Raw genomic sequence first — 144,179 nt, forward strand, 5'->3', positions numbered from 1 at the left:
TGAATACTTATTGTTTTTACCTCATTTGACTCATAAAGAGTTGTGGTTCACGTTCTGTGCTGTTTTTGTACCCAAGAGTGTTGTGAGCATTATAACATCATTCTAGCTCACTTATCATTCTTACGAACTTAGCAAAAACAGAATTTCAATGTTATTTCTGTTATAATCACTAAGGCTGCACTTAATTAATAAAACAGTAAACTGTTATTAGATAACTAATTAAAATAACTTTTATATTTGAAAATATTTTATAATGTAATATATTCCTATGATGGAAAAGCTAATAGTTTCAGCAGCTATTACTTCAGTGTGATGAACCTTCAGAAATCATTCTAATATGTTGATTTTTTGCTCAAAGAAACATTTCTTTATTATCAATGTTGGGGGTTAAAAGAAAAAAGTCTGCTTGAAATTTTTCTGGAAACACATTTTTTCATGATTCTTTGATGAATGTAAATTTCTAAAGAACAGCATTTTTTAAAGAATTTATTTTTTTAAAAAACTTTTTTTTTTTTTTTTTTTTTTTTACTTTTACAAGAACAAAGATGACTGAATTGGTCTGGTTCTTGCTGCTTTGCCCCTGCACATGTGCAAATGTGCTCGAAGAAAAGAAAGAATATGGAGGGAAACATGAGGAATGCATGTTACAGAGTGAGGGGGTGGGGTGACATCTCTCTGTGGGACAGTTTTCATTGAAACTGTGACCCAGTTATGAAGGGATTCATGAGAATGGCCTAAGCATGGACAAAAGTTTTGTGGACCCAATATCTGTAAATGACAATGAAATGTTTGGGCTAAATGTGAAACCATTTAAAGGTCCCATTTATTTTAAGTTTTTTAATAGTTGATGCATTAGTTATCACAAACTGACACAAAAAGTCAAGGTAAAATCTAAAAATGTTCATTGTTAATGTTCATTCATAAAAAATTGATTTGCACTTTAATGTACACCACTTTAGTGTTGAAATCATGTTAGTATATGTAGAAATCAACATTTGCCAAGATTAATAAACTAAAAAAAAAAATATAATAATAATTGAAATTTATTGTAAAGTGGTAGCCTACTGTTTGTTTAATTTTTGATATAAAAAAAAACATTTTAATGTAACTTTAATATATTATTAATATACTTAAAGGTTTAATAAACAGACTTAAAGAGCTGATAAATGTAATTATTAAAGTAATAACTCTAATGTTTGCAGGTATTACTTGCAAAGTCTTCAAAACTAGTTCCCATATGATTTGATGTTGAAATATGCTAAAATAGTATCTAGAGGATCTTTATGTGATTATAAACTTAAGGTCGTGTTGTTACGTGTGTTACATTTTATTCTGAAAAAATGTGGAAACAACGGCTTTTGTGTTGTTAAATTTGGAATGGATTTTAGTTTTAGCTTAAAGGATTTAATGTTTAAGCAATAAGAGAAATTCAAAGTGAAACCGGTCCAGTTTTGTTTCATTGACAAACTAGACTGCAGCCCACTTCTGCATAATGTTTGGCAGTAACCCAGAATCCCTTTGGCCTACAGCCTCTAGGGTTTCTTCCTCTGACTTGTGGGAACTGATAATAATACTGATAAAAATAAGGAAGCTCATGAGTTAATACTGAGCAGTATTTCTTGCAAGATTGCAAAATAAAACACAAAGTGTCATATTACATATTTCATTGCTAATAGAGTGTTGAAAGGAAAACTGATGCAAACGTGTTGATATTTAAGCTATATGATTTCAGGATGCCACAGACTTCCTGAGAAGCTTGATTTTTCACCATGCAGTTCAAGGTCAGATTAAAAAGAAATTAAAGTAACTTTAACTCAAAAGTTCCTTTGCTATATTGTTTTGTCCAGCAAGCGTTCCAGCCATTTCAAGTCAAGTCGAGTCACCTTTATTTATATAGAGCTTTAAACAAACAAAAAAAATTAAAGCACCTGAACAACATTAATTAGGCAAACAGTGTGTCAATAATGCAAAATGACAGTTAAAGGCAGTTCATCATTAAATTCAGTGCTGTCATCATCTCAGTTCAGTTTGAATATTATCTGTGCACTCATCTGCAATCAAGTCAATGATATCACTGTAAATGAAGTGACACCAACTAAGCATGCCAGAGGCGACAGTGGCAAGGAACCAAAACTCCATCAGAGACAGAATGGAGAAAAAAACCTTGGGAGAAACCAGGCTCAGTTGGGGGGCCAGTTCTCCTCTGACCAGACAAAAACCAGTAGTTCAATTCCAGGCTGCAGCAAAGTCAGATTGTGCAGAAGAATCATCTGTTTCCTGTGGTCTTGTCCCGGTGGTCATCTGAGACAAGGTCTTTATAGGGGATCTGTATCTGGGGCTCTTGTCCTGGTCTCCGCTGTCTTTCAGGGCTGTTGAGGTCCTTTCTAAGTGCTGATCCACCATCTGGTCTGGATACGTACTGGATCCGGGTGACTGCAGTGACCCTCTGACTTGGATACAGACCGGATCTGGGGGCTACGGTGACCTCAGAATAAGAGAGAAACAGACTAATTTCAGCCACTTCCTGTAGAATGTTTCCTCTCTCTGGCATTGCTGCCTAGGGTTTTGTTTATTTTTGGTATGATATCATTTTGTCTTCCTAAATTAGTTTAAATACTTTACCATCCCACCCAATGCTGTTTGCATGTTGTGTGTGGTGTGTGTGAGTCTGTCTTTATTTTTTTTACTGACCCCATATATATATATAGAGAGAGAGAGAGAGAGAGAGAGAGAGAGAGCGAGAGAGAGAGAGAGAGAGAGAGTGTCAGAGTCTAACCAAAAATTATTCAGACACCAGATGTATTTTTTTTTTTTTTTTTTTTTTGTATATGCACTATAGTTCATTCATGTAACGTTAAGTGAGGATAGCAAAATAATGTGAACTGCTAAATATTCTAAAAAATCTTCATACAGTGGACTAACAGTAAAATGTATTATTTAAGTTATAATTTTTGGGCTATTGTAGCCTGTTCGGGTCGTCACCCCTGCGGATTAACACATATCTGCGTGAATCGCCATAGACATAAATTTGGAAGAGTAGCTCCCTTTAGAATGTTCCTCCGCGGGATGCGTGCAGTTCTGTTATTAACCGCTAGAGCGTCAACATTTACATAGTGTTGCATTAAGTGGCATTTTATTTCATTAATATTATTTAATCTGTAAGTACAGTGCATTTGAAGTGCATATTCAAAACAATTAAGCATGTTTTTTTTTTCTTAAGGTAGGAATATTTCACTTCTAGAAATGGTTAGTACCAGTTCCAAATCAGTTAAATTTTCAAATCAGTTTTAGAGCACTTTACAAATAAATTTTAGTTCAGTGTCAGGCACTTCTCAACTGTCTTATCTCATAGACATTTAGGAATAAATCGACTGACAAGAATGAGATTCAAATCCACACATGCAGTTTAACTCTCTCTCACAAAAAAATTAAAAATAAAAAATAAAAAAAGAGCAACAGCACCCCTTTGAGGTATTTTGATCACAGTGTGAAGACCAGTGCTCCAGCTTCCTGTTTTCTTAAAAGGCATTTTACTTTTAACATGAATTTGCAAACTCCTCTAAAATTACTAAATTTTTAATAATGTTTAATAAAGAGATAATTGTATGACCTTAATGTAGTTTGACCATCAGTGCTGATATGCAGAGCCATTAGAAACAATTGACCTTGACTGCTATTAATGGTACAATTCATAATTCATGAAATGTATTTATGCAATTATATTTTTTTTATAACGTGTGATCCATTATTGAATCAAAAATACAATTCCTCATTTAATACACATATACATTTATGCCACTTTCATTTTTGTTATTGTTGTTTTAAGACAGATTTGTTCTTTTTTTTTAAATAAAGTTTGTTGTGGATTAAATAAAAAAATAGAATGATGATATAATAATAATAATAATTATTATTATTATTATTATTAGTAGTAGTAGTAGTAGTAGTAATTAATTATTGATCTTACATTAACAACAGATCAATTTCAACAAGTCTATAATCCTACACAATATTCTATATTTAATTTTCAAATTTATTTTCTAATTTTTAAAGCCATCTATATCTTCAGACTATATTTAAAAATACTGTTAAGATAATTAGGGGAAAATTAAGGTTTGCTAAATCGAAAAACTATCCTATATAAAAAATATCCAGTTGCTTCACATTCACCAGGCATTCTACGATGACATGGAAGAATAAACACACAAGTGCAAATGCAAATGCAAGAGACTTTTTGCAATGGTGGTGTGAACTCCTGCTGTCACATATCCTCTCAGGACTGATGGGGGACATTTGTTCTGTTGCAGGGGTGTAGATCATGGGGGGAGGACACATGCCTCCAACTATGGGAAAGAATCAAATTCTCAGTAGTATTTGCAGTCAATATTATAAAGATTGTATTTGTTGCCCTCCCAGCTGGGTTTCCTGCCACTAATGTTATGTTTAATGTCAAATTGTTAAATATATTTAAGTAAATGACTAATATGAGGATTTTTTGTCTTATAGCCTCAAGTCAAATTTATTTGTATAGCGCTTTATACAATAGGCTACCGATTATGTCAAAGCAGCTTTACAGTGTCAAACAGGAAAACATTTTGTCAATAATGCAAGACAATAACAAAGAGTATTTATTCCAGCTAAAGTCAGTTCATTGATGATTTAGTGATGTCATCATCCAGTTCAGCTCTCTTCAAAAACATATTCCATATACAGACAACTACGAGTCAACCATGTTTGCATGCAATTCAGGTTAATGTCAGCAAGAGCAGGAAAAATAAAATGTCACAGCCATTGTCTCGTGGAAGTGATCACGTGCACACTCCCCCTGCTGGAGAACTAAATATATGAATTTTATATTGCTTATTAAATAAATATTTTAATATATATTTTTACTTTTAAAAACGGACTCATCTTATTGATCCAGGAAACGACTGTGCAGGCCAACAAGACGAGTGTTTACATTGGGAACATGTATATTTTAGAGGAAATCTCCTGCATGTATATAATAGATCAAACATATTGTAAAATAAATCAACAAATAACTCTAAAAAATATAAATATTTCACGTCACACTAGTAATGTAAATCTTTAGGTATTCACTATTTGTTTTATGCATTCACTAATGAGCTATTTCATTAAAAATCAACACGCATGCTCTGTACTGTAGATCTAGATTTTGTCTTGAAATGCTGATTCCAGGGCTCCATGTTGAAATTGTGTTGTATTTAATGATCGTTGTTAGACATTGGGTTAAATTAAACAGCGAGCGTGTTTCCACAAGAAATTGTATGTACAATGTACTACATATATTAAAGTTCTTTTGGCAAATGGAGTTAAGCCACACCTAGATCCTGCCCTATTTTCACAAAAAAGCACAAGCTTTTCTTCAGCCACATTTATGTGTGTGCCGGTGCTGCTGTTAGTACCCGGCTGTGTAACTTGATAGGGGGCATCGAGAGGGATAGGGGAATGCTGAGTTGCAATGGAGCTGAGTACGATACAGGTAAACTGAATTACAACTTTAAATTGTTACTTTGTTGCAGCTCGAGGCGGTCGCCGAGCGAGCTTGAAATATGCTTCTTTGTTTTTTTAAATTAAAATCCTTATTTGTTAATCGATGCGCCCTCGACACGTCGTAATATTTGAAGTTCGGTAAAATACCGAATTGATTCCTATCCAATCAAGCCAACGAAGATTTGAAAATGTTGTCTCGTATTTAGATGAGAAACTTTTATTTGTTTATAAATGTATTTGAAATTTCCTCGATGCTGTATTGCTTTTGTATAAAAATGCATTGTTATATTAAGAACGTGTGTTTTTGATATTTCGATTTTTTCGTTAATGATTAATTTCTTTGTGTGTCGTGTTGACTACCTAGATTCTCCCTCTTGCCCCCCACCCCCACATTTCACATTTGCCAGACTGATTTTGTTTTATTTATTTTTTTATTAAAAACTATATGAATCTAGTTCGCGATTTTAAAGGGAAAGCTGTATTTTTTTTCTAAACTTATTTTTATGTCGACACATTTTCCGATAAAATCTTGCGAATATTAAGCATGATTTTAAAATGACGTGGTAATGAAACTTGTAGGAAGAGGTAAACTTTGTGCAGCTGGCTGCTGATTTTCTTTGAGACTACGAAGTTTTTTAATCATGCTCAAGTTATTTTGTCTTAATATAAGCTGTAATATTATATTTACAATGTTGTGTTGAGTCAGTATAACGTGATATTGTTTAGTTGTTTGGTGGCTTTTAAAATAAATATGAAATTTTTTGTGTTGGCTAGAAATGCTAGGCTATTGTTGTACATTTTTGAAATGATAGCCTATGAGACTTTTATGTATGTGGCAGTAGGAAGTTACCTAAAATGTTATTGCGCGTATTGAATGAATACCAGTATTATTAAGCCTTACAAAGCACCCGGATTGAGGATGTTGTTTTTCAGTGTAATATGAATGATTGTTTATTAAATATAAACAATTTCTGTCGTCAGTAAGTTTAAAATGACGTATTTTCTTTTGCATACTAATAAATATTATTTTTTTGTTTTGAGATTTATTGTTTACTTTGAGCTATTTTAGTATGCTACTACAGTATCATTATATTTTAATAAGACATTAAAACAACAATAATACTACTAGTTTTAAGAATGTTTATGTTATTAAAATAATGTAAAATAATATATTAAACCACAGTATTATACATTCATGCTTTCAAGCAAAATATTTATTTGTATAAACTGAATTATCTATGGTATGTTTGAAATAAGTCAGTCTTCATCTGTATATACATGTTTCTTTAAATATCTTTATTAAATATTTATATACATAATTATAATTTAAAATTATAGAAATGATTTTGGGTGTAATATTCAGTGAAGGCTTTATTTATTGTCCATTTTAGCTGGTTATAATTAGTTTTTATGTTTGATAACAGCAAACCACATTTTGTCACCATCACTGTAGAACCTTTGTTTAATTTCCATAACTCCAAAAACAAACAAAAAATCTTTATGCTTTTTTTCCACTGCTATTAGGCCATTCCCAAGTAGATTAATACGTTGGAATGTGTTTTCAACCATGGAAACCAATGAGGACCAAGCAATTCTGAGTAGGTTATGTGAATGATTGGTTCCTGTGTAATTTGCCCCTACTGTATATTGTGTTTTGGGAAATTTTTGCCTTAGATTTGAGCAAAACCACTGATAAAAGACATATTATTTTCCTACTCAGCTGGTTTGAGAAGACTGCAATGCTTAGTGCTTAGACAGATAATTTGAATCATGTGAAAAGTGTTTGCATGTGTGTATTTGTTCTTCATAGTTCGTATGCATACGTTTTTTTTTTCTAGAGCTTTGACTGTTATTAAGTGTTTGTGTAATGACAGAATTTCTATTTGCTTACAATACCTGCACAGGAGCAAATTCCAAGTCAACTATATGAATTGATAAGTTGTTTTTTAACCATGGACTGGTTTTAATGCTTGTGAACTTGTGTAACCTGTAATTATTGTGCTCTGGCTCAGTATTGTTGAAGATATTCTAAGCAAATGTGTCATTTTCTCACACAGCTGTAAAAAAAAGCCACATGTGGGTGTTTTCATATGTGCATACAAACGTTCATTTTCTAACATATTTGCTCTTGTCTTAAACAGTGGTTAGGTGCACCCAGCTGCCTTCGAGGGTCTTTTGCCTTTTATAAGTCAGTGGGTTGCAAGCAAGCATCTGGGGGTCCAACGCAGGTTTGGAAGCTTGGTGAGTTCTACTTCATGCGCTGTGGCCCTCAGGAGCCAGTGTGTATAGCAGAGGTCACATTGCTTTGGGAAGATCAGACACAACACTGCCTGCTGGCCAGTTCTAGACTCTACTTCTTACCTGAGGACACCCCGAAGGGCAGAGCAGTAGAGCATGGAGAGGTGAGAGATGGGAAAAGCAACATAAATAATCTTTGATTAAAGGAAAATAGTGCATAGATCCATCCTTGAGCACCAGATTACTGTATGTTACCATCTTGAATGTAGATATACACACCATTTTATATAACAGTTAATATTGTCATGAATATAGCCATTGTTGCTTATAGATAAATAAATATATATATATTAATAGTTTAACCAATTTTTCAGTTGTGTGTTAATAAAAAAAATAAATAAAAGAATTAAAAACAAATAGTAACACAAATTCATAAATAAAGCAAAATGTTTATGGAGATTCAAATAATCTTAAAGAAACTCAATTAATTTGATTAGTTATTTTATGAGGGCAGTGTATGTAAGGTCAGTACCACAATAGAGTTTGGAATACAAAAAAGTTTGGAATAATTAACAATTTTGAATGTTTTTAAAATGAGTCTCAAATGCTCATTAAGGCTGCATTGATTTGATGAAAAATAAGAGTAAAAACTATTATTGTGACACATTTTTACAACTTATAAAACTGTTTTCTGTTTTAGTAGACAAATAAATATTATTTATTCCTGTTGTGGCAATGCTGGAGTTTCAGCAGCCATTACTTGAGTCTTCATTTAGTGTCACATGATGCTTCAAGGATAATTTCTTTTAATTTCATTAATTATTATTAATGTTAAATGTTTTTCTGCTTAATATTTTTCTGTGAAAACTATGATATGCGCACATTACATTGGTCAAAAAATGACGGTGAAGGCCTCTTTAATGTCCCAAAAGATTTACATTTGAAATACATTTTGCCATTTTAAACTTTTTATTCATAATAAAAAAATATTAAGCAGCAAAAACTGTTTTCAACATTGATGTTGTTATTGTTATAATAGTTATTACCAAAGGCTATTTTCTTGGCAAGAACATAATAGTTTAGTGTTATTTTAGACATGCTAAAATATAAATAGGTAATAATAATAATTAATAAATAATGCAAAATACATACAGAAAAGTTTTTATTTATCTGTAATATATTTAATTTATGTAATAATGTAATAACAATGTCAGGACACATGCACAGCACTGCATTTCTTATGTTTTACATACACACTGTGTATTGTCTCTTGAACATGGCCTGAGCATGACACACAAAAGGGAGAATGTAAAACCCCATCCCTTTTTCTGTTTTCAAATTAAAAACTGCTGTTAAATGTACTGTTAACTAGTAAAAGGATTTGTTACTTCAGTCATACTGTAGAATGTTGAAGATTGCTTGAATTAGTAATGAAACTAGCACTTTTATAGTTTGTTAGCCATATGCTGACCAAAAGTATAAAGACTCCCTTCAGATACTATAATTTGAAATTGAAATCCTTTTGCAGTATGAAGTAGCCATGCCTAAACTAGAAAAGCATTTTAAACAAAACCTCAACGTACTTATTAATAATCTGTTTAGAACAATATCCCTTTTTATAGCAAAATAAATGACTAAGAGATAACCTAAAGCTTTTCAGTTACAATTGTAAATGGTTGAATGTGACAATGTTGCAAAGATAAGCATCTAAATGTCAGCTGGGCTTTTACCCCCTTTTTTTAAGAAAGCAAAAACGTTTGAGTTGGTTGTTTTTGCCTGAGGTGACCAGTGTCCTATTGTTATCTAGTATAACATGGGAAAAGGGGAGAGGCTTCTCTCTAGTATTCACTTAAGTTGTTAAAATATATCAGGCCATTAAGCTAAACCTGGTCCTGTCTGTAAGCTAATGGATGTGTTAGATTTGTAGTTTGGTTTTATAGACATTTGCTTGGTGTTTATATGTGTTTCTGCATGCAGGATGAAGTCCTCGCTGTATCAAAAAAGATTGTGGTCAGAGTGGAGGATCTGGTGAAGTGGACTTGTCAGGAACCGCCACAGTGGAAGAATAGCAGTCAAAACATTCATGGCTCTGTGAAGTCTGATGGGTCACAAGATGCTACTTATCCACAGGAAGGAAAAACGAATAGGGAGGGTGAGAAATTGATGAAAAATCCTGAAATGTGTGTGTGAATTATTCAAATTATTTACATACTACTATAATAGTTTTTAATCTAGTATTTTTCTTTAGCTTTATATATTGAATTATTTTTACTTTAGCTGGAAAAATGACTGTTGATGTCTTGCATTATTTACAAACTATTTTTTCTGTTTAACACTGTAAAGCTGTTTCGACACAACCAATATTGTATAAAGCACTGTACAAATAAAGGTTACTTGACTTGTTTAAATTTTTAGTCATTTTAGTACTTCGGCTTAAACCTGTGTCAGTTAGTTACAACATTTTGTTATAATTAAAAAAAAAAAGTTCTATTTCAGCTTTATTTCAATTAATGATTAAAATGATTCCGACTGATGAATCCGAAGGTTTATCCCACTCTACTCATCCTGATTGAAATTTCAAATGGTTTAGGCATTTTTATTCTGAATGAGGTGTTTACATTGAGCATTTTCATTCAGACTGGACTTTAAAACTGATTATAAAAAAAATAAAGTGCTCCATGTAAAAGTACTTACTGATTCAGACAAAGAACATCTTGCCTTATCTTCTTATAAACTATACTGTTTAAGCGCTTTTGTTAGGTGTGAATAGTGTGAATAAAAAATGCCTATTGTGTCTATTGAACTCAACTAAACACATCACATTGGAGTAAGAAGCATCTAGGAACCAAAGGTGTAAATCAAGCTTGAAAGCAGCATTTGATCAGTTTTCCTGTCCTGATATCTCCGTGCCCCTAGCGGTTCATGATGGAACTGCAGAGGTTTTGTGAGATATCCAGAGAGAGAAATAAGTTTTATCATTTTTTAAATACATTTTAAAAAGGAAAGGATTTTATTGCAAGGCCAGAGCACTACTTGACATTCCATGCGGTCCAGCTTACATAACATTTCCTTGTTTATAGTTAAAAGTATTTAGCAAATGTAACAACCCTAAAGTCTGAGCCCGGAGATTGTAAGGGCTATATTTTCATGGTATTTCAATATATAGTCATTATTCATTTAATCTGCACTAGTGCATGACAGCTGATCTGATGCCGATGATCATTATTTTACAGTTAATAAATTGTTCCTAAATTTATATACTGACACTTTTGTTTTGTTTTGTTTTCTCTTGCAGATGATACATTACAGCAGAAGGTGAAGGTTCTCAGTTATCCCCAGTACTGCCGCTTTCGTTCCCTTCAAAGACGTGTCCCAGATCAGGCTAGCTCCCCTAGTCTGCAAGACCCTCACCTGCTGGCTCTAGGAGGGATAAAAGTGTCCCTTCACAACACACGAGTCCTTTACTGCCGGGATACTTTCAACCACCCTACTCTAGAGAGCAATGCTAGCATTCTGACACAGCTTGGTGAGTACTACACTCTTGCTGGATTGTGACTATAAACTTTTTTGTGATTTGGCAGGCTAATTCAGTTGGCAAACATGTATTAATTATATAAAAGACATTCAAAATGACTAATATATATAATTTGAGTGTTACAATACAGTGTACACAGGGTCCAGAATTTAGGCAAGTAATGTCACTTCATGTTACCTTAAGTAATATCACTCAACTTATGTTGATAGAAAACCTTAAAGTCGTGATAGAAGTTTTCTTTAGTAGACTATTTTATTTGTTAAAGACCTGTGTTGTTTTTAGCTGTTCATTACTTGATTTTTATTTATTTTATTTACCTTAAGTTGAATAATTGCATAAAATAATTGAAGGAGTATTTACTTAATTGAGAAATACTTAAAGGCTAGGTGATATTTTTATTAGAATTCATTTATATTAATATTTGACTAAAAATAAGTGTTTTCAATAGTGTGTTTAATACCTTGTTTCTGGCATTGAGAAAAGTGTAATTTTACTTTTGGTTGTATTTATTTAAAAATGTTGGTATTGTGACAACTCCCATATGTAGTGTATATTCTTTGAATTTAATTTTAACTCAACTAAATGCTCGAAATGTTTGCTTTTTTGGTTGCATTCATTGTACTTAAATAATCACCACACTATGAGACCTTAGACTATTTGTAAAATTATATTACAAAAGGCATGAGTAAAAAGTGGAGTACGGTTGCCCTAAGGATGCTATACGTTTCTGTCCCAGGATGCTCCTCTCTCAGTCTGAAGGGGCGACCTCGTAAAAGAAAGGGCAGTGATTGCAAAGGTGGTGATCAGCAAAACAATAACCATTTATCAGAGTCATGGATGGAAAGGATGAAGGTATGCTGTGGATTTACAACACAATTAGATCTACAGGCATCTTTATGGAATACAATTCTGATGTATAAACAGGATGTTTTAAGATTTTGATCAAATGGGGAAAAGTGTACTGTGACGTCACTGTGTGCTTCCTGTTTTGTTTAACTTAGATGTCTTGACTTCCTTTCACACCATTTGTGTCTTTACTGCCACTTTCTTTTGTCATAATCATGCACATTATATTATATTGAAGGGACCAGAAAAACAGAAAAGGAACAAGGCTAACTAGTTCCAGTAAAACAAACAGCTACTTCCATGAAAACAAATTTCTATTTTTGTACGTTTTAAAATATATAATATATATTTAAATGTATAAATACAAGCATATACCATTAAAATAACATTGCCAAAACAGCCCTGCTTGCTTGGTAGTATCATTTTAAAAGTTAAAATTACAATTGCCTGTGGCCTCTACACAAGTATATACCATAGCTTAACAAAATTCATGCTTATGGTAAGTCTATCTATTGAAAAGTTTATGCATTGTCTATTAAAGTGTTCAATGGGATTGCCGTTGTTCAGCAAATTTTCTAAATCTTTGATGTGATTTTGACTAATTTCAATAGAAATCCATTCTGTTTGGAATTTTGCATTAAAGTAAAATATTTCCCAATGGCTTCAAGTTGGACACATTAATTCACTGCATTGACCAACAGAAAGCTGCTTGGTTTGAATGGAAGGAATTGTGCTTCATATATCGCTACAATACTGACAATATACAATGGACTTTTTTTCTAACGTGACTGTACCTTAATGTTCCTATTTAGCAGTTATTAAAAGAAAGACCTTCTAATGTGTTTTAACTTATTCCCGTAGGAGAACGTGATGGGCAGTGTGGAGTTCCATTGGGATGGGAACTGGCTCCCACATCCAGAGGAGCAGCTCTTCCTGGATCAGCTGTTTTTCTTTATGGAGCGCAAGGGTTCCCCTATAAGCAAAGTTCCCAACCTGGGTTTCAAAAAGAGTATGTATATGACTGCTTTTGTATGTGGAAATTTAGCTGAAACTGAGCACCAATCACTTACTAGAATCACTTCTATGGATTTTTTTTTTTTTACTTAACTAGGTTGTAAAAATTTCTAACTTAACTAAATAACCAAGCTGTCTTACTATTTGTCTACAGTTGACCTCTTCCTCATGTATTCAGTTGTAAAAAGGCTGGGGGGCTATGAGAGGGTAAGTTTATCATGTCGTTTCATTACTTGGCCCTGCTGAGTTAGCTGTAATCCATCATAACAGAATGAAAGTGATCTCAGCAGTGTAAGTGGGAGTAATTGTCTTCCCCATCACCTGCAGGTGACATCGCGTCGTTTGTGGAAGACTGTGTACAATGAGTTGGGTGGAAGCCCAGGCAGCACCAGCGCTGCCACCTGCACCAGGCGGCATTATGAAAGGTGACTTTGAGGCTCTGATTACAGCAACCGTTCTTTCCTGCTATATCAAAGGGCTAACTGATTTATCATTTTCTCTGTCAATCAATTCTAGGCTGATGCTCCCTTATGAACTGCATATAAGGGGAGAAAACACAGAACTTGCCAAGCCATTTATCTCACCCACTATCATCGCAAAGACTGTGCGGGGCAGAGGGGTGTCAAACAGCCCCCAAAAGAATGCAATTACCACCCAGGTAAGGATTTTACTTAACTGTAGCACAAGAAAAGAGAAATACTGATCCTTTTGGTTCATTGCATGCAAGTACTCTGACTGACATGTGATGTGACAAATCACAGTTTGCTTTGTTCATATGTGTCATTTATCTGATATACATTATGCCACACTGCTGTAGAAAAAATATTTAAATATTTGTGCAGCAATCTCAAACAAAACTTTAAGAAAGGTTTGATGTCAGGACTGATAAAAATAGCCGCACACTATTACTCAGATTTAGTGTAATCAGTCTAGGCCATCACTGGTGTTCTACCTGAATGAATCGACTTTTCAATACCATCATGACACCACGGCTATAGAAACCATCAGTATTATACAAAAATGCAGTAGAACATGGCATTCCATCACAGATAGGTATCCCATGTAACGAGATTGAATGGCATTACTAAAGCAAGAAACCCAGTTAACATCATTCAACAAATCTATTTACACTGCAGTCATGTCCACACCACATACATAATTTCTAAGCTGAAGCATCACATTAACCTAATAGAATGACAAAAAAAAAATTATCAACTCAATCGTATTTATACCTTGCAAATAACATTGTTATAAATCAAACAGGGTGATAACGTGTTTTAAAGTTGATCTAGTTAATTCAGTATTAATACAATGAAAACAACCACAATTATTTACAGTGTGCTGCTTGCTAGCTCTGACTACTAGTACGCACTCTGAACATCCAAAGGATGTTAAAATTACGATGTTACTGGATGCCTGGATGGCCCCGGTTTCGCCAACTCAAAATCTGATTTGGTTAAAGCTACGATTTAATTGCCATTTATTTAAAGCTACAGGCAGCTGCACTATTGACTCTGGAGGCCTCAAGGCAGATTTCTTTGACCATGGCAACACATGATTGCTGAAATATGATTGGATAAAAGTTGTAATACAAAGATAAACTATTGGAAGCAGTGCAACGAAGAGAAAAGCTATGAAATTAAGAGAATAGACGATTGGGAATAATTTAATTAACATTCATGGAAAGTTTTAATATATTTAAAGTCAGTGATTCTGATAGTGTTTTTTCTGGCAGATAAGACCTTGCTGGCCCTCAAGGCCCACCACTGCAACCTATCATATTAGATTTTACTATATATGGAAAGCATTGCCAATTTTATTGTGTTAAAATACATTGAAAATTAAGTTTATTTTATGTTTTCTGTGCTACTTTTTCAGGCTTCACCACAAGATGGTGCTGTTGTTGTACGTAAAAGAGGAAGACCACCTGGAAAACGCAATGCCAAAGTTCTGTCCAAAGGCAGAGTTGGAAGACCACCCTTGCACCCCAAACCTCCCTTAGAGAAACCAGCTAGACCCCATCAAGAGATTGTCCAGCCATTGAATATTTTTCAAGAGCTAAAGCTCACCAACCATCCTCATGGCCAAGGTCTGTCTCTCGTATCCTCTACACCGGTGCCCCATCCATCTATGTTGGGGCGAGATGTGAAGGTGGAGACTATACAACCTCAAGCTCCTTCCTTTCTGTCAGTTCCTTGCAAATTGCTGGCAGGTGGTTCCTTGGAAGGATTCAGTCCTACTAAAGGACTGTGTCCTTTGGACCTCTTCCGAGCCCGTCTGGGTCTTAATGGAGTGAGTACTCATGAGGTTACTCCTCAAGATTCTTCCACACCTCACCAGACAATTATGGTGCATCAGCCCAAAGTCGGTACGCCTGAGACTCCTGAGAGTCCCCAGCACCAGTGTTCAGGGTGTAGTTTGGATCCCTCATCCCAGAACGGAGGACTCGCCATGACTAGAGCTCCCCTGCCCCCTCTTAGGATCCTCCCACTGGACATTGGCTGTAGTCTGCAGCTGCGTCAACTGATGCGCTCCCGTCTTGGCTCAGCACACATGAACACCTTCACCAAGCGTCTTTCTGAAGTTCTGGCTCAGGATCTCAACAAGACCTCCCAACCCAATGGCATTATTCCTCAAGACCAATCCCTACCACTGAACCTGAGCAAGCGAGCCATTACCAAGAGGTCTGTTGGAGACATGGAGCTCACGGAACTGCAGAGTCGGGGTGACCAGTTAATGACCAAAAGGCCAAAGATGGAAGCTGAGGATCTCGGAGTATCTCTGAAGTGGAAAGGCACGTCCCTTCTGGTGCCTTTGAACCAAGATGAGCCAGCTGATCTTAGCTCGCCCAGCAGGGCCAGAGCTTTAGTTCAGGACAGGACCAATGTGGCTTTGACTCTTCCTGAGGCAACTTGTTTCACCTTAGTGCCCAAATTGGATGTCCCCCCTGAAAAGCCCTCCAGTATTGCTGCTTCCCCAGACACTTTACCTAGTATTTATCACCTGAAACAAGGGGAAGAGAAGACCAGTGCAATCGAAGTGACAGTTAAAAAAGAATCAGAGAGTGGATCTCTAGATCCAGATCTAGAACCTCAACCAAACAGTGACCTCTACTCACAGCGTGTACCTACTGATGACATCAAAGAGTCGGGCACAGTTTCCTCTCTCAGAGTACTCTCTAGTTCCCTCCTTTCAAAGCCATCAAGCTGTTAGCATGCAGACATGAGAACATTACTAACGCTTGCGTACTTTATCACTCCTTTCTGCTCTGCCTTCCCTGTGGACAAGTTTGTATTATGAATGATCAAAGAGACAGTTTTGCAGATGCATTGCTATCTGCTAAATACCTGCTTTTAAAACACTACTCAACTTTGAACTGATACAGGTGGCCATGGTTCTACCAAAGATAAGGTGCCTTGAACTTGATTAGTCTATATTTTAGTACTTTTAAGTTGAAACGTGCTGTAGTTAGTGGATCATCAAATGGCCAGCCAATAAAGGACACATGACTCAAATGACTCATGGAGCATTTGATTTCTTTTCTTCTTTTTAAATACATGTATTTAAGAAAAACAAGGACACAGATTCTGAGTCTGGTTACTGTTGGATCCAGATATCAAAAATGTTTTGTAACATCATTGCAGAAAATTTGGTCTGCTACTGTATTTTTTCTATGCTTTGTTTATAAATGATACTTTGATGAAAGCAGTGTCTTTTTTGTGGGTGTAGGTCATACTCTTTTTTTTCTTATCTATCTGTTTTACTCCTTTATCTCAGTTCTACTTTATTGGACTTTGGCAGTGTGAATTTTTTTTCTTTTCTTTTTTTTCTCTCCTCTTTGTGTGTATTTGTTGAACTCCGCTATTTAAGAAAAAAACACCATAAGACCTCTGTGCTGGATTTTATCATGTTTTTCATAGCTACTCATTTGAAAACAAATGTACTGTATTGTGCAAATAGTATGCATATTTTGGGACCCAATGCAAAAATATTGTAGGTAATTACTATTTGTGACCATTTATAGACGTGTCATCGATGTGTGTTTACAAAGAAACTGATTTAGAGCCGCCTGTTAGAAAATGGATAACTTAAATTGCTTTTCACTCCTTCTTTTAGACTGACTTCTCTTAAATGCAATGTATTTCACAGGTTTACAGAAGACAGATTATATTTTCATAATTTACACTCAGTTTGCTATAATGAACAGTAATTAATTTCTTGTGTAAAACATTTGTATGATCATTCTTTATTAATCTATTGGTCGTATTTAATTATTACTATTATTATTATTATTATTTTCATTTAATTTACTTGAAAGTCAGCCAAACAGAATGATAATCTCTATTTAATATCAATGTATAAACTGTTGTAATACCACCAAAATATTTTTCCCTTATTTTGCATGCTTTTGCTAATGGGGCATTGTCTCTGTGACAGAGCGTCATTGCAGACATGTTTAAACACTGAATATTTATAATAAAATATATATACTTACATTGTTATATTTTGCTGAAGTAAATGTTAAAATACCTCAAAGCTTCTTACACTTATCACACTGTTGAAACATATCAGGAATACTTTAGGGACAAATTCTCACTATACTAATAAATTTTGCTTGTTAGCATACAAATTATCAATATATTGACTGTTTATTAGTACTTCTAAAGCACAAATTATTCTGCATTATAGATCCCTTATTCCTACCCCGTACCTGATCAAATTAGGAGTTTGAGGAAAAAGTGATTTTTTTTTAATAGTGAGAATTGGTCACCAAACTAAAGAGTGACCACAATAGCTACTGTAAAATCATAAATTGTTATCTTTAGTGTTTGAAGCGTAGACTGTATAAAAACAGGGTTTGAAGCTATGTTATTTAATGTAATAAACCAGAAGTTTTTATGGTAGTAACAAACTGCTGTAACTGTGGCTGTCATGGTTATTTTCGTAAAGGAAGAAGGCGCTCTTAGCCACACTGGCTGTTGTTTCAGCAGTCTGTGGCCACCAGGGAGCGATATCATCTTATGTTTACAAGGTCATTCAACAACCTCTTACTAACTTCAAAACAGGCTTAAACATTAACATTTTCTTACCAACATTCACAACAAAGAAGTTAATATACATTCCTAGACCAAACAAACTAGTCAAAATTGATCATCAGTCCAAACAAAGCAGAGAAGATAGCAATATTGCTCATAGATCTCTACTTGTGAAAAAGTTAGGTCAGCAGTTTCCAGTAAATGCTTCAGACAAGACAACACTGAACAAAGTCTTTCATAAGAGGATTTTTGTTGTACAACTGAATAAATCAGACAGTTCCTCTACTACTTCTTTTTTTCTTTTTTTGGACCCGAATCACGGGTCTTTTCACTGGTCAGATTCTTTGTTTTAACTTAAAAGGCTCACCATGGGTCTCATATTCATATGTCTGGTATGTGGATTGTATTTTCACAGAACTGCTATGATTCTTTAACCCTTTAAAGCCATCTTTCATCTTACTAATTATTTTCAAATATATGAAATCGAAACTTTACTGCGAACACGGAAGTACTGCACAAAGACTTGAAGGCTACTTCAAGTGCTCAATGTTTTTATTGCTAAATTTAATTAAACAATTATTTTGATGTTGTATTTTACAAAAATCTATTTTCTAGACATCTGTTTTACCCCTTGTTAGGAGACAGGAGTGTGTGCTTGTTTGTGTTAAATATATTCTGTATATTATATATACAAATAATTTTTAAACTTTAAAGGTGTTGCAAGCCTTTTGCAGACACACTATCTCTGTTTAAATCTAGATTAAAAACACAACTCTTTGCCAAGCATTCGAATAAAGCATCTCATAGTCACTGCAGTTGTATCTAATCAAATGCGCATTATTATTCTGTAGCTTGGGTTAAACTAATTAATTTTACTTTATTGGAACAGCAGCTAAGCTAATTATTTCTCTATTTGTTTCTATGTTTTGCCACGAGATTTACATCCCGTGGTAACTAGGATTTACACAATCTCCAGTTTGGATCCAGAACACCTGAGAAGAGATGATGCAAACCCCTCAGAGGACCCCAGATGATGCTAACCCTGAATCAACAAACAGAACTAACAAATATTGCTAAAAGTGTGAGTGCATTATATAATAATTGCTATTAATAATGTTCACTGGCTGACTACGTCTTGTATTAATTTTTCTGAAAATTCCTGTCATATGCACATAAACTGACAGTCTATAAGCTAGTACTAAATATTATAGAAACTTAATTTTCTGTAAATTTGTTTTGCAATGATTTGTATAATAAAAAGCACTATACATATAAACTTGAATTGAATATTGCATATAATGACTCACTCAGACAGTCACTTACTGTGTTATCAATATAACTTGCAGATATGGTTGATGAAAACTTTTAAATAATTCTAATTGAATTGTATATCAGCACTCTATTGCCACTGCTGCACAAATTATTGTCATTTCATGAATGGGGAAGCTGTGTTTCTAATATTCTATTTTTACGTTAATGATTTTCTAATTTGGAAATATAATCAAAGCGTGTATGTGAATGTGTCAGGTGAAGTTAGCTATTGAAAACAATATTTTAACATTCAAATTACTGGATGAAATGACTGAATAAGAGAGGTAGTAAAATGTCCAAACATTAATCAAACTAAATTAAATTAAAGGGATAGTTCACTGTTAGACCATTCAAAATATAGGTGACTTTTCTTCAGCAGAACAGTAAAAAAATTTTTAGCTGAAACCGCAGACCTTAGTGATTTATAAAAGAAAAGTCATCCATTACTTTCAGAGTCCAAAAAAAAAAAGGGAAGCATATACAGGCAACACAAATACCCCTGGCTCCTGATGATATATTGAGGTCTTATGAAATGTTGCATTGAGGTCTTATTTTGTGTTGCCTGATTTTAGTAGTAAGTTTTAAAATTTACAACACAAGTTTTTTTTTATTTTTATTTTTTATTGTCTTCCTTTGGAGCAAAATAGTTTAAAAAGTCACAGCACAGGGCACCTTTAACACCAAATCCAATTAGCATCATTGCTACTTTTTAGTCTATTTGGAAGAGAAAGTGTTTGGGTGAAAAAATCTGCTTTGGTACTAAAATCATTGGAGTTGTTAAACTCGCTGTAGCGGTTAAATCAGAGTCTTGTGTTGTGTTCACAGTTGTATTTCTAAATGGCAAAGCTCTCCTCACATGCCTCCTTTTGGATGCCTGCTGAGGCTCTGCTGGACAGATGTCTTTCCTAAGAACAATCCTCATCATCACGGAATATAATTGCTACCTTTGTAGGCAGCAGGAGACGCCAAGGACCAGATGAGTGAGAAGAATTAATTAATGGTAACCCATTTAGTAGGCAGCCAAGGGGAGGGGAAGCTCTGGGGCACACAGAGATCCTGATTGGATGAGACTGCAGAGGAAGGTGAATGTGTGTGTGTGTGTTTGTGCAGTGGGGTATTAATGTGGAGGCTGGGCTTTAAGGAGGGTGAAGGACTAAGCTCTATAGCTTATTTCTTGCTCTCTCTCTCTCTCTCTCTCTCTCTCTCTCTCTCTCTCTCTCTGAACATTTCGTGTAATTGAAAATTTATGTTTGTGGGTCGTGGGATTAGATATGCTGCCATTGTTTTCAGACAGAAATAAAGAACCCTACGGGAAGTCTGTTTATCATGGATGAAATCTGTGCTCTAGTTGAATACACACTGACCCATGCTGTGACTTGCAGACCTTGGCCTTGTGCCATGATAAGGGATTGGACAAAATCCATGGAGCTCTAAGACACTGCTGTTAAGAGGTTGTTAAGTACAGGATACTATAGGATAAGGTGTACCTATGTTTACTATTTAAGAGATGGAGATGTGCTACTCACCACAGGATATCTTTCACTTTTGACTTTGCCCTACAACTCACTCGCAGGAAGAACAAGACATTGCCAAATGCCATCCCAATGCTGCATCTGACATATCTTAAAATATTTGTGGGTTCCACTTGGTATATTTGAACACACATTTAATCACAAATAATTACAATGATTTCTACTATGACATCTCTAAATGACACATTAGGAACATTTAGGGATCAAAAGTAGGCAGCTAACCATGTTTTGGGGTAAAGTCATATTCTGTACATCACCTACAGACAACTCTTGTGCACATACATACAACGGAAATATTAATTGCAAAATCGTATAAGAGACTTATGTCAGAGACATCTGGGATAAGAGGGATAATAATAATATTTCATTTCATTTATATAGTGATATTTAAGCACTCAAAGCACTTTACATTGTGAGGGGGGATCTCCTCATCTCCTCACCAGTGTGCAGCATCTTTTTGGGTCCACTGAATTATTTGACTGTACATCTATATTTTATTACCTGTGCTCTATTGCATTTCTCTAGTGCAATGTCACTCTTTTGATATTCAAATAAATTTGACTCACTTAGATAAAGATATGTATAACAATTCTGATCAGATTCTGATCAGAACGCTTGATGCAGCATTTATTTGAAATAAAAATGTTTTATTATATTATAAATGCTTTTAGCCACTTTGATGAATAGAACTCTTTGGTCTGTCCTTTCTGAATAGAAGTATTAATTTGTCTATATATATATGTGGCCTGTTAAACCATTTTGGCTTGCACTCAATTATAGCTGTTTTGAACCCAAGAACGCGAGGAACGCAGGGACACTAGGACCGCTCAGCGCAGCAGCGTCTCTTTGTTCAGCGTGCAACATCTCTCCTCCTCTTCTCGCGCTTCGCTCATCATCACTGCTACACTGGTCTGGATGATTGCAGTGGCAGCAACATGGCTGTGAATCTCAGCAAGAACAGACTGGCCCTCATAACAGCCTACCAGGACGTTATTAACGAGACGTCGGCTACCGACTGGTAAGATAAATAAAATTAGACTCAATCAAACGCCTTTAATTTAGTATGGTGTTATTTAACAGAATATAATTCAACTAGCATTATACCTGTATGCGGATTGGTGCACAGAATGGGATGCATGCGTCTGAATATTTGATGGTTTTGGGGTAATGGCATTTTTATAGTGCATAATACTTTCATACATTTTTTGAATGTAGGTTGCAGTTCATGCTTTGACCTCGAGAGAGTTGTGCAAGGAATTTTGTACCTTAGCTCAGTTCAAGAGAGTCTTCTCTATAGCACTTGTGATTTGCCAGTTGGAAAGCATGACCAGATGATTCTGTCAAACACAAATATTTGCACCTTTCAAAATTAAATATTCATTAAAGTATATCATGGCTCATGGAGCTCCTTTCCATTTGCATGGCTGGACAGAGTTGGGCGAGGCAAGAGCTGTCTGTCAATCTGTCAACCTTTTATTATGCACTCCCATAAACACCCTTTTTTTTTGTACCAGAAAGGAATAGTACCTCTGTTATAATAACTACTGCTTCAAAGTATTTGAGCTCTTTGTATTGTGTATATGCTTTTTGTGTTGTCCTCGTGGCAGTGGACCCTCTACAGGACAGTGAGGTATCTGATCCCTTTGTGCTGAAATGAAAGTATGGATCAGTAGTAATATAGTGTTGATTCAGCAGCCCAGCCTAGAAGTTTGGTTTGGATTATTTTCAGAAATTGTTAGCTTTTTTCTCTCTCGATATATGCAAAGCAGGATACTCTGACCCTGAATGTATGATGTGTTATGACTTGTAGAGAAAAAGCAATATATTGATCAACTGGCTGATATTTGGACTCTTCGAGATAATCAGTATTGGCCAGTTGAGTCTCGGCTTGCAAGTTAACAATGTCCGTTTTAAAATCTACTCACAACCTTCTTATGAATAATTTGAATGAATTATTTCGACACTTTTTAAATGCATCTAAAATAATAATATTTTTATATTTTTGTACCATAGTATTTTTTTTCCTCACAGTATTTTCCATTACATCACTATTCCAGGATCTCATGTGTTCATTCATAGCATTTTAAAAAGTTTAATTATTGTAGAAGCAGTTTGAATCACTGTCTAATTTCGATATTGTGATGCAGCGTAAAGTAGCTAATGACATATGTATTGCATTGTGAATTGTATCAATTGAAATTTGTCAATATTTAACTTTATTAAAATATTTCATCTATTTCATTTCAATATTATATTGGTCATCGACTACCCTACTTTCTAAATATCATTATTGCCATTAACCATTGAATTAAACCAAATGATCCATATGAATAATTCTCAAATTCTCCTCCCCTAATTTAGCAAAAAGTAATATATTTATATATATATATAAAATAAAAGAATTGAATTGACAGTGCGGCTGTCCTTGTTTGAGTTAACTCGCATTCCTCTTTCCGGTATTCATCCATGTGGCGTTGCAATACAGCCAATACTGTGCTGTTGAGCTTCTCATAAGGCAAACTCTGTGTTTAAAAGATGAGGTCAAGCCCACAGGGTCATCTACTCTTTACTTACCACCATTCAGTTCCAACCGTACCTCAAGGTAGGATTCAAAGATGAAGTATCCAAACCTGCTGAGGCGCATCGGACATGGAAATCAAATTGTCGTGTAAGGTGGGAGGATGGATTCTGGGATATAGAGCCATAATCCTTCTTTAAAAGGATTTTGATGTGTGGACTGGAGACCCTTAGGGTTTAGAAAAGACAGGACTTTGAAGTTGGGCAAGGAAAAGTGATATCAAGCCAGGTGGGATAGAGTTAGAAATCAGATATTGAGTACTCTCAAATATCATACAAGAATTGTTGCAAAGAATGTTCGCATAGCTGATCTGCAAGAAAGCATATGGATGTGTGATCTTCAGACCTGATGATGTCTTCAAGAATAATTATGTAGAATGTACAAGCTAGTGAAGCTAGTGGAGTATCTTCTGGTCACCGGTCACTGTATGTCAGCTCTTTAAGTGCTGCTTGGGATTCTGGTTTGCTTTAACAAGGTTTTCGATTCCCCCATTCCTTACCTCCTGTTGGGTCTTTAAATTTTTCATGTGTCCATGATTCTGTAAAGGGGTTCAGTTTAGAGTGCGACTGATTAATCAGACGATTTTTGGCATTTTTTTTTTTAATTAATCAGCATCGGCCGATTGTGCTGCAAATTAGGCCGGTTTATAGGCAGGCACACCGGCAGGGCAGCTAAGCGTTGTTGCGGAATTCCCTCTGAGGATGCGTGAAAGATAGAACAGCTCATACTCTGCAGTAGAGGTTGGTTCACACCAGGGGGGCAGGGTTTCATATTTTATTGAAGCAGCCCTGGGCGCCGCCATTGGCTAGTGGACCCCCACCTGCTGTTAGCATTCCATTGACTCCCATTCATTTTGGCATCACTTTGACAGTGAATAACTTTACATCTGAGGCGTTTAAAGACTCCATTTGTCCATTAATTATTTCTAAAGAAACACGAAAATGTATAAAAGGCTCCATTACCTTGTATCTTACGTTATGGTCCCGTAGAAGCAGATTTTGTAAAAAATAGGCTAACGATTGCATCATAACCTGCGACTCTCTGTCGTACAGTAGAGAAATTACCGTATGGACAGGAGGAAAAGCTCGCAGGCTATTGGGGGGGGGGTGGGGGGGGGACGTGGAGGCATAAAGTCAAGAGAGATAATTAATTAGAATACTTACCAAAATTTACTCCTGTTCACGCTCGCCTTCTCTGCAAGATTCTGTGGGTGATTCAGATTTCTCTTGGCACAGCGGTTAGAAGACTTACAGGTTGCTCACGTGATATCTACGTCATCAAGCTCAGTTTGAGTCTGCGCAGTATGCTCGACCCCCAGGAAGTGCGTGCTTCTAATTGACTTCACTTGTCTCCGTTGATTCCAATGGGGTCACTGTGCCCATTTCTTTTACTGTCTATGGTTCACACACAGCTTCAGCTTATGGTGGGGCAAAACAGCCCGTTAAGTTTTACCCTAAAAGAACTGATGCCGCAAAGTTATCATATTCATAAGTGCAACAAGTCATTTGCATGTTAAAGTAGAAACACTATATATTATTACATATATATTATTATAACATTAATGTTTTTTTTTTTTTTTTTTTTTTTTCATGAAATGTGTGCGTAGGTTTGACAATATCCACTACGATGTCATCACTCATTGCCAGTACACTCTTAAACAGCTAGGAGCAGCAGGCTGTGTGATATGTGTGAAATCTTTCCTTTTTTTTCACTATTGCACTGCAAGAATAAATTAGCTTGAACTCGCTTTTATGAGGTAAATGGGCAAAAAAAAAGAAAATTGGCCAAACATCAGCCATCGGCTTCCCTGATTTCTAAATATCTGCATCGGCCAGTGTCAAAAACCATATCCGTCACCCCTCTAGAAAAATGTTTAGATTTGTTGATTTCAGTGGATAGTTATTTTGCAGCGTTGCAGCAGTGATGGTCCTGTGTATGCTGTTTCCTTTTACTTGAGTGCTGTTGGAGATTTGTGGGGACAAAATCGCATTGCAGGGCATCACGGCACAGGATGTCTTGTGTAAACACTACAGTAGCAAAAGGCAGGAAGAACACAGTTCTTACCGATCTACTGAATGATGTTTTTATGCAAGTTACTCGATTTTAAATATTGCAAAGATCCATTATAGTGTTTACAGCAAATTCCAGTAGAGAACTTTTAGTACAGATACATTTTTCACAGAAGAAAGTAAGTTATACAGGTTTCTAATGACATGAGGGTGAATATATGATGACTATCCCTTTAACATTTAGAAGTGTCATCCTAGCAACTCCAGAGCTTGGTTTCTTCTCAGAAGAATAATTTATTGCTTGTTAATTTCTCAGGAAATCTAATGTTGGTCTCTGTGATTCAGACCTGGAAAAAACTGATGGGACCTTTTTTGCTGACTTTTTCTCTGTAGCTATGGTTTCTTAGGCTGATATCTCTTCTGAAACTCTGAGGTGACACTTGTGATGTTATCATAGTGGTTCTCTTGAGAGAGAAAAAAAAGTATATTTATTTTAATGAAATTCTCATTGCCTTCTAAATGAGAGATTCAAGAGATCTCATCTTGTAGATTTTCTTCCTTGTGGTTTGATTTTCAAAAAGTTGATTCCACAGATATCAGATGTCTCTAGTGTCAAACTAGAGCACTGCAGCTTGTATTTCTTTCCATCAAAATATAACCACTGCCTCTTAAGCTAGATGAAATCTGCTCTTTCAGCTGAGCTCAAGTCTTTTTGGTTTTTATTGAGGTCTTCTGAGCACAAAGAAAGCACATGAGAGCCTCAGAGACAACTCTTCCGTTTGAATTTGGCTGCCAAGAAATGCCAGTGAAACCACAGAGAGGACGGGAAATTCACAGTTCTACCAGACTCTATAAAATGTTACAATTTCCCTAAAAGTGTGGTGTGAAGTCCAGACCTTAACGTCACCTGGAGGGATTTTATCTCTCTAGAGTCCCACAGTCTGATGCCTGCATTCCTTCTGCATCAAGTCACTATATTAATCATCAAGTCATTTATGTTTCCAAACCAGTGCTGGGGAAGCTACATTACAGCTGCATCTTTTCAAGAGACAAGCTACTCAACATATATATATATATATATATATATATATATAAAAACTTATGGTAGTTCAACTACAGTCGAGTTGCCCTTATTAAAATAGCTGCAAGCTACTAACCAAAAGTAGATAACTACACTGAAAATGTAGACGTAGACATAACTGTAGAATTGAAGATGAACACTGAAGATGCTATTATTTAATTCCATAATCAGAGTAAATATCTCATGTTTTGCATAACAACATGTAAATTTGGCTGACAACAAGAAATGTAGCTTAATTTTACAATATATTTATAAAGAATGAATTGCACTAAAGTACGGAAATGTTTCAAAAACGTAGTGACGAACAGCGGCATTTTAAGTAAATATTTCCCACAAAAGATGTGCAAATAAAACGGTTTACTAAAATGAATTGAACTTCTTAATGCTACACATGAGACTTCTGGACTAGTTGAATGTACGTGGTTGCATTTGTCTGGTGGAAGCAAATACCTATGTTAAAGGGATAGTTCACCCCGAAATTAAAATTTGATGTTTATTTGCTTACCCCTAGGGCATCCCCAAATGTTTATTTGCTTACCCCTAGGGCAAGATTTAAGTGACTTTGTATTTTCAGTAGAAAAATACAACTGTAGTTTTTCAGTCTGTCAGTCATATAATGGAAGTTTAAGGGAATCACAGCTTTGATGGTAAAAAACAAAACAAAACACACAAACAAAACCAAATTAAACCCTGCAGCTCGTGAAGATACATTGAGGTGCAAAGACACAAAAAGATTGGTCTGTGCAAGAAACTGTACAGTATTTATAGTGTTTTTTCCTTTGATTCACCACAATGTCCGAACTGTCCTGAGAACATTCTCAACAGCCTGCATGTGACATCTTCTTCTTCTTGCTTTATGGCGGATTGCAGACTTATAAGTGCATTACCACCACCTATCTCTCAAATGGATCATTGACACTCTAAATGTACAAGACATTTACGCTAAAAGCCATTACAACACCCCTTGTGGGAATGCTAAAACATAAAAAAAAAAAAAAAATAATAAATAGCATTATGCATTGCAGACTGACAACATTTTGGAATGTAATGATGCATGAAATAAGTTTATAAGTATTTACATATAGGATGTTTCAGGTCTAAAGCTGTGATCTCACTGTATTTCCAAGTACTTGGGTCTTTTTATTTAAAAGCTTGACAAATAACCATTGGAAGGGGAGGATATGAGTCACATGTGGTTCTCTTAAAAAATGTTTGGTTAGATTGAAAACTGATCTTTAATGAAGCCACGCTCTTTTTTTGGAAAGGCTAGTAAGAATAACAGTTCAAAGTACAAATGCAGTGTTATCAGTTTCCAGACATAGTGGTGTGCTGTGTGGGTTGATGATACTTTTGCTTCTCTCTTGGCTTCTCTCTTCTAGGGCTGTTTGTGAAAGGCAGCTGATTCAGACCATGGTTGTCTATTTTTTCGTGGACTCACCTTTAGAGTGCATATATTAATAACAAAGACAGCCCCCTTGCCTGGCTCTTGACCCTTGACATTACAGAAGTGCAAACATGTCTACATCAGAACGGTGATAAGATCCATTCGACAAATTCTCAAGTTGTATGGCTGTCCACATTTTTAAGAGCTGTTAAGAATAGTAGAACTTTGTTTTCATAACCTCAGCCAATGTGATTCGATATTTAAACTACTGGACATGAAACAAGACTGAAAAATGTTTTTGCTCTGGCTGTGTTGGTTGTGGTTTCATTGTGATTTCAGCTAATGACTTTTAATGGTGGTAAACTGTTGATTTACTAGTTTATGTTGTCGGAACCTCAACAGGCAGAAGCACCACATGGAGGTGATAACAATGGACAAATCGTATGATTGTTTTGGCAAAAATAATGTGCTTTGGCTTGCACACTAGAATGTGGAACAAAGATAATGTCATATGGTCTTGTGGAACTATCATATTGTTTCTCCAGGTGTTTTAACTTCTACACTGGAGAACATTAATGGCCATAAAGTTTCATAAAATTATTATTTATGGACATATCACCAAATTTTGTTTATACAATGTTTAAGAAAGGTATAAGCTGATGTGAGTGATTCTTCTCAAATGTTCTTCCTTGCGGTTTGCCATGTGGCTGAACTTCTAGCAGTACCTTCTTTGGAAGTGCTATTTCACTGGATTAACTGCATAGTTGAGAAACCAGTAAACAGTGATTAGGATGATTATGCTGATACAGCACTTTTACATCTTGACAAGGACGATAGACAGTACCATGAGATCATACTTGGATGATAACAACTCCGCTAATGTGTTTTGCATGCACCAATAAATTAAATGCTTGAAATATATCCACTGGTGATAAATTTACTACCGAAAAGCTTCAACCCCAAATGCTTGAAAGCTCCAAAAAGGCCTCCAGACCTGTTTAATCATATGGTGAGTTGACATTGACAAAGGAAGATTTATCCAGAATTTCATTGGACAAAAATGAGTTGTCAGAGAGCGAGATCCCACTGGGTTCTGACCAGATGAAACTTCCCATCAGGAAACCCAGTTTCCCTTTGTTAACAGCTACTGACTTCCCCACATCAAAAAGTTCTTTGTCATTTGGAATTGGTCTATCCATTCTTTTCAGTTTTGATAGTTGGTCTAATTTTAGCCGTGAAAAAAAAACCCTGCTGAATATTTGTGATGGTTTAATTCTCTGTTTATTCTGTAATTCTTCAACTAAAGCAGTTGACAGGACATGGATCTTGGAAATAAGTAACTAATTGTTCATACATTTCCTTCAGCCCTGTTAAAACATTACCTTAAAGTAGTTTACTTTACTAAGTAGGTCTAAGTGAATATATAATTTTTTTGTTTTTTGTATTTTTCATTATATATAGATTTTTTATTTTCAATTATTAAACAGCCAAACATGCTTTAAAAATTTAAAAAAATACTTTTATTCAGAGCAATATAAGTGCATCGTTGGCAACAGCTCTTAGAAATAGACTAGCAAAATAGCATAAACTTTGTCTCTATTCAAATTGACATGAGCACAATTTGCCCAGATTATGTAACAGAAGTTTGGTCGAATGAAGAGATAATCATTTTTTTTAGTCTACGGAAAAGTTCTCCTTGTATCTGTAGTGTCTGGATGACTGTACATTATCACATGCTTACTGAATGTCTTGAAGGTGTTGATTAGTGTTTGATCTCTACAAAATTAACACTCTCAGCTCAAATGATAAAAATACATCTTGTGCGTCACTTTTTCCATTAAAAAAATACTAATTACTGTCATGCATCAGACAAGCTGTAGTAAATTGTCAGGAAAGCGAGCTACAAAATTGACTCCATAAATGTGCTTGTTGCTCCTTTAGTTGGACTTCATTGCATTACTGAGATTGGATCTATTTTTAGAGTTGTTCTTCATTCAAGGTCATTCATCTTGCTATAGGCTCTCAATGGGTAGTCGATAACCATCTGCACCAGTTGAAGCTCTATTATCGTCTTTCCTCACTTAAAATGTCAAGTGTCTATGACATTTCTGGAAATTATCTGACTGAGTGAGAACTTTTGTGGTCTATGTAGTCTGAATTTGAGATATGAAATGCATACTGAGTTCTAGTCCTTCCATGTAGAGCAGATCTCTTTCAGAAATCATACACTCAGTTCTCAGTGAGCACTGATGAAGATATGAAAAATTATTTTGAGTGTATTCATTTTGTTAGATTTTTTTTCATGGACATTTTCAGTTTTCTGCCCTGAATTCTATTTTGGAATATTTTATTTTAAGCTGAGAGCTGGTCGTAATGGCAACAGTTGAAATCTGTGCTGAAAAATGTGCTCTAATCCTTTTTGAAAATGTTTATTTATGTCTCTGACAGGGACCAGGCTCATGTTAGTGGATGAGGCTCAGGGATTTATGGGAAATGATTTGCTTAGCGTGGGTGTCAGTTGAAAGCTCAGAACTATCTGAGACAGGGGAGGAGAGGTGGGCTTTGAATCCGAATGCCATCGTAAGGAGCCTTTTATCTTTGAAGACGTTTCCTATGGCGGAGCAAATGAGAGACAAATTTGCTAAATGCCTTATTTGCCCTGTTATTATAAACATTAACTGATATTTAAGTAAGTTGTTGCATGTTTAGAGTTTTGAAGTTATCTTTAAATAGTAATATTTTAAATGTTAATGCTGGTGGTCATCCTATAATATAATACAGTTTTGAAATTTCACTGAATATTGATATTTGGTTTCAGATTAGTTGTAGTTTAGTGCAGTTGTGAGTGGAGGCAGGCATCGCAGTCAGCTCCAATTGCCCCTGTGAAGTCCATCTGGCTGTGTGCTAAGCCTTGCTCTCGTTCACACTGACATTCTCTATTATCCTGCAATGAGAGTTTGCTTACTTGTCAGCTGATATAGGGGGTTTAAGGATCACAAATTCCTAAATGTGCTCTGAAAAACACAAACTAGCAGTTTTAGCTATTTAAATTGCCTCTTTTATGCCATTTTAAGGTTCTTCTAGGAGAGTTTCCTACAATAGGTTTACATGCATGCAAGGTCAAAAACGCTTTTGTTTTCTCAAAATATGCATTTAGTATCACTTCATTTTTCAATGATTCTCAAACAATTTAAAGCAGTTCTAGGATTCAGTCTCTCTAAACCCCTCCTTTCCGTGAGCCTACTCTGCTTTGATTGGTCAGATGGCCCAGTCTGTTGTGATCGGTCTACCGTATACAGCGTTTGTTGGAAACGATGCCCCCATTGCCATGGTTACTTTGAACGCTTGATTGAAAAAATAAACATTTATTATTCATCATATTTACAGGTTGTGATTCAGTGAAGCCAGCTGGTCCAAATAAACAGTGTACTGAGCCATCTTTCAAGGGCAAGCATTTTGTGAATCCTGCATTGAACTCCCCAAGATGAAAGAAGCAGCCGAGAGTAACATCCAAACAATAAAAAGGACTGAGGTTGTACTGCTGTGGTACAGTTGAAAAAAAAAAAATAACCATTGATTCTTTGCAGCCTCATCATTTGGAAGTTAAATTAAATGAATTTACTTTCACACCATCTTCTCGACATTATGTTTGTAGAATATATAGGGGGCATTGTGGAAATGTGTTACCCTGTGACATCAAGGAAGTGGGATTTGAATTACTGATGACTCGTTTCAAGTTGTTCAGAGTCATTTATTTAGTTTGGGAGACAATAACTTTATTTGTGTACTTTCGGCTTTACAACTTTGCAGATCCCTTACATTCATATACAGCTAAATTACACACTGCATGAAAGGCAGTATTCAAAATGGCATAAAATAGGGGCAACCTCACCACAGTGGCTTTTTTTTTGTTAGTTCTTTTTTTTTTTTTAGTTAGTTATGTGATAGTTGTTGTAGACAAATAGGCATAGCTACAAATTTTTAGAAATTTTATAGGATTTCAAAGTGTAATTCCCTCACTGATAGTTTATTTGTCTGCACATACTAACTATACATTTTTTTTTATGTCAACCATGAAAATTGAAATGCATAGTGTTGTACAAAATGTACAGTGAAAAAAGAAAAAGAAAAACATTAACAGTATTCAAAGACATATGGCTCCAGTCTATCTCTTGATGATTCAACTCATTAAATCAAGGTCTTGGACTCACTCACCATATTGAGAGGGCACAGTTTGTCTAAAGGGCACATTTTGGCAGGCAGGCTCCAGGCTATGTATTCAAACAAACAGGAGGCCAGACAGGCTCCCAGCCTGGAGGGACAAGATAGCGACCAAAACATTTGGAACCAGTACATGAGTAAATTTAGACCAATTGCAGTTGGTTTTGTACACTACCTGTTGGCTCTGTACCTGCCATTGAAAGGAGTCCAAGTCGCTGAACACTGAAATCTCTATAAATCTCAGAGAATTAGGGACACAGATTTACACAAGTCCCCAAATTTGCAGGAATGACACTGTAAAAAAAAAACAAAAAAAGAAAAAAAAAAAAACATGCTAAATGTATTTGATTAATTTTTCCATTTTGGTCATGTTCTTTGGAGCTTCCGGGAGAATTAGCTTAGTCCTTATTAAAACATTTATGCAGAGATGATAGAACCGTTTTTATGTCATCTCATCCAAATCATAATGAAATGGGTTCAGATCAGGAAAGGTTTTTTTTATATTTAATTTTTTTTTTTTTTATAGATCATTTAACCATATGGCTATATCTCAAGTGATTTGTACTACTGGTTTTGGTCTTCTTGGCGTTAAATTTAAGAGGAATAGGATATATTCTGTGACAGGGGATTAGGGAATTGGGGACATATTTATTTCCCCACATCCATAGTGCAGCAGGGCAAATGTTGAATTGCATTCAGAAAGCCTCAGCTGAAGCTATTGATCCAGAAAGCTGCACTCTAACTGTGCCAGAATTTAAATATCACAGAAACATGAATATACATAAATGAGTATTTGAATGCTTGTAGTTCTTTAGGTACTAAAAGTTAAATAAAATAAAAAATCAGTGCCTCATTTGATGTGGGATATTCCTACTTTTATCACTGATGTGCAACCATATATTGCACTCTGTTGTCCAGTGTTTTGTAAATAATGTATAAATAAGCAAAATGGGATTTCAAATTTTTTTTTATTTTAAGATGTACAGTACAATCATTACCTAAGAAGGTTAACTGTGTTTTACATTGCAGTGTCTTCAAATGGTTGCTTTTATTATTATTATTATTATTATTATTTATTCATACCTCCCTTGTTTTCCCTGTTTTACAAATAGGAATTTGGAAATGTATATTTTCAGAGTTTAATGAAAAATAACGTAACTATTTAAAGGCAAAATAAATAGTGTCATTTTTAAAGATAGAGGGCACACATGCAAAATAGATGAAGAGTGTGGAAACATGGGGTCTTCATACCCAGAGCCGACGCAGTTGGATAGGACTCAGAAGAAATCATGTTAAAGGATGAGCTAATGATTTTTTAACATACTGCAGTGTAGTGCAGTTTTATCACAATAGATACATTTGAAAGTTTTGTTACAATGCTGCTCTGTGCAGTCATCACCTGGCTAATAAAACAAAACATATTAAATGCGTCTTTGGTGTTTCCATGTTTTCTACAAAACAAAGCAGGAAAATCGAGGGTGTGGGACATCATTGGCAGGCGACACAATTACGTTATGGACACAGTCTGTGTCCCTAGTCAAAAAAAAGTATTTCTTTGGATTTAAACATCCTTCGAAGCATTTGGGATAATGTAAGTACACAAGTCAGCAAAATATATAACATTGTTCTAGTGGTTTTTGGATATTTTAATAAAAAATCTTACATATTGTGCCTTTAATACTTTGAGTTTGTATTTCCTCCAATCAACTAATAATTTATTTTACAATCTTTTTTTTTTTTAATATATATTAATTCTCTAAATGGCATAACCTCTTTAATGTTTAAATATGTATTATAAAATATAAATTTCAGTTAAGTGGTGTTTGTTGGCCTTATGTATAAAATAACCTATTTAGTCTAGTTTTCATTTGTTTTCGGTTAACTGATTTTGAATGCTTGTCTCACACAGACCAATTATAATGTCATTTTTAGATGAGACGTTGTTAGAACTAGCAGTGGGAATGAAGGATGTATTTGCACAATAATGTATAGATTTGCAAATAAATACTTTAGCCGAAACTTATTGACAGTTGCTCTGACACATCCATAAGTTACCCCATAAGTAATATCCATAGCTTATCCCATAGAATCTCAGTCAAAATAAGAAGTATATTTGCCAAGTAAGTCTGTAGTTGTGAGGAATGTTTAAATGGTCACAATATAGCACTCAATGCCAACCTGCAAGTTAGAGTGTTTTTTAAATAGGTTTTTGTAAGTCAGCTGGTTATCAAAATTACACCAAGATTTCTGACTGAACTTGATGGGGTAATTGTTAATGACCTAACTGGATGGTGAAATCATCCTGTAGAGTTGGAGAGGAAGGGAATACAAGAAGCTCAGACTTGGCCAGGTCAAGGTGATGTTCTTTCATCCATGACAAGATGTCCACCAGGCAGCCTGTGATCTGTGTAGCTACCACTGGATCATTTGGTTGACATAAAAGATAGAGCTGTGTGTCATCAGCATGGTGGTAAAAACCATGTGCCTGTATAATGGATCCCAGTGATGTAGTGTATAAGAGGAAGTGGAGGAGTCCAAGCACTGATCCCTGAGGAACCCCAGTGACCAGTTGATCTACTTTGGATACCTCCCCTCCCCAGGCCACCCTGAAAGACCAACCTGTGAGATAGGATTCAAACCAGCAAAGTGTACTCCCTGTGATCCCCAGTGATGAAAGGGTGGACAGGAGGATCTGATGATTCACAGTGTCAAAAGGGGGAGATAGATCCAGCAGAATGACAGAATAACTGATTCTTCAGTGGCTGACAGAAATTTAGTCTCAGATGAATGGCCACTTCTGAAACCTGATTGGCCATTCTTTGAAATAAATAATGATACCTAGTTGAAAACGTTCTCGTTCAAGTGTTTGCACTATGAATGGAAGGAGAGAGACAGGTCTGTAGCTATCTACAAGTTAAGTGTTTAATGCTGGCAAATGCCTGTAAGAAGAGATGTGTTGATGACATGTCTGAGTGCTGGTAAAAGTGTAGAAGAGATTTCTTTGAGAAGGTTTGAGGGGATTGGATCTAGAGGGCAGGATTTTGGATGGCTGGAGAGAAGTTTATGTGTATGTGTATGTGGTTGGCTTGATTTCCTGTATGTGTGGACTGGAGAACTGACTGTTGATGGTTTTAGCTTTGTCTGTGAAGAAAATGGCACAATCAGTCATCTGCTGTTAAAGAGGAGGAGAAACGAGATCATTTAATGTTTTGAAGACTGAGCTTATATATGTGTATATATGAGCTTAATTTTGTCAGCTATTTTCTATTTTAGTCTTAGTCCAAAGTTTAATTGCCATTGTTAGCTTTTATTATATTTAGTCAACTTTATCCTATTTAGTTTTAGTCACGTTTTATTTAACTAAAAGTCTCAACATTTTAGTTTAGTTTTAGTCAAAGAAAACCTAAAGTATTTTACTCTAGTTTTAGTCAATGAAAACTTGACATTTTAGCAATAAGATTATTATTAATTAACCATACAGCAGTATTAATTTAGCTTAAATTCAAATTTAGTCTGAGGGCCCTATAATACTCCCAGCGCAATGCGAAGCAAGGCGCAGTGCAAGTGTGTTTGCTAGTTTAAGTAGGACGCAAAGAAGTATGACGTAAGAAGGCTTTGGTTTGGCAGGCATGACTTGAACAGGCTCTGGTGTGGTGGTTGTGGCATGAATAAATTCTGACATGACGGTCGGGACGTGGAAGTGCTTTGGTTTGGTGGACACTGGAGGATTGCAGGGTTCCTTTTCGACAATCCCCACAGTAAAAGAAATAACCACTTAATAACAAGGCATAATCAATGTATTTAGCAAAGGGGAAACAGATTTTTCCACCTGTCAGTTAGAATGGATTGGTTCGTTTAAACCAAACCAAAAAATGTATTTAAGTGCCACATTATTAAAATCATCTAGGTGACAAAGTTCACAAAAGTCCTTAATATAGCCTAGTCCTCAACAGAGCAGTGGCCTTGACAAATGTGCAGGAGACAAACTGCTGGGTTCATGTTTGTAATTGTCTGTCTCTCTGTAACAAGATTCCACTGAAGGCAAGCCTTGTGAGAACCCAAGTGCAGTTTTATTATATGCCAAAAGTGAGCAGATAAACAATAAACACAGAGATGGCTTGGCTTGGCTTGACTAGGCAAAACAAGAACATAGACATGGACATAACTCACCAACTGTAGTTACAGGCAACAAAGCTAGACAATGGAACATGAAGGCTCTATATGCTCTATATATCAAGCAAAGGGTTCACATGATACAGTAGTCCAACCAATGACAAAGTGGCACATACAACAAAGGAACCAATGAGAACAAGGCACATGAAAAGAAGGACCACATGGCAGGAACACGTGACAGGGACAGGGAAAAACATGACAAGGAAAGAACCAAAACAAGAAAATACAAAAGAAAAGACAAGAAACCCTAAACAATAAACAAAACCCAAAAGACAACACGACAAGGATTCCAAGAGTATTATTCAGCTATTTACTGCAAAAGCAAGACAATACAATAGCAGTTATGGTATATGCAGGGTCAATATATGTAGTTTAACTGAAGTAATGTAAACACAATTGATTTTTAGCAGAGGCAATACTAATAGTCTGAAGCTGGAGACTGATTGTCTTCGTGTTTCTATTCCATTGGCTGTTACCTTTCCTGCTGATTACAGAGATATTTTACATTTGATTATCACCCCTGTACTTAAAAGACCTGGCCTTGATGACAAAGTTTTAAATAACTACAGACCAATTTCTGATCTCTGATTTCTAATCTTAGTTTTTTATCTAAAATCCTAGAAAAGGTGGTCGAAACAATTACAGACTCACCTAGACAAAAATAATCTATATTAAACATTTTAGTCCAGATTTCGTCCTCTCCATAGTATGGAAACTGCCCTCTTAAGAGTAGTGAATGACATCCTCCTCGCCTTTGATTCAGGTGCCTCTATCCTTCTGGTTCTATTAGACCTAAGTGCAGCTTTTGATTCAGTTTGCCATTTTGTACTGTTATCTCATTTGTCAGAGATCGGCATTACTGACACTATCTTACAGTGGCTAGGTTCATATCTCTCAGATAGGCAGCAGTTTATTAGCACTGATAAATCCAAATCTCATTCTGTCATTTTTTTTTTCACATTACTTTTTTCACATTACTAGTAATTGATTAGCACGTTCCTACCTTTCAGAATTAACTCTCCACTATGTCCCTACCCGTACTTTGAGATATAGTTCTGAAAATGTGCTTGCAGTACCCAAATTCCGTCTGATTAGTGTGGGTGGTAGGGCTTTCTGCGTTTCTGCTGCCAAATTCTGGAATGAACTACCTCAAGGACACTCTGATTTATCTCCTAACTCCAGACCTTTAAAACTACTCTCAAAACTTATTTACAATATGTTTTCTTACTTGATTGCTTGCCTTAAGTTTCTGCTTTATGTTTGTTTTGTAACTCATTTGTATAGTACATATTATGGCATCTCTGTCTGCTGCTTGGTTTTTCATGTGGTATAATATCTGTGTACACTGTATTTTTCTGTTTTCTTATTGTTCTTGTTGTATACTATTTTTGTACACTATATAAATAAAACATGTTATTATTATTATTATTATTATTATTATTATTTGAGAACTTAACAAAGCAGTGATAAATCAGGCTTGAAAAAAATGGATGATAGGAAAGTTAAGCAAAGAGATTTGGAAGCTAAGATAGGGATTTAGCAGGGGAAAGTGAGACTGAGAGAGTATGATCTGCAGATATAAGAACGATTGTGAATGTTAGCTCAAGCTGCATTTTGCTGAGGTAAGCACACTGCCTAAACAGATTGGGCAGAGGGGGCATGGGGGAATTGATGGGTACAGGCTTATGCTAGGCTGCAGAATCACTGCTCTGATATGTTCTTTCTGGATGGATATAAAAACAACAACTGCACCCAGACAGTATATCCAAATTTTCCCTGCCTTATTCATCACTGTTTATTCTATTTCTTGTACCGGGTTCAACTTAAAGTCCAGCAGATAACCCACCCAGTGTCCAATAAATGAATGGCTGATTCTTTTGCACTGACTTTTGCTGGAACTATTAAAGGCCTTTAGCAGGGAGACAAAACTGCACCAGGCCACATAATTCCTGGCAAAGGATCGCTTTTCTGCAACCAGATTGCCGCAGTGGAATTTTAATACCCTGCAGGCATCAATCAGTCGGAATGGAGCTTGGTACATTCCACCTGTTTTTGCTGTTTCTTGTCTCCCTTCTTGGTCATGAATTGGTGTTTGGCAAATAATGCTATTCAAACTTGTGTTTAAAATTACCAAGAACATGTCAGATGCTGACCAGAGCCATAAATATACACAATGTGGTCTTTTTTTTCCCAAGATTGTAGCCAAAGAAAAATTATTTGTGGTTGCATATATCAAGAGTTTCATTTTGCAAACCCTTGCATTTTTTTTTTCTGTACATCCTTGTGATGCACCTTCATCATTAAAATCAAATTAATTTTTAGCATTCTCTTACACAGCATTAGTATAAGGGGTGCTGAGAAATAAAAGTGTCCATGAAAAAGAACCTTCATAGAAATCTTTAAATCAAATGACTCCAGAAACAATTAATGTGGTGTAACCACCAGTTATTTACATAAATTATAAAAAGCCTTTTTTTCTTCCTTTTAAAAAAAAAAAAAATACCTTTAGTTAATAATTCATAAATATTATTCATTAAGAGGGGCCGCACAACATGACACTTTTACAACCTAAAATAAAATTTCCTTGTCATAAAGAGATCAAAGATTTTTTAATTTTGGTTGCAGCACAATTTTTACTATATGCCTACAAAAATGTAAGAACATGCTTTTCTATAATAGTTGTATCACTGTATGTGTACATTAATTCTTAATTTATATTTGTGAATAATTTAATAATTTTGGACAAAAAATTTACATTATGTAATTTGACAAGCATAAACAAATACAACTGCCTAGTTGTGGAATACCTGTAAAGATTCTGAATTGAACATCAAAAGCTTTAGACTCTTTCTTTGTGAGGGAGCAATTATTTGATGATGGACCTTTATATTTATTCATCTATACTGCAGAGCTGTTAGCAAGCATTTCAGAAACTTAGCCAGTGTAAGATCTGCACTCAATAGATACTAGGTACTTTTTGTCTGTCTTCAATGGGATAACAGAATGAGATATTTTTTTTCTAAAATAAGAGTGCTAACCTTCCTTTTGTTGACACATTTAGTCACAGCATGAGGTTGTACCGTATAAACCAGGACTTCCTTCTTCCTTTTCATAAGGCTCGATAGATACATTACTGATACTTTTGTTCACATTTTCCCATCTCCATCAAAGCTAGCAGTGTTTTGTTAGGAATTGTTTGAACAAGAAAAGGTCTGCCAATGCTGAAGGTTTTCCTTGTCTGAGAATAAAAGAGGCCACATTGGATATCTCGCCTTCATTCCGAGAGTTAGGATCTGTGATTTATGTTAGTACAGGAGTCTAGATAGCTGTCCTTGCTAAATTTGGCCTTGCAATGACTGGGACAGTAATTGAAAATGGAAGAGGGATGCTGCATTTTTTTTTTTTTATTATCTGGATTCAATCTCTGGTCACCTTTCTAAAACCATACCCAATAATAAAAATAGCCAAAGACTGGCCTGGACAGGCACTTTAAAGCTTTAAAACAGTTCTTCTCAACTGGTTTTATTCCCAATTTGATATGCCTTTTTGAATTTTACAGCCTCAAATTTAATATAATCTTGGTTGTATTTTTGACGTTGCATGTTTTGTTCATCAGCTTTTTTCAGCTTGAAGTCAAAATCACACAGCAAACCAACAAAGAACCAAACAAACTGCTGTTTGACATACTCTAACCTATGTGTCCATGTGTGGATCCCATAACAAATCCCTCTTGTGATCATAAACCTCATGAATAATCCAGTCCTGAAAAGTAGGGATGTTTCATTTAACCCTTTTTTTAGACCTAAAGGGGCTGAGATTTGTAGTTGGAAGTCCATCCAGATCCATTTTCCCTTAGGAATGATCCGGAGCTTCTGTGGGTTTTTTGCGTAGATAACAGGATTTGCCCCTGATGATGGAGGCAGTTTCACAAGAATGGCATCAGTGCTGGCCTGTGATCACTTCGCAGAGTTGGACAGAATGAATTATGAATCTCTCCAACTCCTACTGATGCCACTGGTGACATATTTCTGAGATTTTAGTCTCCCAGAAAAACGAACATCATAGTAATGCAGCTAGGTTAAAATCAGAATTGAAGTATTTATTAATAAATAAATAAATAAACAAAGGCTTTTATTGGGATTTTTATTGGGAAATTATTGATTGAGATCAAAACCTAAACATCTTTTCCTTTCTTTGAAATAACCAGCAGTTCTTCAAATCTTTAAATTTGATAAAAAATGTATATGAAAAAAAAAAACACTTTACTTCTAGATAATGTAATATTACCAAAATAAAGGGCAACTTTAGTCTACCTAAAGTACATAGCACACTAACTAAAGTTTTACTTTAAAGTACATTAATAAATCAATGTTTTAGGTTTTTTTTTTTTTGTGTGTGTGTGTGTGTGCTTTGAAGTTCTTTTATTTTGAGGTTGAATGGCAAACCTACTGTAAGCACATGTAAAGTAGTTGTTTGCAATTATAACTTCAGTGTTCTATTGACATTACATGCAAAGTAAATATTTTGAAATATACAAAATTGCAGCTTCATCATTATATCATTACAAAGGTGTAATTACAAATACATACATGTATTATGAATACAAATATTTGAATACATGACATATAAGTGGCAATAGAAACATCATATTAAAATATATCCTGAAAACATATATTCCTGAAAAGAATTTAAGCCTTTTTGGAGAAAATAAATATCAAGTACAAATCAATGGATCTTCAAAATAAACAAATCACTTTGATCTGGCTCTGAGGAATTGAAATTGAAATTAATGTTAGGGCAGCACACATAAGGAGAGGGTTTTCCAAAAAGCTTTGTTGGCAGACATACTGTACAAAGAGTTTTCCCACCTCTCTCATTCACCAACTCAGCCTGTCTCCCTTTCTGTTTCCATTCACACATATGGCACATTTATTTTACTTTTCACTTTCTTTCTGTGCTTTCCCAGGCACAGCACTTGCTCACAGCTATGTTTTTTTTTTTTTTTAATATACATTTTACTGTCAGTCCAGACAGGAGTAAAGCCAAGAAGAAATGTCACTCATGGACTATCCCCACTAATACTCAGCTTGAAGGCAGTGCCATAGCTTATTTGAGTTTTAGTTGTTTCAGGCTGTCTAATATCCTTGCATAATTCAACCTAACCTCATCTGTATCTCAATGTCATGTTTGTTTTTTTAGGGGTTCATGGTCAGACAGTTTTCCAAGGGTTATGCAAACACATGAAAGCAACGTAACAGACCTAGTCAGTGTAGACACTATATGGTGCAGTGTAAGACACTTCAAATGACTATACATGACGTGAATGAAAATTAGACTGTGAATGATAAAAGTACAGTTTGAACAAAATGTCATAAAGACTTAAAGGGATAGTTCAACCTAATAAGGAAGTTTTATCTTCATTTGCTCATCCTCATGTCATCACCGTGTTCTTAATTGTATTGATTGTGTACTTTAAATCTTAAAGGTATATTAAAAATATACTTGTAGATATTATGATATTACTGAAGTAAACTACCACTGAAATTATTTTAAGCAAAGTACACTTTTATGTTTTTTAAAACACTTACGGTAAGTACACTTTAAAAAAGTGCACTTTGTAATAGTCAGTTTTTTTTCCAGTTTGTCAGTTTAATTTTTAAAGTACATTTTAAATGATTGCTTTAATAATCTTTTGTAATGCTTTAAAGTACACTATTGATGTGTTACTAGCATACTAAACCACTTGTAAAGTACTTGATTAAAATTTTGTGAACAACTGGCAACTGCTGAATAACTGTGTGTTATTTAATATTGCATTTCATGTTAATCAGCAGGTTTAAACTCAATTCCTGGGGGGCCAGAGCCCTGCATAGTTTAGATTCAACCCTAATTAAACACACCTGGTCCAAATAATAAAATCCTCTAGGCTTATTTGAAAACTGCATGGTATGTGTGTTGGAGCAGGGTTGGAACAAAACTCTGCAGGGCTCTGGCCCTCCAGGAATTGAGTGTGACACCCCTTAGTTAAATGTACTTAATGTCAATCATTACAAATGTGTAATTACAAGTCTATTTAAATCTATGACGTACAAGCATCAATAGAAATGAACATAAAGTATGTTTTAGTTTAAAATAAATGCTTGCATTCAAAGACAATAGAAGTCATTAAGAAATATATAAAGTTTGCTGTAAAGTCAGCCATTTATTATACTGTAAATATAAACTATAACTCTGTGGAACACAAAATTTGTTTTGAAAAAATTTGTTTATGTCTCCATTGACTTTCATTGTATGGACAAAAACAGTTGAAACATCCTTAAAAATATTAGTTTATGTTCCACAGAATAAATAAGTCAATACAGGTTTGGAATTATGTAACAGTGAGTAAATGATGGCAGAATTGTAATTTATGTGTGAACAATTAAACGGCAGTGCAGTGTAACAGAAATAAAGCCCTTACTTGGCAAAGTTTTAGTGACCGTGTGGTTAAGCGTTTAGCTTTCCCTTGACTTTATTAGCACACCTGATGCTATATACAGTTGGCAAAACACTCCTTTAATCTATTTCAAAGGTCACAGAAGCATTGCATTTGTCCAAAATTAGCGAGAGGTCTTGGGAAGCACACAGTGGAAATTTTGGGGACATAACTTGGGGACATAACTCCCACTGCTAGCTTATAGTGTGAATACTGTGCTGTGACGAAGAAACAAATCTGTGTCAAGCCCTAGTAGAAGTAGTCTGCTGACTCATATATTAGCATCTCCTCCCTGAGGAAGGACCATCCTGGGCAATTCACTTAAAGTGATCCCTTATATATTCAGAGGAAAGACTGTTTTCACAAATGTAATCCATATGCATTGCATCCTGTTTTTCCTAATAGTTGGCTACACATAGATTGCAACCACAAGCCAAGTCATCTGTGGCTTCAACATGTTGTTTTCTTCCTCTGACAGATGGCTAGTTAGTATTCAGTGTGAAATGGTGGTACAAATTCTGTTTGTTTGTCATTTGGGCTATGAAGTTTCAATTGCTGATGCTGGTGAAATCCATAGAGGGCCACTAGCACAAGCTCTCGTTAGTGGATATTACTCAGTGCAGTCATTATGGATCTTCCCCTATTTTTGAGATTCTGTTTTGTTTCTTTTACTTTCAGACAGTAAACTGTGCCTTAAAGGGGCCACACGGTGCACATTTGTAATTTTTATTTCGGAAAAGATTCCTTGAACCAAAAACTGAATCTGGTTTTAAGTGACCATTTTCTGTTCTGGTGCTGTGTCACGGTTGGTAAACCGTGATCTCGGGTTGTTTACACTTTGTGGTGAATTCTGTGTGTTCTGCGTCTGCACTGATTAGTTGTGGGCGTCTCCGTTAATTGTATCAGCAACAGCTGCCACTCATTACTCATCTCCTATATAATGGCTTGTCTCACGTCTTGTGTTTGTGAGATCGTTGTTTCATGTCGTTGTGTTTACCCCCGTCTGGCTTCTGTGTAGTTTGCGTTTGGATGTCTGTGTTTCCCCAGAACCTCATCCACTCTCCGCACGATCACTCAGCCACGGACACTTACCTTCGGCTCTGTTCCCCGCAGTTCCTGTGCCACTCTCTCCTGCTGCCTCACACCGTCAAGACCCGGATTCCTCACCTACACTCCATTACCGCCTGGACTTCTCACCGTCTATCATCCCTCTGGAGTGTTACCGCCTCATCGTCTTTGTGTGTCTGTACCATATCTCCTCATCTCATTAAACCTTGTAAACTCGCTATTGTTTCCGGACTGTCCTTTCACCAGCCATCACATGCTGTACCTTTATGGGTTTTTAAAGGTAAAGTAGCTCTTTTTAGATCGGTTAAACACTGAATACTTCACACTATAATTTTTCATGACAGAACAACTTACTAAATAGGCTGTGATATGCCTTTAATTGTGAATATTAGAGTATGCCTACATTTCTTGGGAAGTACACTTAAGTGCTAACTGAAAGTAATGTTTTTGGATTTACTTGACTTAATTGAATGTTAATTGTAATGATAAATGCTTTAAGTACTTTTGAGTGGTTTTAACGTATTTAAGGTAATTTCTATTGACATTCATGTCCTGCATTTAATTTGTAATACATATTTGTAATGTTGAAGTTGAAAACTAAAATTATAGTCAAGTATGTGTATTTCACATATGTACTTTTTTAAAAGACAAAAAGATTATTGTTAAAAAATAATATTTTTAAATATACTTGTGACCGTGACAAGTGACAAAAATGTGTTATTTTTAAAAATGTACTTAAGTGTGTTTAGAAACAGTCATAAAAGTCTACTTAAGTGGCCTTAATATTATATTATTTGCAAGTATATATACAGGTGCATCTCAATAAATTAGAATGTAATGGAAAAGTTAATTTATTTCAGTAATTCAACTCGAATTGTGAAATTTGTGTATTAAATAAATTCAGTGCACACATACTGAAGTAGTTTAAGTCTTTGGTTCTTTTAGTTGTGGTGATTTTGGCTTACATTTAGTCAAAAAAAAAAAAAAAAAAAAAAAAAAAACACCTGCAAAGATTTCGTGAGCCTTCAAAATGGTCTCTCAGTTTGGTTCACTATAGGCTACACAATCATGGGGAAGACTGCTGACCTGACAGTTGTCCAGAAGACAATCATTGACACCCTTCACAAGGAGGGCAAGCCACAAGCATCCATTGCCAAATAAGCTGGCTGTTCACAGAATCCTGTATCCATGCATGTAAACAGAAAGTTGAGTTGAAGGAAAAAGTGTGGAAGAAAAAGATGCACAACCAACCGAGAGAACAGCAGCCTTATGAGGAGTGTCAAGCAAAATTGATTCAAGAATTTGAGTGAATTTCACAAGGAATGGACTGAGGCTGGGGTCAAGGCATCAAGAGCCAACACACACAGACGTGTCAAGGAATTTGCTGAACCAATTTGTTTGGATATAAAGACATAATTTGCTCAATCATTCTGTTTGCAGTCTGTTTTTACGAGTTCTTAAATGTGTGGCCTGTACAAAAGCAAAGTAACTGAGCTGTAGTAGCCAGCCAGTTTAAGAGTTTTATGAAGTGTGACTTAATCAAACCTCCTGTGGGTATTGTTCCTTTTTTCACTGAGATGACTGTAAAACATTAATGTAGTTAGTAGATAGATATGCTCTGTGCTGGATTTATGTTGTTTCAGTGGAGCTGACAGAGGGCCGAGTTGGTTGACTAAACCATCAGACTATTTCTGATCCTCCTTTGTTCTTTCTTTTCTCTTACTTACAGCTGCAACTGCCAGTTCCATCTCATTGTTTCCCAGTGACATTTCGTTTGTGTGTTTCATTGATAAAGTGGAAAAGACCCTTGCTGATATGCTGACATCTGGACAGTCATGACCACACTGTCCACACAGATGGTCTTTCAAAGCATCTATTGAAATCTATTTGATTTTAGAGATTTTTTTACGAAACCTTTAAGTCTTTACACTTAAAACATTTTAAGTGAATTTTAATTAATTAATTCTCATAAAAAAATGTTAGTCTGTAAAAATTGCATGCACAGTAATGACCTTAGAATTGAAGTTATTGGGGAACTGCACTAAAATAAATGAAAGTACAGATAAAAGATCTCATCATCATGCAAGTTAAAATGAGACTAGGGATGGACATCACATCAGTACAGATTTCCAGATTCAGTTTGTGATTTACAAGCTTCTTCACAATCATCCCTCTCTGCTAAGAATGTGAATTATACAGTGCAGTCTTTCAGGCTGACTTCAGGGTTATTTTTTTACATTTTAAGTACTGGATCATAAAAGTTATTTGTTTCTGGAATCAGGACATAAAGGAATGGATATAAAATAAAATAAAAAGGGAATCACATTGGTAATATATTAATACAACCAAAAATTTAACCAACTTGAAAAGAAGACTCTCTGCTTTAAGAATGATTTTGATTTTACAGTTTAAATAACACAATTTTGTACAGAAGTATTAATGGAATATGAGCAGGCCATCTCCTCATCCAGGTGTTGTTGTCTCTTCAACTTTTATTTAGACGATAACAACGTTAGAGTGCTACCTGTGTTTGTTTTTCAGTATCTCTCTGCTTTGGTTTATTAGGCCTTGATGCTGATATTGGCATGTGTGGATGGCTGGCCATGGTTAGATTGTGCAGTTATTGTAGAGTGCGGTGAAATATTCTTGGTGGTGAAAGGCCCAGCAGTCCTGGTTAATGCCAAAGTCCTGAAGACTGCATGATTACTTTATGATACTCTAACCTGCCTTGTTTGATTAGTGTTTTGCTGCTAATAACAGAGTTTTATTTGCCATCAGGCTGAATGATTCAGGCATTTTGTCAGCAGTTATTATATGAATTGTAAAGAAAAGCTGCAGACTGCAGCTGACTGATAATGACTTTCGTTTATCATGGAAGCTGTCATTGAACTCACTGTACAAAGAGCATTGATCTTTTCCTTTACAAATATGCCTTCAAGCAATACTAAATGATTCACAAAAATGGACAGTGATGTTGGTTTACTATTGTTTGTGTCCACACAGGTCATTTGCACTTTCAGGGGGCCCTCATGAACATATGACCCAGTTCAATTTAACACTGAACTCAACGGTTAACTGTAAAAACCACGCAGTGCAAAACATCTGTAAAACATAAAGAAAATTATTTCATATTGATACATTATATCGTGTCCTATTTATACTGAACTATTTAGAGTGTAGTAGATACAGGTAATTATTTTCATTTCATGACAATAACTGTTAAATGGCTGATATTATAACATATACATTTATATTATTTTGTCAAGCTAAATAAAAAAAGAAAGCACTAAAAGTATTTCTAAATGCTGTAAGTGAATTTATACATCATGGTTTTATAATGTATGGTATAAAAATATAACATTTTGAGATTTAAAAAAGATTATTTTAATTATTAGTTGAGTGTTAGATGATGGCAAATGTAAATGTAAAATGTAAAACAGGGGAAATGAGCATCCACAGTTACATGTCAAATATTGGCCAATATAAAATTTATTTCCTAAATGTTTATTTTTATTTCTATAATTTACAAGCACAATAGGCATGATGAGGAGGGCTTTTTTTTTTTTTTTTTTTTTTTTTTTTGGACCATGGGTCTTAATGAGATGCAAGGGTGTGGATCTCTTTCATGTCATCTATACATCCATTAAAATGATCAGAACAATTCAAAAAAATATCCATTTTAGATAAATTGAAAGTGACACAATTACTGAAAGAATGGCTGCCCATGTTTATCATCCAGTGAATTGTTTTGGAAAGCGGTTGAGAATGAGATGACAAATGTTTGTCATGCAGAAGAGTCCTGCAGATGGTGTGGTTTGGAAACATTTTTTAAGTGGAATTCCAGCAGCAATAAGCAAACACTGTAATTATGTTTGCTTAAGAGGCAGTGCTTCAGTTTGGCCGTTCTGATAAAAATACTAAAACAAAATGTGTAAAGAGATGGAATGATTAGCACCAAGTAGAGGCTGTGGCAATAATCATTTACTTTTCTGAACAGTCAAGAGCATGTGCAATACACCTCACTCAGACTTTATTTATTTATTTATATGCACGTTTTTTCCCCCTAACCTTTCATGCTTAAATGTCATGCAGCCATTATATAGTCTGGCCACAGGTTCCAGTGGCTCTTTGCACCTGATACATTTCAGTTTTACTCTCTCTGCATCGGCTGAGTGCTGCACATTAAATGGACACACTGGCATTTGGAATCCAGCACAGAAGTTCAGTGGCCATGCTTTCACATGCACTTCTTGGCTAAATGTCACTCTGCAAGAGCTTGTCTTTGAGCTCTCGCTTCCCATATGGAGCCGAGCTTGTTCTGGAGGCTTTCACACCTTCTTCCTGGAGCTTTTTACAGTCACCTCCAAGAGGAGAAGAACACAATGTTTCTGTGAGCAGCCACCTCCCTCCTGATGCATAAATTGGCCTGCTAAAGAAGACAAGAGGACAACAGCTCCAATGCTTTTCAAAAGTTTTCTAAAGATATTATAAACCTGTTGCTGTTTTGTTTTTTGTTTTGTTTTTTCTTAAAGGGATAGTTCATTCAAAAATGATAAATTATGTCATTAAATACTTCATATCTTCATAATGTTCTGAACTTGTTTCTGTACCATATCGGTTATAAGAGTTGTTGTCGGTCAGTATCAGATACATATTGAATTTATATATATTTAGACAATAGTATAGAATTTTGGTAAAGCTGTACATTAAGCTCTCATTTGTTAACAGTAGTTAATGATAACTAACATGAACTAACAATAAACAATATATTTTTTGCAGCGTGCTATTTTATATTAGCTATCAATTATAACTCATACTTATGTGATTAATCATTTCTGATAGATGTCAAGGAACAACAAATAAAACACACAACTCCAAACACTTGACACCAGTGCTGAACACCAGTCTTGAACATTTTGAAACCATTGTGAGGGTGTATTTGTATATAGACAGCTGAGGTTTGTCACCTGCATGACAGCTGGTCCTTGGCAACACTTATGCGAACAGGTTCTCTGCCCTCCCACTGAAGGGTTTAATTGCATGTGCATAAGAGCAGGTGGCACAGTTCTGCACATCAATAAGGAAAATATCAGAGTTGCTTGACTTCACCCAGTAAATGACAGTGTGGACGACAACTGGAACCTTTATCATGTGGGTGTAAAGCCTCCCCTGTCCAGGTGCGAAGAATCTGTCATGCATATTATAGTGGCCTCTGTCATCTGCCACCTCCATCAGGCAGATATGGAACTATATTTGGCATCCATACTAGAGTGCTGTTGAATTATGCTGCTTTTTTTATGCCATCAGGTTAAGTAGACCCTCATGAACATGTTCATTTTATCAGATCAAAATTAACATAATTGTTTAGTTAGTTGCTCTTAAAGGGATAATCCACACAAAAAATACAATTTTCTCATCATTTACTCAGCCGCATGTAGGGATGTAACGATTAACTGTGAGCCAGTCGAAAATGTATTCAAACATGTGACGATTCAGATGACAAACAAATCGCGATACAATTTGAGTAAGAGCTTATATAAATGTTTCGCTGAGGGGAACTGACTATCTTTAGAAAAGTGGTATTTTCTTTTCATCTTCCAATGAACAATGTACAACAGTAGTCTTCATAAGCGCAGCACTGCTTTGTTCACAGCGGTAACCCAAGAGACACTGTATCATTGGATGTTGTGTCCGTGCAGTCACCCGTAGATTTCTGAAGAGTGTTTTTGAAGCTCAAAATGGGCAGAACGAGAATGGGCCATAATTGAAAATGGGCAAAGAGGCAGGAGCTGGTTTCTACTCATGCTGCATGTATTATGTATCTTTGATCATGATTTAAAATCCAGTGGTTGCCTGGAATTTTAAATGGAAAGAGCACAGACAAAGCCTTAGTTTGTTCATATTAAGATATTTATTTTATTTGTGTTACTTGATTGATTAGGGGTTTGTTTTTAAATTATTTAATTTTGTTAAATTTGAATTTCACAAAGAAGCGTGCAGCAATAGCTTAATAAAACGACACCTTTTAATTTACTGTATAATGTCTTCAATCTCATTTTGTAATGTGAATAGAATTGAATCATCAGTTGAGTAAATTTACCCGCATGCCATCCCAGATGTACAGTATATGAATTGTATATGTATAGTATATGTTTTTTCTCTGTGTAACACAAAAATAGATTTTTTAGAAAACTGTCTTGTCACCCACATTTATGAATCAATGTCTTGAGCATTGTAAACTTGTGCGAAAAGTGGAAGTTTTCTTTGCACGTTAATTACTGTGTGACTATTACTATGTGATTATATCACATTTCACAACGTGCTGACATTTACATTTGGACAGAAGTGATGTTTTAAAATTCAAAATATTAATATTAATAACATTTCTAATATTTGGATGACGTACCTCTTTAATTGAACATTGAAAACTGGACCTTTGTAAACTACTCCTTTGTGAAGTCCCATTCAGACCAATACAATAACTACAACGGAAAGTTGTGATAAGTGTTTAATTCTATGAGAATAGAGAAACCCACAATCACAGCTCCAACAATGACGACATAAAGGAACAATCACTTTCAGAATATTTTTTCTCTCCATCTAATGAATGATAATACATTGACAGCCAATGAGGATCCACTAACTTTAAAGAACTTGAACATTTAAAGTTGGTAGACGCATAACTCTAGAATGTGCTTATAATGAACAGAATCGTATGTGCGTTGATGTGAATGCTATCAATATATTCCTCTTTATGATCACATTCTTGCTGTGAACCAACCTTACATCTCTCTTTTAGATATCAATTGTCTATTGATAGCTAACTGAGGGAAACCAGCTAACTGTTGCCTGGAGGAAAAGGAAATGGTTATAACGTTACTGGCCCAGTTGTTTTCCGTCTGTAGGGTACTGACCTTGCAAGACTGCTCTTGTATTCTTCTGCTTGAGATAAATAACACTTGTATTATTCAGACCAAGCACTTCAACTGAAGTAGCTAACTGTCTCCCCAAAGACTAGTCAGGCTTTTTAATGGGCTTTTTAGCTGTCTGAAAAGATTTGAGTGTCGTAATCAGAAATAACCATTAGCAAGATTCGTCCTTGTCTCTTGTGACAAAATAAATAATAAATAAATAAAATACTACTAATCTGTTGTTAGGCATAAAGCATGGAATGACATGACATGGAATGTGACTATGACCTCAGCAACCACAAAACTGAATCGCCTGTGCAGTGATATCATGACCACATGATACAAACCAGGGCGGCTAAATCGGAACAAATGTGGGATACAGCATAAAATAAGAGAATTTCACTTGGGAATTATTATAGTTAACTTTCCAAGGCACATTCCTGTTTATTAGGGACAACTATCTGCCCCTAAATACAGTAATAAATATGTTTTGCATATTGTTTCAAGCTTTGTTTTGCTGTTGGGGACTGGTACAGAAACCGTGTTCCCAGCACAGTATAGGACTGTATGCTTTTGATTTGTATGAATAATATTTCCAAGAGATAATACAATTCTTATATAGTGCACTTGTGATAAAGAAGTTTGCTTCATTGTATTGAATGTGCACTTGTGATGTACTCAAATCTTAAAATTATGTTACATTTATTTTTGCAAATAATATACTACTAATTAAATAAAAGGCCACTTAAGTGAAAAAAAGAGTACATTTTCATGACTGCATTTCTTAACACAGATAAGTACATAATGTTTTAATAATATTCTTGTGCTTTAAAGAACCTGCTTACTTCAAAACAAGTTATGGCATTTAAAATTAAACTTATTTATAGTAAATTTGTATTAAATTGCAAATAACGTAATTATGTGTCTGAAAACATTACATTATGTTTACACATATTCCTTTCAAGTATATTATTTCTGTAATAAGTAAATGTTCTTCTTTTTCAGAAGTGATGACAGAACAGCTATGACATCAAGCCTAAAAATACATTGGGGTATGCGATCTAGATATTAAAACTTGTAAAATATTCAAGCTCTTACATCACTCCGGCAGAGACATAGTGGTACTTTATATAATGGGATAAAATGGACTATGAGTTCTGGGAAACAGAACATTGCATTTTGCGGCCTGAAAGGATGTGTTTCATTCTGTTGAAACCTTATTATCCGAAGGGAATTGGGCAATAATTTCCTATGAAACCTTGCCCAGCCATCCTAAATTTGCCAAAACAAATGAGAGAACTCCGATTAATTCAGTGACGGTCTTGGATTCAGCAGCCTGAAGACAAGCCTGTCAGCTTGGTTTTGTTTGCTGATTCTGTCCCCCAAACCCTGTTTACAGCTGACCATCTGCTATTGGTAAGGGTTGGTCATATCCTGCACATTTAAGCAGTAAGTTTTAGTTCTGAAAATGAGCACAATCATGCTGACTCTAGATCAACGGCAGCTGAGGGAATATACACCTAGAGGAGTGCTCTGGAATTGGATTGTGAGACGCAAGATTGTCCTGTGTTCCTGTAGCTCAACTGGTAGAGCGTTGCGTTAGCAAGCAAACTAGCGCAAGGTTGGGGGTTTGATTCCCCGGGAACACATGACCCGGTAAAAATTGATAGCCTGAATGCACTGTAAGTCGCTTTGGATAAAAGTGTCTGCTAAAAGCATAAATGAATTTTTTTTTTAATTTTCCTGTTGTACAAATATAACTGATGTAAATGACAAAAACAAAAGTTTAAGGCTGATGTCTCCTATTCATTTTCACAGATGCTAAAAGGGTCAGTTTAATCTCGCAAAAACTATCGTTAATAAACAATTTGACTACACCGCACATTAATCCTTTACACGGCATCTTTGTTGTTTATGAATTCAGTGCTAGCACGTACACTGCTGTTATTATTATTGCAGCTTAGATGTTCAAATAGCTGCAGTACTCCAACTTTGAGACATGGAAAAGTGCCTACGCCTGCTCAGACCCTGATGTGGCAATAAGTACTGTTCCACGTCAAAAGAAGTTTTTATAAATATGAACGTTGCCATGGATTTTAGCATATGCACACTCAAAGATCAAATGCGAATGCACATTTGATAAATGTGACCTTGGACCAGAAGAGGTTTTAATTTCATTAAATTACAAATTGTTATGGTCTTGGTCTTGGACTCAGGAAAATGTCTCTTTCTTAGTCTCAGAGATGAGACTCAGAGATGAGACTCTTTTAAAAGAAGAAATTTTTTGGGGGGTGGATCTCTCATTGGCAATGTCATTAATTTCAGTAGTGACTGCAGACAAACAGGCAGCTGTATCCACAAGCATGGAATTAACTTTCACTTTAATCACTTTCTTTGTTTTTGTTTTTTCTTCCATGTGGCAGTAGCACAACTTGTTTAAATGAATTGTGGTGATGCTCTTTTATGCAGATGAACAGCCTCATTTAAATGACAATGTGAGTTTGTCAGCTGTGATTGGATGTGGGAAAAGTAATGCCTTAATTATCCTGGACTCACAATTGGACTTGGCATCAAGCAACAGACATCTTTCTAAAATTTCTTGATTTGTTTAAATCAAATTAAAGTACATTTTCTTCTTTAAATCTTTTGGGGTTATGGTACATCCCATCCTGGTCTCACTCTTCGAAGAATAGTTGTTCATTTTTCTATTTGGATAACTTTACATAAAGCTATTGACATGAAAGAATTCAAGCATTTATTTATTTCTATTTCAAATCAATGCAGCTTCCTGCCGGTTCTACATAAATAGGCCCTTTAAAGAGGCGTGGGTTCCCTAATTATGGAAACTCTTGTAGAGTGAAGTTATTTTAGTTATCAATCATCCCTTTGCTGAATGAAACAGATGTAATTGTGAGTGTGTGTGTTCCGGCATGAAAAAGCTTGGCTGTTAAAAAGACTAATAAACACTGTTAATGCATGCACAATGTGTGTAGTATTTTTGAATCTAGAGATTAAGCAAGTAAGTGCTGGTGAGGGTATTTTATGGCTGCCAGAATTTGAGTCAGAGCAGCACTGATGCTGGATGGGACCTGATCTCCATAAGGACCCTGTGACCCCGTTTCTGCAGTAATGCATTCTGTATGCTGTTATTTATGTGTGAATGTGTGAGCCAGGGTGGATATGTTTAAGTTTACATTTTTCACATTTTACCGAAGTATTGTGAGGTGTTTTATGATATTCTGACATAACAAGTCATTCCAGAAGCAAAAAGCTTTTTTTTTTTTTTTTTTGGAAAAATAAGCACTGATGAATCATGTACAGTAAAATCAGGAACATTTACTGTACTGTGAGAAAGTAAATAGGCTCAGTGTCTCAAAACCTGTTTGTTAGATGTATTCTATAAGTATCTGTTTCTATGTGTCGGTCTTAAAATTAACATTATTGATGAGATTACTTTTTTCTTAGCATCTTTTTCAATATTTGTCCAAATGTGTTTTTCCAAAGATTGCCATCCTAACATGTCTTTATGGTCCTATAATGAGGTAGTCACCATTGGGGGATGGTATTTACATTTTTTACATTTAGCTGACGCTTTTATCCAAAGCGACTTACAATTGCTATATAAGTCAGAGGTTGCACGACTCTGGAGCAACTAGGGGTTAAGTGTCTTGCTCAGGGACACATTGGTGACTCACATATTACAGTGATTTCTGAAGGATCATGTGACACTGAAGACTGGAGTAATGGAATAAATTACATTTTGAAATATAATATATATATATATATTTTTTTTTAATTGTAATCATAATCGTATTTCAGAATATTACTGTATTTCCACTGTAATGTGTTGTGTCTACTGTATTGTGGAAAATCTAAATTCCCCCACCCCATATATTAGTGCTCAGGCACCTCCCTCTGTTTCTCTACCTTCTAACCTATCACTCTGAAACTCAGAAATTGTGTGAAAATTTAGTGCAACCCATGTAGTCACTGCAATTACAAATATTGGCCTGATTTATTGATACCGATAGCATTTTCTCTAGCAGCACATAATCATTTCCACATGGATTCCAATGCCTTGCTGTACCCATGACTATATAAGGGTATTTTCCCAGCTTCTTGACCTTCTCCCAATGCTAATTCACAGCTACATACTCACAACACATTCCCAGGCTGAAGAAATACTTTCGGGTATTCGCAACTCCAGATCTCTTCCAGTCTTTCAATGTGATGACTAAACAAGCAGAGGGAATGATGTCACAATTTTGTAGCTGCAGGTCAAAGAGCAACATAACTCGGATAACTCCCTCTCCCAGGTCTGGCAGAGCAGTTGATTGGCCTCTGGAATAGTTTGGGAATGCACCATCTAAAGTCTTTTTGAAAAGGCAGCTTCTGATTACAGGCCATAGATTTTCTAGAGATTTGCATATGCCTCATAGACATTCTCTAAAGCGTCATCAATTCAAGTTTATTTTTTCGGCCTGTCCCTGAAACAGGAGCATGATGTTAGTTATTTTAATCCAGGAAGAACTCAAGAGGTTTCTCTTTGAGAAAACTTGTGGTCTTGGCTAACCATAACCACCTCGTCTCAAGGACACCACATTAATAAGTCTTTGTTCATCATTCTTCCTTGAAGCGTCATGCATTTGCAACTTGTTGTTGAGGATGTTTATTCATACACTGTGGCATTCATACAAACTAATAATGAAGTTTGTATGAATGTTTGTATGAACTAACTTTGAAGAGTTGTTGCTCTTGTGCACTGTAGACTCTTTTGCAATTTCATCTTGGTGACATCTTGGTGTTTGTACTACAATTGATTGTATTCTTCATTAGAAGTTTCTGGAATAAACAAATTACTTCCGACATAGAAAATGTCTTCTGTCCCAGATCAGGGCCCCACAATCACTTTTCGGCAAGAATGACTGCAAGAACTGGATTAAAGACTAGGGCCACACATGGGCCTTGACCGGCCCAAATCTCAGCCATTTAATCAGCCTTAACTGGCCCTGAACTGGGCCAAAAGATGTTTTATTATTGGTACCAATTCTCAGCCTTAAGTAAACCAGAATCCTCCAATCTGAGCCACACTTGAGCTTTATATAGCCTAGACCCAAACCAGACAGGTAGCAGTTTCGGCCCAGATCCGACCCACATCTGGCCCGCATCAATTTCACGCAGACCAGATGTGGGCAGAACACTATATTGCTGTCTGGGAATACAGAATCTTAATATTTCATATTATTGCTTTGTATATTACTATTATCGCAGTTATTCATTTTGTGTCATCCGGCCCACATTTGGCCTGCGTGAAATCCATGCAGGCCACATGTGGGCCAGATCTGGGACGACACTGCTTGCTGTCTGGGAATGTACACACAAACTACAGTACACTAAAGTACATTAAACTGAATAGAAAATCAGACTTAAAACCCACACATCATGTAACTGTTCAATAAAAAAGTGTATTGCATTTGTTTTTCTATTTATTTTTATAAAGAACAAATCAACCAATAAAGAGTGAGTGTATAAAGTATACAGTCTATAAGAGAAACGTAACCGATAGACAAATGTAACTTAATCATAATCATTTATTGCAGATGTTTCAAAGAGCAGGACCACAGTAATCCAAATGACAATGTATTTCAGTTGCAGTCCTCTCAGGCATAATATAATAGAATTGTGAGGAGCAGATAATAATTTAAATTGTTAAACACTGAAAATACTATCCCGATCCACTCCATCAAGGCACGCGTTTCTCATTCAAAATACGAATGAAAGGGTACATGCCATTGCCAACATTAGGCCAGCAGTGCCAGCTTTAGGCCACATTTGGGCCAAGTCCATTTGCTATATGGGTTGGGAGCCACTGGATCCTGAAAATCAAACAGAGCCCAGGTCCAATCTCCGATTGGGACACAGATGACACTAGACAGTAGACACTGTCACAAATTAGTATGGTATTACTTGTACTTGTAGGCATGTAACAATGCCCCCTAATCCCTTAAAAAATGTATACAAATATTTGGCTAAGTCGGTTGATATGTTAAACGAATTGTGATGCATCTGGGGGTCAGGGTTTATATGAATGTATCTCTGAGGAGAACTGAATGTTCTCAGAAAAGTTAAGATGGTATTTTCTTTTCATCTTGACTCTGTATAATGCATATTAAATTAGTGTTTGTGAGCGCAGCACTGATTTGCAGGGTTGCTAGGTTATCATAACAAAACCCGGCCGATTGCTACTCAAAACTAGCCCAAAACTAGCCAAATCACATCTCGGGTGGTAAAATCACATTATTGGGGTCACTCCAACCCATGGATATAAAAAACAACCCCGTGAAACAGTGTGGACTTGTCAACACTACTGCTTTGTTTACAGCGGTAACCAAGGAAATGGTATTGATTCTGTTCTATAAGTGCCACCTGCTGTCAGAGTGTGAATTTACATCTCATGCAGCCCTGCTGTTTTTATTTTGTGCAGATATTTTTGTATAGTTTCATAGCTAAAGTTAGACCATTGTGTTTTTGCTTCAAAATTATTCAATCTAATTTACCACAAAAACTGCTTATGTCGAATTTACGCAGCATCTTTTTTTGGTTTGCGATTGGATAATTTTAAATGGAAGGAGCACAGGCAAATCCTGCATTTGTTTACATGAAAATATTTATTGTATTTGTATTATTTATTTATTTATTAGATTTAGGAATTGTTTAAAAATTTCAGTTGAGTTATGTTATTTGACACATTTCAATTTGACAAAGAAATGTGCAGTATGTTTTGCTCACTTACCAGCAATTCACCAGTAATGTTACAACTGGCAAATAGCTGGAGCTGATTTACTGGTCTTAATAAAATACCAATAAATCAGACCTTTATTTTACTGGTAATTTTCTAGAAAAGGCTATATGCGTGAAAACCCCTAAAAAGACTAAAAAAGAACCATGGTATTATTTGAAAGCATCTTGTTAATACCATGGCACATTTAATAACATGAAGCTCTGCCAGGTCGTCCATGCCAACATTCCTTTGCAGTGGTTAAAGATGTACCAAAATCCCAATCTTTTCACATTGAATATTGTCTTGTTTCCTTTGGAAATGGGTTTCATATTGACTGTAATGTTTTAAACAAACAAGCGAAGAATTTAAATCATGCACATACCCCTAGTGAGTTGATTTACATACTGTCACAGTTTAAAATGTTTGTGATTGTTTGAGTGGCAGACTAAAGGCTTTTATTACAGCACTCTTCACAGAGATGCCGAGAGATGCTGTGCAACTAAGCTCCGGCCCTGTATGCCCAAAACAGGGCCAACAAACCTGCAGCCCTGCCCTCAGCACATTTTTCCAGTCACTTATTTCCTTTGCAACAAGGAACCTTATGTAATGATGTTCAGAAAATGAACCAGGTTTTGTGATCATATTTCCTGGAGGAATATTTGTAGTAGTCAGCATAAGGCTTTTCCATCCATGATGGTTTTTACCAAAAGTTTTTTTCCATATGTGTTAAAAATATGATCCAGTTTTTTAAAACACTTTTGCCTGGTTCGTCAGGAAACCGTGGTGCATCAAGATCTGGAATGATCATTAGCTGCACAATATACTAATGTTATTACTGCAGCTTTCTCTTTTGTCACAGTCATCATTTCTTAGCATTACACAGCTGCTGGATATTTCCAGAACATTAGCAAATAAATCGCCAAAATCTCCAGAGTCATGAGAGCAATGCCCAGCAGCAAGTTGTGGCAGTTCAGCCAATTTAGAAACTGCATAGAGGAACAGTATTCCCCTATGCATTTTATGGGAATTTTTGGTTGCCATGACAACAGTGTGTTATATCATGAATCTCTGTGTACAGGGAACGTCACTTCTGTATTTGCACTTAAACTTAGAGGCCTTCTAGAATAATTGATGTTTAAATTTTAAGATTAAGTGATGTTTCCTCTAGCCAATTATTTTATATTTTAGTCAAAACTGTACTATGCACTATGCACTCTGTAAAACAGAGTTGATGTGTTTTACAACTGAAAATGAGCTATAGTCTGATTAGATTGCTCTTGACTGGACCGAGTTGTAACAGGACAACTCAAGGCAGCAGTTTGCACTCATACTGACAAATAGACATCGACATGCACATTTATAAACACAAATGTCATGCTTGAATGAAAATGACCTACTTGTTCCACAAGAACAATCTGCAGTTGGACCAAATTTCTGGGGGCATTCCACTCCATTTCAAAGCCCAAGAGATGTTTTCAAATCACATGCTTTTACACTGTCACAGTTTTATCTAGTCTGGAATAATTTGTCTCTTTTAAGTTTAAATGATGGAATAACAGTGTATATTTAATTTCAATAGCAACTTTATGCTTTCTTTAATGAGATAGTTCACCCAAAAATGTAAATTCTGCCATCATTTTCTCACCCTCAAGCTGCTCCAAACCATTATGAATTACTTTCTTCTGCTGAACACAAAAGAAGAAATTTTTAAGAATTTGGATAACCAAACAGTTGATGTTCTCCATTGACTTCCATAGTATTTTTTCCATGGTATGGTTGGTTACCTATTTTTCCAGAATATCTTCTTTTATGTTCAACAGAAGAAATAAACTGAAGAAAGAAAAAAACTTGAACGTGGGTAATAATTTTCAGAATAATTTTTTTTTGGGTGAACTGTCCCTTTAAGAAAGTTAATCTTATTATTATAATAATAATAATAATAATAATAATAATAATAATAATAATAATAATAATAATAATAATAATATTTTCACAAAAAAAAAAAGTCTGCTTGTTCGGTGTCTTAATGGTTAAAAACATTAAACTAAACATTATTGCTATTTCATTTTATTTGATTTACAGCCAATATAATAATAATAATAATATTTTAATATAGCTGCAAGCAGCGGTTCAAGCATTTACCAGGGCTTAAAATGTGCTAAGGATTTAAGCTCTAGGCCAACCTGGATGTATGGCTGACAGTAGAACACATCTAAAATGGAGAATAGGCTCACACACACACACACACACACAGAAATGGAATCGTTAAACTATTATATTAATAATTATTAAGCATGCTTACACACACACACACACACACACACACATAAAGGGCTACTACTACTACTACTACTACTACACACACACACACACACACACACACACACATACAGAGATAGTCTTCTCTTTTTAAGTTTGTATGTCATTGGCAGGTTTCATTGTAATCATAATCTGGCATAACTGTAAAAACTAATATTTCAACCAAATGCTAAACTTTGATTCAATGTGATTTTAAATGTTATTGCAATGAATTTAAAATGTGTACAAGCAAATGACAAAAACAAATGAACAGTAACGTTTTATTCATTTAATGTGCCCATTATTGGCCTCCGCCATCTAGTGGTTATGAATGCAATTTCTCATGCAGCACTGTGTTTTTAAGTTTTAACACTATTATAGTGTTATTTTTTGCCCAATCTCTCTAAAAATTTATGTTTGTTTAGAATGAATGCAAATTTAATGAATGTGTGAATATATGATCTTTTTTTTTTAGCGGCACATGTATAGTTTGATCCCCATGAAACTTTGCATGCTTATTAAGAGTCATCTGACATATGTTCTCACTAAGTTTTATAAAGTTTTTGTTTAGGTTTTATAGGCTTTGGGGTATGTTTGCCCACTAAATGAGCCCTTATAACTAACCAAAGTTCTACATTTTTTCGATAATTATTGATATAGAGAGTCCACAGAATACTACTGCAGTGGTATGATTATGATCGGGTGAAAAACCTAGGACTAGTTCGCAAAAGTAGATTTTTTACACATTTGTGAATAATTAATGAATGATTTGATTGACAGCAATGGTTCTTGAGGCAAAGTATTTTGGCATTATTAGGAGATCTATCAAATTATATGCATATTGTGTGGATATGTCAAACATGATTACAAAGCCAAAAAATCTCTTAGCTCCAACTAGTGGCCGATTTCTTTCAAAATTCTTACAGACCTTTAGGGCCATTAGTTGAATGTGCACACCGAGTTTGGAGTTCTGATCAACCTCCGTTAACCCTGTCAAATAGGTGTTTAAATTTTTTGGCCAATGGCGGCCATGTTTTTTTTAGATACACGAATGTCCTCATAGGTACTTGTTTCCCTTCAGACAAAGACACTGCATACCGATTTTCAAGTCGATCTGACCAACGGTTGACGAGTTGTAGCCATTTATGTGTTTTTCTGTCTTATAGCGCCCCCAAGTGGCAGAGCTGCACTTTTTATTTTATTTGACCAAAGATTGAGCTTATACCGTACTTTTTGGACTATAAGTCACACCTGTGTATAAGTCGCATCAGTCCAGAAATACGTCATGATGAGGAAAAAACATATATAAGTCGCACTGGACTGTAAGTTGCATTTATTTAGAACCAAGAAACGAGAGAAAACATTACCATCTACAGCCGCGAGATGGCGCTCTACGCTGCTCAGTGGTAGACTACAGGAGCACTGAGCAGCGTGCCCTCTCGTGGCTAATGTTTTCTCTTGGTTCATTTCTCTTGGTTCATGTCAAATTGATAATAAGTAATGATAAAATAATAATAAGATAAATAAGTCGCACCTGACTATAAGTCGCAGGACCAGCCAAACTATTAAAAATAGTGCAACTTATAGTCCGGAAAATACGGTACACATGCGTATTGAGTTTAGTGAAATTATCTCATTTTGTTCAAGAGTTATAGCTAAAATAACATTTGGTTAATGTTAGAATAGATGCTTTTTGGTGCGTTTCGCGTAAGAATCAAAATTTCAACCTTTTTTTTGATAATTCTTGATATTCAGTGTCCAGAGAATATTTCTGCAGTGGTTTGGTTCTGATCGGGTGAAAAACCTAGGACTAGTTCGTAAAAGTAGGATTTAACTCAATTTTCAGAGAAAACGGTGCGCCGTAGAGCAAAAGAAGGCGGTGTGCACTTTTGTTTGGGCAAACCCAAGGATTGCAACGATGTCATGTTTTTGAGAATGGTTTACGACTTGCATACTACGTTGTGTGTGTGTGTGTGGACCATTGTGAGACATCTTATTGCTGTCAATACAGACTGGAGCATGAACACACCCCTCTGGCAAATAGACACCCCTGGACCAGCATCGCCATGGTAACAGCAGAGATGCTGCTGGCTGTCCTAATGATGCTCTGTTGGGAGTGGAGGAGAGGGCAAGCTTTAACTTGTTCTGAAGCGAGGGTAGAGAATACATGTGTTTTCGTGTGTTGCTCTGTGTCTGTATGTGTTTGTGTACAAAATCAGCTGAAATTACACATGGAATCAGATTATTGCTACTTAAGTATATATTTGGTTTGTATGTACATTCTTCAAAATTTGTCATGAGCTGTGTCTGTGTGCTGTCCTCCTGTGAAATGCTCTCATGGCAGGCTGCTGGGACAGTTTGGCTTAGGGTAGCAGATGTCTGGAGTGGTCCATCTCTTTCTCAAATTCTGTTATTGATTTTTCTTTTTTGGCCCTCTGTCTCATCACCCCTCCCCCATCTCCCCTTCCTTGAATTTGTCCTTTCTTTTGTGATAAAGGCAGGGGGCATCCTGTCATGAGTAAGTCAGCAGCTTTTCACTTCTAGCAATGAACACTTTTTCTGTGGAGGTTGATCTTAAATTATTGATTTAGGGATTTTAAGATGGGATAAGAGAAGGTGATGAGACTTTAATTGTATTAAAACAATTGTTTAAATATATCGGTGGGAAACATATACGCCTGAAAAAAGTTTTTATTTTTTACTTCAAATATTAGGCATAACAAATATTGAGTTGTGTTGTACTGACTCTTGCATTTCCCAAAGTATATGTGGTCTTTTAGATTTTGTATTTGAAATTGGATTTATTCACCAATTTGTTGCATTCGTGCCTAAAATTGTCATATGGTGTGACATAAAAGTTATTCTATATAAAATGAAAATGGAATATACTCTGCCTAAGTAACTAATTTTTAAAGATTAAACATTTATTTTGTGCAGATTCATTAGATTTTGTATTGTTTTTCTAAATCATAATGCAAAGTAAGTAATCTCTTCTCAGCCTTTCCAGATATTTTAGATTAATTATGTAAAACCCAGTTATAAATCTATGAAAATGCTTGTGACTCTTGCTGATACTATTTCTCTTGTGTTCCACTGACTTTTTTATGATTTATAATTAAGAAAGTATTTTTACTGGCACAATTCTGAATGTCACACCAAATTATATAGAGTCACGCTATATGATGAACTGCACCACTCCACATTTGTCAACGTAAAAAACCGTATTTTATTTACATTCAATTAATTCAATTCAGTTAACATTAATAAGACAAAAAAAAAAAACATACTAACATTGTCTTAAAACTTTTTAAATTATAAGAAACTCAGAAATATGAGTAAATCAAACACCATCTAATTTCAATAACATTCAACATGAACAATTTAAAATTAGAGTAGAGTGTGTGTTGTAACAACAATTCTAATCAATTTACAATTAGTTGAATTTTTTAGATTGAAAATTCATGATTTGAAATGGTCTAGAGTCAGCAGATTTTCCAATTTTAAATGAGATTGGAGGAAATTCCAATCAAACGGCCCTGCATACATAAAAGACTTCTTACCTAGCTCAGTTCGGGTAAAAGGAACAGAAAGAGTATAAAAGTTTTGCGAATGAAGAAAATAATTATTGATAATTTTCTGTTGCATAAGACAACAAAGATAAGAAGGCAACAATCCCAAGATGGCTTTGTAAGTAATTAAGTACCAGTGCGTTTTTCTTCTGGAAGACAGAAGAGGCCAACCTACTCTGTGATTCAAGGTGCAATGATGAGTTGTGGATTTACAATTTGATATAAACCTTAGAGCACCATGATAAACGGCATCTAAGGAAGAGAGAAGATAAGAAGGTGCAAACTGATATACAACATCACCGTAATCAAGGACAGGGAGAAAAGTAGCAGAGACTAATTTCTTTTTTACATTAAAAGAAAAGCAAAACTTGTTCCTGAAATAAAACCCAAGCTTGATTTTCAGTTTATTCTTCAGTTGAGTGATATGAGAGCTAAAAGATAGGGCATCATTAATTATGATGCCTAGATATTTGTACTCTTTTACTAATTCAATCACTGTACCTTGAAAGGTCTGAAGAGATACTAAATTATTTTCAAGTTTTTTTGAATTGGAAAATACCATATACTTTGTTTTATCAGTATTCAGAACAAGTTTTAAACTGTGAAGCCTTGTTAAAGGCTGAGTGAAGCTTAGACAAGGCTTGCTGTCCAGAGGAAGCGCTGCTATACACGACAGAATCATCGGCATAAAAATGAAAGTCGGCATCCTGAATGTCATAATCAAGGCTATTTATATAATTGGTGAATAAAAGGGGCCCCAGCACCGATCCTTGGGGAACACCTTTGGAAATCTCTAATGAATCAGATTGTTTACCTTCGGCTTGAACACACTGGGTTCTTCTACTCAGATAGTTTTAAAACCAAGGAATAACGTGACTTGATAAACCAACAACCTTCAATCTGTGCAGCAATATTCCATGATCCACTGTATCGAAAGCCTTTGATAAATCAATAAAAAGCGAGGCACAAAATTCACCATTATCCATTGACCCTACAATATCATTTAAAGGGGGGGTGAAATGCTCGTTTTCACTCAATATCCTGTTAATCTTGAGTACCTATAGAGTAGTACTGCATCCTTCATAACTCCAAAAAGTCTTTAGTTTTATTATATTCATAAGAGAAAGATAGTCTGTACCGATTTTTCCCGGAAAAACACGACCGACTGGAGGCGTGACGTGTGGGCGGAGCTAAAAAATCACGAGCGCCAGTAGGCTTTTGCGTTGAGAGCATTTGGAAGCTGTGACATTATCGTGAGGACAAAACCATCATCCAAAACAAACCATGGCTAACAGTCAGATTCAGCCATTTATTTATGATCCAGAATCAGATCCCGAGGCTGAAACTGAACGAGAGCAGCAGCAGCAACGACTCGCTCCGAGCGGGGCTCGAACCCGGGTCGCCGGCATGGGAGGCGGACGCACTAACAAGGAGGCAGAGATATTTTAAGCAGTTTTACTCACCGCCTGCGATTCCAACACACAATCGTGACCCTTGTTCATTGGGATTGCATCATCCTTAAGAAATAAACCATACGCAAATCCGTCGTCAAACTGGGCCTTGTTTGTAAAACAAGCATCTTCGAAATGCAGGGAACAAACACAAACACCTGCACAACTCCGTTGATGCTCTGTAAAAATAAACTCCGTCCACTGGTCCCTTAATGCTGTTTTTTTTTTTTTTTTTGGTAATCTGTGCAGGGTTGTCTTGCCCTGGCAACCAAAAACACACTCCTTTTGTGACATTTCGCACTTGCTCTGATCAGTGTGCTCAGCCTCTCAGTGCTCTGCTATAAGGGAGCTCGCGCTCTTCCGGCAGACGTGCCCTTAGGACCCATATAAGGAAATTCCGCTCCATCTAACGTCACACAGAGCCATACTCGAAAAAAACTTTCCGAAACTTGTGGCAAACCGGAAGGAGTATTTTTGGAACAGAAATACTCCTTCAAACGTACAACTTAATTTTTGAAACTTTGTCCATGTTAAGCATGGGAATCCAACTCTTTAACAGTGTAAAAAACTCAGTATGCATGAAATAGCATTTCACCCCCCCTTTAAAACGTTCAAAATAGCCGTTGTAGTACTGTGTTTTTTGCGAAACCCAGATTGATTGATAGACAACACTCTGTTTGCATTCAAATAACATGTCAACTGTTCACTAATAGATATTAGTAAAACCAGATACAGTATAAAACATACAATGTATCATTTGCCTATGAATTATACAATGAATCTTGAGACCTCCTCTCTCCTTGCATGGTCAGCATCGCGTCTTTCCCTGTATTTTTTTTTTTTTTGTCCTCTCTTTACCTGAGATTTCTGCCTGACAGACAAAACATTGCATCTTTTAATAGACAAAGCATTGCAAATATGGTAAAACATGGTTACATTAAGTATAAAATTTAAAGAAATACATTAATTGTATGGGTAATTTAATGTTCACTATTACATTCATTGAATATGTTTTGAATAGTTATTTATTTATCATTTAAAAAGGTGTATGTAATATTGTGTGACAAATATATAATATGGTGTGACTTAGAAAAAGAGTCACACCATATGATACAGTGTAACAACATATGACGTTTTGTTCAATTAAGCTAATCTCTTGGTTAACTAAAAACAGCTAGCTTATACTTAGCATGTAAATTGCCACATGGCAGGGATGATTTTTAAGAATTAATAAGTATAATTTGTATAAAAGTGTTTAATTTATATGTAAAAAAATTTCACACCATAAGACACAAAACACGGACCACTAGTGAGCATATCAGATAAAGAGCTTTTCAATTAAAAATTAAAAAGCCAGAACTCACTTCTTGATCTTTTAAACCCGTCCAGAGATGACACTGCAACTTCCTGGTTGAGTGTTGACTTCTTCACCATAATGATGTCCAAATTATTGCCCGTTCAAAATATAAATTGCAGTGTCACACCATATGATGCCCATTTTTCGGACAAAATGTATTTGGCCATAACTTGCTTTAAAATCATACACAGACATCAACACTTTTTGTGTCTGTTGAAATAGCCTAATTCTGTTACTTAAACTGTAAATTTATCAATTATTTATACTTTTCTGATATATAATGTCATATTAGTAAGGTCACACATACCCCGGACAGTCACACCACATGACAAATTTGATGTTTAGATAAAAAATTTAAGTAGAGGTCTTTAAACACCAACTACAGCTATGGTATGCTGTAATCATATGTTGTCAGAGGAACAACATGAAGATATATATTTTTAAGAAATACTCATTTTTATTAGGTTATGACATCATGGACAGGTAGAATTGCATGTCATGTCTCCCACCCATATCTATAATTTATTTATTAGGTTATTAGTCAATATTAAATTGGAACTTTACATAAATCTAACATCAAGTTGTTAAGTTAAAATTAATATAAATGTATAAGAGTAGAGATACATTTTTAATGTCTTTATATAAATGTAGGTAATTTTTTCCTTTTAAATATCCTGTATTAATTGATATATTTTTCTTTTTTGTATTCAATATATAATTTAATAGCAATGTGCAAAAATATAGAATTTACATTAAGCAATACACACTATACAGTACAAATGTATATAATTGATTTATTCACAGTATGCAATTTATATCAAACTTAATAGATCTGTGTCTCATATCATCTTAATCAGTCCAAAAAACAGTCCTCTATCCGATATTAGTGTAAGCTAAATATCCCGATTGTATACTGGTAAAAAGTGTTAAATTAAAAATAACATGTGTATCCTATTTACAGTGAAAACAAGCAAATCTGCCAAAAAAACATGGGCATGCTCCCAAATTGTACTATTACTCAGCAGCAGAATCTTCATTTTCTTATTTTGAGAGGTGTGAATAACAGGACCCTATGTGTGAGAATATGTGCAATTTTCACACATTATATTAAGACTTGGTGACAGCCTGGTTAGGAATCCCTTTGTCATGCTGTGTCCTGCTGACAGCTGTCAGTGTGGTGGCCACGTGTCGCCCTGGCCCATCTAAACTCATGACCCATCCTCCCCAACTCCTCTCCTGCAGCCACTGCCAGATGCTTCCATCTGCTTCTTTCTCTAACCCTTTCTTTCTCTTCCTCGTCTGTTACTTCCCCTCCTTCCAGTCCACAGACGTTTTTAAGAGTACATGCCCTATTTAATTTTCTTAAAAGGATAGTTCATCCAAAAGATATCCATAAAAGTCTCCATATAACTCACAATATTTTTTTACTATTATTATTGTTGTTTTTAAAAAGCTCTAGTTTATTATAACTAAAAATATATGATTGATAATAATAATAATTCTATTTTGCTGTACAACTATATAATTCAAATACTAATATTCATGGCTCTATCAATTTCTTAATTTTTTTAAACTTAAAACCATTAAGCCTTTATTTTGGCAGAAAACCACATGGAGTTTCTCTTTTCTTGGCAACAGCAGATTTATATACGCTTCTCATTACAAGTTTAATTATTTGATTAAATCACAGCCTTTGCAATGTGATAACTACACTAAGCCACATCACAATTTTGGTTTAAATTTTTAATAATTCATGCAACCCTAGATGTTGTTTTTATTTTTTCACATATCTAAAATCACAAGTTAATTTTTAGAAGAGTGTCATATTGCAAGCTATACTACCATTCTGATGTGGACTGCCTGAGAAATAAAACTGCAGTGATTAATTTGAATGTTGCTGGATGGGATCAACAGCAGGGTGACAGTGAGCTGCATGATTCTTTCTTTTCTGTCAAGGTAGCATATCATGCCCCGTAGTGCTTTCTCCATGCTTTTTTAGGAGCACTATCAAATCTGTCTTCTGTCTTTCCTGCAGCATTTATCTTTCATTCAATCACTAATTTATTTGGATTAAAGCCCAAAATTAAAACCACTCCCCCAATTCTTTTAATTTCCTCGTATTTATTTCTACATCCTGCTAGAATAACTGTTTTATTTCTCTTAATTCTGTCTTTTCATCACATGTGCACTCACTTTAGAGAAAATTACCTATGTCTTGTTTCTCAAAGAGGCAAGATGTATTACACATGTGGTATCAGTTTGTAAGGCTGTAGGCAACATTTCCGAAATGTTTGATTGCTTTGGCTTCCTGGAAAAAAGTGCCCTGTCATGGGTATGGGGCAGATTGGACACGGCGACCCTCTGAGAAACAATCGGATTAGTATCCCCTGCTAAGGCGTGTGGCAGAGTAATTATAATGACATGGTTGAGAATGAATTCCAAAGCCTAGAATAGAACTAAGTGCAGCAATGCCGAATTTCCCAAATTCCATGCACATTCTTTTCTCTTCCTTTGGGATACCTTTTAATTTTGTCGTTTCTGTGTCTGCTATGTAACCAACAATGAGAAAAATCACTTACCTAAGCTTTACTTAAACCATTCACATCTTTATAGTATCAGGATCAGTGATATACAAGGTTGTTCAAAATAATGAAACATTTAATAAATATTTAAAATTTAGATTAAAACACTAGAAATGTGCCAAGTTCTTGTATTCATCATATATTCAACAATGGCAGAACACATTATTGGGACTGTTCTACCTTCCTTTCAAGATCTGCACTGTCATGGGTTAAGAAATGGGCTCAGAGGATTGTATGTGATCCTTTAAACCCTGCATTCAATCTCTTTAGACTTTTCCTTGTATGTTATTCATACCTGGCCAAGAATTGTTGTTGTTTTTTTTAAAAAATATGATTTTAAAGAATTTTTATTTTAATGAAAAGATTCAATTTAATGAAAAGAACAACATTTTAATATATTTTTTGGGAGGTAAAATATTATGAATTTTTTTGGGAGTTACACTCCTTGACATTTTAAAACCTGAATTAATTTTGCCATGTCATTAAAAGATCAAATTATCTATAGACTTTTTGATTTTGATATACAGTCATGAATCGTGTCTAAAGTCGTGCCCCTTTTATGATATCAATGTTTATTTTTGTCATGTTATTATACTGTTTCATTTTTTTATTTTGTAAGTTTTTTTCATTTTTTTTTACTTATTGGTGGCATTTCATTACTTTTTTTTCTTTACTAAATATTTTAAAACATTAATAATCATTGAAGCAGTTTTGTTTAAAATATAAACATTATTTCAATAAACCATTATTCCAAAAGATAAATAGGTTTTCTATTAAAGAATTTCATTTATTAAATAACATTTAGAATTTGTTTTCTCTGTTGTAATATCAGGATGGTTGGTTAATTTTTAGCTCTATATGGCACCCAAAAATAATCAAAAAGTATGGTAGTTCAGAAATTAAAATTACACTCACAGAAGAGGCGTATTCAAAATATTGATTGTTTTATTCAAAAATATATATGGTTGCATTTTCTTTTATCAAGTAATAAATCATGACAAAAAATTTGCGTCATGTCACTCTAGCAAGGTATGTAGTGTTGATATGGTGAGAATGGAGCAACATTTCATTCACATAAAAGGGAAGTTTTAATTAGCGTGGCTACAGAGAGTTTGTTCACATGATTCCCACCCTGCAAGACAATAGAGGAGGCTTCCCACTCAGGGGCTCAAGCAAATCATGCTTAGCTTCACTCTGGACTCGTTGACGCACTGAGCCACGTTTCTAGGTCATGAGAGTCTGTTATGAATAATAAAACAAGTCTGCTTTAAATGGAATATTTATAGATGCGAAACAGCAAATTCTGCATCTCCTTTCTTTTTATTTCTGTGATATAGTTTCTGTGACACTGACATTTGCGGAATATGTCAGTGAGTATATAAAATATACTCATGACAGTATTTACCATGAGTATATTTTTTCTTTTACCATGGGGGGATTGCGAGAAAAACCAATGAGGACCCAGTGGCTGGGGGCGCCTGATGGGAACGGTGATATTATATAGAGAGGAAATGGTACGGGGGTAAGTGATGATAGAGGAACTAATGTTGGAGTAAAGGGGAATATTTGGTAAATGCAAGGATTGAGGATTCTGCCCTAGATGTTTAATTGTGGGACCACTCAGACAGAAAACAATTAGAGCATAGTCAAGTAGTTCTATTTGGGTGCTGTAGGGTATATTACAGTGAACACATGACACATTTCTAGCATCTCTATAATCAACATAATAATTGCAGAATCCAAGTAATCAGATGTGATGGATTGGATTCTATTAACTCTTTCTGTACTGGATACACACAATGCATGACCTTGCACTGGGTGTCAGGGTTATTGTTCTTTCACCATTATTGTGTCTTTCAGTCTCTATATTTTGAGACATGATAAACCACAAACATATGCACAAACTAAAATACTCTTAATAGGACCTAAAATTATGTTCAGTAGAAGTCTCATTCACAACCAACTCATTAGTTCACTTGTATTAGTGGTGCTTTCTGCTTAGGGTTTGCCCCAAGGAACCCCTTTAGCAATGCTCTGGTAACCCCTACAAATTTTCTTCTAAAAGTGTAAATATGGACTATTTTTGGAAAACTCCAAACTTTCAATAGTCTTTGAAACCCACATTAAGACCTGGATTAAAACTCTCAATTCAAATGTATTTTTATTATTATAGCATTACTTTTATTACTTATTCATAAACTTTTTGAAGCATCAAAGTACTTGTGGTTTACAGTAATCCCTCAAATTTCATTAAAAATATCTTCATTTGTATTTCAGAAATGAATGAGGTTTTATGGGAGTTACGACAGAATGCACTATTTGAGTGAGCTGTCGTTTTAAATAAGTTTTAGATAATGACAAGGGTTATCTAAATGTAAAAATAAGGCAAGTTAGCATGCTCAATAAAATATCTCATATCATCCACCTCCAATGAATTGATCAAATCTGTAAAATCGTACCAATATATTTTGCATTACTACTTTAAATACACATTTATTACATTAAATTACATACTACATTTTTTATAAAAAAAAAAAAAATTATAACATAATGAGCATTGGATGCTGTATTTAGGTTTGGCCAATGAATCATGGTAGAAACCATAGGAGAACTGTGCCCCCTGACTAAGCCTGGTTTCTCCCAAGGTTTTTTTCTCCATTTTTGTCAACGATGGAGTTTTGGTTCCTTGCCTCTGTCACCTTTGGCCTGGTTAATTAGGGACGCTTAATTTCTGTCAATATTGTCCTTTTGATTGACCAGATTTGATTGACCACTATTGGAAGAGATCTGAGCTGTATGATTACATCATCAGTGAACTGACTTCATTTGACGTCATGAAGTAACATTTACCTAAGCAAACTGTGTTTAATTATGGATTTGGGGAATGGAGATTAATTGATCATTGCACACTAACATTTCTGTCATTATAACACTAGGTGACATCCAAATCAACCCACCTGACCTTCAACTACACTGTTTCGCTTTTGAGATATTTGTTCATTTTGTTCTAGCACTATCAACATGCAACTTCCATAATTCATATTTCAGATGAGCCGTGCAGTAATTTTACCCTTGGCTGCTTTGAGATGTCTTGATCTCTCTCAGTGCTCTAGATCATTTGCATATGATTGTTTGCATTATAATATGTGTCTCTTTGTAAGCCTGTCAGTATAAAGACTAATAAAGGCTGGAAGAGAGTGTTAAGGGAAATGGAAGTCCTGCATTTTGGATTTGCTGCCCACTCCCTTGGCAGGAGCCAACATATCACAGTTTGGTGTTTAAATCATCCTTGTGCTTTGGACACAATTTTAGCCTTATTGATGCTGAAAGTTAAACATGTTTACAGAACGAAATATCATAGAGTCTAAATCAACCACCTGGCAACACATTTAGAACACCCTAGTAACCAAAATAGCAGTTTGCTAATAAAAAAAAAAAAAAAAAAAACAACATACACACACACACACTCAGAACACTTTAATAACCAAATAGCAACACTCTGTTAGCCTTGCACAAGACTTTGGAATCACAACAGGGACTTTCACACTGGTGAAAATACATTTGACTACAAGTGACTTCTGTTCTTCTCTTTGTTGTCTTTACTAGATTAGCACCAAAAACTATGCATTATTCCGTAGTGATGGGGAATGAGATTAGCTATGCACTACAGTATGTTAATGATTACCTAAATTTTTTAAAGAATGAAACATCAAATACTTGTCTTGTTAGAAACACTAGAGTGTATTTTATCTGAGCATACACAATTCATTAATATCTCTAAATATATGTTTAAAATGAACTGTTGTTACCAAAATCCTTCTTATTTAGCAGGTAAGTGTGAGACCGGATGAAAATACAGTAGTTTCACTTTTATTAGAAGCATAACAAGTACTGGTGCTCCATATTTTATCCTCCTACACAGAGCTCTCAGATGACAGAGGATAATGCCATTTTATTCTCCGAGCTAACAGCACCCTTGACCCATGCAGCACTACTTTGGCCCTCTGGATAGAATGCATTCCCGTCTGTCAGTACGATGGACATGAGTTTTATAAAGAGGTTGTGCATGGGACTGACCTGGAACTAAAAACCTTTTCATTAGTTTGTTTTATTGTGTTTTACGTACTTGCTTCGAACAAACCCCTAACCCTTTTAAATTGGGGCATGTAACTTGTCACATATCAACAATTGTGCCGTGGTCATGAATGACTTGTTGAGGAGAGTTGTGGTTTTATTTTTCTAAATGGCTAGACTTATGATTTTCCCTATGAGAATATTAGCATAAATAATTAATATCCCATAATATTTTACATATGATTTCAATGGGTGATTCTATTATCTATCTATCTATCTATCTATCTATCTATCTATCTATCTATCTATCTATCTATCTATCTATCTATCTATCTATCTATCTATCTATCTATCTATCTATCTATCTATCTATCTATCTATCTATCTATCATTGTCTAATATTGGCCATGATACAATATATATTTAATATATTTTGAAATTGTATTGATTTCTTTCTGTTGTTGTTTATATTCTTGAATATTTGCTTTACTAAAATTATTGTTCTGTTCTGCAGGGCCTTATACACATATGAAGATGACAGTAATGACTTGATCCTGTCTGCTTCAGGAGGTAAGCTACATCTCAACATACTTCCTGTCCAAACATAGATGATCTAATAATAACCAACCAAAATGTAGTCATGCACAAGCAATAATGCTGTCGGCTATGACAGATGACATTCATGTGCATTGTTGATGTAATTTGATTGTGCTAGTGAATGCCACTGTGCGACTGTTTCATGACAGAGGCCAAACGCATTAAATGTGATATTAACACTGCTAGTGCTGTGAACAGATACATTACTTTATTCATTTGCAGCATATCTACTGTAAATATTCTTAAAACTCAATGGACTCTAATCCTGCATTCTAAGCACAGATCCTAAACACTGGAGGTAACCATCACTCAGCAGTTCAAATCTCACTGCATTTTCAAACTATTAGAGTGCATCAAGCTGCACATTCTATTTTCCCTCAGAGCTGCAGGAGGGAAACCTTTCATTTCACACTGATGACAATCATTTAGTCTGTGACTGATGGAAGGTTATTATTAAGGGCAATGTTGATTAGCACAGAGAACACCACTCAGAAGTTGGATTTGTTGTGGAAAGTCTGTTTGCAAGAGATTTCCCGCAATGTTTATTTACAGTATAAAGTTTAACTTTTTTTAGTTTCTGAAGTATTTGTATCTAAAACCATAATTTTGCTGCAGTTTTCAGAAACAATATTATATCTTAGCGATGTAAAAAAGCACATTATGAGAATGATGCCATGCAGAGCAGGGAGATCCATGCATTTTTGCATGAAAACGTATGAGATATTTAACAAATGACGACATAAAAAAATGAAGAAATATAGCTCAGATTTCAAAGCAGAAATGAGACAATTTATACAAGTGCAATTTCAGATTATCAGTTTAAATGATCAAGAGTGGCATTTCATTTAGATCAGTTAAGTGTACACAGAGTTAGGGAAAATTGCATATTGAAATCATACACATGGAATTACGTTTTTTATGTGGGCAGTAGGCGTGTTTTCTCCTTTGTGTAATTTTCTCTTTCCGGAACAGGAAAGAACTTCCACCAGACCTTCCAATATAATATATTTCATATATTTATCTCTCTCTCTAAAAAAAATCTGTTTTAAGTTGTTTTAAGTAAATATTAATATAATTATAGAGTTTTTATAATGTTACTTTATTTTCAATTAAATAAGTTCCTTTTTTTCTTTTTCCAGTGGTATTTTAGTTCATCTTAGTGTATATCTTAAGTAAATTTAATTATCTTGTTTTACAGTACGTGTTTCAATATTTTACTTTGATATTTATGTATTTATTAATTTATTTATTTTGCAATAAGTAATTTAAAAAAAATGGATCTAACAACTATTTTAAAAAAGGCAGGAAATAATTTTCTGATGATCCCCGCACATTAACCCCCACAATCCTTAATTAGTAGTTATTAAATTACTTAATTAGATGTACTTTATTTTTTATTTTTTTGCAATTAGTACGCATAAAATACTTTTCTTTCTAAACAGTGTGATTGCTGTGTTTGACAGATGGGGGTCTGACAGAGATTGCAGTAACCTTCGATAACACTCGGATTATGTACGGTTTCTGCAGCCTGAAGGAGCCAACTGCAGCACTGCCACGCTACATCCTCATCAACTGGGTGAGATGACACAACAGTGAATTTCGAAACCCGTTAGCAAGAACACTAGCTCTTGATGTCAACATAACCACAGTCAATCATACTCAGAGCTGCCCTGAAATCAAACATGCTTTCTTTTATCATACAAAAGCAGGAAATAATTTTGTGATGGTGGTCGCAGTAAGACCCCACGTCAGGCCCCCACAATCCTGAATTAGTAGTTATGAAAAGATTAGATTAGAAGACTAGTTATGTTGTTGTCAGGCTAATATAAGTATAACAGTTAGTGGCTTGAAGGCATTTAAATTTTTTAAACATGTTTCATGTTGCATACACTTGTAAAAAGCGAAGTACTGGCTATTGGACACAACTCATGAAAGACATTCTTAGATGCTTTCTATATTTTTCAGTTCACATTTAATTACAAATATGTTTTGTACTTTGTGTTTTTAGTTATCTTCCCTTTATGTCACAGCAATTACTTTAAATTGTGTGCGCTTGATTATTTTCAATGGGTGCTGATCAGAGAAGTCTGCCTCATGTAAGTTGAATTATTAAAGTGGCAGTATCTCTTAAATGTATTGTTACCTTGGAAACACATGCCAGGATTGCAGTGGAACACTATATTTACTTCAGTTTAAGGTTTGAGGATGTGATTATAAGGTTTTTGTTTTCTGAATGCAGTGGTTTTAACTACCTGAGGAAGCAATCTGAGACAATTATACATTGCCAGTTCTCTTAAGTGTGCTAGACATTTTTTTAATGTATAATCTACTTTGTGTATAATCTAGTTGTGTTATTTGAATAAACACATATATGACAAAATGTGTTCAGGTTGGTGAAGATGTGGCTGATGCCAGGAAGTGTGCCTGTGCCAGTCATGTAGCCACCATAGCAGAGTTTTTCCAGGTGGGTCTCACCAAGGTAAAACAAACATCATTTACTTCTCTTCTAAATTAGGTAATGACCAATTTCAGAGACATATGATTCCACTGTCACTGTCATTTTCACATAATCTCTGCTCTGAGCATACAATGAGAGTTAGCTGATAGGTTTCACAGTCATCTTTTGTGACATTTCTTAGAAAACTGTCTGGAAAAAAATGCAAATGTAATATATCCAAAACTATTTACTTTTTTTAGTGTTGGGATGAATCTCACAAAATATGTTTCAGAACAGGTTGAGTTCACCACAAAATTAAATGAATGAAATTAGAAATTATATTTTGGAGAAAATAAAAGAAGATTATTTTGTACTATCTTCCTTTTTTTTTTACATCATGACATTATTTTGGTGACAGTTAAGCATATTGTCCCCCCAATTCTCATTACCACAATGCACAAAATTTTTACTATCATTACTTTAATGCAAAAATTACTTTTTTAAATAAATTATTGATATTTCATTTGAGTTTTTTATGCATATTTTTATTTAAAGAATTATGTCCAGACAAGATGATTTCCATTAGTTTGTTATGGTATTGAGAGTCCAATGAGAATTGAGAATTATGAAAATTACAAACAATATGTGGAAAATTGTCATAAAATATTTTTTTAAATTTAATTATTAAATTAAATTAAAGAATTTATAATATTAATAAGTAAACAATACAAAAATAAAATCTAAAATGCTTTCACATTTTTTACTAAATAAACACATGTACAATTATATTGAAACATTTAACTTTTTATATTTGTTCATTTTTATTAACTGTATGTGGTTATTTTTAATTACCTTAATAAGAAAACAGTACAAAATCAAAGTAACATTTTTTACAGTATATTCATTACAAATACATTTTTTATTTTGTTTTTACTGGGTGAAAAAAAAAAAAATAATAATAATAATTTGGTGGACCTGGACCTGTTTTGTGAAATTCACCCATTGAAATATAATTAGTGTTTTTCTGAAGTTGTTTTTAAGTGTAAATTTCAAACATTGACTTATAATGCATGAATTCTAACATAATATTTTAATGCTTTTCAATACCACCATCTTCTCTGTTGTTGTTTCGGCTTACTGTATGGCTTTCTTTAACAGCATGCCTCCTTAGCTCTGCTGAAATTCAGTCCTGTGTTCCAGCAGATAAGAGTAAATCACAAGTCATGTTGGTGGGCCACAGAGTCTTGGGGAGTTTGCTGCATGTGTGTGTGCTTCTGTGTATATGTACACATAACAAACACATAACAGTTTGTAATGAGCAGCAGAAGATGTTTCTAGATGAATAACACGGCCCTCTTTAGGGGCCATTATGTTGGAGGTGTCTGTCGGTGTGAGAGATATGAATGGGGGTCCGCTTGGCTTTTCAAATCTCTCAATCTCTTCAAAGTGGGTGCGTGGGCGAGAAAAAGAGATAGTTAGAGAATAGAGGATTACTGAGGTAGAGAAACTCCATGATGAAACATCAGCGAGACGACCAAGGCCGCCACAGAGATTGTGCTTTTGGACTGAAAGAGAGATGCTGCTATCAGGAATGAATTGATCTAAAGTCCCAGTCAACTCATCGGCTGCTCTTTTTAAGCTACTGAAAAGACTGATGGCAGCATTCATGTAGCTATGTAAGAGGAACACACATGAGCCAGATATGGACGGTTATTAGATGTTCTTACAAAAGCTTAGTTCAAGGTCCAGCTCAGTATGCTGTGATGCTCACAAACACTCTTGCTTGCCTACAAGCACACTGAAGACCTGTTTTATCTTGCTTGAAAAGCCTAATTGCATTTACTTCTCATGTGAATATTTTTTTTCTAATTGTTTATACTGATTCATAGTTATCCCTTCATATGTTATTCACTGTACATAGTTATTCTGATGAACTCATTCTTTGATGAGATATTTTATAGAAGAAATTAATACTTTTATTCAGCAAGGGTGCATTAAATTGATCAAAAATGACAGTAAAGACATTGATGATGTTACAAAAGATTTCTATTTCAAAATAATAAACGTTTTATTTATTAAAGAATCCTGAAAAATATATATCACGATTTCAGAAAAATATTAAGCACCACAGCCGTGATATATTTCCTGAGCACCAGATTATCATATTAGAATGATTTCTGAAGAATGTGATAAAAAAGACTAGAGCAATGGCTGTTGAAGTCAGTGAACCAATCACAGGAATAAATTACATTTCAAAATATATATTAAAATAGAATACAGTTATTTAGATTTGTAATATTTTTTTTTCAACATTTCTGTTTTTACTGATAAATAAATATAAATAAATAAATAAATAAATAAATGTAGCCTTGTTAAGAGAGAATCTTACGGACCATAAACTTTTGATGTAGATTGTAGATTTTGTTACAGTGCCACCTACTGATGTTTACTTTATTATCTAAATTAATAATTAACAGTTCTCAAATTAGGGCAGGGATTTTTTTTAGCTATAGCTCTATCTATATATTGTGATAAATTACATTTACATTTCCATAATGTTTTTAATATTAAACACAGAATAATATCTGATCATTTATTTTTTATTTTTTATTAGTTTATTTTTATGCATTGATATACAAATTCTGTAGTCATACTGTAAACAGAAATTCTGTATTTATTTTGTGCTTATGATTTTACTAAAACATTTTAATTAATAGAAAATGCCATAATTGGACAATTGTTGCTGTTTTTAACCATTTACATAAATTAACCAGTGAACCCTCTAAACAGACAGTTAGAACAGATACACAGAAATGAATCAAACTTACCAACACTAAATGAGTTTTGCTACTAAACTTGAAACCTATCCACCTTATCGTACTTGCAAGTCATCACTAGGAAGAATCCGAAAATGCCTGTAGGAAACTTGTCAAACTTGTCAGTAAAGTATGTCCATGCTTGGCACCACTGATGCCTTTTGGTGTAGCCTGATGCTTTTGAGACTTTCTTCTTTTTTCTGAGATACTTGGAACAAGCTGTATGCCATAGCGACTTAAAGTGCTTGTCATTTAAATGCAAGGTTGATGCTGGTTGCCAGGTGACATGTGGGCATGTGCAGCAGTACTACTGATGCTCTTTTTCTCTCTCCAGGGTGTTGACGTCATCGTGAATGCTAGCACCATTGATGACATCGACCCCTCAGCCATCGGACAGAGGCTGACCAATGGCACAGCTCCAGTGGCCAGTCCAGTGCTAAGCCGCCTGCGAATGAAAGACGAGGAGAACACAGAGCATGTTGTGCGTGATTGGTGACAGAAGGGCTGCTTAAAGGATGGGGGGGGGGGCTTGTTTACGTACATATGGACGCTACTGGAAATGGGTCAAATCAAGTTGTCTGTGAATGGATCTCTAATAGAGTGATGTCTGACACAAGGGCACAGCCTTGTTGCCGTTTTTGGAGGAAAGAGCTCTTAGAGCCACATTGTTGATACAGAGGAACTGAAACAATGATTGTTTCTGTACTATGTGAAACACTTGTAAAAATAACCAAGATCCTTCCTGCTGTTTTGCTCACTTTTCTGAATGACGTCTTTACAAGTATATTTGTATACTTTATTGAAACCCCAAAAATTTGGTATTAGTGTATCAAACCGTAGCATTTCAGCCAAACAAATTCAACCACAAAGTGATGTTAGTGTGATCTACTGTAATCTCAAAGCCAGGTTGTACATTTTTGATACAGCTGTAACAATATTTTAATAAGGTCCTTGTTTGTTAACATTAGTTAATTTATTCGCAAAAAATTAAAAGTCTATTTTTTGCAGCATTCAATGATCTTTGTAGATGTTAGTTAATGAAACTACAATTCTTCATTGTTTATTCATGTTAGTTCACACCGAATTACCCATTTAATAAATATTTTTTTATATATTAAAAAAATAAATTAGTAAATTAACAATAAAAATGAACAGTAACTATGATTTATAAATGCTGATTACGATTATACTAGCCAATTATTAACACAGAATGGTTCATTTTTTGTCAGTAATACTTTTATTTTAATGTGTCCTTGTTACACGTTACATGTACTTACTATTATAATAGCAATTAATTATGCATAATTACATGCAAGTAACCCTAAGCCAAACCCAAATCCTAACCATATTGTAAGTACATGTAGTTAATTAATACTCAGTACTTATAGCCATTATATATACTTCAGCCATTTTTTCTAGTGGAGTTAACTAAAGTTAACAATAGAAACAAATTAACAAGGGAAATTTTCTGTGTGTGTCTGCTTTCTAGCTGACTTTGTTTAGAGAAAAACAAACAGTCCCCATAGTGCCTCTCTTTGATCAACATCTTTGTACAGTACTTATTTAGCTGTCCAATTAAAATGGCCAGTACTCACACTTCCCCTTTCCTCCTGACCGCAGGGCACCACCTACCAGAAAACAAATGCAGAGATCGAGATGAAGAAAATCAATCGAGAGGAGTTCTGGGAACAAGCCAAGGTAGGAATTAGATTTATTTGGGTTTCTGCTGCAAAGATGCTTGATCGGAGACTCTTCAGGATGGCAATGTGAACCACTGTAAAATAGGTCTAGCACACAATGTGACGGGTCAGCTGACTAGTCTCGTAGTTTTAACAATATGAGGAAGTGATTCTGTCAGATTTGTTTGATACTCTTCAATCATTTACAGCTAAGAATACTTTCTCCTAGATAAATAAAATTGTTCTAGCTGTGTACAAAGTTTTATTTGTTTTGTTTTGTTTTTTATTAAACTATATGGGCACTCAGGGGTTGTATTAAAACTTTCTTGGAAACTTGGTAACCTTTTACCATACCTACTACTACATTCTTTTTTATGTACAGATTTCAGTCCTAATTATTGAAAATCTATTATTTAAAAATTGCTCTATTTGACAACTATGATCATCTAAATCAGTGGTCTCAAACTCTATTCCTGGAGGGCCACAGCTCTGCAGAGTTTAGCTCCAACCAGCTCCAAATCACACCTGCTTGGAAGTTTCTAGTAATCCTGAAGACCTTGATTATCTGGATCAGGTGTGTTTGATTAGGGTTGGAGCAAAACTGTGCAGAGTTGTGGCCCTCCAGGAATTGAGTTTGAGACCTATGATCTAAACAGTAAAATAAAGATTACATTTACTGAGTGTAAAATAGCTATATTGATTTTTACAAAAATTATGGCTGTTATTTTCACAACTAACAACAATTTTGTCGGATAAATATTTTACAATAGATTAGTGTACTTGTTTCCTAAGGTGTCAGTGTAGATCAGTTTGAGACATACATGTATATGAACAAAAAAACTAATTGTTGTTATTGTTCATTTAAAGTTTGAAATTATTATTTAACTGTGTGCATTTAGGTAACAAAAAGTTCTAGCTGTTAGCCTTAGCATTCATAAATGTTTACAATGTTATTTTCAATTCAGAATTGTATTGTACTAAATAGATAGTTAAAGGTGTGTTGAAAATTGCTGGTTAAAAAAAAAGACAGAATTCTTCTGCAGGCCTCTATCTCTTACATACATTTACTGTTGTTGTTGTTTTAATTATGGGTTTTTTTTGCACAAAATATTACATTCTACAACAGTAAAATAAAGATTACATTTACTGAGTGTAAAATAGCTATATTGTTGACATAATCTTATTGTGCCTGTAAATTCATTTAACTGATGCTTTACTAATATGTGCCTTGTTTAAAGCGGGAAGAGGAGTTGAGAAAGGAGGAAGAGAGAAGGAAGGCTGCGGAGGAACGGCAGCGCTTTGAAACGGAGAGGATGGAACTAGAAAGAAAAGAGCAAGAGGAAAGAGAGAAGCGCTTCCGTGAGAGGGAGCAGCAGATCGAGGAACAGAGGTAGGAATGATGCTACAGTTGCCAGCACTGATGACCCTCAGCCATACATTATTATGATGCTATCTGTTCATATGCGTGGTCACAGGAAGAAGATGCAGGAGGAGGAAGAGGCCAAAGAGAGGTCAAGGAATCAGCCCTTGATTGTAAGAGTGCGTATGCTTTGAATACATTAAACCAGGTTTGGTGTTTAAAGAGATATTTTAGGGCTTGAATCATTTACAGATTGCATGATGGTCTATGGGTGATAATCAGAAGACGACCCATGTATCTTAAGTAATATTGTCCTGTTATAAATGAATTAATGACTTCGGGCAGTATACAGACTTCATAAGTATTTACACAAAATGTATTGCACTAATCTGGAAAGTAAATATGTTACAAAAAACTGCATGTTGATTGACCCACATTTTACTGTTAAAAGTTTTTGCTGCCCCCTGGTGGAAATAAAAAAGTGCATTCATCACTTCACAGACAGAGCCCAGTTATGAAGACCCTGCCCTGGAGAAAAAAGAAACAGAGGTTGAGGTGGGTTGAAACAGAGCTTTCAGGGCCACACCAACATCGATTCATTTTCTCAGATAAGTGTTTTCAAAAGGAGGACAGATTCTGACCCTAACAAACTAAAATGTGGGGCAGATTTGTGTTGTAAAGACAGATATTCTGCTGGGGTTTACATGTGGGTCAGTGGGAATCCTCATCCTATTTCAAGAGTTTCTGTGTTTCGGTGCGTGTGCAGTCAATAGGATCTAAAAAAAAAAAAAAAAAAAAAAAAGACTTTACCTGCAGTTATTTCTATTTGTCACATCATGTATTACTGGTTTAGATCCATGATTCCATTATTTATTTAGCTATTGTTATAATAATATATTTAATTACATTATTTTGTAATTATGTGTTTAATTATATATTTATAAATGATCCACATTTATTTTATAAACTGGGATTTATTTAACCTCCTTTTCCTGTGTTCAAACAGTGTGTTGACAGGATGCGGCAACTTTCATTATCCAGGAAAATTATAAAATTCCATCTAAAATACCAGTGTAAATGTGCAGTGTGCTAAAAAATATATCCAAATAGAAAACTGATGGAAAATTAAGACTTATTTATTTATCTTATAAGACATTAATAATAATAATAATAATAATAATAATAATAATAATAATAATAATAATAATAATAATAATAAATACATATGTAATATAATACATTACTCTGTGTATTTTATCTAATTCTATCTAACTATCTACATCTGTATCTAATATATATATATATATATATTATGTTTTATCTCGTTTTCCCATGTTAATATGTTTATAGGAAGCAGCAGCCATCATTGCCCAAAGGCCCAGTAACCCACGTGAATTCTTCAAGCAGAGAGAGAGGGCAATAGCCAACAGCGTGGACATCTCACCAGTCACCACGCACAGGACCGGTAAGATCATAGTAAAAGGGTAGAGAAGAGGAGGAGGAAGGCATAGATGCTAAATCCTAAGCCTTTGTTTGTCCTGCTTCTTGCTTTTAACTTGTCTCTCAAACTGTCATTTAACAATGTGAATTAAACAACACAGCTAAGGAGAGACCATCTGTCTAAGAATGTAGTGAAATATGTACTCTGAATCATGACAACAGATTTGTTTGGGTCATAGTTAAATTAAGTAAAGTAGATAGATATATAGTTATGTATTTATATAGAAAACAAAGGTTAAAGAGGATCTAAACTTCAAATACTCCCAACAATTATTGTAAGCCACAGTTATAAATGTGAGAATGTTTTAAACTGTATAACAAAATATCAAACAAAGTGTACAGTATATTTGACTTTTTTAAAAATTTAAAATTTAAATATAGGCTTACAACCTACAGAGGATAACCAGTTTGAATAATGGTTGATGGATATACAGTTTATATAGATAGATAGATTATTCAAATATAATAATTACATGCTGATAGTTAATTTGATGAACTAAGATGCTACATTGTGGCCAGCATCTAAGCTAAACCAGTTTGACTAGGCTAAAAGACCAATTAAACCAACAAAATCAGCTTAAACCACCTCCGGCTGGTCATTTTGATTAAAGCAAATGTACAATCTAAATAATAAAAATAATAATAATAATAATAATAATAATTAAAAAACAAACATTTCTGTGTACTAATGTATTGGTGCTAAATAGTGTATTGCACAGCTTAGCAACATGCTATCAACCTGCAAACTCTATTGGAGGCAATTTGTTAATACAGCTTGCTAATTGATGTTTTTTATTATTTCTTACTAATGTGACTAGTTGAGAAGATAATATTTTGTTCCAAATAGCCTAGTTTTTCCACATAATGTTCAAATGTACCAACTGGAAGTTGAGTTCAACACCTGCTGTAAAAAGCATCTGGAAATTTCAAAAGAGGACTGCAATTTGACCATCTTAAGCCAGCAATCCACCTTAGCATAGTTTATGTTGTTTTTTTTTTTTTTCAGCCGAGATGCTGAAGATTACTTTATTGTAAAAAAAGAAAAAAAATAAAAAAAAGAAAAAAAAAAATTGTATTGGTGCCATTTTCCAAAAGACTTCATGGTCCTGCTGAACAATGCAATATTATTACTGGATTATTGTGTCATTTCATTGTTTATTTAAGATCATAACATTTTCAGTGTTGGAGTGAATGTCAAACTCCTCACTACCATCTGTTGCTGAAGGGAACAGACACAGAAACAACTACTGATTTATGCTCAGAGGGTGTGAAACCATCACACTAACAACTGTTTTCTAACCTCTCTCCTTCTACCTCACTATTTCCTCTCCATTTCTTGGTCAATTCTCTTTTTTTTCTGATCACTCTATCCTTTTGGTTGTCAACACATCTGTTTGATTTCCTTTTCGATCATCTGTCCATTCCATCTGTCCTTCTGATGATCCTGGATCTTATTTAACCTCCACCCAACTGCCGCACATCCATCATTGCTTCTGTGTTGAACTTGTGCCTCTCTATATCCCTCTATCCCTGGATTTCTTTCTTCCTGTCTATCTTGTCTGGTCTTCCTCTGTCACACCTGTGTACGTCACTATATGTTTGTGCGTGGGTGTCCTCGTGTCCCACACGATGGTCCTGTCTCCCGTTTACCAGGCCGCTTGGACAGTCCATTCTTGAGGCAGCAGCACAGTCCATCCAATTGCAGCCCGCCCACTTCTCGCACTCTGCCCCATTCACGGCGGCAGCCAAGTCCACCTGGTAGGTACTGGACAGATCTTGCTGAGGGATACTGCATCAGCATAGGATCACAACGCCAATAGCTTAGCCTTTAGCCTTGCTCCTCACTGAATTATCATTTATCTTTTGGCTTCGTCAGCAACACTGTGCTTTTTTATTCACTGTTGCTGCACTTTACCGGATACACCCTGGTCTTCCAGTGTCAGTATGTGCTAGTATTAAAGGTATAGTTCACCTTGAAATTAAGCATCTGCCACCATTTACTCACCGTCATGTCACTCCAAACCTGTATGAGTTTCTTCTGTGGAACACTAATAGAGCTGATTGACAGAATGTCCAAACTGCTTTTTTCCCTTAAAGGGTTGGTTCACCCAAATATTAAAATTATGTCATTAATGACTCACCCTCATGTCGTTCCAAACCCGTAAGACCTCCGTTCATCTTCAGAACACAGTTTAAGATATTTTAGATTGAGTCCGAGAGCTTTCTGTCCCTCCATTGAAAATGTATGTACGGTATACTGTCCATGTCCAGAAAGGTAATAAAAACATCATCAAAGTAGTCCATGTGACATCAGAGGGTCAGTTAAAATTTGTTGAAGCATCGAAATTACATGTTGGTCTTCCAGGTCTGTAGTGAGCGTGTTCACAACACTGCAGTGGCGCTGCTGACGAATGACGCTGTTGACGTGTTATCTTTGTTATTGGACACACCAGAAAACATGTCAGCAGTGTTGTACATCAACAGTTACAGCAGTCGTACTCACAACAGACCCGGAAGAGTAGACGATGCTGAATAAAGTCGTAATCTTTGTTATTTTTGGACCAAAATGTATTTTCAATGCTTCAACAAATTCTAACTGACCCTCTGATGTCACATGGACTACTTTGGTGATGTTTTTATTACCTTTCTGGACATGGTCAGTATACCGTACACACAGTTTCAATGAAGGGACAGAAAGCTCTTGGACCACTAGCAGCGCTAGGATTTTTATTGTAAGGTGGGCCTCCAGAAAACTGGATGGGCCAGTTAAAATAAGCTCCCAGTGCTTTTCTGCAGCACTGAGGACAGCAACTTGAATCGCTGTCCTCAACTCAGTGCTGAAGCGGACAAAGAAATACACCTTATTTGTTGGCAGTAAGTTAACTTCATTTACCCAACACGGCGGGCAGGGAACTGTCCATAATTATTTAATGGTTTCTTATAAATTCAAAATGACAAGAAGAACTTAAGAACATGAAATAACAGCAGCATTGAATCTGACACAGCTGCTTAACACAAACAGCAGAAAAATGATTTAAAATGATTTAACTGTTTCTTATAAATTCAAAATGGCAATGCTGATTTAAAAAATAAATAAGCTGCGTTTTGTTTTACGTTTCATATTAGCAAAACTGTCTGTGTCCCCCAACGTCATTCATTTCATTGGATCACTTTCTGGTGATGATGCAGAGTCCACACGTTGGGAAGAAGCTGCCAATTGGCTGAGAGGCTTCACTTAAAGCTTTCCTCGGGCTGCTTATTGGATGAACCGCTAGAATGAAACTCACTCACTACTCATAGGCCTAGGCCAAAAGGGGTGGGCCCAGGCCCACCGGGCCCAATGGAAGCGCCACGGCTGTCTCGGACTAAATCTAAAATATCTTAAACTGTGTTCTGAAGATGAACGGGGTCTTACGGGTTTGGAACGCCATGAAGGTGAGTCATTAATGACATAATTTTAAAATTTGGGTGAACTAACCCTTTAATGAAAGTGCCTGTGATGCACCCTAAAAGACAAAGAAACATGGGATTAGATAGTTTATCACAATCTTTAATTTTATAATTAATCTAATATATCATAATCTTTAATCTAATTACCTTCTAGGAATTAAAAAAAAATATGCATTTAAATTTTTTTTTTGAAAAACTTTTAATTACTACTGTGACCAACAAAATCATGTAGTGCAACCCAACATTCGGGGATGGAGATAAAAAATAAAAACATCATCATAGAGATGACCCCTAAATACTAAAAATATTAAATATTAAAAGTGTAAGGAAGATTATCACTTGATAGTAGGGGTAAAACGGTTCAACTTTTTCACGGTTCGGTTTGTTTCACGGTTTTAGAATCACGGTTTCGGTACAGTGGGTTTGTGATATGTTTATGGAAAAACTATACTTTCTAATAATAAAAAAAGAATATTCTATCCAACTATAAGCAACAGCACAAATAAATACAATAGAGTAAAGGTACAAACAATAAACAGTGATTTTAAGTTTTTTTTTTTTTTTTTTTTTTTTTAGGTAGATCTAAAGTTTTTAGCTACAGAAATTGAATAAAGTAATCAAAATGTAAAACAGCATGGCATATTAGACTGTATAAATTAAAGATTATTCTTTATTAAAGTTACAAAAGCTTTTTAATCAAGAGCAGTGAGTGATATCTTTGTCGTTGCTGTTCGATTAAGACTGTCACTTTAAGAGAATGCACTGATACAGTAGACCTACGTTCAGCCAGCTATGTCTGCTATAGGTCACTTATCAAGACAGGAATTTTGACATATTTTTTGTCTGAATTTGTCCATTTAAACACAATACTTAAGAGAGAGCTTAATATTTGCGTGCGTTATGAGGCGCAGGTAAGCACGCATCCATCAACAGAAACACATATTATCTGAACCCATATTACAGATGCTTTGTCAGATTTAAGTTGAACCGCGGTCCCTGCGCGTGCCGAACCGTGTGTGGTGAACCAAATGTTTTTTTTTTTTTCTTTCAGCGAACCGTGCCACCCCTACTTGATAGCTATGCCACATGACATTTTTAGTTGCAGTCTAGCAGCAGACATGGCAACAGATCTTTTCCTCTGTATTGTGATATACATTCAAGTGTAATGATGTATTGAAAAAGAAGTATAAACATCAAGTTGGGACTTGGTTCTTTAGAGAGAAGTCATTTCATCAGAAGGGTCAAGTTATGACATTTTGATAAAAAATTACGAGGTCAAAAAAGATCTATAACATGCATTTACACAATAACTACTTTATATAAAAATTTTGTTGGTACAAAATGGTATAAAAAATTTGTTGAAAGCATACAAAACCAATATGAATACAAGTACATTTAAAAAAAAATTATCTTTCCTATACTGCATCGCATTGACTCATCTCCTTTTGTGTTCCACGGAAAAAATAAAGTCTTCTGATTCTGGAATGACATTGAGTCATGCAGGTGAGTAAATAATGACAGAATTATTTTTTTCTGTGAATTAATAAATTTGAAGGACAGCTGTGTTAACTGAAAGAGAGCAGTACGGAGCAGATTTAGAGCATCCTGATGAAGACAGATCCAATTTTTATGACAATATGGTCAATTGCTCAACTCTTACAGGATAAAATGTATGTTTAATCTCAAGTCCCCTTCTGTATGTCCCATGATCTCAAGTAACCTTCAGTACTAGCTAACTAGACTACGGCCTTCTCAGTTTCACAGTCCATTTCTCGGTCCACAGTCTGTATATGTGTCATATACTTGTTGTCCGTTGACTTTGTATTTTGCACAGGAAACATTGTGTATGTGTTATAAGCTATGCCATGGATGTTTAAAGGTCTGAGACAAAGTGATTCTTTTGGTAAGGGAGATCTGATTGAATCTCAAAAATGTTACTCCCCCATGTCCCCCTTTCTCTCCTCCCATGCTCTTTCTGATGGATAACCGACTGTCCTTTTTGCTCTTCCTTCCAACCTGTTAACCCGTGAGTGTATTCCACATTGCACCGCATGTGATTGTGGTCTCCAAGTCCTTGGGCTTGCATTCCGTAGACTTTGTGTGACTATGGTGTCATGCATGATCTTTGTGGAGCTGAACTTGTGGTGTGTTTGAAAGTAAAATTAAATAGCAACCCAAGGACAAATGGCACAAGCAGTTATCGGTGTGTTTTATAAGGACTAAACATTGTGTTTTTGCTAAGACCCAACATCTAAAGTTTATCTAGAGTGATACAGTGGGTTTTATTTTTCAGTTTTGTGCCTGTGCAACTGTTTTCCTGAAATCAGTTTTTATAATGTTTTTTGTCGTTTCAATGATAGTGTTTGTTATGTCGTGTGAGGTCTTCTCTCAGCTGTATCATTTTAAAGTGGCTATCTCTGAACTTTGCATCTCAGAGTTTTGTTGTGTTATGAGTGAATTCAAGTGGAAAATTTCTGAGCTCAGGAAACTTAATTGGGTTTTAAGAATGTCGATAAGCAAATTACAAATTAGCTCAGATTTGTTTTTGAATTAATTTGATAACTTTTTAATAGAAATCTCTGACTTTTGCTTGCAGACCTCTTAATTTCTGCAAATCTGAGCATGATTTGTGATACAGAAGTTTGAGAATATTTTTGAAATTGTAAGAATTAAAAAGCTCTCTGTTAAATATTATTGTCCAGGAGAAACAATTGAGATGTTAAAGTGATCTTGATTGTGGTTGTTCTTTCCAGTGGGTTGGTGTGTCATAATTATTTAGATATCCTCTGGAAATTGCATAAACAAGACTAATAGATCTTAGATCTTGGCAGTATGATTACATCTTGTATTATATTGACCACCTGCCACTTTAAAGTCAATTAATTGAATATATATTTTTTTAACCTGTCAGCTTGCTTTAGCTTGCAATGATATTAAGAGGTCAACTTTTAGTGTTTCTGTATGCATCATTTCATAATATCATGACATATTGGTGGATGCAGAAGATTATACATGCTTTAGTGCTGTTTTGAGTGTATAAAATATTTTCTATTAATAAAACATCTTTCTTTTGCTGACATTTTCAAGAGTGTGTGTATGTTCAAAAACAACATGCATTTGTAAATTTGTGAACTAATTTTCTGCACTGCACAATGTGTTTTGTCTTCACAGTCATGCTGGCATGTCTGTGTTTTAATGTCACGGTCATTGACAACGCCAATGAGGATGATGCACGCTTTGACAGACAAAACATTGCTTGCTTTTGTTTGGTATTGTTAGCAATCCTTTCAGACTATTTGTAAACGTTGTCATCTGTGTTGTGATTGATATTTTGGTTGGTATGAGTTACTTAAGATTTACTTGAGCCCACATTAAACGTTTACCTTCTCTTTGATGTCTCAGATGACTCTGCTGAAGGAATCCTTGAGCGCAGCATGACAACTGGATGTACTCCCATCCCCAAAATAGCGATTCAGGAGGACAAAGAGGACTTAATTCGAAAGGAATTAGGTAAGGCCTCAAAAACAAGGGAAGTCTTTTGACTCTTTTCTTTATGATATTCATTTAGAGTCATATTATCTCGATCATGATTACAATGTGTCGGAGCTGTGGCCTAGTGGTTGGCTCATTATGCTTATCTAGGCAACATGAGTTTGAATTTTACTTGGCATTTCCTGATCTTACACCCCCTGCTTATCTTGGCATTGACAGTTATCTATCTCTCTCTCTCTCTCAAAAAAAAAAAAAAAATAATAATAATAATGAAAAAATATAACACAATAATAGTAATAATAAAACAAATAGTAATAGCTACAAGCAGCAATGAAAGGGCTAAGCACAACAGGGGCAAAATGAAGAGCCAAGCATGGCAGGGAGCATCAGAACAACTGAAACCATAAGTAATTAAAGACGATTTAAGATGATTTTAGTCAAAATGGCTGAAAAATCATAAATAGAATCACAGGTAATATGATTTAATGGTTTATGTTTTTTGACCAGGTGATGCTTTGGTCAGTGTAATGTGACAATGACAGTCTAGGAGGAGTTTGAAAAAATAGGTTTTCAAAGAAAATCTAAATGGACAATTATGGCATAACTGGTCAGTGTTCTCAGCATGATCCAAATAACATATTTAAACCACTGAAACTAATGGCAATAGGCAAAACTAATCAAAAGATTTTAGGATTTATTTTAAATTTCAAACTTCCAAATGTACCATCAGGCCATATCAGTGGAAAATTGGGGAACGTTCGATTCGGTCTGCTACTCAGAATCTAAAAACCCAACCCTGGGGATTTTTGGCCAGACTGTTCAGAAGTTATAAAAAATACAAACCAAGTTTGGCCTGAATATGCTAAAGCATTTCAGATATTTTTTTCAGACAAATTTGTGAATTTGAGAACATTTGACATAAATTTGAATTTCATGTCTTTGTCATGTTTTTCTGAAGATGATGAAGTCATTAGCATAAATAGGAATACCACTTTGGACAGTTGGTGGTGGGAGGGAAGGATTGAGTTGAGAGATTTTGGGGTATTTTACATATGGGATGTGATATGTGATGATTTAATACAGCACAGAACCATCATTCTTGCAAAATACATTTAAAAATGTAACCAAAAAACATGAATGTAATGAACGTTATATTATTCTGTATTCTATTTCTTACATTTCCTTTTTCCTTCCTCCAGCCTTTGACACTCCCAAGCCGACTTCAGTGCAGGAATCTGGCTTCGCCAAGACCTCTTCAAGTGTTTCCCCCCAGCCCAGCAGCACAGCTCCATTATCCAGCAAAGATGACAGCCTTCTAGACTTGTGGGACAGAGGCCCAGCACCAGCTACAGCCACCTCCCAGGCCCCCAGCCACATTATGGACCTGATGGAGGACACCCTGGAGCCTCATCTTGCCAGCTCCTCCCCTGCTCTCCCACAGCCACTCCTGAGCTTTGATGAGGTGCCTGACGCCCCCTACTGCACTGGCACAGAAGACCACCCATCTAGCCTGGTGAATGTGGCCGGACCCCACCAGATGACCCTGAGTTACCAGCAGGCCCTGCAGCATGTTTCCGGCTCTGACAGCCAGGATCTGGATGAAGGACAGCTACTGTTGACCAATGGAGACACGCTTCTTAAAGAAGGGACCCAGGTCAGCAGAACGTACTTTTAAAATGAACAATGCAATGTTGCCTTTCCTCTCATTGTCCTGCATGTTTTTTTTTTTGTTTTTTTTACTAATCTTATTTGTTTTGCCACTAGATGGCAGCATTTGCTTTTTTGACACATGACAAATTCAAGATGCATGAAGCTTTATATCAGTGGTCTCAAACTCAATTCCTGGAGGGCCACAGCTCTGCAGAGTTTAGCTCCAACCAGCTCCAAATCACACCTGCTTGGAAGTTTCTAGTAATCCTGAAGACCTTGATTAGCTGGATCAGGTGTGTTTGATTAGGGTTGGAGCAAAACTGTGCAGAGTTGTGGCCTTCCAGGAATTGAGTTTGAGACCTATGCTTTATATGTTTACAAATATATTTGTGTTTATGCAGGCAAGTGAAGGCTACTTTAGCCAGTCACAGGAGGAGGACTTTGCCCAGTCAGATGACTGCACTGCAAAAGTCAACCCAACACCAGTTTTTTATAACAAACCACCAGGTGAGATCACAGCAGGTTGAAGCACATTAAATAATTAACTGAAATAACATGAAATAATTTGAACACAATTCTTAATTTACAAAAATAACTAACATTTAAATAAAAATGAATAAAAGCCATATAGACATATAAAAACAACAACAACTATAATAATAATAAAAAAAAACTAAAATGATTTTTAAAGCTGATTCAAACACAATTCTTGTTCCTGTTTTGATGCATATCATTAAAAAAAAAAAAACTTAAGATTGGGTGAGACATAGTGAAGTGTTCTTTCATTTTTTTGAGTAGCTAATAATTTTTAGTTCACAACTTACGTTCTATTGATTATCAAAATGTTATTTTAGTATTTAGTATCATTGAGATACTAATGTTTTATAGTTTTGTATTCATTTTTTTTATTTATTTTTTTATATTTTATGGTTTTAATTTTTAATTGTGTTTTTGCCATTTTCATTTTTTTGTCTATATATCTATTTTATATAAACTATATATCTAGTTTTTATTCATTTTTTTATTTCAGTTTGAGTAAAACTGAATGAAAATGAAAATCAGATCAATGTAAAAAAGTACATATACATACATATATATATATATATATATATATAAAACCATACTTGATGCCTGTGATCTTCGGACCCTTAGACGGCACTGCATCACATACAGGAATGCAACTGTAATGAAAATACCAACATGGACTCAGGAATACTTCCAGAAAACATTTTCATTGAACACAATCCACCGTGCCATTCGCCGTTGCCGGCTAAAAATCTATAGGTCAAAAAAGAAGCCATTTATAAACATGATCCAGAAGCGCAGGCATTTTCTCTGGGCCAAGGCTAATTGAAAATGGACTGTGGCAAAGTGGAAAACTGCTCTGTGGTCAGACGATTCAAAATTTGAAGTTCTTTTTGGAAAACTGGGACGCCATGTCATCCGGACTAAAGAGGACAAGGACAAACCAAGTTGTTATCAGTGCTCAGTTCAGAAGCCTGCATCTCTGATGGTATGAGGTTGCATGAGTGTGTGTGGCATGGGCAGCTTACACATCTGGAAAGGCCCCATCAATGCTGAAAAGTATATCCAAGTTATAGAACAACATATGCTCCCATCCAGACATCGTCTCTTTCAGGGAAGACCTTGCATTTTCCAATTTGACAATTCCAGACCATATACTGCATCAATTACAACATCATGGCTGCGTAGAAGAAGGATCTTCGTACTGAAATGGCTAGCCTGCAGTCCAGTCCAGTCTTTCACCCTTAGAAAACATTTGGCACATCATAAAAAGGAAGATGCGACAAAGAAGACCTAAGACAGTTGAGCAACTAGAAGCCTGTATTAGACAAGAATGGGACAACATTTCTATTCCTAAACTTGAACAACTTGTCTCCTCAGTCCCCAGACATTTGCAGACTGTTATAAAAAGAAGAGGGGATGCCACACAGTAGTAAACAAAAACTTTTTTGAGACTTGCACATCATTGCATTCTGTTTTTATTCACAATTTGTGCAGTGTCCCAACTTTTTCGGAATCGGGTTTGTAGTATAGCACTCATGACAGACAGCGATCATTAAGTAGAAGTGAAAGTGAAACCCATCTCACTTTAAACCTGTTTTTCTCAAAATTCTATTCCAGAAAATCATAATTATCACCTAACTTCAGACAGCCATAACTTTTGTTACGTTTAAGCTATGGCACAAAAAAGGTGGCAAAAAACAAAACAATGACAAAACTTTAACAAATTCAAATGAATATGGGAAAAAAACAACTAATTAAACTATTATTGAAAACTTCTCCGATACATATTGTCTGAAGAAGGGAGCGCAGACATCACGTCAGTGACCGACAAATTGGGAATCTCACTAGAGAGACCAATCTACTTTGAGTGTAAACCAAACAAGCCAATGCACATTGGCATGCGATGATTGCATCCAGCTAAAGCTGATCGCAGCATGAATATAAATAGGCAGCAGATGCACGCATACTCAGGTTGTAACTTAAAAGCCGAGCCAGGGACATGGCCATTCAGCGAACAAGGGTCCTCCTTCAGGGAACGAGGGTTACAATAAATAACCGAGACGTTCCCTTTCATTTGGTCACTTTCGACGTCACGTCAGTGACAGATGAATTGGGAATCCCTACCAAAGAGCCATGGATGCTGGCCCTTCCATTGTCCTGTGTGAGCCTTCAGCACCCGTTTTTGGTGTAGGCCAGGGCTCACAGCAAGAAGGCCAGTCACTGTTGTCGTAGCTATACCCACTCAGTGAGATTGGACAACACTGGGAAAAAGCCCAACACCTCCCCAAACGAGGTTTCGGAAATACTTACAAATATGAACAACCGTTTAGGTGCATATGGAAGGATTAGAGGTGATTGTAACCCTCTTGGGAAATAGTCTGCTGGGGAAACATGGGCTCTGAGACTATAACGTTTACTTTACACATAAGGGATCCATTTAGGTATCTACATATGGAACCCAGCCCTCTACTGGTTCTCATGAAATTATCGCGTTAGGTATTGGCGCCGGATGTTCCACCACGTCTGGCTACCGAGGGGATGGAAAAGCTCAACAGCTTCTACAGTACGGTTTCTCTGGAGTGGTTTTAGCAAGCCGACACTAAACCGAGGCCTCTCGTGGTTCTACCCAATTGAGGTGTGAACAAAGGAGGATACCGATTCGACACGAAGGCTATATAATCTAGTTAACATGTTGGGGGTTGCCCAGTCTGCAGCTCTTCAAATGTCTGTCAGAAGGCACCCAGGAGAATGCAACACTTCTAGTAGGGTGAGCTCTCATCCTGAATGGGAAGGGCACACCTTGTGACTGATAAGCCAGGGTGATGGCATCCACTATCCAGTTAGCCATTCTTTGCTTTGATATGGCATTCCTCTTCTATCAGACTCCATAACAAACAAAGGGCTGTTCTGAACTCCTAAAGCTTTGTGTCCTGTCCACGTACAACCTTAAAGCGCGGACTGGAAAAAGCAAAGCAAGGGCTGGGTCTGCCTCCTCCGGGGGCAGTGCTTGCAGGTTCACTACCTGATCCCTGAAGGGAGTAGTACGAACCTTGGGCACATAGCCGGGCTGTGCCCTCAGGATTACCTGGTAGTCAGCCGGCCCAAACTCTAAAAACCCACCCTCTTGATGGAGGCCAATGGAATCAGAAGCAGAATCTTCTTTGAAAGAAACTTCAACTCAACTGATTGCAAAGACTCAAATGGGACCCGCTGTAGTGCTTCAAGCACCAGAGGCAGGTCCCAAGAAGGTATAGAGGGAGGTAGGGGAGGGTTAAACCTTCTTGTCCCCCTAAGGAACCTGATTAACAGGTCATGCTTCCCTGCACGGGGTCATGGTTGACAGAAATAGCAGTGACGTAATATTTAAGGGAGGAGAGAGATAGCCTTTGCTTCAACCCTTTTGGCAAGAAGGAGAGCATGACTCTGATCGGACATCTTCAGGGGTCCTCTCAATGAGAGGAACACCACTTGACAAACAGGTTCCACTTCAAGCTGTAAGCGTGTCTCATAAAAGGTTATTGCGCCTGAAGAGATGGTGACCACTATCTCTTGGGGTAGGTCACCTAGAACCTCTGCGTCCCATCCAGGGACCAGATATGAAGTTTCCAGAGGTCTGGATGTAGGTGTCCCATCTCTGAGTCAGTAGATACTTCCTCAGTGGAATCTGCCAGGAAGGGGCTGTCATGAGGAGCTGCTCTTCATCCTCCGTGACTTTGCACAGTGACTGTGCGAGAAAGCTCAATAGGGGACCTGTTATTCCTGGAGAGGAAACGGGTCTACTTGAGCGACTCCGAAACAACTCCAAATCAGCTGGACCATCCAGGGATGGAGTCTCTCCACTCTTCAGGAAGCGCAGCTCATGACAGCCTGTCAGCTGCATTGGTGTACTGGCCCGGGATGTGAATGGCACAAAGTGACTCTCGACTGTGTCGCTGAAGAGGCCGGTTAGGGACACAGGGGCATAAAAGTACTGAACTTTGTCTGTGTCCCTCATGTCAGCCAGACACAGCCGGAGATGACATTCTGAGACCACAAGCATGGACATTGCATGACCCAGAGAATACACCGTGACCTCGTGAGGTCATTTGTGGGTCAGAGTTCTTTCATAGCTCCCAGATCATGACCACCCTCATGCAGGTTCTTCAGTGACTGTGCCTGGTGGACCTGCAGTAACACAATGGCATGTAAGGCGGAGGCAGCCTCTCCACAGGCTGCATAAGCACTACCAGTCAGACCAGATGACTGCATACAGGCCAGGGCAACTGCATCGCTGACGACCACTCCACCAGGGAGATCTCCATATGCCCTTTGGCTGCTTCACCATCGAGGGTGATGAGGGCCGATTTCTGGTAGTACAAATTACCATCCAAGACCTGGTGAGCTCCTCATGAACCTCCAGGAAGAATGGCACCAGAGTGGGGCACTAAGAACCAGTGCAGACCACCCTGAGAATCCTAGAGGGCTCAGGGTGCGGTGGAGGTTTCCACCTGAGCCCTAACTTCATGGCAGCCTGGGAAAGCATATCAGTCATCTCTGGATCTGATTCAGGCCCTGCTGCCATCCCGGAGGGCGGCTGCACAGCTGAATCTTCCTTCCCAAAGAGCTCCGGTTCACCCGCTGATGAACACAGGAGAGATGGCTGCTGCAACACTACAGGGGGCTTGTGCAGCCTGTAGTTTGCACCCACTCTACGAAGGTCGACCAACCTGCTATAGTGCCGTACCACCCACACAGAAAAGGTCCTTTGAGCACGCTGACTTGTTCATTCAAACGAAGGCTTGGCAGGAGCAAAACAATAACACTGCTCAGTTCCTCAGGGAAAAGTTGAGTATGTGGTGCATCTGCTTCCTATTTATACTCGCACTGCGATCAACGGCAACTGAATGCAATCATCACATGCCAATTTACACTTCGGGTAGATTGGTCTCTCTAGCAAAATTTCCAAATTTGTTTGTCATAGATGTGACATTGAAAGTGACCGAATGGGAACCATATCTCAGTGATAGTAAAATGACACTGATTGACAACCTAAGAAAAGAGTGGCTGAGATATTCTTCAAATATTCACCACAAAAGAAAAAAAAAATCTTATGTTTTTTGAAATGTCCGAAGGGTGAATAATGACAAAAAAAATATTTTGAAGGAACTTTTCCTTTCTTGCAGGTATATCTCATTATAATTAAATAACAATAAGAATAATAAACAAGAAGAACAAAGAAAATAATTTATTCTTGTTACATCACTCCTTTGCCTCAGAAAAGATCCTTATATAACATGTTTGTCTTATTGTCTGCCACAGAAATCGACATTACATGCTGGGATACAGACCCTGTGATGGAAGATGATGAATAGGAGTGACTGAGGGAAAAAGAGGCGACACCTCTATGTAAAACTTATTTTACAACAGTTTCAGAAGTCTTGCATCAAAATATTTTAGATAAAAAAACAACAACAAAAACAATGTTAGCCACAGAAGAAAAGGACTCAGGTTATTGTTAAAGATGCCAGTGGGGATGACTGCTCTTGGTTCATGTATGTGTGTGTTTATTATTTATTTTGATCTTTTTTTTTCTATGCAGAGTATAGCACAGTGTGTCTCTAGCGCTCACCTGTGTTGTATCGATCCCTGTGCCTAACAGGTGTGTGTAGTAGCAAATTAGACCATTCTGTTTTAGTTTCTATATCCTTTATCAAAACAACTCCCTATAATCTTAGTTGGTTAGTTGAATCATGTGTTTGAGTGTTATGCTTTGATGACTCAATCGATCAGGGATGGTCGAACCCTCACCTTCATAGAAGCAAAGGCATGTCAGAACTTGATTTTAGCTTCAGTTAAGTGAATTGTACTTAGCAATTGGAAGGGGGTTTATATGTGGTTATGAAAAATGTTGTGTTGTGCCAATTATTTTGAGTATGACGTGTAAGTTTTACAGCCTTTTAGGACTTTAGCTCCAGGTGGCATATGTATATTTTGGCTACATATGAGACAGTGTACATAAACAGCAGTTTTTTGTTGGAAAAACTGCAATAGATCTTTGATTTGTTGAGAAATTTAGGCAATAACAGTTCTAGTGGACTCCATTGGGAATTGTTATATATATATATATATATTCTGTAGTGAGTGTGTGTATTATTATTGGAAAGGCTCAGGCCTGAAACATACTCTACGTAAGTATGAAAATGGTGATGCAAATACAAATGTGAAGTCCTGCTGTACAGTAGATATTAGTAGCAGCCTTAATGTGTTGTTCCAAGAACACTAGTTAAAGATGATAAATAAAATCATTTTGTTTTTGGCAGAATAAAGTGAGTTTTTGGAATGATATGAGGGTGAATAAATGACGACAGAATTTTCCTTTTTGGGGGAAGTAAACCTTTGAGAAGCCAAAATAAATACTTTCAAATTTAATATTATTCAAGTATTTCACTATAAACATAGGCAGTTATCTAACTTGCTTACAAAGACTCAAACTGTAACTCCATTATGACATTTTTGTCTTACAAAAGTTGGTTAATGCTAATGGTAGCTATAGCGCCCGATTGGCACTGCTGAGAATGCAATGCTTAGCATCTTGTTATGAATTGCATACTTTTAACACATTCTAGCAAACTGCGATTAGTGAAATAAAAGCATTTGTGTTCATGTACTTGCGTAGAGTATCGTTTCGACCTAAATATTTTTGTGGATGTAATTTTGAACCTTTTAAAATAGATTTATAATCCAAGGGAAGGAAATAATTTCTAATTGCAGATTTCAAGCCACGGTAACCCCTATTATTGAAATATAATATTATTATGACCTTATAATCTTTTTTAGGTTGTTGCTAGTTTAAAAAAAATCCTAGAATTCCTTCACAGTATGTGACCATAGCATGTCCAGAAATTTGTAAAGACATTTTTATTTTAAGATATTTTAGATTTACTCGGGTCTAAAACCCTACAGCTTAGTGATATCCGGTTCAAAAAGGAATCACTCGATGTAACCGGATCTTCTTGAACCAGTTCACCAAATTTAACTGAATAGTTTGAAACGGTTTGTGTCTCCAATTAGCATTAATCCACAAATGACTTATGCTGTTAATTTGTTTAATGTGGCTGACACTCCCTCTCAGTTAAAACAAACTAATATCCCAGAGTAATTCATTTACTCAAACAGTAAACTGACTGAACTGCTGTGAAGAGAGAACTGAAGATGAACGCCAAGCTGAGCCAGATAACGAACAAAAGATTGACTCGTTCTTGAGTCAAGAACCGTTTCTGTCGGATTCGTCCGATTCGAGAACCGAGGAGCTGATGATACTGCACGTGTGATATTCAGTGTGAAGCAGACTGACACACAGTGCGTCTGAACTGAACCGGTTCTTTTGGTGATTGATTCTGAACTTATTCTGTGCTAACGTTATAAGCGCGGGTAAACCGCAGGCTTGAATCAAGGGCAATCATCGTAATGACGTCATTACGTCAAGCGCAAAAGAACCGGTGAACCATTTTATTCAACCGGTTTATTGAATCGAACTGTCCGAAAGAACTGGTTCACGGAAAAGAACCAAACTTCCCATCACTTACCGGTGATCCAAAAACCGATGCAACCGGTTCTTGACTTGAGAACGAGTCAATCTTTCGTTCGTTATCTGGCTCGGCTCGGTGTTTATCTTCAGTTCTCTCTTCACAGCAGTTCAGTCAAGTGTACTGTTTGAGTAAATGAATTACTCCGGGATATTGGTTTGTTTTAAATCAGAGGGAGTGTCAGCCACATTAAAAAAGTTAACAGCTTACATCATATGTGGATTAATGCTTATTGATGAAGCGAACCATTTCAAACGATTCAGTTAGATTTGGTGAACTGGTTCAAGAAGATCTGGTTACATCAAGTGATTCGATCGTTTTGAACTCACAAAAAAAACCCCGGAAGAGTAGACGATGCTGAATGCTATTTTTGGACCAAAATGTATTTTCGATGCTTCAAAAAATTCTAACTGACCCTGTCTGAACTGATGTCACTTGGACTACTTTGATGATGTTTTTATTACCTTTCTGGACATGGACAGTATACCGTACATACGTTTTCAATGGAGGGACAGAAAGCTCACAGACTAAATATAAAATATCTTAAACTGTGTTCCGAAGATGAACGAGGTCTTAGGGGTTTGGAATGACATGAGGGTAATTCATTAATGACATAATTTTCATTTTTGGGTGAACTATCCCTTTAACTGCTAAGTTATCACCAACCACTGTCTCAGCCGTGACTAACCCCGGTCACCTCATACTTCTAGTCATAGTGTTAAGCGGCTTCATAACATCTTGGTTTTACAAAGGATACCTAGAGAGGTAAAGAAAGCAATAAGACTAAACCAATAGTATTGTTCTGTAAATAGCTTAAATTTTGTGCTCATGTTAAATGTACTACAATCACTAACATGTATTGGTTCACCACCATTGAAAAACAGGGGTTGGTGTACATTTGGATAGGGGTTTTGATGTTTCTTTAGTGAGAGAAATAAGGTTGCTCAGTATGAAACCTAATAGGATGTAACCCGCATCTTTAACAGTAACTTAGCCCCTTTTGAAATGACTTCCATGTATTTACGTTCACCCTCCTACCTCCTTAGTGGTGATTATTATTATCTTTCTCCCTCAAACTACTAGGAGACTACTACTACCACTACTATTACTATTAATACTACTGTTCTACTACAGTCATTTCTTCTTCGCCCCTGAAGCAATGCTTAGCGACTCCCGGAAGTAATTTTTTATTAATTTTTTCTATCTCTTCCTTTTCCGTCCGCTTCTCACATGCTGTTTTTGAAACAAGCACAATATCTTTTGTGACATGCTGTGTGCTTATGTATGTTAATAAAATACTTTCAAATCCTTCAGCAAACATGTTTACTTTTATGTTTTTCTACATGCAACAAAATGAACACACAGAACTGTTGAAACACTTGTCTTAACTTTAGACTTTGTACCTCAGTTTTATTGATCAGATATCAGGAATTCACTGGCCCTGTTTGTATATTGTGAATATTTTTAGAAAACAAACCAAAAATCCTCAAAACTTTCATATGAGCATGAAAATATATAGCAGCTATGAATTAGTAAAGCCTGTGTACACAAGCACACACGTTGCATGCTACATGATCCCTGCATGAAACTCATTCACGGTTTGCCATTCAAAGTTCATGTTCACAGAGAAAGAAAATGTGCTCTGGAGAATTTGGAGTCTAAATTCGGTGTCAAATGGGAATAAAATTTAGTTTAAATTAAGAATCTTACCAGATCGAAAGAAATGTATGCACAAAACCCCCTTTGATTGATAGATCACAAACGGGGAACATCTGATACATAATATGTCTTGTATATGCTAATTTGCATATCACAATCCACTTATCATATCAGTGATGGTACTGCTCATTTCATCTGTGCAAAAAGATTCACATAGTTTTTCTATGGTCACTTAGCAAAACATTGCTGGCAGAGAGAAAACAGTTTACATCTCTGTCTTTAGCTTCTGTTGTGATATAACTGAAAATATAAAAACATAAAGGGTAAAAGCAGATACAATTATTTTAAACAACTGTACTCACCCCAGACAATCAACCGTTTCCTATAGATTCATTTTACAGTGCAAGTATTTTGGGGGCAGTGTTTTTGAAATGAGAGTTAGGTGCAGTAAATTTAATTGATTGTCTCAATTCAATATTTTGTTCTGTGCAAAAAAATTAAAATAATAATGTATATATATATTCAATTTGCAAAACAGTGTCTCAATAATGCAAAATGATAGTTAAAGGCAGTTCATCATTGAATTCAGTTATGTCATATCTGTTCAGTTTAAATAGTGTCTGTGCATTTATTTGCAATCAAGTTAATGATATCGCTGTAGATGAAGTGACCCCAACTAAGCAAGTCAGAGGCGAGACTAAACCAGTAGTTCAATTCCAGGCTGCAGCAAAGTCAGATTGTGCAGAAGAATCATCTGTTTCCTGTGGTCTTGTCCTGGTGGTCCTCTGAGACGAGGTCTTTACAGGGGATCTGTATCTGGGGCTCTAGTTGTCCTGGACTCCGCTGTCTTTCAGGGCAGTAGAGGTCCTTTCTAGGTGCTGATCCACCATCATGTCTGGATACGTACTGGATCCGGGTGACTGCAGTGACCCTCGGATCTGGATACAGACTAGATCTGGTGGCCACGGTGACCTCGGAACAAGAGAGAAACCGACAAATATTAGCGTAGATGCCGTTCTTCTAATGATGTAGCAAGTACATAGGGTGTTATGTGAAGTGTTTCCGGTTCCGGTTTACCTAATTAATGCAGCCTAAAAATCCTTTAATGGATTTGGATATTAAAAGCATATTAGTATGTTATGTGTAAGCCAGGTTAAAGAGACGGGTCTTTAATCTAAATTTAAACTGCAAGAGTGTGTCTGCCTCCCGAACAATGTTAGGTAGGTTATTCCAGAGTTTAGGCGCCAAATAGGAAAAGGATCTGCCGCCCGCAGTTGATTTTTATTATAGGTATTATCAAATTGCCTGAGTTTTGAGAACGTAGCGGACGTAGAGGAGTATAATGTAAAAGGAGCTCATTCAAATACTGAGGTGCTAAACCATTCAGGGCTTTATAAGTAATAAGCAATATTTTAAAATCTATACGATGTTTGATAGGGGGCCAGTGCAGCGATGACAGGAACGGGCTAATATGGTCATAATTCCTGGTTCTAGTAAGAACTCTTGCTGCTGTATTTTGGACTAGCTGTAGTTTGTTTACTAAGCGTGCAGAACAATCACCCAATAAAGCATTACAATAATCTAACCTTGAAGTCATAAATGCATGGATTAACATTTCTGCATTTGACATTGAGAGCATAGGCCGTAATTTAGATATATTTTTGAGATGGAAAAATGCAGTTTTACAAATGCTAGAAACATGGCTTTCTAAGGAAAGATTGCGATCAAATAGCACACCTAGGTTCCTAACTGATGACGAAGAATTGACAGAGCAACCATCAAGTCTTAGACAGTGTTCTAGGTTATTACAAGCAGAGTTTTTAGGTCCTATAATTAACACCTCTGTTTTTTCTGAATTTAGCAGTAAGAAATTACTCGTCATCCAATTTTTTTATATCGACTATGCATTCCATTAGTTTTTCAAATTGGTGTGTTTTACCTGGCCGCGAAGAAATATAGAGCTGAGTATCATCAGCATAACAGTGAAAGCTAACACCATGTTTCCTGATGATATCTCCCAAGGGTAACATATAAAGCGTGAAGAGTAGCGGCCCTATTACTGAGCCTTGAGGTACTCCATACTGCACTTGTGATCGATATGATACATCTTGATTCACTGCTACGAACTGATGGCGGTCATAAAAGTACGATTTAAACCATGCTAATGCACTTCCACTGATGCCAACAAAGTGTTCAAGTCTATGCAAAAGAATGCTGTGGTCAATTGTGTCAAACGCAGCACTAAGATCCAATAAAATTAATAGAGAGATACACCCACGATCAGATGATAAGAGCAGATCATTTGTAACTCTAAGGAGAGCAGTCTCAGTACTATGATACGGTCTAAATCCTGACTGGAAATCCTCACATATACCATTTTTCTCTAAGAAGGAATATAATTGTGAGCATACCACCTTTTCTAGTATTTTGGACAGAAAAGGGAGATTCGAGATTGGTCTATAATTAACTAGCTCTTTAGTTCTTTTCCATTGTGAGTGTTTATCTCAGAAAGTGTTCTGTAGGTCTATTTTTGCGGACTCGTACTGCTGTACTTCGACCCAAAAGGGGAAAGGCTGTGGGCAAACCATAGTGTTGATCATAGTGGAGTCCCCGCAAGCCCATGTCTGTGTGAGTCCGGCCTTTACTAGGCATGGTGGAGATGGCAGAGGCCTGAGGCTCAACTGGCAGGTTGTTGTGGTTAAGGTCCATGGTGGACAGGAGGTGCTCCAGTGAGTCCCAGCGCCTGGCCGAAGGTAGGCATATTAGGGAGGAGTAGTCACGTTCAGGAAACATGGTCACAGGGGCCATCTTGCTGGTCTCAGACTCCTGATGCTCCCTAGAGGGCCTGGATGCAGGTTTGGTGTTAGTTCCATCTCTGGGGTCAGCCAGAACCTCACTGTAAGGGGGTGGTGGATCCTCCATCAATACAGCCTCTTCGTAGCAAGGAGGTTTTCCAAAGACATCTGTGTCTGTTGAGAAAAAACAACCAATTCAGCAAAGAACAGGAAGTACAACAGACACTGAAAGCTGCACCAAGTATGCAAGGTTTTAGTGGCAAAGTCCTTCACTTCATTTACATTATAAAAACTTTTGCCTCATGAGCCCAAGATATTGTAGCCCTTTTTTTTTTCAAGTCAGACCAGATATCATGAAACATATGTAATCACACAGCTTATCAAATGGTAAATGGACTGCATTTATATAGCGCTTTCAACAGACCACATGGCCATCCAAAGCGCTTTACAAATTGCCTCACATTCACCCATTCATTCATACATTGATGGCAATGTCAGCCATGCAAGGCGCCATCAAGCTCGTTGGGAGCAGCTTAGGTGTCTTGCTCAAGGACACCTTGACACTTGGTCAGGTGGAGCCGGGGATTGAACCACCAACCTTCCGGTTTGTAGACAACCTACATGAACCACTGAGCCACTGCCACCCCATCAGATAATAATTAAAAAAAAAAAAAAAAAAAAAAAACATGTATTTAACATGTATTACTGCATGTAATCAGAGGACATTAAACAACATAAATGAGAACCCTGTACATTTTTATTAGGTGAGGGTTGAAGAACTGAAGCTTTTATCATTTTCCCCAAGGTGACTTCTCACTCCTAGATGAAAGCTAGAATAGATTTTCTCCTATAGAGGAAGTCATAAACCAGCATATTGAGGTCAGAGAAAAGAATGTGTTTGGCTGTGACTAGGCAATGTCCCCCAATAAGATGATAGGGTGTTCTGGGAAGATAGCACATTGCTATGCTGTTGATAGGTAATTTTAGGTGGTTTCTAGGGTGTTGAGAAAGGGTGTGCTGGGGTTGTCAAAAAAGCCTATAAAGGTGGAATACATTTTTGTCAAGTGTTAGAGTTTGGACGCATCAATGCTATGTACCAAAAGTCAAAGTCAATCTGCAGATTTTGGTCAATCATAGTTGACAGAATTCACACAAAATTATGTGTATTATGGGCACAGACTCTGATTTTTTAGCTTTAGACTATGATTCCTTGTAGTCAGAAATCAAACACTGTAATATAATATCAAACATGTTTGATATTATGAGTCAATTTTAGAACAATGAGTCAATTTTAGAACACATTGTTTTCATTTGTCACGTGTCTCCAAGCAGCAAGGCACATTTCTATAAGAGTTGTGTTCAGAACGACTTGAAAGTCTGGTAGTGTGTGATCCTCAGTTCTTTAGTGTATGATGCCCAGGTGTATTTATGTATTTATTTATTTTTGTAGCCATTTGCTGCAATCCTTCCTGCAAACCATTTGCTGCAATCCTGTAATGCTCATGATAAATAAGAAGAGCCTATAAGCTAAGTCAGCTTAGAGTTTGATGCGTAGTGTTCTTGAATATGTTCAGATTTTTTTTCAGTTCTGCAGTGCATTCTAGCCTTTTTATTCTTAATCGTATTTTGATTCCTTGATATGGCCATCCATACATTCTTCAAACCACTTGTAGGGTCAGGAGTAGATATGGCCAGGCCAAAAATATAAACTTAACCCAATCCCTACTACCCCTAAACCTAACCCTACCCATAAATTATTCCCAAAATCAGTGGGAAATGATAGCTGATTAACAAGAGTCTAAGCACCTAACTCTGGTTGTAAGCCTAAAACAGATATTTTCTGAAAAGTTATATCTCAATTCTGACTGGTTGATTGGAATGTTGTTCCAGGATGTTGATCCAGGAACATGTTGTACTTGGTGAAATCATGCTTGCCATCTGCCAAAGCACATGATTAGACTGGCTCTAAATGCTGCTAGTTCAGTGCTGTACTCTTCTGCCTACACAACAATCACACAAGACTCACTGTTACCGTGTTATACATGAAAGAATGCAGCTTGGACTGCCCTCAGTGTTTGAGGTGTTTTGAGTGGTACAGTACATCTCAAGATGATGATCATTGTTGCTTAAAAAACAACATGCTTAATTAATAAAGGTAATAAAGTGGAAGCATCCTGTGCTTTGTTATTGGATTATGCTGATAGCTATATGAAATATGATAAATTTAAACTGAACTGGAAAGTTTGTCAAGTTCGTTTTGACGAGTTTAAAAAGCCTTTAAGTTTGAAGCATGTAAAGACAGTATGTGAATGCTTAAAGATTTAGCTTATAGCATTATCATTAAAGTGGAAGTCTGTAGGAATTTTAATCAGATTACTGTATGTCTGATTAAGAAGAGACATATATAAGGTGTGTTTCCATTACCCTTCAAATTGTGCAAATTGAAATTGCGAATTTAAAATACACCTAATGGTATATTTTAACAAAGTTTTTTTTAATGCAGTTTCATAACAAGGTTCGGGAGGAGCACGTCAGATACTTACCCTAATTAGCACAGGTGGAGCCACTTAAGATAATCAACCTTAGGGTATAAATACAGCTGAATTAGCCTACCTGTCTCCATTGATGGTTTGTCAGGCTTTTCCGGCCGAGGCGCAGTTTAAGGCCGCCTCCTCTAACGGCGCAGACTGTGCGTCGTAATCAATAGATTTTCAGGTGAAGACGCTAAATACAGATTTGCGGCTAGAAAGTAGTGCGGGAGCTGCGTGGAGTTCCGATCACATACGTATACGGAAATTTCAGATCCAATTTGAGCCTCGGATGCGCTCAAATATTTTATCTTCTGCGACTAAACCGTATGCGAACGCCCAACCGGACGTGATGTATTCTAATCAGATCTATTGGTGCAAGGTCAGAATTACCAATATTTTGTTAACTTTAACATTATTCTTCAAACACAATTTATGTAAAATGGTGGTTTATAATAATTATGGGAGAAATAATTATTAAACCATTATTTACTTGATTAGCCCCATAAAACCTACTGTTTTATTTTGGGGGTCATCTGATTTGTGACGATGTATTCATACATTACATTCATTAAAATTATTAATTAACAGTTGCTGCACGACCAGTTTGAAAGTTCTGCACAACTGCCTAGAGGGAGAAATGTGACAAATCGTGTCCAAATGTCGTGTGCCGTCAAAAATGACGATGCCATTTTTTACCACGAAGCGAAGGCATTTTTTCCAGAGTCGTCATCCACACTGAAATTTCCAAAGATATTATCTGCCTTACCGTGCATGTTTAAACCTCACACAGACATAAGTTTCATGCAATTATTCTGGCAGGACCAATTATTTAGGGACATATTTCACCATTTAATGGCGTGATCGCTTAGAATTTATCTAATACACCATTACCCTTGTTTTGCCGCAGGACAGCAAATGTGGGTAAAATTCTGTTGTCTTTCTAAGACTATAATATAAAAAGCATGCAATTAAATATCTTTAGAAACTGCTTGGAAGTGAATAACACATAACTGCAATTAATGTTATTGCCATAATCATGTCTATTGGTATGTTTTACAAGACTAAATTATATTCATTGTTTTCAGAAGCCTCTGTTTCCACAGTCTATACTACCATGTGAAACCAATGTTCCAAATTTATCCGTTTTGGAGGCTGTTTAAAAAGCCAGGAAGGCCAAAACAAGAGGAATGATGCTTTTCCAACTGGAACATACTAATGTGGACAAAGGCTTAATGAATTGTCAAATTAGGCAACCAATCGCTAAGCTGGCAACACAGTAGGCTACGCATTCATTTTTAGGTTGCCCCATCAATTGTTACTAACCCGTCTACTCTTCCCACAGCCAAGGAGGGGGAAAATGGGCCTAGTGGTTAGAGCGTTTTACCCCTAACCCTAGGGTCGTGGGTTCGAATCTCAGGCTGGCAATACCATGACTGAGGTGTCCTTGAGCAAGGCACCGAACCCCCAACTGCTCTCCGGGCGTTTTATTATCATTATTAGGCGGCCTACTATAATTCAGCTACCAAACTGCTCCATTATTCCATTTCATTTGAGCCTGTAGGCGGTGAAGAAGTCTCAATCCACAAACATACATCGTCTGCAGATACAAGGTATTTCATTGCAATTTAACAGGTAATCTGGAATGCTCAATATTTTAAACAAGCCTCACTAACTAAGTTTAATGCCACAGTTATGTTAGAATGTATCTCATTCTTTTGTTTCTGTGGCGTTGTGTCGGTCTCATCATGAGGCGCATGGTCCGGAGAGCGTATGACCAATGCATCAGTTTCAACTAAACCTTACTCCAAATATATTTACCTGTTTTGAATACTATATTTAACATGTTAATTTACGTCCATATTAGGGTTTAATTGTTGAACTGTAAATGTAATCCTCTATTGTTTCACCATTGACCGATTTCCAGATCATTTAGATAGATAACTTCCGTGTGCAGATGCGGCAAATTTTTCACAAGACAAGCGAGATGACAGTAGTAGCCAATTACATGAACTAGCTGTTTTAAATATAATAATTTAATATTTAAAGGGGGGTGAAATGCTATTTCATGCATACTGAGTTTTTCTGTTCCAAAAATACTCCTTCCGGTTTGTCACAAGTTTCGGAAAGTTTTTTTCGAGTATGGCTCTGTGTGACGTTAGATGGAGCGGAATTTCCTCATATGGGTCCTAAGGGCACGTCTGCCGGAAGAGCGTGTGCTCCCGTATGACAGAGCACTGAGAGGCTGAGCACAGACAATCACTGATCAGAGCGAGAGCGTCGCGAAATGTCACAAAAGGAGTGTGTTTTTGGTTGCCAGGGCAAGACAACCCTGCACAGATTACTAAAGAAAAAACAGCATTAAGGGACCAGTGGACGGAGTTTATTTTTACAGAGCATCAACGGAGTTGTGCAAGTGTTTGTGTTTGTTCCCTGCATTTCGAAGATGCTTGTTTTACAAACAAGGCCCAGTTTGACGACGGATTTGCGTATCGTTTATTTCTTAAGGATGGTGCAATCCCAACGAAAAAGGGTCACAATCGTGCGTTGGAACCGCAAGCGGTGAGTAAAACTGCTTAAAATATCTCTGCCTCCTTGTTAGTGCATCAGCCTCCCATGCCGGAGACCCGGGTTTGAGCCCCGCTCGGAGCGAGTCGTTGCTGCTGCTGCTCTCGTTCAGTTTCAGCCTCGGGATCTGATTCTGGATCATAAATAAACGGCTGAATCTGACTGTTAGCCATGGTTTGTTTTGGATGATGTTTTTTTCCTCAAGGTAATGACACAGTTTCCAAACGCTCTCAACGCAAAAGCCTACTGGCCCTTGTGATTCTTTAGCTCCGCCCACACGTCACGCCTCCAGTCGGTCGTGTTTTTCCGGGAAAAATTGGTACAGACTATCTTTCTCTTATGAATATAACAAAACTAAAGACTTTTTGGAGTTACGAAGGATGCAGTACTACTCTATAGGTACTCAAGATTAACAGCTTACCCGTTCGGTGCCTTGAGTATTGAGCTCCCATTGGACGTCGGCGAGTGTCTCACGGCCACCTAACTTTTCATTCCTGTATGACGGGTGACATTACTCGCTGTACGACAAGAGTCTCCACCTCCCGCCAAACTCTGTCCAAATCTTTTCCCCCCGCCTGGTGAGGCTTACCCGTTCGATGTTCTGAGTCCTGATCTCCCGTCGGATGCTGCGGGTTTTCCTCTTCCCGCTCCCCGGCCGGCTGCTGCGGGTTTTCCTCTTCTCGCTCCCCGGCCGGCGAGGCTTACCCGTCTGATGCCGTTGAGTATTGTGCTCGTGTCAGAGTGCTCCCGGTTGGGTTTTCTTTTCTTGCTGCCCACAAACAGGTCTTATCCATCTGATGCCGTGAGTATTGATCTTCCGTCGGGTGTTGCAAGAGCCCTCTTTGTCGGCGGTCCAAAGCCTGTTTATCTGCTCAACCGAGAGGACTTACACGTCCGTCGTAATGAGTCTTAATCTCCAGTCGGAGGCTTCATGGGTCCTCTCGGTCAGGTATCTGCCCTGGTTGCCCACTGACTAGCAGGGGCTCATTCCGGTCGAGACAACTCGGGCCCTCCTGGTCGGGCAATCCAATTATGTCGCTCCTCCGCTATTGGCCGGTGGGGCTCATCCGTTCCAATGCAGTGAGGTGCTCTGGTTGTGCAACGGCTTGAGCCCCCCCGACCGGGCGCCCTAAATCACATAGTCTGACACAAGCAGCCGGTGGTGCCTATTTCTCCAATAGGTAAAGTTGCAATCACTGGAGTACATAGGCCCTTCCAACCTGCTTTTTAAAAATATCAGTCCCTCCTTTCCGCTATTGCTTTTTGGGGGGTACTCTAGGTTCGGGCCATTCCCGAGCTCGGAGCCCCTTCCCCGGACAGCACGCCAAATATGCACTATAATACTTCAGCTTATTATATGTAAGTATGAACTCGTTAATTATTTTTTTTAAACTCTTCATACATGGCCGCTCTCCAGTATAAGGGGCTTTCCCTACCATTAATGCTTAGACAATTTACACTGCACACATCTGCACAAAGAGTGACTTTGATATGGCCACTGAAGCTGATTGTGGCCACTCGAGTCAATGCTTTTGTTTATTCCAACCATGCCATGCAAATGTAATAACAAATTTATTTTCACAGATTTATAATTAAGAGACATTATGCATTAGAAGGAAAGGGTGTAAGAACTACATATGAAAACTGGAAAAGTCCCAGTGAAACGGTATTTACAACTAAACTAAGTTGTCAACAAAGGTCTAGTCCTTTTTGAGTTTACCAATATTCTGCTACAAGTTTATTTTGCTAATAGACTTAATAGGTCTAAAAACCATTAACCTCAAATATTGATTTCATGAAAATTTTAGGGCATGGTTCATTAAAATTGTTCTTTTGAGCCATATCTTCTGAATATGTGGTTGTACAAATGTATAAACTTCTTAATTATAATAGTCCCTACATCTCTAATTACACACAAACATTTTGTGTTTAAACATCCTACCTTCTGGGACAGTCCAGTTTGCTTGAGGGAGAGTGTGTGTTACAGGCAGCTGTGGAGACATCATTTGAATTGGTGGGCAGAACTGAGGAGGCTCCCTGGGAAGATAACCAATTCCAGTGCACTCCAGAGGCTCCATCTCCAGTGCTCGAAGGCACTGTTCCCTCAGCCTCTCTTGATGCTGGTGCTTCAACTTGCGCTGGGCAAAGCTGCAAAAGCAGCAAAGCATGACAAAGAGAGCCCAGATCAGCCAGAAACCAGCAAAGCATGCCAAAAACTTATAGGTACCCTGTGACATTATCATGATTATGACTTTGATAAGGTTTGGGCCCTCCAGGATCAAGTGGGAAGATTTAAAGTCTTGTGTGGACCTGATGATTATGTCATGGAGTTCACTGACCAAGTCTCATATTTCTACAATTACCATTTTTCTACAAATCATATAGTTTAAAACCACTAAGAGTCTATCCAAGCATTTGCTGAGCTGATTTTCTCGAAGTTAATCAACTGAAAGGTTTCCCACTAAATGGAGGTCAGATTTCACTTGAAGCATGTTCCATGAAAATGTCCCATATATCGCAAACGTGAAAATGAAGAGGTACATTCTGAAGGTCTGCCAGAGCCTCTTTTACAATAAGAAATGAGTATCTGCAGATGCTCTTTTTCTGACAGCAGGTTACAACGAAGCAATGCTAAAGTATCACAGTGTCTGGGTCTCCTCCTGTGTTGTGATCCTCCACTGAGCAGATCAGGGCTCTTCAGAACTCCTGAGGACATCAGCATTCATGCTGCTCAACAAAGGGAGAGAACATAGAAAGGGGCAACCATCATAAGTTATGTACTTGTAATTTTTTCAAAACACAGACCTTTAATATTTCACGCACAATGACCCATTTCCTAATTAACCTCAGCATAACTCTCATAATGACTTTAGGGGGGTAAGTAACAATTTCGCACATCTGTTCTTTCAAATAGATGCAGAATATCGTGCTAACACACTTTCATCAGTTCTTGGCAATTCTTCATTTTCCCTCTCAGGTCTGGCTGGTTCGAAATTACAGGGCTGTGGGCCATCATACATGTTGGCTCTTGCCACCTCTTCCTCATCCGTCAGTCGCTATAGTTCTGATGCTGCGTTCTAGGGAGGTTTTTGAGCTCGTAATCGCTATTTCATAACATGACTAATGACTTTGTACCGTTCCAGGCAAGTTACGCCAAACTTTCTGAGGGAAAGGAATTGTAGCTAGATTATTTATTTTATTGCAACGTTACATTGACCTAAAATCGTTTTTTCAACGTGTACCACTTGCATAAACACTGCATCCATAGGCAGTATTATTCGTAGGGGCTGCCATCGTTGTTTCACGTGCTGTGTGACGTCAGAACTGGGAACTCGGAGTACATCAATCTAGTACGAGTTCACGGGTGGGAAGTCACGGGTTTGACTACCGTTCCAGTGCACTTTCACGGGTTTAAGGTTGGAAAAACACGGGTTACGAGTTGCCTGGAACACGGCATCATACTAGGCTGAGGCTAACTTTCCTCCACTTCTCCCCAACGTGACGTCATCACCAAGTTGCGTAAAAAAAAAAAAGGTTAATACGAAAAACGTAAAAAAACTGGTCTTTAAGACCATTTTTGAGACATTTTAAAAATGATATACTTATCTTGAGTGATTTATGTACCCATTAGTCGAAAGTGGTGGTTAACTTGCAACATGGCTTTTAAACTGTGTTCCGAAGATAAACGGAGGTCTCACTGGTTTGGAACGACATGAGGGTGAATTATTTATTACATAATTTTGATTATTGGGTGAACTAACCATTTAATCATTGTGAAGCACTCTTGTTCAAAACCCAGACTGCAGAAAGCATTTGTTTTCTTTATTTTATATGATATTGTGAGTGCACACAAATAAAACTAGCCCCTTTACAGTTTAGAATGATTTATTACCTTTATGAGCAAAAATGACTGCATATTACAAGTGCATCTCAATAAACTAGAATGTTGTGGAAAAGTTAATTTATTTCAATAATTAAATTCAAACTGTGAAACTATATAAAATAAATTAAATGCACACTTACTGAAGCATTATAATAATATATAATTTAAGTCGTTTAATAGCTTCAACAAAAAACTTCCATTAAATGAACAAAAAATGCTCCAAACATTTTTTTTTTACATTTTACTTTATAAAAAAAACTAAACAAAATATAATAACTTTTTCATTACATATGAAACTGAACTATTTTAATAGCTGAAACTGAAGTATACGCTATTTTGGGTGGAGAAAGGGGAAAAATATGGGCTAGGGCCTATATTTGAGACCCGTGCAGGGCTCTAATCCACTTCATCCAATGCTGTTTTGTTCTCATCTGTGAGCATGCTCTTGGTATTTAAAGCCATTTAATGTGTAGATGAAAAGTTTAGAAACATTGGACACAACTATTGGGCACCATTGTGCAGCAGCAAGCATTAAATAAAAAAAGAAACCTCAAGGTTGATCTAAGAAAATGTATGGAAATCCATAGGGCCCCATTCTTATATTTTGCCTGGAGCCACCAATTCACTGAAAGGTACACATGACAATAGCAGCTTCTGCCTAATCCCCATTTATCGCTGTTGCGATATAATTTTGATTAATTAATTCATCACCGACGAATATGGGATATCACTTCGATAGACCAATCTACTTTGAGTGTAAACTAAATGAGCCAATGCACATTGGCATTCAATTATTGCATCCAGCTGCCGCTGATCACTGCATGAGTATAAGAAGGCAGCAGGTGCAATGCATACCAGCTTTTCGCTTCGAAGCCAAGCGACAGTATCGTTCTGCTTACCTCAACTGTGACTACAGGGAACTGCGAGTTCAGCATGCTCTGGGAATCTTCGTTCCGGTCGTTCCAGTATCAAGTGGGTTGCACACTTCAGGCAGCACTACCCCCTGTCATGTGGCAAGCGGCCATGTCCCCTGTGTGCCTCAGCACTGAAAGAGCATTTCCTAAAAGAGCAAATTCTCTCTAAAAGAGCTCCACGGGTGTGTCTTTTTAAAGACGACGGATCGTCCTTTTAAGGATACCATTTCACCCGTGCGTTTCTGGGTGCAGTCGTTACCTGGCACCGGGTGATGGTCACGATCACTGCCTCGCGTGTCTGGGCGTTAAGCACGCTTAGTTGGCTTTCATGGATGCCTCATGTTTTCATTGCGAGAAGATGACCATCTCGGAGCTGCGAACCAGGCTCCGCTACCTTCAGGGGGGCGGAGCACCTCTTCCTCTTCCACTATCTGGGGCTCATTCTGGCGGACAGACAAGATCCACTTCCGGTAGTAGCACGGGCGGTTTGAGGGTCACAGTGGTGACAAACCCTGCAGGGAACCAACCCTCTGGGGACCACCACTCCTCTTACACCTCCGATCCAGTGGAGCAACCCACCGAATGCGCTGGCTTTATGGCCGAGTCCCGAGGTGGGTGTGGAAGCGTGGCACTCACCGGGTCCAAGTTACACCGGCCTGTTGCCAAACCCTCACCCCGTGGTCAGATCTTGCATTTCTCCGGGCAGGGGTGCCCCTAGAGCAGATCTCCAGGCATTCTGTGGTTTACACGGATGCCTCCAACACCGGCTGGGGGGCCACGTACAGGCACGTACAGGCATGCAGTCTCATGGGTTTGGACGGGCCCGCAGCTGCAGTGGCACATCAATTGCCTAGAGTTGCTAGCAGTACATCTTGCCTTGAACCGTCTCAAAGGTCTCTTACGTGGCAAGCATGTGCTGGTCTGAACGGACAACACTGCGATCATTGCGTACATCAACCGACAAGGTGGTATGCGCTCCCGTCGCATGTCACAACTCGCTCGCCACCTCCTCCTTTGGAGTCAGAAGGTTCTGAGGTCTCTTCATGTCATTAACATTCCAGGCCTGCTCAATCGTACAGCCGACGAGCTGTCTTGAGCAATGCTCCCGGGAGAATGGCGACTCCATCCCCTGACGGTCCAGCTGATTTTGAGACGGTTCGGAGCTGCTCAGGTAGACCTGTTTGCTTCTCCAGAGACCTCTCTAAGCAGAGGATGGCCCACTGGATTGTGGATGCCATAACCCTGGCTTATCAGGCTCAGGGTGTGCCCTGCCCGTTCAGGTTACGAGCTCATTCAACTAGAAGTGTTGCATCCTCCTGGGCACTGGCTCGTGGTGCCTCACTGACAGATATTTGTAGAGCTGCAGGCTGGGCGACCCCTAACATGTTTGCTAGGTTCTATAGCCTTCGTGTAGAGCCAGTATCCTCCTGTGTTCTCACTTCAAACGGATAGTGGCACTGAGAGGCCCGGTTAGTGTCGTCTTGCTTAAACTGCTCCAGAGTGTCCATACTGTAGACCCTGTTGAGATCCTCCATCACCCTAAGCAGCTGGATGCAGCAGAACGTCCGGCGCCAGACCTTCATTATGTATCCGTGTGAACCATGGAAGGATGGGTTCCATATTGAGACCTAAGCGGTACTCGTATGTGTATAGTCCACGGTATAGCCTTAGAGCCTGTGTTTCCCCGGCAGACTTCTGCCTTCCCAAGAGGGTTTTTAATCACCTCAAATTTCTCTGTATACTCCAAAACGGATGCTATATGTGTATTAGACCTCCTTCGGGAGGGATTGGGCCTCCGCAGCATCCTGGTTCCAAGCAGAATGGGTACGTTTTCCCAGTGTTATCCAATCTCACCAAGTGAGGTAGTGCTTTGACAACGGTGAGGGGAGCTACTTGTTCTGAGCCCCGGCCTATACCTGATAGGGGCGCAGGCGGCTCGCACAGGGCACTGGAAGAGGTAGCACCCATGGTGCTTTGATAGGGATCCCACATTCAACGTGGCGTTGAGAGTGACCGACTGAAAGGGAATGTCTCAGTTACGTTTGGTTACCCTCGTTCCCTGAAGGAGGGAACAGAGACGTCACGTCCCGTCGCCATGATTGCTATACCACCGCTGAGCTACCAGGTCCCCGGCTCGGCTCCTCAATGAAAACCTGGTATGCATTGCACCTGCTGCCTTCTTCTTATACTCACGCAGTGATCAGCGGCAATAATTGCATGCCAATGTGCATTGGCTCATTTAGTTTACACTCAAAGTAGATTGGTCTATCGAAGCGATATCCCATATTTGTCGGTCATTGACGTGGCGTCTCCGTTCCCTCCTTCAGGGAACGAGGGTTACCATACGTACCCGAGGCGTTCCTCTTTACAGACTGAGGTCAAATGGTCAAATATTATTTACATATTTAGTAATACAAATCAGCGCAATAGCTTTCCAGTATGTGCACCACTGAGTGGCGTCTACTTCCCATTCAGAGTTCCCGTTTTTTATAAAGTTTCGTTCATTTTTATTGAAGCAAATGTAATTCCATACTGCTCTACACATTTTGTATGTTTCTCTTATTGCTTCAGATGTTTGTTCTATTTGAACGTAAGTTAATGTATATGTTCCATTCAAAGGAATTTAAATTGTATTTATTTACAGAGGTATATACTGTCAATGTCTGAAGACGTTGCACAGTGCAAATCCATGAATGAATGTTCCAAAGTGAGGTAAACTTCAACAGATTTCCCCTGCTCAGGAAGTAAGTAGGAAGCAATCAACACCATGTAGGGACCATGTCAATGGGAACACAGTTCATGCACGGAGCTCACTTCTAACGAACTGTGCAGAGCTGGGGGGCACGAAGCCTGGAATTGAAAACCACAGGTGTAGAGTAGAGCTTGTTGTTTGCCGTTTCTCCCAACTGGATGCAACAAATGGCTCGTTTGTAATGTGTTTTGTCTCGCCTATGTTCTGACCTTGACACGCATCACAGTATGAAAAGGGGAAAAAAATTATATATATATATATATATATATATATATATATATATATATATATATATATATATATATATACAGTATTGTTCAAAATAATAGCAGTACAATGTGACTAACCAGAATAATCAAGGTTTTTCGTATATTTTTTTCTTGTTACGTGGCAAACAAGTTACCAGTAGGTTCAGTAGATTCTCAGAAAACAAATGAGACCCAGCATTCATGATATGCACGCTCTTAAGGCTGTGCAATTGGGCAATTAGTTGAATTAGTTGAAAGGGGTGTGTTAAAAAAAATAGCAGTGTGGCATTCAATCACTGAGGTCATCAATTTTGTGAAGAAACAGGTGTGAATCAGGTGGCCCCTATTTAAGGATGAAGCCAACACTTGTTGAACATGCATTTGAAAGCTGAGGAAAATGGGTCGTTCAAGACATTGTTCAGAAGAACAGTGTACTTTGATTAAAAAGTTGATTAGAGAGGGGAAAACCTATAAAGAGGTGCAAAAAATGATAGGCTGTTCAGCTAAAATGATCTCCAATGCCTTAAAATGGAGAGCAAAACCAGAGAGACGTGGAAGAAAACGGAAGACAACCATCAAAATGGATAGAAGAATAACCAGAATGGCAAAGGCTCAGCCAATGATCACCTCCAGGATGATCAAAGACAGTCTGGAGTTACCTGTAAGTACTGTGACAGTTAGAAGACGTCTGTGTGAAGCTAATCTATTTTCAAGAATCCCCCGCAAAGTCCCTCTGTTAAAAAAAAGGCATGTGCAGAAGAGGTTACAATTTGCCAAAGAACACATCAACTGGCCTAAAGAGAAATGGAGGAACATTTTGTGGACTGATGAGAGTAACATTGTTCTTTTTGGGTCCAAGGGCCACAGGCAGTTTGTGAGACGACCCCCAAACTCTGAATTCAAGCCACAGTACACAGTGAAGACAGTGAAGCATGGAGGTGCAAGCATCATGATATGGGCATGTTTCTCCTACTATGGTGTTGGGCCTATTTATCGCATACCAGGGATCATGGATCAGTTTGCATATGTTAAAATACTTGAAGAGGTCATGTTGCCCTATGCTGAAGAGGACATGCCCTTGAAATGGTTGTTTCAACAAGACAATGACCCAAAACACACTAGTAAACGGGCAAAGTCTTGGTTCCAAACCAACAAAATTAATGTTATGGAGTGGCCAGCCCAATCTCCAGACCTTAATCCAATTGAGAACTTGTGGGGTGATATGAAAAATGCTGTTTCTGAAGCAAAACCAAGAAATGTGAATGAATTGTGGAATGTTGTTAAAGAATCATGGAGTGGAATAACAGCTGAGAGGTGCCACAAGTTGGTTGACTCCATGCCACACAGATGTCAAGCAGTTTTAAAAAACTGTGGTCATACAACTAAATATTAGTTTAGTGATTCACAGGATTGCTAAATCCCAGAAAAAAAAAATGTTTGTACAAAATAGTTTTGAGTTTGTACAGTCAAAGGTAGACACTGCTATTTTTTTGAACACACCCCTTTCAACTAATTGCCCAATTGCACAGCCTTAAGAGCGTGCATATCATGAATGCTGGGTCTTGTTTGTTTTCTGACAATCTACTGAACCTACTGGTAACTTGTTTGCCACGTAGCAATAAAAAATATACTAAAAACCTTGATTATTCTGGTTAGTCACATTGTACTGCTATTATTTTGAACAATACTGTATATATATATATATATATAATATATTAGGGGTGTAACGGTTCACAAAATTCACTGTTCGGTTCGATATGATACACTGATGTCACGGTTCAGTTCAGTACGGTTCGGTGTGTTTTAAATACAGCAAAATGTAAAAACATCTCAACTTTTCAGAATGCTGCAAGCGCACCGTGGGTCATGTGCAGAGATGTATAGTAACGAAGTAGAACTACTTCACTACTGTACTTAAGTACTAAAAGGCGGTATCTGTACTTTACTGGAGTATTATTTTTTTCTCCTACTTCCACTTTTACTTCGGTACATATTTTCGCTGAGTTTAATACTTTTACTCCGATATTTTTTTATGTGCTGCATCGTTACTCGTTACAATTATAATAATGTTACGAATCATTCCATTACAAACCACTGCCAGAAATCACACATGCGCAGTATCATCAGCTTCTCGGTTCACGAATCAGACTCGTCTGACAGAAACGGCTCTTCACTCGTGAACGAGTCAGTCGTTCGTTATCTGGCTCGGCTCGGTGTTCATCACAGCAGTTCAGTCAATGTACTGTTTGAGTAAATGAATTACTCCTGGATATTGGTTTGTTTTAACTCTGAGGGAGTGTCAGACACATTAAACAAGTTAACAGCTTAATTCATCTGTGGATTAATGCGTATTGGAGACGCGAACCGTTTAAAACGATTCAGTTCGATTTGGTGGACTGTTTCAAAAAGATCCGGTTACATCGAATGATTCGTTCGCGAACCAGATATCACAAACTGCTTTGTTTTTAACTGTCTTACAACAGACACGGAAGAGAAGACAATGCTGAATAAAGTCGTAGTTTTTGCTATTTTTGGACCAAAATGTATTTTCGATGCTTCAAAAAATTCTAAATGACCCTCTGATGTCTTATGGGTTTGAAACAACATGAGGGTAAGTTATTAATGACAGAATTTTGCAAATTGGGCTAACTAACCCTAGTAACTGTTTTTTGTTTACAAGAAGTTACAGTCAAAGGAATTGTGATTGTCCTTTAGGTTAATCATTTGAAATAGTAAAAACAATATTTTCAAACTTTTGACTACTTTCTTTAATAGCTACATAACACAATACTTCTACTTTTACTTTCAGTACTTGAGTAGTAAATTTTAAAATAGACTACTTGCAATACTTAAGTACAAAAAATGTTGAATACTTTAGTACTTCTACTTAAGTGTGGTGCTTAAAGAGCACTTCTACTTCTACTCAAGTCACTTTTTTGATAGAGCACTTGTACTTTTACTCAAGTATGGGTCTCTAGTACTTTATACATCTCTGGTCATGTGACAAGAACTAACCAATCAGCTTCATCCTTTCCCATAACAACGTTGAAAGCTCAGCCAAGATGAAGGAACAGCTGATCATAGTTGTATATGGATTGCAATTTTGAAATAAATTTAGTAGCAGACCTACTGCAAGCGATTTTAAGAGCTGCAAATCCATTTATCCTTTGCTGAAATTTCCGCGTCTTCATGGAGAGAGCACGTCATTGTTGCTTAGCAAAGGCAGTCGCCTCAGGGGCGCTTCTGCCCGAGCGCTTTGGAAAGGAGGAGAAAGACGCGCCCTGTAAGCTATAATGGTGATGATAGAATGAATGGTAAATAGTAAGATATCTGCGGCTATAACGTAAATGTAATGTAAATGTAGTCTTTTGCCCTGTTTGAGTCAGTTGGAAATGTCTGTCTAAATGCTGCGGGATAGTTTGTTGCATGTATGTTTCTCATTTTTTTCGTCTTTTCCCAGATACTGACACACTAAGGTGATGTCGGCGTAAATGAGTTGACATGTTTCAAGTATTCCCGCTGGTGTTTTTTTTTTTTTTTTTGTATTCCCGCTGGTGTACCCTTGTCATGTAGCAGATGCGACATACCGTTGTTTTTTTTATCCACCACTCTCTTGCCATCACCGTGGCTTACAGGGAATCCAAAGTGCACCCAAACACCAGACCTGTTGGTTATTGGAGGCTCTTCTAGTTCTGGTCTGTTAAACGCATTGGCTATTTTGCAACGAGCCTTCAGCGCGTAGTGAGTGAGCGAGCGCCTGACTGAGTAGCCTAACATAAACATATAAGTTGGTGTTTTTTTTTTCTTCGGGGGTGTCAGGGGCATTGCCTGTTATGCCGTTTGGGTTATTGGACTACCTTGTTGAACGCATATCATTATATTTCACTTTTCTTTTTCTTTTTTCAAATATAATTAATCAGTCCGATGAACCGCTCGGTACATAATGCGTACCACGTACCGAACCGAATGCCTCGTACTGAACGTTTCAATACGAATACGCGTATCGTTACACCCCTAATATATATATATATATATATATATATATATATATATATATATATATATATATATATATATATATATATATATATATATATATAATTAAATATATATATAAATTGTTTAAACTCACCCTTCATAACCAGGTGTCCACAAACTTACATTTCCCCATTTCGGAGTCTGTTTTGTGACATTTTGAGGGTGAACTATACATCACCTAACCGCGTTTGTCACAAAATACATGACTTCAACCGTACAAGCCTCGAGGCTTGAACAAAATGTAATACCTCATAAAATCTGAACCTCATAAAAACTTCAAGTTTATACTTTTTAATACTTTTGAAGTCCCTGCAGACACACAGTTACATTACGAGCTCAATATTTTATAAAATGTTTAAATAATTACATTATGGATATTTTATTATAATAATAATGTAATAAATTACATCATGTGCAGTTATTACATTATGAATTGCTTCAGGGTTATTTATTCCCACCTTTTGTTAACTGTCAAAGCTATTTTATGATTAATTTTATGGAGTTCAGCCATCCAACTACTAAAAAATTATGTGACCAGCTCTGGTCAGGTGTGAATACTTCTCACAACATTAAAGCCACTGTCTATTCTTGGCCTTAATAAACATTGTTACTTTTACTTAGGTAAATGGATGACACATTTTACCTCTTTCTACTCACATCCAAGTCTGCAGAAAAAAACTGCCAAATGGAGTACAGCAAAATTCACGCATAATCAGGGGTACCTTAAAATAACCAGAGGCACAGCATTACATCAACCCCTGCCCCCCTCCCTAGATTGTTATTATTTGTTTAATTTTATTTACTTTTTTTTTTTTTTCAAAGCAAATGCAGAATTTTCAAAGTCCACCAAATATATTTTTAATGATCTGGAAAATTATTGCACAAATTTCACCATGGCACATTTTAATAGTACAAAATGTATAAATATGAATAGTTCTCAGGATCAGAAAGCAGATTGTCAAGCAGGCAGGTGTATTCTCTTTAGACCTGCATTTATAAAACAAGGAATTGACAATTGTTAATATCATTGAGATGATGGAACATCAACTAAAAATGACCAATATGGTTCTTAAAACACAAATCATGACTTACCTTTTATATTTCTGAGGTGTGCCAGTGTTTTCTCCTGTTACATAATAAGTGTTGAATGTGAAGCTGAATATTTTCATAAAATATATTAGTATAATGTAGGTTAAACTACTTACTGATGATAGTGACTCCAGTCACCCCAAACATTTTTTGTTAGTGGGTCCTGTGCTCTGACGCAGAATGTATATGTTTTTTTGTATTTCACATTGTAATTTGTCTGGTTGGTTTCATTTTTCTGTTTTAAGAAATTAACATATTTAATATTCTGATGTTAGTATATAACAACAACAAAACATAAGATAAAAAGCATTAAAAATGTTGCCTTACTCCGACACGACTTCCTTTGTAGTCACAGCTGTGATTGTTGGGAACCACTTTCACTTCATAGGAGAGGGGAAAGAAACTGCAGGGCAAACTCCACGTTTCAGGGGGGTCCCACTCAAATACATCGTCTTGGATCTTGGTGATACTAACTTTATCTGGCTTAACTGAGGGATTGAAATAACAGTTTAAAAGAAATTTAGTACAGTGGGGCTGGGACCAACAAGGGGGGATAAAAATGATTTAAAATTGATGGTCTGAGCTTGAAATTGATTGATTGATTTATGTATGTAATTTCGAACTTACATTTTTAATTAAATCTTCTGAAATCCTTAAATGGAATTATTTTCATTTTAATTATAATTATTTTAGATATTTATTTAGACATTTACTTTTAGTTATTTTAGTTAAATTAGGAATGTCTAAATACTGAAATAAGCTGTGAAAATAAAACTATGGGGCTAGTGGGCTTTTGAATATTTTTGAGGAAATGGGGGGCTTTGGGGTTAAAGTAGTTCAGAACCAGTGTTCTACTATCATTTAACTGGTACTAAAAAAAAAAAATGTGTCAGTTCTTTTACATTTTTTAGAAGCAACTTGTTCATACCCTTGTGAAAAAGAAGAGACTGCAGTAATGTCAAAATAAACTTGTCCATTTTAAGCACTTATTTTGATGTAACTGACATACTAAAGCACATGTAAAGTATAAATTTAGGCCTAAATGTAGTGTGTTGTTTAATTTTACCTTTGAACTTATATTTGTAGTATATTTTAAATGTACTATATTGAAACTTCATTACGAATGTGTAATTACAATATATTTAAACATATGACATACAAGTTTCAACAGAAATGGCATTTAAGTATATGTTAGTTTACCATAATTCTCATCAGTACATTTAGCAGTACACTTTAACAATATTTATTATGAATTATGAAATTACAAATAAAATGCACTTAAAGTTTACTCAACTTGGTAATTGTAAATAACATGCAACTCTCTGAAAACATTACATTCAGTTCACACTTCTGTAAGGAATAATTGTGAAGCGGAAGCTACCTCTGTGCATCTCTAAACAGTCTTCTGCTGAAGCATCTCTAAACAGCGCTGTTATTACCTCGCTAGTGAGAAATATCATGTGTAGCCTTTAAGTTGCTACACTAAATAGGCTTAGTGATAAAATTGTCAGGGCAGCACTGACAACACATTTTTGTGCAAACTGCGTGACTGTTATTACTGTTAACTATGCAAAGTGATATGGAACTGCAATGCAGTCAAGAGAGCTGCACGGAACTACGTTCACCGTTCGTTTCCCAGAAGATAATTGCACACCTCAGAATGTTCGTCAGCCAATCAGATTCAAGCATTAAACAGCCCCATAATATAAATTATTTTAATATATATTATTTCTGTTTTTGTTTTTTGTTTTTTAAGTATATGCTGAAGTGTAGCCTATTTAATTTTTACTAGAGAATTTACACACAGGCTAATGCAGGGGTTATTATGCAGGGATGTGCATTGCATGTAGCAACCACCCTGGGGGGAACACAAAACTTTTACCAATGTCATGGATGAGGAAAGTCTTGTGGTGCTCCTCCAGCCTATACAGATTTCTGACAAACAGCGTGAGGTTGATGCTTCTAGATTCCTCGGAGTAAGGACAGTAATCCTGGTCAATACAAGTCAGCCCAGATATATCAGTGTCCAGAGTGCAGTTGATGAGACTAGAATTTCTGTATAAAAACAAGGCCAGTTCTGCATTCATTTTCTGTTTTAACATAAGCCTAATTAAATTGATTGCTTAGGCCTATACTTAATTAATCCAGAATAAAAATAATCATAAATCATTACCGGATTGCCGTGAAATATACCACAGATCTTTGATTCCGATTCTGATGCCATTTCCAAGAGCAATGAAATTGTCCATCATAGTTTCTTGCAGTGCAAGAAATGAATTCTAGGCAGAGAAAAACTAATTTATATAATAGTTTCATTTAAGATTAATAGACACAATGAGAAAAAATGCTAATACTTCACATTCATATTTAAAATTACACAAGACATATGAAAATATAATGTGTTACAGTAGCAATAAGAAAAAAAGTAGGCTTGTGAGTGAATATTAATGAGTGAATCTCTGAATCCTTGGCTCATTTACAGATCCATTAATAATTAAGCAAAACAACACTGGTGAAATAAATATATCTTAATAAATATCACAATATTTCCCCTGGTACTTAATCACAGTATACAGTATTAAGATCTTTAGATAAAAATATTATGTTTAAATATACACATGATGCATTAGCTAATTAAATATTAAGTTATATGCACTTACATTGCATATATCCATAACCGAAATATGAACATTGTATAGAGTTAGCTTAAAAATTGTTTCATCAATAAATTAAATAATTTTACAAAAATCTCTTTTTATCATTGCATAAATCAGAAAATCCTGCTAACACTCATTTAAAAAAGGTATATAAATTAGGCAATAATATATTTATAGACCCCTCATTAAAAACCTTCAGAATATACAGTGATACAACGGCAAAGTTTTCCAAAGTTGGAAAATTTGGTGTTAAAGCAGACATTTCTGGCACAGAACTTGAGAAAAAAACTCATATTGCACAAGGGGGAAAACAATCTATGAAAAGCCTACGAAGGTTCTATAAATGCAAATAGATAGTGTAATAAAATTAGTTTGGATGTTTTCTTCCCGGTAGAAAACTTTATTCAAGCTAAAATCTCAGACTTGAAAAAAGCATGAAAATAAAATAAATTAAAATGTTTTGCCTATAGTGACTCTGTGATTCATTAACTACAAATATTCTTACTTGGTTTCTTTTGGAAAAATGTTCATTGATGGAACTGTAAAATTTTCCAAAATGCAAATGTTTAGTACAATTGTCTTAAATGTAATATTAAAGTAAAATATATAGACAGGGCTTGACATTAACACCAGCTGATGAACCTTTTTCACAGACTGTGATGACACATCCTAATCGTTGTCACCATCAAAACGTATATATTTTTATTAAAAGTCCTATTATGCTTTTTATCTTTTTCAACTTTAGTTAGTCTGTAATGTTGTTGTTTGAGCATTAAAAAGATCTGCGAAGTTACAAAGCTCAAAGTCCACTTCAAAAGGACATATTTTATTTAACAGAAATCACTTTTCAAAAACTACAATGAATGACTCGTTTTGACTACAATGCATATTTGACTAATGGGAGGAGAACTGTTTGAGCTGCACTGGAAAAGGCACCGAGTGTTATCACTATGTCGGAGAAATGCTAGCTTTCTCAAGGCAGCATCTGGGTTTAAATCACGCTCAAATTGATTTAATTTTGATGCAGTATTTACCAAAGAGTATGTCAGCGTAAGTTCTTTGTTTACACTAAAGCGCACAGGTGGCGATGGTAAGGAGCATGACATTTCCTGAGCGGGCGCAGAGTGCTGCCAATCACAAAACACACTGGCCCAGCTAACCAATCACATAAAATTTTGTATTTCAGAAGGCGGGCCTCCATTTGATACAGGAAATATTCAAGCCGTTCATGCCAGACTGAGGAGAGAGGTGTTGTTATAATGTAAGAAATTAAAAATAATGGTTTTTTTTATTTATTTTTTTGAACAACCTAGTATTTTTCTAGTACACACCCAAAACAAAATCAAGACTTTGTAAAAGAGAATATTACGATCCTTTAAAAAAATTCAATTTATAACAATATACTTTGTATTACTTTTGTATGAAATCACAAAAAAAATTGTTAACATTGCTGTGAGGGTGTTTCTAATAGAGCGGCTGTCGGAGTTACAATAAATTTGACATTGTTCTCTCTGTTTTGCTATTGGAACAAATAGGAACACAAAAAATATATATTTGTGTTATCTCCCTTTCACCGCTATAGGTTGCCTAGTCTCATGTAGTTATACCTTCAGACTGATGGCTGAAGGTCTGTAATCCATGGCAGCTTTCATAGGCCAAGGCTCGCCCATGTGGATGTTTGACCGACATGTTTCGATCAGCATCACGTTTCTGGTGTGAAAGTGTCTCCACAATTACAAACCAGTGTGTAAAACTTCCGGACATATTATAAAGATTCTATGTCACGAACTTTAAATATTTTAAATACTTTTTGAGAATGCAGCATTTACTTTGATCCTGATAAGCGCTTGTTGTCACAGTTAATCACGTTATCATGACTGCTTTCTTCTTTCTTGAGGGAAATGCAAAATGCCTTGAGGTGTTTTTTTTTTTGTTTTTTTTATGCCTTGAGCTTGCATACTAGTGACTGATCAATAAGCCCCCATGGAGAAGTGAATCTACCTAGGGTAAATTTAAGCATGCCTTATTAAGCTTTAATATCTTTTAATGTAATTTCCAAACAACAAAATTGTGGCCAGTGAAAATGTTAAGTGGCCAGTGAATTTGTAAAACCACAATACAACAAGCAGTTAATGTCAATCCCTGTACATAGCTAATAAGAATCCATCTCACATACATTTAGATATATATTTCTTTTTTTGTTTTCTTTTTTTAATGGGGCTATATTTTAGCACTTGATGTTTTGTTAAAGATTTATTTTATTGTGAATTTCCATTTAGTAAAATGATCTGCAGTAAAATTGCCTTCATTTGAAGTTACTTGTGGCTGAGTATGGTGACCCATACTCGGAATTTGTGCTCTGCATTTATCACATCAAAGTGCACACACACACTGTGAACACAAATCCGAAGCAGTGGGGTTTTGTTGCCTTGCTCGTTACAAATCTGACTCTACCTGATAACTATTAGGCCATGCACGCCCCAAAAAAGGTAAAATAATTTTACTACATTTTGTACAGTTATGTCAACAAATACTGTTCAACTATACTTTGGGACCAGAAAAAAAGTTTACACTTGTATTCTAACATGAATTCTATAGTAAGTGTGACCATAATACATACCTCTGTCACTAGATTCTATAAGAACTCCTCCTTTAGGAAACTCAACTGGATGGACTAGTAGGAGTGTGTAATTCAGAAGTTCTCTGTTTGGTCTGTGACATGTGAAGTTTCCCCCACGCAGCCCATCTATCATAACAGTGATGTGGTTTCCTGTCTCAGAGATGCTCTCCCCATCCATCTCCCAGCAAATTTGATCTCCTTTATATTGCTCTCCACAATGCAGCGATACCTCAATGCTGGACAGATCGGATACCTCCAAAGCCACAACTATAACAGTAAAGCTTATTTATGAGATGCACTTGATTTGATAGCACAGTAAGTAAATAATATCTTATACAACAAGACATATTTTCATTCACCTAGAATGCATTAAATTCCTCAAAAGTGACAGTAAAGACATATATACAAAATAGTTATATTTCAAATAAATGCTGTTCTTTTAAACTTTCTATTCATGATGGAATCCTGAAGAGAAAAAAAAAATCCTTCCTGAAAATACACAGGACTAAATCCTGTGCATTTCTTTTATAATATGTGGAGTTCACGGTTTAATTTCCTGGTTTAGCCAAGTGGGAATGGCCTTCAAAGGAAGCGCAAACTGGAAGGGATTCACTAATTTGAGCCAGTAATGGAAATGTTTGTGCAAAGTCTTCATTTTATCCATCCTCTTTTTTCTATTCATTGATTTGTTTTAAATCCAGCCTCAGTTGTTGTAAGATTTAGTGCAATCTTAGACATGTTTTTATTACTCTATTGTTCTTAAACACTATGTTTTAACACATTTTGCACACCTACTTTTGAAATAAGCATATTGCATGCCGACTTTGTATACAGAGAGGTTTTCCTTGTTACTGGTTGGTTCAACCAAACTTTTAAGCTACACAACTTTATTTCAGCACTTGTTATAATTAATAATAATAATAACAATTTACAAAATCATTGATATTAGCATTATTTCTGAAGGATCATGAAACCTTGAAGATTGGAGTAAAAATCCAGCTTCACTATCACATGAATAATTTACTTTAAACAGAATTATACAGTATATTGTCTTTACTGTCAGTTTCCTGCATATATATATATATATATATATATATATATATATATATATATATATATATATATATATATATATATATATACACACACACACACACACACACACACACACACACATATACACATATGTGTGCGTGTATATGTGTGTGTGTGTGTGTGTTTTAAAACATCAGTTACAGATGACAATAAAAGGGATAGTCACCATTTGGCTTGATGGTCCTAAGTGAAGTGCTGCCTGCCAACTGAAGGACCGCTTGAAGAATAACAAAGATAGGCTTGTTCATCTAAATTAAAATAAAAATGGTGATATGAACAACTGTTATTAAATAAACTAAATGATAGGAAATATTAACTATATAGAAATATTAAATAAACAGTGATTATATGATATATATGATATGATATATATATATATATATATATATATATATATACCACACACTATACTATTTGTGATAAACACTTTCTCTTGAATCTTACCTTGAGACCTTGTGGTGACTCTCTCCTCTTCCCTTTTACTGAAGTAGTATTGAACCTGAGCAACATTTATATATGTATATTACAGAAGTGTGAATTTCCAGCAAGCAGAAGTATGAAGTTCTAAACAAAGGGACATGGAAACAAATGTGTAGCCAGTTTTCATTTGGGATTTCCATGAGCTGTGTTAGGGGCTTTAACAAGAACAATTGTGCATAAGAATGTACAGGTCATCCCTCACAATTAAATCATTTTCTCTGAGTGAAATATATATATTGGTAGTTTTACATATATACAAATATATATATATATATATATATATATATATATATATATATATATATATATATATATATATATATATATATATTTTTTTTTTTTTTTTTTTGCACTTTTGTTTTCAGTTTTATTTTATCAAACACACACACACACACACACACACACACACACACACACATATATATATATATATAGTGACTTTACATTGAAATATATTATTATATTTAATATATTACTTAAATATTTTAAATATAATGTATTCCTGTTATACAACGCTGAATTTTCATCAGCCATTCCTCCAGTATATATATATATATATATATATATATATATATATATATATATATATATATATATATATATATATATATATATATATATATATGTTTAAAAAAAAAAACCTGTGCTACTTTTTTCAGGATCCTTTCATGAATAAATAAATGCACTACCAGAACATTTTTCTTTTTTTATTAATTTTTTGATTCATAAAGGATGTGTTAGAATGATAATTCTAACATTTTTTTAAATAAATGCTGTTCTTTAAAAAATTTTTATTCATCAACTATTCCTTAGAAAAGCAATTCAATAATAAACTGGCATATTAGATTGATTTCCGAAGGATCCTGAAGAATGGAGTAATGGCTGATGAAAATCTAGCTTTGCATCACAGGAATGAATTATATTTTGAAGTGTATTAAATCATAAAAGCATTATTTTAAATTCAAAAATTTTGGTGGTAGTGGCACTTGTAGATTATGCCACAATCACTGTCCTAGTATGAGTTAAACATTCTAGGGGAAAATGCTGAACACAAGAGAAAGTGCTCACCATTATCATCATAGTGTTTAACCACAAACCAAAACAACAGAATTAATGAGTATTCCAAGATACTCAATACCAATGCTAAACAACAATGAAAATACATCATGTGACAAAGCCACTATTTAAGCTAAAGCCACAAAGCCCAAGTGTATTTTTATGACATGATTAAATGGGCCAAAATAGATTTAAAATAGTTATAGTGGAATAGTCATGGTGGTAAATAAACATAAAGGGTAAACTGCTTAGCATCAGAATGAAGATTACCACAAACTCACAAATTTTGTAGAGTGATCACAGTTACTCTAACAACTTTCTATTCAGATCCTTCAAAGTCAGTCAAGTCAATGTTCAAGTCAGTCACTATGTTATATCAATACATTTCTGCAAAGAAAGTGTCTTTCAGAACTCCAGTGAACTAGCCGGAAGCCAACAGTGGCAAGGAACTCAATCAAGTGAGAGAAATGAAGAAACTACTCTAATTTCCTCCAGGACCAATTTCTCTTCTGGCCTAAGCGAAAAAAATGCAGTGTGATATTTATTAAACTGTGTTTCAGCATGACACATTGATATTCATGTATAGGGATATGGGCTATAGGGTGTCTCGTCTAGACACTAATGTCTTTGTGAAGTACAGTTGCTACTTTTACGCTTAAGGAAGTTTAAGGAAAACTGTCTGATACCATGGCATAATGAGCATACTCACACCCTAAAGAGAGCAGCCCGGAAAATGGAGTGCAACTGGAGGAAAATAAAACTAGAGGTATTTCGTATTGCTTGGCTGGAAAGTAAGCTATCCTACAGAAAAGCATTAAAAACTGCTAGATCTGATTACTTTTCTTCTCTTTTAGAAGAAAACAAACATAACCCCAGGTATTTATTAAATACTTTGGCTAAATTCACAAAAATTAAAGCATCGACAAGTGTTGACATTTCCCAGCATCACAGCAGTAATGACTTTGTGAACTACTTTACTTCTAAAATCGATACTAATAGAGATAAAATAGTAACCATTCAGCCTTCAGCTACAGTATAGCATCAGAAAGTGCACTATAGATCCCCTGAGGAACAGTTATAATCATTCTCTACTATAGGAGAGGAAATATTGTATAAACTTGTTAAATCATCTAAACCAACTACATGTATGTTAGACCCTATTCCATCTAAGATCCTAAAAGAGGTACTTCCAGAAGTCATAGATCCTCTTCTGACTATTATTAATTCTTCATTGTCATTAGGATATGTACCCAAAACCTTCAAATTGGCTGTTATTAAGCCTCTCATAAAAAAAACACAACTTGACCCCAAAGAACTAGTTTATTATAGACCAATCTTGAATCTCCTTTTTCTGTCCAAGATACTAGAAAAGGTAGTATCCTCACAATTATATTCCTTCTTAGAGAAAAATGGTATCTGTGAGGATTTCCAGTCAGGATTTAGACCGTATCATAGTACTGAGACTGCTCTCCTTGGAGTAACAAATGACCTGCTCTTATCATCTGATCGTGGTTGTATCTCTCTATTAGTGCTATTGGATCTTAGTGCTGTGTTCGACACAATTGACTACAACATTCCTTTGCATAGACTAGAACACTTTGTTGGCATAAATGGAAGTGCATTAGCATGGTTTAAATCATACTTATATGATCGCCATCAATTCATAGCAGTGAATGAAGAGGTATCATATAGATCACAAGTGCAGTATGGAGTACCTCAAGGCTCAGTACTAGTGCCTCTACTCCTCACGCTTTACATGTTACCCTTGGGAGATAGCATCAGGAAACATGGTGTTAGCTTTCAATGTTATGCTGATGATACTCAGCTCTATATTTATTCACAACCAATTTGAAAAATGAATGGAATGCATAGTCGATATAAAAAACTGGATGACGAGTAACTTCATACTGCTAAATTCTGATAAAACAGATGTGTTAATAATAGGACCTAAAAACTCTGCATGTAATAATTTAGAACACTGTATAACACTTGATGGCTGCTCTGTCAATTCTTTGTCATTAGTTATGAACCTAGGTGTGTTATTTGATAGCAGACTTTCCTTTGAAAGCCACCCTTCTAGGATTCGTAAAACTGCATTTTTCCATCAAAATATCTAAATCATATTTCTAAATTATGACCTGTGCTCTCAATGTCAAATGCAGAAGTGTTAACTCATGCATTTATGACTTCAAGGTTACATCAAATAAATCAGTTAATTCTCAGCACATAAAGACTCTTTCGCCTAGATATCACACAATAGAGACTGTCTACTAAAAAAAACTGACCCCCCCCCCCCCAACCCCCAACAAAAATACTTTGGGAAACAACAAAACTTAGGCTACTTTTAGAATAATAAAAATGGATTTAATTGGGCCATAAAAAGTATCTTGCATATTAAGCTAAATTTAGCAAAAGTGAGCAACAGAGCATATAATATAGGGCCTATTTAAATTGTTTAAAATGCCGCTAATTTGTTTTTGTGAAGGACCCAAGAAGGACCATGCACAGTCACTTTCTACACAGGCACACTTCATGTTTGGTTTAAATAAACCTTGTTAAAGCATGTTAAATGTATAATTTCCTTCAGTTTAGTTTAAATGTGTAATTAAAATAAATTATATTATTGTATTGCTTTATTGGGTGGTTGTTCTGCACACTTAATAAACAAACTCCAGCTAGTCCAAAATGCAGAAGCTAAAGATCTTATTAGAACCAGGAAGTATATTAGCCCGGTTCTGTCAACACTGGGTCCCTATCAAACATTGTATTGATTATAAAATCTTGCTTATTACTTTTAAAGCCCTGAATGATTTTGCACCTCAGTATTTAAATGAGCTCTTATTGCATCATAGTCCTCCAAGTCCGCTGCGTTCTCAAAACTCTGGCAACTTCATAATACCTAAAATATCAAAATCATCTGCGGGCTGCAAATCCTTTTATTATCATTTATTGTTAAAGGATTTTAAGGCTGCATTAATTGGGACAACCGGAAACGGAAAAAAACTTCCCATAACACACAATGTACTTGCTACATCGTTAGAAGAATGGCAACTATGCATTAGCATAACCGTAGCCACCAGATCCAGTCTGTATCCAGATCAGATAGTCACTGCAGTCCGGATCCAGTACATATTCAGCCCAGATGGTGGATCGCTACCTAAATATGACCTCTTACAGCCCTGAATGTTAGCGGAGACCAGGACAACTAGATGAGCCCCAGAGACAGATCCCAGAATTTATTTCAGTAATTAGCATAATGTAAAAAAAAAAAAATTATATAATGTTTAATAAGGAGCCAGTGCAGTGTTAAAAGTGTTAATATGATTCTTGGTTCTACTTGGTCCTACTCAATTAGTCTTATGTGTTATGATGGGGAAGTCACAGTTCACCCTTTTATAGGGGTTTTTATAGAGGTGTTGCTGTTAATAATAAATAACGTAAGGTTTTTAGGCCATCATTAATTCAGATTTTAGAGGAACTGATGGTCTACATAACTAATAAACTCACGCTCTTTTCAAATGAAAGAGCTGAACGAATACCAATTAGAGAATTTATATAATTGAAAGGTTATCTGAAAAAAAAAAAAATAAAGGGATTAAAGATGCTAAAGACAATAGGGAAAACCAAAACTGACATTGTTTTTGTGACATGTAACACATCATTTAAAAAAAAAAATCTTTGTATATTTTTGGTTACAGAGTTTTTAATAAAACAAAAAACATAAAATAAAATCAAGAAACAGTCCAACAAGTGATTATCCTGTTGCTAAAAGGCAATAGCTGTTCAAAATGTCATTTTGGCCCCAAGTGTCTGTTTCCGAATTTAAGTTCTTACAGACACAGGTAGGTCCACACCTCTGGTCTGCCTTGCAGAACATATCAAAGAGAAAAGAATGTGTTTATAATGACATAATCTTATAATAATAATAATAATAATAATAATAATAATAATAAAGATTCTCTTGCCAAAACCATAGTTTTTGGACTTCTCTTGATCAATTCAGGGCTCCGGTTTTTAGACCTGAGGATTTTAAACAGAAAATCTTACTCTCAACTCCCTTAGAAGAGCTATAAGTCAAAAGCAGTGAATGTTTGAAAGGAGAAGCTTCTAGAGGTTTACTCTAGAATCTAATGAACAATCCAAAAATAGAGAAATCTTCTTCTGAATAATCTTGCAGCTCATGCACATTGATATCCTCTCACACTTGGTGTGGTGGTTAATATCCCCAATGAGGCATACGTTTTCCACTGGAGTGGGGTTCTGTGGCAGTGGTGGGGTTTTGGGAGGCTGGCTGTTGATCACCTGGACAACATAGTCTCTTCAGTTCTTCCTGCTTCATCTTGTCAGCAAGCGGTCGGACTGAAAAGAACCAATGCTGAATGTTGGCCAATATACCTTCCTGGGTTTTTTAGACAATGCTTCATCTGCTGGACATTGTCACTGGTTCGGATGGCCAGACAGTAGACAGGCAGCTGGTAGCAGTTCCTCATCTCATTACAGCATTCAGTCAAAGCACCTGGAGATGACACAAAAAGAAGCATTTAAGCCACATTTTCAGTCTCTGACATTCAGACTTATCTGATGTTTAGATACAGTGGACAAAGATATTGTAATATTGCATCTATATATGTCTAATATATAGTGAAATCAATCATTTTGATGCAAATATACTAAGATTTATTTTGATTTTATTATTTATTTTTTTATTTGGGGTCACAAACATCAGTAATTTTATGACATTGAGTGAACTTTATTTAAAAATCAAATTTTTTTTTGTTTATATTGAGGCACAAGATGCTCTTTGAATCATTTTCAAATTGGTGGATAAAATGGATCATTCAGTTTTACACAAAATTACAGACTTCAGAGAAACTTGAGTGCTTCTATCGAAAAGAGGAAAAAACTCACCCTTAACTTTCCATTTTTTTTGTTAAGCTTGCATAGTGTTAGCTTTTAAGGCTTTTTCGAAATTCTACTTAACCCCTTTCTAGGCACCTCCTTTTTTGGCATGGAGACAGAAATGACATACCCAAAATAAAAAGGTTTCTGCTCATGATTCTTTCTGACTAGATAAATATTCAACATATGTTCACAAAGCTGACACTTTAAAGTTTACTGTTCAGGAATCAGAATCACTCAGACTGTTATGATAATAGAGATATATAAGCTCAAACATAAAAACAAAAATAAAAATATTAAAAACATATTTTTTAAATGTATTTAAAAAATGTGTTGATGTAAGATATGGGTTTAGAAATAGAGTGTAGCTAAAGCCACAAGTCTTTCAAAACTTCATTAGAAATTTCATAATCTAATCTGTAAAACTGTGAATTTTATGAAATATTTTCTAAGGCCATGTCATGTGTGTTTTTTAGAGAAGGCAAATCAGATTGATTTATGGCCCTTGTCATCCCTGTAAGATCTTACATGTAAACTCTTCTGTGAATTTTGTATGTGTGTTGGCTTTGCAAAACTCCCCGATTCGTTGTATTGTTCTCACCAAACGAGTCTTTCACACCTCCGCCAGGTACGACACATTATCCGCATTATTCTTTTATCATTATTCTTTTGTTTTTATTCCACCTTTATTAGCATTGATTGTGGTTTTTCAGGCTTTACAAAGCAACAAAGCAGCGATCTCACTTCAGTCTCTCTTTGCATTTAGCCCTTATTTATCAAAAGTCTTAATATAAAAATACAACAAAACATTTTCTTACGACCTTACGTGAATTATTGTGACAGAAATGCATTATGAAGAAGAAAAGCACCTGCTATTAGTAGCATCGGAGCTAACGTTAGCATCAAGCTACATCAGACAATTTATGAAATTATTAGTACACTTTTATAAAAAACTCACTTTAAACCCCGATCAGGGGTGGAATTTGGTCGTTTACTATTGTAAAAATATGCTATTTGTAGCCTTTTTCATCGCTGCACAAGTTAGCATTTCCCATGTACATTTTTTTGTATATTTTATAAAATGCCCCAGATCTCAAGAAAATCTCATACCAAGCTTTTCTATCGTAATCGCGGGTTTATTATTCGGATATTTCGTGTATACAGAGGTGTTTCAGTGTTGTTGTGAGCAGATATGAACCAGGAACTGTTCATGAACCATGTGACACGATCTGACGCTGTCCGGTTTTGGGACTTGTCAGATTGACAACCAAAAGGTCCAATCAGAGTCTGTCTGGGTCACAGCTCGAGCACACGGAAGCAAACAAACAGAGACGGCTCTGGCAGAGGCTATTCATCATCAGATCGCGTAAATCAGTGGAAAATGAATAGAAATGACGATTCTGTCTGAAGAAATATGAAGTAAACATCAGTAAATATATCCATATATCTCCGCAGATATGCATCTTTGGTCTATAAATCCTTATTGACGCTGTTCAGTGAGTCTATGTGAACACAAATAAACCGCTGCTGACGTGACTGAATATGAATGAGTGGTGAATTTCTATTCAAAATGGGGCATAATACGGATTTATTATTTTGCACTCCTGACATAAATCACTAAATATCTGTCACTGCAACAATGTTGTATCAAAATATTGGTCAAATATCGAAGCTAGAGTCTTTAAACTTTCAATTGATGCACAGTTTGTCCAGATCAAGTAAGAGAGTGATGTTTAATGTGCTGTGAAAGTGAAACAATAATAAACTGGGGCCGTCGGCGATGTTTGCACGTAAAGGGGTTTTAATAAAATAAATACAGAAACAAGTCATATGATGAGCATGCTGCCTATGACATACAGACTCATTGCGGATCTGTCTACTTTTTAACCAAAGAGGAAGTTGGAGCAATGAATCAATGACAGTGGGACAGGGTTCACACCACATTAACAATAAGATTACATCACTGGCCTCTTCCAAGGAGGAAGTAAGTCATTTTAATCATAATGAGCTACACCTCCATGGAATTCAAAAAAAAAAAAAAAAAAAAAAGTAATATTCCTACTATCATGATGACACAAGTAAGTTTTGTTTTTAAGTAGGTTTTATTTGTATCAGTAATACAAGGGGTTTCATTAAATATTTCTGGTGAAACTCTTTACTGCTCAGCAGTTCAAAGAATATTAGATGAAACCACTGATGAAACTCATCGTTATATGTTTTTTGTAACTTTTCTTCCCTAAACACAAAAACATCAAAAAGGATGTAGTTTTTACAAACCATGCACTATATCCTCTTCTGTCCTTTGAAGTAAAACACTTTCATCAAAGTTCATGAAAGAAGTAGTGCTAAAAAAAAATCTGTTGATCCATTCAGCAAAAAAGAGTTTGAATGATTCTACAGCGTCCCCTGGAATACTGAGGGCCATATAGCATGCATACTTGCATGTATAAATATGAAACTCGGTACACATGTACAGTCGTGGCAAAAAATATTGCACCCCCCCCTGGTAAATATGATGAAAGAAGTCTGTGAAAATTAATCTGCATTGGTAATTCTTTTTAATTTTATTTTTAAAATTCACAAAAATATATCCTTTCATTGGATACTAAGAATTTAAAACAGGGTGTGTGGGGGGTGGGGGGGGGGTTCTCAAATACTCGTTGGATACAATTATTGGCCCCCCTTGAAATTCTTATGAGTAAAATATCTCTGAAGTATATTTCAATCCATATTCACAATTTTGAGCACTCCAGCGTAAACATGAAATTATCCAGCCATGGTTACCTGTTTCACAGAAATATAAAGAGGTGGGAAAACAAAGCCCAAATTCCCTTAATCATCCATCACAATGAGAAAAGCCAAAGAATATATTTCTGATGTGCAGCAAAAGATAACTGAGCTTCACAAATTGGTGAAGTGGCTTTAAAAAAAAGAGCTAGAGCAGTAAAAATTCCCATTTCCACCATCAGGGCAATAATTAAAAGGATAGTTCACCCAAAAATGAAAATTATGTCATTAATGACTAACCCTTGTGTCGTTCCAAACAAGTAAGACCTTTGTTCATCTTCAGAACACAGTTTAAGATATTTTAGATTTAGTCAGAGACAAAGTTATAATCGTTAACGAAAACAAATGAAAAAAACGAAAACTAGGTGAGAAAAAAACATTGTTGTTAACTGAAATAAAAATAAAAACGAGAAATTACAAAAAAACAATAACTAACTAAAACTGTAATGTCTGTTTGGCAAAACTAACTAAAATAAAATAAAATTATAGATTAAATGTAATTTTCGTCTTTGTCAATGTCTTTTATAGAACAAATAATGTTCAGCTGCATTTCCTTTCCCTGCATCTCTCTCACTCCCGCGTCTCTCTCACGTACACACGTGTGCGCACACACAGCCCCTCCCTTCTGTGCACACCGTGTCTCCTAGAGAACGATCGAGTGTCCGACGTTGAAAGCAAGTTCGTGAAAGTTTGGTATCTCGTGAACACCTTTACACAATCACACATTAAAAAGTGTTAAAAAATATATTTTTTGTTCTGAATATAATTTTGTCAGTGTGTTAATGTCGACCCAAGAAGTGATTGCTACTTTAGAAAGTTAACTAGTTGCAAGTTTGAGGTAAAATGCACTTGGGTTGTTGATGTCAAAACACTATATAAGCTGTGATTCAAATATTAAACTAGATAAAAAAGTATGTCAAGACAAACTTTAAGTTGGCTTGAGAAAGCCTGACCAGAAAGTTTGAAAAGTTTGAAAAGTTTTCAAAGTTCGAAAAGTTCGAAAAGTTCGAAAAGTTTGAAAATTTGAGTTTAAGTTTAAGTTTAAAAAGATTTAAAAGTTTAAGAAGTTTAAAAAAGACAGTGACAGTTAAGACAGTTAACATATTGCTAGCATAACAAGCAAGTGACTACCATGTCATTAGCATGATTAGCAAAGTTGGTAGCATGTTGCTAGCATGATTAGCAAGTGACTAGCATGTACTCAGCATGATTAGCAAGGTATCTAGCATGTCGCTAGCATAATTAGCAAGTGACTAGCCATGTCGCTAGCATGATTAGTAAGTTACTAGCATGTCTCTAGCATGTTTCTAACACTGTTGGACAGTGTTTTCTCTACTTCCTGTTGGCCTTCTGTAGCTAATCATAGCTCTGTGTAGCTGTTTTTATTTTATATTTTTTTCTCTATAATCTTTCTTACTATCACTGTCTGTTTGTTTGTTTTTTATATTGTAAAATATAACTTAATTCACACCATATTTCTGATATTATCAATCAATCTTATCAGATTAACTTTGATCGTTCACTCTTCCGTGACTGCAGTACACCTGCAAAGCGTTAGCACTCGTTAGCTTGTCATTAGCGTTTTCTTTTCTCCTCTCCTCTCTCACGCTGCAGTTTTCCACAAGTTTATCAAACAACCGCAGTAAGAATATTTCATCAAGCATGGTGAGTAATGGCTTCTCCTACAATTGTTATTTGCACCTCTTACCACATGTACAGTTTATCTATCTCTGTCGCTGATGAGGGATTCACATGTGATAAATGCAGGGAAATAGTTAGACTGACAGAGAAGATTTCAGAATTAGAGACACGCATCCAAACTTTAATTGAGGACAGTAAGAATGTTAGGGCTCTAGATACGGCTTTGGATGCGTCTAGCTCAGGGATTCCTGTACATTGTCCGGTTCCAGCAGAGCCCCTGCAGCAGGGCAACTGGGTGACGGTGAGGCAGCGTAGTCGTGGGTCAAAACACCGCTCTTCTGTTCCGATCAAAACATTAAACAGGTTCTCCCCACTCAGTGATGCACCCACTGAGAAACCTGATGAAAGTGCTCTAGTTGTTGGTGATTCTATTGTACGGAACGTGAATATAGCGACACCAGCCACCATAGTCAAATGTTTACCGGGAGCCAGAGCGCCTGACATCTTGGCAAATTTAAAAGTGCTGGCTAATGCTAAACGTAAATACAGTAAGATTGTTATTCATGCCGGCGCTAATGATGTTCGACTTCGCCAGTCGGAGATCACTAAAAATAACTTTAAAGAGGTGTGTGAACTTGCAAGCACGATGTCAGACACTGTAATATGCTCTGGTCCCCTCCCTGCTTACCGTGGTGACGAGATGCATAGCAGATTGTCATCACTCAATGGCTGGATGTCTAAGTGGTGCCCACAGAATAACATAGGTTTCATAGACAATTGGACGAGCTTTTGGGGCAGACCTGACCTGTTTAAAAGAGATGGTCTTCATCCCTCCTGGGGTGGTGCTGCTCTTCTGTCTAGAAATATGGCACATAGTCTTAGTGTTTATACTTGACTAACTGGGGCCCAGGTCAGGAAGCAGACAGACTGGCTAAACCGACCGTCTGCTAGCTGCCTCCCGTCACAGAGGTCAGTTAATTCTCAGCACATAGAGACTCTTTCACCTAGATATCACACTATAGAGACTGTGTCTGTTCCCCGAACTAGAAAATACAAAAAACGTCCAAACCAAGTTAAGGTTAACAATTTAATTGAGGTTCAACAAATAAAAAACAAATGCAATATGGATAAACAAATGATAAAGATTGGCTTATTGAATATCAGATCCATTTCTACGAAAACACTTTTTGTAAATAATATGATAACTGATCATAATATAGATGTGCTCTGTTTTACAGAAACTTGGCTAAAACCTGATGATTACATTATTTTAAATGAGTCCACCCCCCAAGATTATTGTTATAAACACGAGCCGCGTCTAAAAGGCAAAGGGGGAGGAGTTGCTTCAATTTATAACAACGTTTACAGGATTTCTCAGAGGGCAGGCTTCAAGTATAACTCGTTTGAAGTAATGGTGCTTCATATAACATTATCCAGAGAAACCAATGTTAATGATAAATCCCCTGTTATGTTTGTACTGGCTACTGTATACAGGCCACCAGGGCACCATACAGACTTTATTAAAGAGTTTGGTGATTTTACATCCGAGTTAGTTCTGGCTGCAGATAAAGTCTTAATAGTTGGTGATTTTAATATCCATGTCGATAATGAAAAAGATGCATTGGGATCAGCATTTATAGACATTCTGAACTCTATTGGTGTTAGACAACATGTTTCAGGACCTACTCATTGTCGAAATCATACTCTAGATTTAATACTGTCACATGGAATTGATGTTGATAGTGTTGAAATTATTCAGCCAAGTGATGATATCTCAGATCATTATTTAGTTCTGTGTAAACTTCATATAGCCAAAATTGTAAATTCTACTTCTTGTTACAAGTATCGAAGAACCATCACTTCTACCACAAAAGACTGCTTTTTAAGTTATCTTCCTGATGTATCCAAATTCCTTAGCATATCCAAAACCTCAGAACAACTTGATGATGTAACAGAAACTATGGACTCTCTCTTTTCTAGCACTTTAAATACAGTTGCTCCTTTACGCTTAAGGAAGGTTAAGGAAAACAGTTTGACACCATGGTATAATGAGCATACTCGCACCCTAAAGAGAGCAGCCCGAAAAATGGAGCGCAGCTGGAGGAAAACAAAACTAGAGGTATTTCGTATTGCTTGGCGGGAAAGTAGCATATCCTATAGAAAAGCATTAAAAACTGCTAGATCTGATTACTTTTCTTCTCTTTTAGAAGAAAACAAACATAACCCCAGGTATTTATTCAATACAGTGGCTAAATTAACGAAAAATAAAGCCTCAACAAGTGTTGACATTTCCCAACACCACAACAGTAATGACTTTATGAACTACTTTACTTCTAAAATCGATACTATTAGAGATAAAATTGCAACCATTCAGCCGTCAGCTACCGTATCATATCAGACAGTGCACTATAGACCCCCTGAGGAACAGTTCCACTCATTCTCTACTATAGGAGAGGAAGAATTGTATAAACTTGTTAAATCATCTAAACCAACAACATGTATGTTAGACCCTATACCATCTAAGCTCCTAAAAGAGGTGCTTCCAGAAGTCATAGGTCCTCTTCTGACTATTATTAATTCCTCATTGTCATTAGGATATGTCCCCAAAACCTTCAAACTGGCTGTTATTAAGCCTCTCATAAAAAAGCCACAACTTGACCCCAGAGAACTTGTTAATTATAGACCAATCTCGAATCTCCCTTTTCTGTCCAAGATACTAGAAAAGGTGGTATCCTCACAATTATATTCCTTCTTAGAGAATAATGGTATATGTGAGGATTTCCAGTCAGGATTTAGACCGTATCATAGTACTGAGACTGCTCTCCTTAGAGTTACAAATGATCTGCTCTTATCATCTGATCGTGGGTGTATCTCTCTATTAGTTTTATTGGATCTTAGTGCTGCGTTTGACACAATTGACCACAACATTCTTTTGCATAGACTTGAACACTTTGTTGGCATCAGTGGAAGTGCATTAGCATGGTTTAAATCGTACTTATATGACCGCCATCAGTTCGTAGCAGTGAATGAAGATGTATCATACACATTGAGTACCTCAAGGCTCAGTACTAGGGCCGCTACTCTTCACGCTTTATATGTTACCCTTGGGAGATATCATCAGGAAACATGGTGTTAGCTTTCACTGTTATGCTGATGATACGCAGCTCTATATTTCCTCGCAGCCTGGTGAAACACACCAATTTGAAAAACTAATGGAATGCATAGTCGATATAAAAAATTGGATGACGAGTAATTTCTTACTGCTAAATTCAGAAAAAACAGAGGTGTTAATCATAGGGCCTAAAAACTCTGCTTATAATAAACTAGAACACTGTCTAAGACTTGATGGTTGCTCTGTCAATTCTTCGTCATCAGTTAGGAACCTAGGTGTGCTACTTGATCGCAATCTTTCCTTAGAAAGCCACATTTCTAGCATTTGTAAAACTGCATTTTTCCATCTCAAAAATATATCTAAATTACGGCCTATGCTCTCAATGTCAAATGCAGAAATGTTAATCCATGCATTTATGACTTCAAGGTTAGACTATTGTAATGCTTTATTGGGTGGTTGTTCTGCACGCTTGGTAAACAAACTACAGCTAGTCCAAAATGCAGCAGCAAGAGTTCTTACTAGAACCAGGAAGTATGACCATATTAGCCCGGTCCTGTCCACACTGCACTGGCTCCCTATCAAACATCGTATAGATTTTAAAATATTGCTTATTACTTATAAAGCCCTGAATGGTTTAGCACCTCAGTATTTGAATGAGCTCCTTTTACATTATACTCCTCTACGTCCGCTACGTTCTCAAAACTCAGGCAATTTGATAATACCTAGAATATCAAAATCAACTGCGGGCGGCAGATCCTTTTCCTATTTGGCGCCTAAACTCTGGAATAACCTACTTAACATTGTTCGGGAGGCAGACACACTCTTGCAGTTTAAATCTAGATTAAAGACCCATCTCTTTAACCTGGCATACACATAACATACTAATATGCTTTTAATATCCAAATCCGTTAAAGGTTTTTTAGGCTGCATTAATTAGGTAAACCGGAACCGGAAACACTTCACATAACACCGTACTTTCTACATTATTAGAAGAATGGCATCTACGCTAATATTTGTCTGTTTCTCTCTTGTTCCGAGGTCACCGTGGCCACGAGATCCAGTCTGTGTCCAGATCAGAGGGTCACTGCAGTCACCCGGATCCAGTACGTATCCAGACCAGATGGTGGATCAGCACCTAGAAAGGACCTCTACTGCCCTGAAAGACAGCGGAGACCAGGACAACTAGAGCCCCAGATACAGATCCCCTGTAAAGACCTTGTCTCATAGGAGCACCAGGACAAGACCA

General features: G+C 36.3%; 4 protein-coding genes across 11 annotated transcripts; 2 read left to right on the plus strand and 2 right to left on the minus strand.

Moving 5' to 3' along the window:
* Positions 1–5,206: 5,206 nt before the first annotated feature.
* Positions 5,207–17,649, plus strand: LOC113070113 (AT-rich interactive domain-containing protein 5B-like). 2 transcript variants are annotated; one of them, XM_026243307.1, is made up of 10 exons: positions 5,207–5,503; positions 7,656–7,916; positions 9,730–9,904; positions 11,048–11,278; positions 12,024–12,139; positions 12,995–13,142; positions 13,302–13,354; positions 13,475–13,572; positions 13,664–13,805; positions 15,026–17,649. In XM_026243307.1, the coding sequence occupies exons 1-10, from the start codon at positions 5,483–5,485 to the stop codon at positions 16,358–16,360; spliced, it is 2,580 nt and encodes an 859-aa protein (XP_026099092.1). In that variant the 5' UTR covers positions 5,207–5,482; the 3' UTR covers positions 16,361–17,649. The 2 variants fall into 2 exon arrangements, with proteins under 2 accessions (XP_026099092.1, XP_026099093.1); XM_026243308.1 differs by lacking the exon at positions 5,207–5,503 and adding an exon at positions 7,044–7,112.
* Positions 17,650–21,897: 4,248 nt separating this feature from the next.
* LOC113070115 (drebrin-like) lies at positions 21,898–98,132 on the plus strand. Of its 7 annotated transcripts, none has more exons than XM_026243309.1 (15): positions 21,898–22,044; positions 73,553–73,608; positions 75,099–75,211; positions 76,025–76,114; positions 79,223–79,369; positions 80,509–80,586; positions 81,806–81,957; positions 82,043–82,106; positions 82,429–82,482; positions 83,278–83,392; positions 85,081–85,185; positions 90,280–90,387; positions 91,569–92,023; positions 92,421–92,526; positions 97,846–98,132. In XM_026243309.1, the coding sequence occupies exons 1-15, from the start codon at positions 21,962–21,964 to the stop codon at positions 97,896–97,898; spliced, it is 1,779 nt and encodes a 592-aa protein (XP_026099094.1). In that variant the 5' UTR covers positions 21,898–21,961; the 3' UTR covers positions 97,899–98,132. The 7 variants fall into 7 exon arrangements, with proteins under 7 accessions (XP_026099094.1, XP_026099097.1, XP_026099095.1 ...); XM_026243312.1 differs by having other exon boundaries at positions 90,295–90,387; XM_026243310.1 differs by having other exon boundaries at positions 82,043–82,100.
* A 5,989-nt stretch (positions 98,133–104,121) lies between these two features.
* LOC113070116 (proline-rich protein 7) lies at positions 104,122–113,174 on the minus strand. The gene is made up of 2 exons (XM_026243316.1): positions 111,605–113,174; positions 104,122–104,740 (listed from the first exon to the last, which is right to left on the minus strand). Exons 1-2 carry the CDS (start codon positions 111,903–111,905, stop codon positions 104,271–104,273), a joined length of 771 nt encoding a protein of 256 aa, XP_026099101.1. The 5' UTR covers positions 111,906–113,174; the 3' UTR covers positions 104,122–104,270.
* A 9,170-nt stretch (positions 113,175–122,344) lies between these two features.
* Positions 122,345–129,570, minus strand: LOC113070054 (interleukin-12 subunit beta). Its single transcript, XM_026243213.1, has 9 exons — positions 129,403–129,570; positions 129,125–129,206; positions 127,864–128,130; positions 124,760–124,865; positions 124,469–124,641; positions 122,914–123,074; positions 122,703–122,821; positions 122,590–122,623; positions 122,345–122,484 (listed from the first exon to the last, which is right to left on the minus strand). Exons 1-8 carry the CDS (start codon positions 129,466–129,468, stop codon positions 122,593–122,595), a joined length of 1,005 nt encoding a protein of 334 aa, XP_026098998.1. The 5' UTR covers positions 129,469–129,570; the 3' UTR covers positions 122,345–122,484; positions 122,590–122,592.
* Positions 129,571–144,179: the final 14,609 nt, after the last annotated feature.

This window comes from Carassius auratus, unplaced genomic scaffold, assembly GCF_003368295.1.
Source record: "Carassius auratus strain Wakin unplaced genomic scaffold, ASM336829v1 scaf_tig00002951, whole genome shotgun sequence".
Classification (NCBI taxonomy): domain Eukaryota; kingdom Metazoa; phylum Chordata; class Actinopteri; order Cypriniformes; family Cyprinidae; genus Carassius; species Carassius auratus.

Excerpts from the sequence above, each read along its gene's own strand:
- LOC113070113 (XM_026243307.1), top strand. The coding sequence starts at position 5,483 with ATGGAGCTGAGTACGATACAG. Across the intron at positions 12,140-12,994 it reads CATGGATGGAAAGGATGAAG|GAGAACGTGATGGGCAGTGT; the intron begins GTATGCTGTGGA and ends TTATTCCCGTAG. Across the intron at positions 13,806-15,025 it reads AGAATGCAATTACCACCCAG|GCTTCACCACAAGATGGTGC; the intron begins GTAAGGATTTTA and ends CTACTTTTTCAG.
- LOC113070115 (XM_026243309.1), top strand. The coding sequence starts at position 21,962 with ATGGCTGTGAATCTCAGCAAGAACAGACTGGCCCTCATAACAGCCTAC. Across the intron at positions 73,609-75,098 it reads GATCCTGTCTGCTTCAGGAG|ATGGGGGTCTGACAGAGATT; the intron begins GTAAGCTACATC and ends TGTGTTTGACAG. Across the intron at positions 92,527-97,845 it reads TTTTTATAACAAACCACCAG|AAATCGACATTACATGCTGG; the intron begins GTGAGATCACAG and ends TGTCTGCCACAG.
- LOC113070116 (XM_026243316.1), bottom strand. The coding sequence starts at position 111,905 with ATGATAATGTCACAGGGTACCTATAAGTTTTTGGCATGCTTTGCTGGT. Across the intron at positions 104,741-111,604 it reads AAACTGGACTGTCCCAGAAG|ACACAGATGTCTTTGGAAAA; the intron begins GTAGGATGTTTA and ends TTTTCTCAACAG.
- LOC113070054 (XM_026243213.1), bottom strand. The coding sequence starts at position 129,468 with ATGTTGCTCAGGTTCAATACTACTTCAGTAAAAGGGAAGAGGAGAGAG. Across the intron at positions 128,131-129,124 it reads TAGGACCATCAAGCCAAATG|TTGTGGCTTTGGAGGTATCC; the intron begins GTGACTATCCCT and ends TTACTGTTATAG. Across the intron at positions 122,624-122,702 it reads GACTGGAGTCACTATCATCA|GAGAAAACACTGGCACACCT; the intron begins GTAAGTAGTTTA and ends ATTATGTAACAG.